The sequence below is a fragment of the Diadema setosum genome, chromosome 20 (assembly GCF_964275005.1).
Source record: "Diadema setosum chromosome 20, eeDiaSeto1, whole genome shotgun sequence".
In the NCBI taxonomy this organism is placed as follows: Eukaryota; Metazoa; Echinodermata; class Echinoidea; order Diadematoida; family Diadematidae; genus Diadema; species Diadema setosum.
In genome coordinates, this window is record NC_092704.1 from 25005097 (window position 1) to 25149275 (window position 144179).

At 37.8% G+C, this 144179-nt stretch overlaps 4 protein-coding genes across 4 annotated transcripts; 2 read left to right on the forward strand and 2 right to left on the reverse strand.

Moving 5' to 3' along the window:
- The first annotated feature begins 2709 nt into the window (after window positions 1-2709).
- LOC140243260 (cytochrome c-like) lies at window positions 2710-8240 on the forward strand. Its single transcript, XM_072322930.1, has 4 exons — window positions 2710-2737; window positions 3320-3490; window positions 5897-6116; window positions 6777-8240. Exons 3-4 carry the CDS (start codon window positions 5924-5926, stop codon window positions 6941-6943), a joined length of 360 nt encoding a protein of 119 aa, XP_072179031.1. The 5' UTR covers window positions 2710-2737; window positions 3320-3490; window positions 5897-5923; the 3' UTR covers window positions 6944-8240.
- Window positions 8241-15795: 7555 nt separating this feature from the next.
- LOC140243684 (PMS1 protein homolog 1-like) lies at window positions 15796-32842 on the forward strand. The gene is made up of 14 exons (XM_072323346.1): window positions 15796-15940; window positions 16831-16979; window positions 18073-18358; window positions 18773-19053; window positions 20841-20963; window positions 21590-21733; window positions 22291-23317; window positions 24618-24741; window positions 25935-26022; window positions 26548-26717; window positions 27349-27537; window positions 28315-28442; window positions 29165-29325; window positions 31948-32842. Exons 2-14 carry the CDS (start codon window positions 16848-16850, stop codon window positions 32119-32121), a joined length of 3027 nt encoding a protein of 1008 aa, XP_072179447.1. The 5' UTR covers window positions 15796-15940; window positions 16831-16847; the 3' UTR covers window positions 32122-32842.
- Window positions 32843-34856: 2014 nt separating this feature from the next.
- Window positions 34857-107873, reverse strand: LOC140243884 (integrin beta-1-B-like). Its single transcript, XM_072323554.1, has 22 exons — window positions 107832-107873; window positions 76557-76712; window positions 67907-67986; window positions 62861-62974; window positions 61509-61593; window positions 60913-61044; window positions 59257-59353; window positions 57917-58007; window positions 56979-57065; window positions 55732-55815; window positions 55186-55260; window positions 54141-54254; window positions 52269-52358; window positions 51520-51716; window positions 50755-50839; window positions 49731-49864; window positions 47852-48009; window positions 46969-47096; window positions 45185-45274; window positions 44016-44151; window positions 42871-42975; window positions 34857-41824 (listed from the first exon to the last, which is right to left on the reverse strand). The coding sequence occupies exons 2-22, from the start codon at window positions 76651-76653 to the stop codon at window positions 41592-41594; spliced, it is 2412 nt and encodes an 803-aa protein (XP_072179655.1). The 5' UTR covers window positions 76654-76712; window positions 107832-107873; the 3' UTR covers window positions 34857-41591.
- Window positions 107874-119053: 11180 nt separating this feature from the next.
- Window positions 119054-119860, reverse strand: LOC140243529 (uncharacterized). The gene has a single exon (XM_072323200.1). The coding sequence runs from the start codon at window positions 119858-119860 to the stop codon at window positions 119054-119056; it is 807 nt and encodes a 268-aa protein (XP_072179301.1).
- Window positions 119861-144179: the final 24319 nt, after the last annotated feature.

Consider the following 144179-nt stretch of genomic DNA (forward strand, 5'->3'; position numbering starts at 1 on the left):
TTTGAAATTTTTTGACAACTGCCATAACTCGTCTCAGAGACGTCTCCTTGATGAGACCGCAAGACATTTTTATGTTGGAGACGTCTCCACGACTGCTGCGACTGATAAGTTCGAGACATCACGGAGACGTCTCCGTTGGTGAGATACTAGCTTTAGGTTGGAAGGTATCACCAAATATGTAGGGAAATGCAGTTGGTGATCTATGTTTGGTGAAGCATCATCAAAGGCTCTTGTTTTTATTACATTTTTTTTTTCTTTTGATCTGAGGTTATTTTGTGCAATAGATACAGTATATCACTGCTGGTGTCCCACCTGGAATCAACAAATTCTGGTCTTTATTTGCCTGTGATTTAGGGTGAAGTTATCTCGAATCACAAATGAATCTAAGCAGATTGACATCATCAGTTCCACTGATACTCATAATATCATCTTGCTTTCGTCTGTCTATGCTCTATCTCTGTCTTTGTTCTTACCTTGGTTTTGTACAATTTATCTTCAGTTATTATGATACCAGTAATGCATATCATGAAACATTATCTTCATTTATCACAAGTTCCTTACATCTAGAAATGTGCTCCCAGCATGTTCAAATTGATCACATTGTTATCTGTGCTTACATAATTATATTTTTTTGCTGGAAATAAATGTCATTGCACTGAACTGAACTGAACTGAACTGAATAGCATTATTTACATCTTTAATCACTTTATTGACCCCTATCTTTGTCATCACTTACGTATTTTGATATTTTACTGTCTGATCTGCTTAAGCTTGAGCACATAGTGCTGTTTTATAACTCCCAAAGTGACATTGTGCATCATCACTGTGGATCTTAAAGAAGAAGGGCTCACAAAATTGAAATGATATTGATCGTGGGACTGGCATATGCAAGCCTAAGGCCTCATGAATGTGGATTATTATGTTTAACATGTCGCTTCTCAGATATGAGAACTGCCTGTAGATTTGATACCTGTAGCATCCAATACCTGTAAACAGAGGGTTAAACTATAAGCATACACCTTAACCCATGTCCCCCAGAGGAGCAAATGAATAACTAGCATTCAAGATTTTGTTTGTGTTGTTTTCCCTTCTAAAAACTAAATTCTTTGCCTTTTGTGAATCATAAGCCAAAGATCAAACCATATCAGAAATATTGTAAACCTTGATTGGATGTGCTTTCCTTTGAAAAAAAAAAAAAAAGTTGTTGGATTGCAAGTGGTACATATGAGTGTTGTTGAAATAAAGCATGCAAACATTTGTTGAAAATGTAAAAACAGTAAAAATAAAATGTAAAAAATGTAGCATTCTGTGTCCTTCTTTCATTGTAATTAGCACAGTATCTATGTAATCTTGCCAGAGACTCAAGGCCCCACACCTTCAGTCCTAGCATTTGGAAAATAAAATACTAGATGGCAATCCTTCCAATTATTCTGAATTTGGAGGAAAAATTTTAGATTTTGACCACTCCTAGCTCTCGCTTTGACAGGAGTATTGTATTTTTCTCACTAATTTTACTACACATTCGACTCCCATAATATGGGAACTGCTCTTTCTTTCCTTTGAGCCAAAATAATCACTATCATTCAGAAAGAATGGAAGGTATGGGATGATGGAAAAATGTGTGTGTGTGTGTGTGTGTGTGTGTGTAAGTGTGTGTGTCTTTTTCATTTATGATATTGACAATGTGGAATTTATGTTGTCACTAATGAAATTTGTATTATTTTGCAATTAACTAATTTGTGTATTATTGTTCATATGAAAGAGAAAGAAAAAAAGATTGACAAAAAAAAAAAGTGTGTGCAATTTCAAATGTTAGTAGGCCCTACTGTACTCTGTTGCATTTTCAGTTTCTCCTCAAGGGGCTAAAATCTTTTTTGAAAGACACATGTAGGTCTACAGCTGTTTTTGTTTTTATTAGAAAAAATAAACAATGAGTTTAGAATACACATCAAAACTGTAAAGAATGTGAATAATTCCACAGACATGATTGGTCAAAATACGCAGGAATAGAACTACATTTGTATATTGTGAAAACAATAAAATTGTTGGAACATACGCAAAACACAGAAATTATTTCTACTTTCCGCTGTAGGGTGAAAATGCATGGGGAAAACAGCAAGTTGAAAATACTGAGTGATTCTGAGATTGAAAGAAACCAGTTTAGTTATAGAAATCGATGATCATTTTTTTTTCTAAGAGTTTATCATATCTCTATGTTATTGTGTGCTTAGTATGTTCACAGGTGTATGTGAAGCAACTTCTTTCCCCCTGATTGGAGAGTTGTCGGTAATTTCCGAGAATTACGCAGTAAAAGAGAAGTAATTAAAGTTCAATAACCCGCAGAAGTCAGTTGACACTTGATAGACGGGTGGTTGCGTCAAACTCGAGGGTTCCAAACTTACAAAGTACTAGTACACTACTTGTGCATGAATCACTGGCTTTTTTGGTTCGGTCGTGCACGTGCTGACAAAAACCCATGGACAAGCCAATCAAATAGCCGTATTACCGGCATTTTCCAAATAAGGAAGGTGACCTTCGGTCAGGGTCCACATGCAGGACAAAATTGAACAGCGTGCGTCCGTACGTGCGTAGGTAGGAAAGGTGACGCATACAATTTCTACACCTACGTTTATTCAACATCCGGGCGTCTTGTATTTTGACGTACAACTATCGCGTCAACTGAGCATGGACAATGTGAATTTCGTAGATGGCATGGACTTGCACTCTAGTAACTTGGGTACTATAGTACATCTCTTGGGTAGACAATACTTTCAACGTGAAATAAGACAAAAACGTGAAGGAAGCATTCATATTATATCAATACGTTCAATTAATTAGTGTTAAACTTACATAAGATGGAGCACTTTTTTGAGTGTTTTTTTTTTATTAAATTCATTGTGTGCGTGCCCATAGGCCTACATCTTTTTGGAGCACTTTCGATTGTCCTTGCTGTAAGAATAGAGCCTCATTACATGGTATTGCTACGATCTTGTATACAAATACATGTACTACTTCTAGTATGCAGTGTAGTGAGTGAAAGTCAAACCAGCTTTCCACCTCCCTGGTCAAACCGACTGGATATGTGATTAACGCAATTTACAGTAGTCCAAAGTCCTGGTACTCGTTGACGGTACGGAAAATAACCTTCCGCTTCCTTCGTGACCGTTTCGTGACCCCAAACGTCACACATTTATTTCGTAGCAGGACGCACGCGTACGCCCATCGTATCGTATGGCACATAAGAGCACGTAGTACTGCGCGCACGCAAAGGAAAGGTTATGAAGCACATGCATAGACTTACATCAGCTAGATTACACAGAGAGGAGAATAGGCCGAGGAAACATTACGTGTGCGATCTGTTTCGTGCGTACGCCGCCATTACTCATGCCATTCACCGAATTTTGTAACGTCCGTTCACTACTCTCGATCGGAAGTCGGAACTCCTGAGTTGAATAGTGCGATTGAAACTTCTTAGTTTTAGACTTTAAAGGTAAGATTTTATGTCTTGTGTTTGACATTATTATTGAAAGTACTGCGATGGTCATTTAGATCACACAAAATTTGGGATTTTTCCATCGAATTTTAGTTACATCAGCGTGCTTTCACTCAGTCGGTAGCCGGCTACTAGGACCTACATGTCTGCGGGGCAACCTTACTCAACTGACTGACGCATATGCTTAACCAACGTGTAGGCATGTCTTCATTGACATTGATTTCACGATCACACAAAATGTCTCTGCTTGCGGTGCAAATCATATTGTTATTTAATATATAATTCCAGACCTGATACACCTATACTTAGTAGACAAATTAATAAGGCAAAAATACTAACAAAGTTTATTGTTGTACTAAGTAGACGGAGTAGAGATATAGACTAGTATAACAGTCGGTGAGTGGAAGTGGCGTGATCATACGTATGCCATGATATATAAGGTTCCCCATATATAAGCGTAGGCCCTAATCAGTTTCTACCTCGATTGTCGCCACTAACGTTACATTCATACACATTGTATGTGTCATTGTCTGTGAGGTTAGGTGATGTGCAGTATGTGTGTGGGTCAAGGTCAAGAATGCCGCAACTGTGGCCTACATCATACATGTACCACCAGTTCGGGTATTTGGACCAGCACCATGCACCAGGGAGAAGAAACAAAAATACATGTAGGAGCCTAACATTAGGCCCTATCTCCGTTGTACCGGTGCTCAAGCTCCTGCCGAGAAGTGTTGATACAATTGTATGTGTTCTAATCTAAAGGTTACAGTTGTATCACTGGTGTTGCTTTCCTTTGCTTTGAGTTGACAAAATACAAGTTACAACACATTTAGACCCTCGCACTAAGCAGCTAGCAGCCTAGTGCTAGGGATCTACTGTAAAAGTGGATATTTTCGCGCGACTAATTTTTCGCGCTAGGCCGGGTCAGAAGAGTTTCGCGTGTTTTTAATTCCGCGGAATCAAGACATCACGCACGGGAACGTATGGCAAGCAAAAATATTCGCGTGTTTTTATTTTCGGGCTAGTTTCTGGTTGCGCGAAAATTTCAACACCGCGAAAATTTCCACTTTTACAGTAGTTCTGCTTTTATCAAATGCATCATTCCTAAAATGCAACTTACCAAGCCAGCAATGCAGCATCAATTTGCTGCCCCCTTCAACATTTTTTTGAAACATGAATTGTTGAAAGTGTGTAAAGAATGCAATGCAGTACTGCCAGGAGACTTGAAGAAGATTTGTAAAAATTGCACTTCTTTAAACCATGTGGAATCATATAAAAATCTGCATTGATTAACCGATTTCACCAATTATACAAAATTCAAAAGTTTAACAATCAAGTGCTAAACCTGCCAAACAATATTTTATAGATCTACATTAAAAGTGTATGCACAAATGTGTGCAAACTCAAGGTAGTAATACTATAGATCTGGTCTATACTATATACAATGTGTAACCTTCTTATGAGATACTAGTACCTGTACAAAATACTCCTTTTTCAGCCCAGGGGTATTAAACAAGCTAACCACTAAGTTCCATTACAGGATTTCAACATTTCCTGTGGAATACACCGTAGAATTGTCAAAATCAAGAACCTCTTTTTTGGTCTCTATTTCTATTAAACTCTGTGGAAGAGCAGCTTGGAGCATTGAACATTATCCTCTCAAAGCCAGTTAAATGCCAAGCTTGCAATTGTCATGCTAAAGAACCAACACATAAATTTGCACAAATTACAATTAGATTCCACTCCTCTAACACCTCCCTCGTTGGACTTTTAAAACAAGTAGAGTCTATAAGAGTCTATGTACACTATCGTGCCGTGTGTAACCAGATGTGGTCTACATTGTACATGTGTGTGTAAAATCCTTATGAAGTACTTTGTAAGCAACCTGTTTTTATTAGTGTTTCTGTTGTCATCGTGGTCATATTAAAGAGCCAATGAGAATAATACTATGAATGTTATGAAAATTTTAACTAACAGTTGAGGTCTGTGTGGTATGTAATTGTAATGAATGTAAGGTAAACTGCATGTGCATCTTTCATGTAGATTCAAATAAAACTAAACCAGAGAACTATCTACACCATCTAGCATCAAAATGCGAATTGGTTAGGTAACCAATTGGATGGTACTACTTTACTTTGGAACAATTTGTTTCAGAAATGCCATTGAAGCAAATAATAATGTGGAAAATTTGCGTTAAAGTCACAAATTAATCATATTACTGAACAGTTTGTGTCCTAAAGTAAAACAAATGTGATGAGTCATCAAACATAAAATCAGTTACAATTGTGTCTACTCAGTCCTCTCACTGAGAATATTTTGGTGGTAAGTTGACACCACTTCTGATTTTTCTGATCTCCTTTGTTCCCCCTGTACTCTGGTTCTTGCCAACATGTGCTTCTCCAGTGATACTAGATACCTCATCTTGTCACAATGGGCAAAACAGTAGAGCCAAACTTCGGAGACCCAGATAAGGGTGCAAAGATCTTCAAAGTGAAATGCACACAGTGTCATCAGATTGACAACAGCGGGAAGCACAAGCAGGGCCCAAACCTCATGGGGCTTTGGGGCAGGAAAACGGGCCAGGCTGAGGGGTTCAAGTACACGGACGCCAACAAGAACAAAGGTGAGGCCAACCAGTATTTTTTTTTTTTTGTGTGTATGTGTGTGTTGTGTTGTTTTGTTTTCAAAGAGCATTGTATCATGTTCATGTAGTGTGTTGTCATATTTTTTCTTTTTGGGGTGGGGAGAGGGATGGACAGAGAGAAGTCTCAGTGCATGGAAATCCTGTGGATTCCTACAGTAACATAAAATGCGAAAATATTCTGGTAGTACAGCATGTGTATTCACTTTATGGGCAAGATTAACATTTTTAAAGAGAAAGTAACATTAACTTTCCAACAGATAGATAAGTGCATTATACATGCGACTCTCAGCACAGCAAAGTCCTCAGGACCGGCAATTTTCTTTGTGTTTCATGGAAATATGCCGCAGCCAAACAAATGAAATAAATACTTGGATGTACATGTATGTATGTTTATGATTTGGGGATCTAAATTTATATTTTGTTTGGACAAAATTTTGTGATAAGCATGTTTGTGTCAATGAGAGCACACTATAATTGTGTACTGATTTTTCTTTGCAGTTGATTAAACGTGTAGGATGTATAAATCTGCATTGTTGGTGTGAGAGGTGATTGTCCTGTGAAGTGATCTGGAAGTTGAATAAATCTTGACCATTATTATTTTTGTATTTTCTTTTTTTCTCTCTCTGTTTTCTCCCACAGGTATCACATGGGGCTTGGACACGTTATGGGTCTATCTGGAAAATCCCAAGGCATACATCCCTGGAACGAAGATGGTGTTCGCTGGCCTGAAGAAGCCCAAGGAGCGTGCAGACCTCATCGCATATTTAAAGGAGAAGACGACGGGGAATTATACCAAGGACAATTAATGACACGCTACTTAGCTGGTTTGGAAAGACCTCAAGCATTTCATGGAATAACTGTATTAATATATTTATACAAAGTTTTTATTGGATACCTAAATGTGTGTACATGTGACCATGTTATCAAGACTTGCCATGACTGCTGGCAAGTCTATTTCATTGTATACACAGTACTTGTGTCCAATTAGAGTATATTATACAGTTAAGATTCAAAAATTGTATGCCATTTGCAGTGCATTGAGACAGGCCAAGATTGGTTGGTTTGGTATTGAATTGAATCATGCTAGCCCCTAATATGCGATCATTTTACTAATACTTCGGGCGCGAGTTTGTTTTCTTTATTCATGTATTTATTTGTTATTTATTCATTTATTTTATATTTTTTTTAACATTTTTCCTATATGTTTTTATTCCAGCGTTGTATACTGCTGTGGCTAAGTAAGAACTGTCTTATTCAAACTTGAAAAACTTCAGAATTGAAGAACACAGAACTTGTTCTGTGTAGCAAGTTACATATTTGATGTGATTTATGTGTGTGATGTCTTAGAAGCCATGTCTACGCCAGTTTTTAAAGTATATCTTGGTGGATAAAAATGGATATCTGCATTGGCTTCATTTCTGCTCAGTGTTCAGGAACGAAAAAGCATGAAGAATGATATTTTATTCATTTTGATGCCATTGTGTCCTACACAAATGCAATAGTGGTGCATGTAGCTGCAATTTTTAGGAGCTCAGGTAGGAATGCCCATTTTTGTTTTGTGTGCTTGGATTGTGTTTGGAGAGTTAGTCAAATTAAAGAAAGAAATGAATTGGAGCAGAAACAAAGAGATGGAAAGTGAAAATGTGTAACTTTGTGTAAACTGTATGATTCAGGGGTGTGAGAGTCCAGTTTACTCTGACTTCAGACTTTTTTCTTTCTTTTTTTTTTTTTTTTGCAGTTCAAATGCATTGAAATGTTTGGTTTAATATACAGTCAAACATTTGTGTCATAAGTTGTTAGGTTTTTTTTTTTTTTTAGACTTTTTTTTTTCTGCAAGAACTCTCACACCCCTGATGATCATTCGGTATGCCATAGTCCCTGTGCCGTACAAAATTGCAGACAAACTGAAAATGACCTATTTTGAGGTTTTTATCAAGCCCTTCCAGTATATAAGTCATTGTCCCATTGAGCATTACTGTACTTCAAAGAAACGTCACAAATATTCACCTATGGAAGTGTGTCGATACCTTGGGTCGAAACTGAATCATGTTCTTCGATACCATCATGAACGAGGATTAAAAGCCTGTGATGTTGTACAATTTATTCAGGTGTACCCCCTTTTTCTCTTCTTTCAATGACCTGGCAGTGTTAAGCATTTGTAAGATACTAATCCACCCAAGCTGTGTACTGATATCAGATTGGCTTAGTACAGTGTGAGAGGACAGTGGATCAGAGTGGAGGTTTTACTTGCAACCTTCATCCGAAGGCAGCAGCCTAATTCTTTCGATTCCAGCAGACTGGTTTTACTTTGTGCTGTGGAGTAATTGTGTGAAGGTGAGCCCTGTGGAGTCTTTGGAATCTTTCAAGGACTTGTCATTCACGGCTGGGTGACTGTCTATTGATTTTACCTTCCCAATTAGGGCAACCCTCTTGGCAAAATGCGCTCTGCAACAGAGCTATTTTGAACAGCATGTACATGTACTTTGTGTACCAAACAAGTAAACAACTACATGTACACACATGAACCAACTTCAATGCAAATGTTGCATATTTATTGTGTAAGCCATGAAACAGAAATGGTCACAAGATGTGTGAACACTTAGACGAACACTTCATTATACAACATGTACACGTGATTGCATCATGACATATAGAAGTGAGTATGTTCTGTGATTCTGTGCTGAGTATATACAGTAGCTACTACAGCTACAAGCAATATTGAATGTGTACGTGTCTATGAGTGTGTGTTTGTGTGTGTGTGTATGTGTGTGAAGGTCAAATCGTAATACAATCAGCATTTACCAAGTATTACAAGTTTTACAAAACTATTATAGTTCATTAAGTTATTACAAGTTTTACAAAGTTGGTACATACACAGCATATACACTGTAATTATTTCATCAAATTTGGTGTATGGGGTTACAGCACTTACAAATTTATTTTGGGGGTTGGGCAGGGGGAATAAGTGGTCCAAGGTTAAAAGCTCTTCTGAAATATTTTTGTTAAACCTGAGTACATTGTACTAGTCATCACCTCTATGATTCAAGTTTCAAGCAAATTATATGACCTGATTCACGTGTCTTCCTATATGGTTTCATATTGACACAATCACGGAAGCAAGAAGAATAAACATTAATTTTGCAAATGTAACCCGCTTATCGTCGCTAAGTCAACACAACCTCCATTTTTAATATGAATGAAAGGATACGATTCCAAGAAGATACGCTTTATTGAGACTGTATGCTCTGGTTTTCTTTTCTTCATAACTCTCCTCTTCTTTTCTTTCTGCTTCTTATTCTGTATCTATTTTCCATCAGTCTATCTATTTACTGTATAACATTGGGCAAAATGTACATTTATATGTATACGTCGTGTAATTTTCATCCCTGTTTGATGAGTAAACATCTGTGTCATAACTGCTTTTGATATTACAAAGCACCGTTTGCTGAGAGTCATCCGTCCAGATCGGAGATTAGTTTTGTTTCTCGTTATCGACAGGCTGTGAGTAATATATCGCAAAATTTGCTTGATAGTTAACCGGAAAACGCCAATGATTAATTCAAGAGTTAGACGGTGCGTTTTATTGACACTGAGGGATTAACAAGTCATCAGACGGAAATATCAGATTATTAAAAATTTAAGGGTTAAGGCGTTAATTGCGCTTACGAAAGACTGTTGTCTGGAAACAGAAGAACTAACACTGCAAGGAATAACATAATATTGTACGTTGTTATGCCATAATATTTGATGATTTAAAAGTGGAATATCTTGATATTTTCTTACATCATGAAGAAAGTAAAAACCTGCTCTAACGGCTACCTGTCTATAACGGCCATTTTCTCGTCTTTGGATAGCCGCTATGGGTATAGGTTTGACTGTATATAACTTATGATTCAAACACTGTCAGGATTTTTATTTAAAAAAACTTTTTTTTTTTTTCTGAGTACAGTATAATGGCTTAGGCTACCCTACTTTATCATCAATTTGGTCTCTCAAAGTTTGCAGATTAGAAACACTTTCAGTTATAAAATTTTATCAACGATAACTTCAAACAAGAGCTCAATAAACCATTAAACTTTATTTCCTTGAACATATTTGGTAAGAGAAGTTCTGTTCACGCAGGCATCATTTATATTTTAATTGAGACGCCAGTGCAACGTCGGAAGTTGTTTGTTGTAGAGAGATAAATTTCAATGACATTTCGTAAAAGATACTTCACGAATTCTCTTCGAATTTGGTACAGATCACACGGTGTGTAACAGTTTAGTGAAAGGTGTTGGACAAACGGGCCAGAGGTTTATATGAATGGTATAGATTGGGGGAAATGGTTCCATGACATTTGCTCCAGCGACATTTGCTCCCATGAAATATGCACGCTAAGCCAAACATAAATTCTATCCACAAACATAACCCTAACCCTAATCCTCACATCAAACTAAACCTCAAACCCTATCACAACCGTAGCCCTAAGTCCTTTGAAGATTTGAAGAGCGGAGCAATTGTCGCAGGAGCAAATGTTGCATTTAAGACACTGCTTATGTTCTTGACATACAATGTATCAAAATAGTTTGTTATGTGCTGAGTGGGTACACACAGTTACTCAAGAAGTACAGTACAGGCCTACACACATATGGACATCGTCATACATTGTAGATTATTCAGCACACTACACTTAATGAGTCTTTTGCGTCACTGTTGCATCAAAGTTGATCAGTCAATGCTTGGGAATATCCCACAAAAAGCAGACTGAGATTCCATTCTGCTAACTCTGGTAATAGGTCCTACATGTAAACTTTGGCTTATAAGCGGTATGTCAAGTTCTGGTGTTCAACTATTAAACGCTGCACATCGGATGAAAGATTTTAATTGTTATTTCAAATTTGTCTTCATTCTATACATTGCATGTACATTGCTACCTTTTCCGCATAAACATTACATTTTTGAACGTATGAGGATTGTGTGGTTGAACTAAATTCATGTGTTTCATTAGATTTGATGAGATCAGGGTATGAGTGTCTCACAATCGAAGCATGGTTTGACAAGGCCTTTTTAACTCATGTCTGAAAAAACAATTAACGGTTTGGGCGTGGCCTTCCACAGCAAATCATTCAATAAACAATGAGAGTTAATAGATATACATTGTTGCAGTTTCCGAGGAGCACCAACTGCGGGGACTCCCGAGCGCCATGCTGGGAATAATAGGATTTATTCACATCATTCAGTGTTTTTCAAAGCTGCCACGTTATCCAGTCCTTTTGTTTGGAGGCTGCGCCTTGTGTAGACTGTCTTGTAAGGACGCCTCTCGGCTATCCTATTATAGTGTCTAGGTTGTTTTATACATTCGAGGTTGTCTTATCCCAACGTTGCGCATAGGCCTAATTCAAGGTAGCTTTATAGATGGAAGGGTCTTACCCTGAAGCCTTCTTTCATTCTTATGACGACATCATGATTATGTCTACCTACTGACTGATTGTGATCCGTAAACACAAGGAGGTATCCTTGGTAAACACAATCTTCAAGGCTTTCGGATATAGACCTATGACTTCACGCCCTGTAATTCAGTCCCGAATTCGGTCAATGGATGTGATAAACTTTATGCCCATAGGCTCACAGGTCCTATATGCAAACTATAAACGTAGAAGATTATATAAGAAGCATTTAACGCCTTTCTATATAACTCATAAGAGCGACTGGAAAGAGAGAACACTTTTCGGTCGCGCACTTGGATTATGTTAAATTACAACAGAAAGGACTTATTTCTCCACGAAATGTTAAACTTTTTTTTTTTTACGAACGATGATTTGGTTGTCAAAAAACAAAAACAAAAACGTTTCTTGCTCTCAGTGACAGCACGATGACAATCATAAACAACATAGCAGCGAATGCAGGCACTACTTTATATTTTTCCATAAGGGGCCTAAACATGCATATGAAATATAAACTAACAATTTCAATATCAAGTACATGTTTGTATTCTTATATCAATCATTTGTCATTTTGTGGAAAATATTTAAAGGTCAAGAAGATCTGAGAAGTTGACCAAGAAAAATATACAGTCATTTTAAATCAGGGGAATGAGACGACCATGAGATCAAGCATGCAACTATTGAACAACATCCTCGCAAGTATTTGATAGGCCCTATGCTCCAAAATAAATATGGATGATGTGCTGAGAAATGTATAATAGGTTTACAAACAATTAAATTTTTGCCTGGATATATAACTTATGGAATGACTTACAAATTAATGACCAGCGAAAGATCTTCATTGCAAAACAGAAATACTTGCATGCGAACTAAATGAGGGTTTGCGAAGTTTCATTTGGATGGACCGTCGATCGAATTATAATTAAAGTGCATGAATGACTGAGAATAACTGTCTTAATTTATTTTCAAGTTTTCATTTGCACCTCGGTATCTCCTTCTATGATTACTTATGAACTATAGGCCTAAGAATTATAAATCGTGTATGTATGAATCCGTGCTCACGAAAATTATCTTTAAGCGCGTATTACGAGTGTATAATAATCATAATTATAGTTAAAAAAAATCGAAATAACTGGAAATCGGTGTTTCAAGGGAAACCAGAAATAATTGTTTCTTCTTCTTCTTCTTCCTCTTCTCTTCTTCTACTACTATACTACTACTACTACTACTACTACTACTACTACTACTACTACTACTACTACTACTACTACCTTTTTCTTTTTCTTCTTCTTCTTCTTCTCCTCCTCCTCCTTCTTCTTCTTCTCCTTCTTCTTCTTCCATTCTACATCCCTCTCAGTAGAGTACTGCGGAAGAGTGAGGTGCGCGGTCACGGAACGCGTACCGGTAGTGGAGGATACAGTTTGAAGACACACTCAAATAAAAGGAGAAAAAAAAATAAAGGTGCAAGTAAAAATTATATATATATATATATATATATATATATATATATATATATATATATATATATTTATATATTTATATATATATATATATAATTCATATTCTTCTTTTTTTTTTTCACGGAGGGTGACATGATGACTCCAGGTTGGACAAGCACTAATGATGATGATGATGATGATGATGAGAGGCGGTGCTTAAAGACCTCAATGGATGGGGCTGACACCGCTTCGGCTGGGAGAACATTCCAGAGCACACTGGGGAAGAAGCTAAACTGGTATGCTATACAGATTCTGCAATGATGTTGCCTGATATGTAGATGCACGGTGACCTCGATCCTCGATCCCTTTCCTTCTGAAGCTGGGAACAGTATATGAATATATGAATATATAAATATAAAAATATATTAATATATGAATACATGAATATATAAATATAAAAAAAATATATTGATATATGAATATATAAATATGAAAAATATGAATGTATGACTATATAAATATATGAATACATTAATATATCACTTGAGTAATATAAAGATATATGAATGTGTGAATATGTTTTATATGGAGAGGTCAAGGTTAAATATTTGATTAATACCACATGAATAATAGCAATTTGTAATGCACCGACATAAAAGTTGTTACCAGTAGTTGTAATCGGTTCGTAATGCATCATGCGTTTATATGTCAAAAAAGCTTTAAATCTTTCTTGTTTACTTTATGCAGATGACACAATAATTTTAGCAGAAACTCCGGAGGAGTTGCAAAAAGCTCTTGATGCTGTAGATAGTTATTGTCAGACATGGCGCTTGACTGTAAATGCAAGCAAGACTAAAATTGTTATTTTCTCCCGTGGGAAGGTTAGAAGAATTCCTGAATTCGTTTATGCTGGTGATCCACTCGAGGTTGTAGATGACTTTGTGTACCTTGGAGTTAAATTCAATTATAATGGTAGTTTTAAAAAGGCAATTTCTAAACAAGTCACACAAGCTAGAAAAGCACTCTATAGCATGTTGGTCAAGGCTAAAAAGTTACAGCTCTCTGTGGACACACAGTGCCACCTATTTGATCATCTTGTTTTACCTGTTTTACTCTATGGTTGTGAAGTCTGGGGTTATGAGTGCATAGACCAAATTGAAATTTTCCATAGGAAATTCTTAAGAAAAATTTTGCTTGTGAACAAATGTACTCCTGATTGTATGGTTTATGGTGAAACTGGACGTGGAGTAATTTTGAACCATATTAAATGTCGAATGATTGGATTCTGGTTGAGATTAGTCAAGGGAAAAGAAACCAAACACTCATGTACAATTTTCAAATTTCTTCTGCATTTACAAGGAGACATACACTCCCCGTCAAAATCACAATGGTTATTATCTATCGCAAATATTTTTTATTATGCAGGGCTAGGGAATGTGTGGTTAGCACAAGGGGGTGGATTTAGTGCTGCATGGATTTCACACACCTCAAAAGTTAGACTTTTTGATATGTTTATTCAAGAGTGGAGAGCAGCAACATGGTCAAATAGAATCTGTACAAATTATAGAATGTTTAAGGATAATTTGATGTTAGAGAAGTATTTACAAGTCTTGTGTAAGAAAGATTATATTACATTAAGTAAATTCAGATGTAGATCTAATGGATTACCCGTTAATAAGGGCAGGTTTGATGCAAGCCTGACAGATGAATTGCATTGTACTATTTGTTCATCCGATGATATAGGGGATGAATTTCATTATATTTTTGTTTGTCCCTTTTCAACAAAGAGAGATTATTGTATTTACCAAGTAGCTTGACGGCCAGTAGACCAAGTGCATTACATATGGCCAAATTATTCAATTCAACTAATGCTTGCCATTTGAAAAAACTAGCCAAATTTGTCAGAATTATTATGTTTCAGTTCTCTTCAATACCGAAGAAGAAAGACAGTATTTTTGTAGAAAGTAAAGTAGATGTGAATGTTTGTACACGTAGTGGTAGAGTAGTTAAACGTCCTTTACGCCTTGTTTTGTAAACATATTTATTTATATCTGTTATTTTCACACGTACATGTACATTATCACTTATATTTTTGTATTCATATATTGTAAATATGTTTGTACTCTCATAGTATACCCCGAGAGGGGGTCGATAGAGTCAATAAAATCTTACAAATCTTACAAATCAAATCTTACATGATACAGTGTATTAAAACATTGGAGTAATATAAGCCCTAAAACCTGAGAATGTACTATTCATGGCATATATGGAAGGCAAGTTCTGGAATTTAGGGTTTTGGTTTTTTTTTTTTTGCGAATTGCATGTTGTTATGAACTTCTGAAACTAAAAACCATATTTACGTCGATGTAGGGCAATTTGTCAATCAGTTGCAGTAGAGAGAAGCTCATCTATGGTTTTATCGGGGTTTTATCGGGGTTTTTATCCACATTATAGAATGTATGAAGATAGTCAATTAATGTTGTCCAACAAATTACTAGTAAAGTCGCACGTTCTATGCACCGAACTAAAACATAATTGTTTTAGTTCAGTGGCTGTGGCGCGCTTTGCTTTGGAGGCAATAGCGCGCGGTAAATACAAAGTCCATGCGTAGCTGCAACAGGAATGCATATTGTGTATGTTCCTGGTCGGAAGGTCAGTAATTTCAGTGACATTTTTCCGAAAGTCAGTCGGATATCATATCGTCAGGGACTCGCTGCTCGACAAGCTGAGTTTCAACGAGTTTGGCAAAAGTTCTACTTTATTGTCATTCTTGCTGTCATGATGATGGAATGCACACCACCTGGATCTGGACGAGAACGTTCTCTCTCAAGTCCCACATGTGCTAAATGGTGTGGGGTTTGGTAAAGGCAAGCGGACCAACATCCTGATCCTGAGGCTGATGATCATCTGCAGATTCATAATCGCACGATTCGCAGTCGTAAGTCGCGAACCTTCGATAACTTTTGTTTTGTTACCGAAATTTCATATCGAATACCACTGTAGCTAGTGCTTTCCATTTCAGAGAGGGAGAGAGAGAGAGAGAGAGAGGGAGCACAAGCAATAATGAGAATGACAGTGACACATCATGATCAATTCAAACTTTCAAACTAAATTAATCTCACGACTATCACTGAAAGTAATCTTAGAATTCAATTTTATTTTTACTGAATTTTTATACTGTATTTTATATTATTAAAATTGCCTAGTAGTAGCAGCTTACCAGTACAGTTGGTAAATTTATTTACAATTTTGCAATACAATGTATGTTATTGTTTGTATCTAGATAAGATCCATACCATAACCATACTTCAATTTTTTAGTTGTAGGCCCCCTAAACTGTATTGTATTTTAATGTTTGTATCAATATGACTGGAGCTAGGCCAAAGAGTTGCCAACAACGTTACTGCTAGGCTGAGCCTACCATCAACCGGCAAGCCATCCCAGGCACTGCTAGTTACCAGTTTTGAAAGGTTCACTGAATTGGGATTTTTTTTCTTTAATAGTAAAACAAGGATTTTACGCAGGAAACCAATCATGACTCATGATGAGGAGGAGTTAAACCCTCTAGTTGTGGTCACATTTGTTTCTCCCAACATTTTGCATTACTTACACACACAAAAAAAAAAATCCTTGAGTGATGTGAATGGAATGAAATAAGAAAGTGAATGAATACTTGTAAATGCTGTATTACATTACCTGTTTACTATCCTAACATCATGATCCTTCCTGCAAGATTAAATCAACTGATTAAAAGACACAACTGCCTGTGTCCCCTAAAATAAGATGATGTGATTATACAAAGTCAGCCATCTCTTTTCTACGCCCCAGCCGGTAAGTAAGCAAGCATGAAGAAACTATCAGGAGAGACAGTCCGGCTCATCTCCAGTGGCCAGGTCATTACATCAGTTTCCAGTGTCGTCAAAGAACTTGTGGAGAATTCTCTGGATGCAAATGCGGACAGCATAGAAGTCAAATTGGTGAGAAAAGTAATTGTTATTAACATTGCATGTAATAACCGTCTTTTGCAGCCCATCCCAATGCTCAAAGAAAGGAATATTAAATAATGAGTAGCATTATCACAGCATCTGTTAATTCTGAAACAATTCTTTAACTGCAGGTTTTTTTGTTGGGTTTTTTTTTTTTGCAAATTATAAGATGATGACCATATTTACAAATGATATGACATATTTACAAATGACATAAGTATAGAGTCTCGGAAAATATACTTTCTATTAGGAGTCATAGTCATACTGTGTGACAGACACAGTTGCAGTTTCATCTTCAAGGTTTGCAAATGAGCGCATGTTATTATTCAAGAAAAAACATCTGGGTGTCTGTTTGATTTAGTGCAAACTTAAAGGACAAGTTCACCTTCATAAACATACGGATTGAAAGAATGCAGCAATATTAGTAGAACACATCAGTGAAAGTTTGAGGAAAATCGGACAAACGATGCAAAAGTTATGAATTTTTAAAATTTTTGTGTTGGACCCGCTGGATGAGGAGACCACTAAGGCTCGTGATGTCGTGTGAGTACAACAGTATAAAGAAAATGTAAAGAAAATTCAACATATTTTCACTTTTTTCGCATAATAAAAGAGCACTTCACTTGCCTCTTTCTAAAGGCAATGGGAATAATATTACCCATAACATATGTCAGTAACAAGTCAAGGGAATGTGTACTTTTTTCAAAATATGAAATTTTGTGAAATTCTCTTTATATTTTCCTTATGCTGTTGTACGCATGTGACATCATACACTGCAGTAGTCTTCTCATCCAGCAGTGACTCCACAAAAGCTTCAAAAATTCTATGTTTGACCAGATTGTCCAATTTTCCTCAAACTTTCAATGATGTGTTCTACTAATATTGCTACATTCTCTCAATCCTTATGTTAATGAAGGTGAACTTGTGCTTTAACATTCACAACAATCTAACTAGAAATAATTGATTTAATTAAATTAGATTAAATTTAATTTAATTGATTAAATGTGGACTGTCTATATCTAACCGTGGACCTTTGGTAGGTCCATGAGCTAACTGTCAGTATTGATTTACATTTTGTTTGTAGGAGAATTTTGGCGTGGACAAAGTTGAGGTGCGGGATAACGGAGATGGTATTAGGCCCTGCGACAGAGACTTCATGGCTCAAAAGCACTTCACGTCCAAGATAACTAGTCACAGCGACCTGGAGTCTCTCACAACTTATGGATTCAGGGGCGAGGCTCTGGGCTCCCTATGTGCCATCTCCAATGTTACCATAGCAACCAAGACAAAGCTGGAGGACTTTGGGCGATCCTACGTTTTGAACCAGCATGGAATGATAGCATCTTCAAAGCCAGCCCAGTATGGAACAGGTGAAGTGATATTCAGCATTCCAAAGGTCATAAATTAATACCTAGCAGGAAACAATTCATTTGAAGATTAATTTTTGCCACCAGAAAATTCATTTAGCAAGTGTCACAGAGTGGACTCTTGTTACTGTTGGTGTTAACATTGGTCAGGAAAGGTTATAAACTGAGAGAAAGATATTTTTCATTTCTTTTAGAGTTCAATTTGTCTGTTTTCATCAGCCGCTTCAATAGAGTTCATGGTTTCAGATTATTTTAGCTAATTTTCCTATCCTGTCTTTCATTGATGGGAATTTTTTGCACAATAACCTATGTAAGTAAACTTTTCAAAGTGACACAGCAATATCACTGGCTAGTGTCATCAACTTATCAGCTTGAAAATAAATAGCATGAGACTCTGACCACTTCCTGAATGCACAGGCACGACAGTTACTGCCGCGAGGCTGTTCCACAACATACCCGTCCGCAAGCAGTACTACGGCAGTGCCAAACGACGTCAAGAAGAGCTTAGGCGAGTGGAGGACCTCTTGCTGACCTTTGGGGTTGTTCGTCCCTCAGTCCGATTCTCCCTCAGTCACAACAAGTGTGTCATCTGGCAGAAGAACAGGGCACCCGACCTCAGGGCTGCCCTGCTGAACACAGTGGGGTCAAATGTCATGGGTCAACTGCAGTATGTTGAAAAGAGTCATGCAGAAAGCCAAGTGAGTTGTGAGGATATGAAAGACAGATTTGTACTCTGAAATTGTTGATGAATATGATTGATGCAGAAACATTTTTTTTTTGAGAGGATTTTTTTTTTTCTTGACAGTTTGAATCATATTTGAGCAAAGATTGCATGAAACCATGATGCATCATTATCAGTTTGATGTCATAATGACATGACAACAGTAGTAGATATTGCTGGAGAAAGGTAAAGTGGAAACATCTATAGTAGCTGAAATATGGTGAGAAGTATATTGATGCATGATTAAAGACCATCAGTACTGGGAATTCACACAATTTACTCTTCTTTTTTGTATTTCAGTCAGATTTACATAACAAAATGAAAAATGTCATACATTAAGTGACATCCCAAATCAATACAATGTTCAGTTGACAGTGCTTACACACAGAATTCACTGAATTATCTCAATTATCGGTTTGAAAATTTCTGCTTTTGATGAGTTTGTAACATCAAACTAGCAGGAAAAAAAAAATAGATAACAGAAGATTTGAAAATAAAATTGTCTGATCTTTGTAGGTTACACATGCCTTTCGGCAATTGCATTTTGTACTACTGTGTAGTAAAGTGTGAATCACACCAAAATAGAGCAAAAGATGAAGTGTTGCCAAATTCATGTTCATCAAGTAAGATGTGAATCCATTCAAGTACCATGTAAATGTCATTGATAATATGTGCTACATTGAAAATCAAAGCTTGAATAAGAAAGTTAGAGAATTCTGCATGTTTTCAAGGAACTGATATTACACATGTAGTAGCAATTAAAAAAAAAAAAAAAAATTACTGCTCCCTCTTGTGGTCATATATCACTAGCCGATAAAATACATTTTTAAATTGACTCGAAGGGATGGGGGGCAATAAATTTGGTGTCAATTTTTTTGGTCTCTGGGGTGTGGTTGCTGCGCTTCTTGAGGGATTCCACTAAAATTATTCTGTGGCTTTAATATGTTTGTATATATTAGTGAGTTGTTATATTACATGTCTTAACTTGCCTTTCAGGGGTCTTATTATACAAGCTTGCTTTTCTAAGACCCCTCCACTTTACATCTATAATGCATCTACATGCATTGTCAATTTATATTCAAATATTCTGCAAATTGTTTTAATCGCATATATTCAACAATGTATTCCTTGTTACATATTATTGTTTTTATGTAAATTTTTGTATTGTGGAAACTTTGAATAAACTTGAAACTTGAAACTTGAAACCAAATATGCAGCCTCATATGGTGATGATGTCTTAACTTTACTAGTCTCCCATTGGCCTAGGCATAAATCTCACTAAATATCCCCTTTGAAAAGAAAAATAACTTTCTTCTAAACACAAATTCTATTTTGTAGCCATAACCTTGCATCACCTACTGTACGTTTAGGTGGAAATATATTGTAATTGTTTATTCATTTACTCATAACATGACTTTTTTATATTTCTTTAAACAAATTGATGAGAGATATGTTGGGTTGATGACATCATCACCTCAACTGATTTGTATATAAAGGCTGGGGACCAGTATCACTATGTGATGAAAGCATGAGAAACATAAAAATTACATCACTTTCCTATTTTGGTCCAATTTTGATGAACCTGTTACCATTCTCCTCATCAAAAAGTTAACGCTGATTTGAACATTGTGTTGAATATTGCTCTTCAATATGTAAGATTCAAACAGGATGAAACGACCCTCTCCTTTCGTGTAGCTCTTCACTTTAATAGTTGCTCTATTTCTGTCATTCTATTGACCTTCATTGATTTATTTGTCAAGACAGGTTGAGATCCAGGGCTACCTACCCAAACTGCATTCAGATCCACACCTGGTCACAAGAAGCACTGATGACCGAGTTTGGACCTCCGTGAATGGCCGGCCGGTTCTCCTCAAAGATGTCACCAAGGTAACAGGATGGGGCCAATGCCCCATCAAGCAGTCTTCATTGACACTCTTTTTCCAGTCCATCTGAGTGTCAACTTGTTTTGCCAAATATACTTTAGCATGGAATTCTTATACTTTGACATGTTAAAACAATTACCTGTATTCTATGAAGTATGGGGTTGGTTTTGGAATTATGTCATATGTTGCAAGAAATCAGTAGTTTCCTACAATATGGGGGAGGGAGCAACATTCATGAATGAAAAAAAACAAACAAACAGGAAAAGACAAGAAAGTAAACCAATGTGACTTAACTATATTGTAACAAAAGTGTTGTCAACAATGAAACATAACATTAAGCATTCAACGAGATTGCATCTCCATTTACAGTTTGCAAATGTGATCGCAGACCATGCTGTGTCGAATACAACATGAATGAGGTAAAATTGTTTGTATTATAGCAATCTTACGTAGCTCTGAGAGTACTGATATGGCTTGTCATAGTCTCCATGGAACAGGCTTGTTCTAGAATGGTTCAAGCGGAGTATTTTTGTTTGTGAACGAGTAATTGATAGATTGTTGTTTTGTTTTTTGTTTTTTTAAGGGAAGAGATAATTATTTCTGTTGATTTCATTTCATTATATGGAACAGGTTGTAAAGCAGTATTACAGCCAGGCTCATCCGAATGCAGTCACTGTTCGCCACCTGGTCATGTGCCTGTCAATCAAAACACCACCACACCTTGTGGACATCAACCTGGAGCCAAACAAGACCAAAGTTCTGCTGCAAAATAAGGTATAGTATCATTTGCTGGTTGCTTGTTCTGTTCTCATTGTGGTTGGGGCATTCAAATTATTTGTACCAAGTCACAGTGCATTAATAATCCCCCCTCACAGTCAATTAGGATGAATTAAAGAATCAAACAGAAACTTCATACTAAGTGACAATTTTGTGAAAGAAGACAGTGCATTATAGACTGATCTTGAAAAATTGGTAAAGACATACGAGAGATTTTTTGTGGATTGACTAAAAAATCGTCTGTTACTGTGGTAATGCTCAAAGTTGTTGTACGAATGAAATCGTCCTTTCTCATTTGCCATAAAAGAGCTGTTGAAATCAAAGCATTGATTTTAATGCTGCATCAAAGATGAGATAGAGTCATACTTGCATCATGCTCAGGTATCATAATGGTACTACAAAAAGCAGTTTGTATATCATGGACTTCCCAGAACCGATAAATATCTTCGCTGTTTTTATTTATCTTTGTGAGAGCATGTCACATTTGCCCTTTTTGAGGTCTGAGATTTGTCTTCTTTTAATCTGTTTCTTTACATTTGTATGTTTTCACATAGGAAGCAGTGCTATCTTTGGTCACTGAAATTCTCGAAGAACTTTACAGTCAGCCACCCTCGCCTATCAAAGACGACTGCTCTGGTAAAGTTTTTGCATGTGAGCAAATGGAAACCCAAGAGTCCCAAAACATACAACTCATCCCCCAAGTAGAGCATCAGCTTGCATCAGAAAACAGCAAAATTACGGTCTCCACGGTTGAGAGTGACATGCAAAGTGATCAAGGCGGCCATCAGAAGGAGTGTTTGAGTAGTGGAGAGCAAAAGATGGAAACAGATAGGACAAGGAACTCTGAGGTATCAGTAAATGATGAAGCCAGTGTCACTGTCAATGGAGGTGAGGTTAAGAACATGACAACGTGTGCTGGAGATACACAACCCACCTTTTCCCTATCTGATGGAGAAGATGATGATTTGCTAGCCATGTGCCTGGAAGATTTCGCAGCCTTTGATTCTCCAGATTCTGTTGGCCTGGAGACGGCAGCTCACGATGGTATTAAAAACAGCATTACCGAGACCTGCGACAGCACAGATATTGATGGCGTCAAACCGTGTAGTGACAAAACAGAACACACTATAAGAAATGATGGTAGACATGATGACGGGGATGCTGTTGGTTGGAGTAAAGGTCTCGTGCTGAGTGACCAGAGTGGACGTAGCGTGCAGCCATCTGTGCTCTTGGTCCCCGGCAAGACCCTGTCTTTGCAAGGGGAAAACGATACGCACTCAGAGCATAATAGCACAGGCCCAAAGTTGCCACAGACAATCAAAGGAGATTTGGTGTCTGCTCTGCATTCATCGGCCAATCAGGAAACAACACACAGGTCCAGAGGGGATTTCATGGGGAATGCTGTTGGGCCCAGTGAGAAGTCAGCGGGCCTGGACCAGGGTAACCAGAGTCCAGGAAGGCACAATTCAGGAAGTGTGGAGGAGAAGACGTCTGGAACGGACAATGAATGCATCGGTCCATCTCCTACCAGACACTCACAGGACGCGTTTGCATTCTTTGCAAAGGAACACAAATCTGATGGTAAGGCATAGAAACAACAAAAACAACAGATCACAATAACAAAAATATCAGAAAAACAAAACCAGAAAACACTGGAAAGCAACTTCTACTTTCCTGCGAAGATATCACAGGCTATATATTTTCTGTGATGATTAATCGAACACAGAATTGATTGATTTTTATGTGTTAGTAGAATTTGGACACACTTTTTAGTCCTCTGCATATGCCTAAATAAACGCTACCATATGTTGTATGTTTCTTTGTTTGTTCATTTGTTACTCAAATTCCATTTAGTGCTTGTAACGAGAGCTGTCTTGTTCAAGGCTACAATTTTTCATGTCACAGAAGTGGAAAATTTTGAAGAAAATATGAAAACAATTCCACATATTTTCATTTGTCTAGTATTGTGTAAAAGTACTTGTCTTACCTCCTAAAGAAGGCAGGGGGAATGATCACTTCTCAGCAGTTTATCAGTAACAAGTCAGGGGAATGTGTATGCATCTTCTTCTTGAAAACACAAAGTCAAATTTGTCACCAAACCCAGTGCATTGATACTAGGGTGACAATTTATATGCTTATTCAATACAAGGTCTCCAAAACCCCCTATTTCAAAATTAAGAAAAAAAAAAGAATAATTTCAAAACAGAGTAAATACATTCATTTAGTGAATTTTGTCAAAGTTATTTATGGCAGATCCAGGGGTTGGGCAGGGATTGAATATGGGGGGGGGGGGGGGGCAGTTTTCACATTTTAGTTTAAAAACTGCATAGTCAAATTTTCTTTAGTAAATACAATGTACTTCTACCAGGTATTTTTCCAGTGTGATGGAATATGCAAATGGACACCATGCCCCATAGAAGCCCTTAAAGCTGCCCCAACCCCCCTAAGTTTGCAATGATCTCGGGTAGTAGTTTGCAAGAATGTGTAGAAGGTGACCTTGAGATACTCGGGTGAGTGCAAGAGACCCTCGGGTTTCTTGTTTGAATTGTAGCCTTGATATCTTGCAATAACAGCACATGGATTTCACCAAAGTGTTGAATAAACATAACCTTTGAACGGCTTGTCCAGGTGTCCCCAATCTTAACTGATGTTTTCTGTTAATTTTTTCTGCCTTCACAGAATTCACATGTACATCTGGAGTAAACTGCCTGGGGGTTTTATCTGCCAATGATTTATTTCATGTCCACAGTGCATAATACGCTCTCTGTTCCGTTTCAAGATTTTGGTTACATCAACCAGTCATGTTCACTGAGCTCAAGAAGACAAGGTTTATGTTTTCAAGTGATCATTTGTCATTGATGCCAATCCATTTGTTATGTAGTGAAGAAGAAGCATCCAAACTTGGACTTCATGGCCATCAACAAAATATTGAAGACTTGTTGGGACCAGCTGAATGATGAAGAGAGGGAGAATTACAGAGAATTACAGCTCAAGGAAAAGCAAAGGTGAAGTACTGTAAAACCAGAATTTTTTGTGTGTATGAAACTTTCATTAATTTTGCAAGAAGACAAGATTTACAAAAGCAAGCAAAATGCATGTGAAAGTGTTTGTCGACAGAAAATGCATTAAATGGCAGGGGCAATTTGCACAAGTTTCATGCCACAAAAAAAAAAAAAGAAGGCCATCAGCTCCAACTCGCAAGAGCTTCTTGCCGCGAAAAAGGCTGTTGGCTCCAATTCCCGAAAGTTTCATGCCGTGAATGTTTCTGGTTTTACAGCACTGTAGTTGAGTCATTGATCAGCTAAGTCGGCATGCATGAATTCTTATTATATGGTGTGCAAATGTGGTTTACTTTGTCAATGAAATTATTTAGGATTAATACTTTATTTATTCTGCATCTGAACCGTAACACCAAACTCAAAGCAGGTATTCTTGCAGCTAGGCCAGCCCTCCTCTTACCATCAGGTGTACTATGAAGCTTAGTAAAGTTTGCATACACATTTTGGCCTGTTGATGGTCCCTTCCAATTTTAGCTAAAACATAGTACTCAGAAAGGATCAAAAAATAATCTTCCACCATTTGGGATTTGCTTGCCACACATCAAAAGGGTCTACCAAGAAACTTACCTGACTGATGCAATTTGCCAGGATGATGAGTTGTTTTGAAGTATTTTGAGATCAAAAGTATGGAGTGATTTTAGTCATAGTACACAAATTTTATTCCAGAATAACTCTCTCCTTTCAGTATTCTGGGACTGAAGAATGTTATGTGATGATCAATCGTGGCCTTGCAGTCATATTTTCCAACAAGCTGCATGCGATTCACTCTAGCACAGATTGCTGTGGTCTGATTTGTCAATTACTGATAATCAATTATGAAAAATTATGTAGTAATCACAATTGGGTAGGTTCTGACATTGTTGACCTTTTTGGCTAATATTTCGCATTTTTGTCGTTACCTGTGTTATTTACAGTGATATTCCTTACATTTCTTATGCATGTATGTGTATGTTTTGGAGCGAAAATCGACAGTTCTGCAGGCATACAAGAACTATGTTTTGGCTTAAACCCAGTGCTCATGCTCCATCAGTTAATACCTCTAGAGAGTATCAAGCTCATTACATCAAAGATAAACTCTGTGTATTCCAGGACTTACGAATGCTTTGAAAGTTTAACAAGCATTCCCCTTGATATTTCAGGCACAAAGATCACATGAAGTCTGCAAAGCTTTTCTCCACATCTGTTGACCCAGGTCTGCCAGCCAAGAAAAAGAAAAGGACAGAGAAGGTATATAAATATTACAAGTGTAGGACTTGTTAATTGGCTTAATATGATTTGTAGTCACCTTGAAAGCTGTCTAATATCCTATAGAAAATATGTGGGATATGTTTGTGTATAATTTTTTTTTTCTGAAATTTGATTGAGCATGCATAGTGTATGTGCAATGTTTCTGTCCTTAAACCCAAATCCAATTTTTGCCTTCTGAGCATGTTTTAGGCTTTGGGGTTTTGTTTATAGTTTTGTTTTGTTTTGTTGTTGTTGTTGTTTTGTTTTTGTTTTTTTTCTGGGGGGGGGGGGCGAGGGGTGAGGGTTTGTTCTTTGTTTTTGCTGTGCATCAATATGTTTCTAATCCTGCAGAAGCTGCGAACTCTGATACTGTAAACATAATAGCAGAGCCTCAGATCCCATTTATAGCCACAACACATAAGCAGAAGCCTCAAAACTCGGCATAGATACCAGGTTTACAAAACTGGAATGTATCGCTTTCTTTGTAAGTGTAAACTCGATGCATGGTGTTCTCTCATCCTGCAGCTCAGCAATCAGAGCCTTATTGATGAGATGCTGGCCTCCCAAAGAGAGCGCAGGAGACAGCAGATTCAGGCCAGTGGCAAGACAGAAGATGTGGCTTCTCAGAGACCGGAGCTGACGGTAGCATTCTCCATCAGTGCTCTCAAAAGGGCGCCCTCTGACACCAGAAAGAGGTAAAGCATTTAGAACCGAACTCTCATGAGAGGAATGCTACACCTTTGCTATATACTGGTAGTTTAATTAACTTCTGTAAAAACTTGAGATTGAGTTTTTGCTTGCAGTGCTAGAGTCGTAGTGCATCTGGTTCTTGGTGATTATCAGTAATAGAAAGGATGAGACGTGATTAAAAAAGACAACAATCACTATACTAAAAACAGCACCATCATTATTTCATACAATGTTTTCCTTCCCTACTTTGTTGTTAGTCAGGAATAAATATATCTTACAGCTTCTGTGATTTTTGTATGTGACAGCACACTTAAGTTGCCTTCAGTACTTCATTGTGCACAGTTGCCTTGTTCTTCAAGTCCAAGTATCAATGTGAAGTTTGCTTTTGGTTTTATCACATGCATTTATTAGCTAGCTCTTCCTAAAACATTGTTGCATATTTATCTCATCAGCTGCATACACATTTACATATTGCTGACCATATATGCAAATACATGATTTGCATGTATGTAGGACACAATGGTGAGGAAAACTTTGTTACCACGCTCAATCAGCACTTCTTGGAGCAAGTGTTACAATATCATGATACAGCAAATTCCCTCTGACATATACATTTACCTTTTGTATACTTACCAGCTTTGGTGAAGACGAAAGGCGTCTGATTGGACGGCTGCCTGGCTACGGCATCTGGCTGGGCATCCGAGCCAACCACCTAACCATCTTCAACCAGTATCGTGCCCAGGAGGTAGTGCTGTACCACCACCTGCTAGCCAGCCACCAGCTGCCGAGAGAGAGACTCCCCGTCCCCATCACCTTGTCTCCCAGGTAGCCCTATGCTGTCTCACTCTCATTACCCATTATTATCTTCTACTATTACTACTACTGATGCTACTTCAGGGATGTTTTCATGCGAAGAATCTCACAAAAATGTAAGGGATTTCCCTTCAAAAAAAAAAAAAAAACGGCACCAACAGAACACCTCAGTGTTTCCTGTTAACCCGTTGAGGACGAGTCCCGAGTATACTCGGGCAGGTGTCTATGGGAAATGCGTGTTGTAGCAAAATCAGTCCGTCCTCAACGGGTTAAACCCGTTGAGGACAGACTAATTTTGTTACAACATGCATTCCTCATTGACACTTGCCCGAGTTTACTTGGGACTCATCCTGAAAGGGTAATTGGGAGCTGTTAAAGATCAACATTCACGATTGTATATTTGTTTAGGTATCACTTTTATTTACTAAGCACATATTTTCACCAAGTTTTGCTCCATAGCAAATTACCTTGGTACTTATTCAACCACTAGCAAAATTATCTTAACAGTCCCAGTTCAAGAAATATTATCCTCACAAAATGTATGACATAAAAAGTTTAAGAGCATAAAATTCATTTAACTCAAATTAAGACAACAGCAAATCTTGTAGCAAATTTCATGTTTGCAATAATGCTGATAATGTTGCCACTGCTTGTACATATATATCCACTACTGTGTGTGAAGACCAACTTCACCTTACATCATTAATGACCATTGTCATGTAATAAGTCCATTTCTCTGATAAAAGAACCTCATCTACATCGCATGTCTTTTCCGTGTTTGTCTGCCAGCATGTTTGGAGATCGAAACTGGAGTGCGCTCCTCGGAATGTGCAGTCCGGTGACCCTCGCTGACCAATCACATCCATTCACCGATAGCAGGCTGCTCTGCAATGGATTCGAAATCAGAGAGTTGATCGGTGAGGGAACACTCTATGCTGATATAGTCTACAATGCCTATAATGCAGTGAGGTTTTCAAACAGATTGAAAGAAGGATTTTTTTTGGTTACGGATTTGACTTTCCATACAGTATTTATGATGCTGTCGGTCACGTTATTAGTCATATACGATACTTGAATGGCATAAAATGTACTGGGAAGCAAAGTGGTCAAGGTAGGGAGCTAGAAAAGGGAAAAAAAGAGAAAGAGAAATAGTACCATATGTCTGATGTTTGTGCTCATTTATGATGTGTGAATGCAAGAAGAAAGGAACTGTGTACCAACCGCCTGAAATCTACCTTGTTTCACATCATTAATCTGACGTTTCAAAGAATGTGACAGTAATATCAGAACTGATCAATAAATCTGTAATCTGCACATTATTGACTTCTCAATGAATTAGTTTAATCTGCACATTGTGAGTAAAAAAAAAAGTGGCAAAATTTGTCGTTTCACACTAGTTGTGTCATGTCACGGTACAATTCAGACCAGTGTGACAATTATTGTTTTGTATTTAGCACTGAACGGCGCACGCAACCCATTGGTTAACTTAGTGTAACCAGTTGGCACAGATAGAGAAAATCACGCAACCCATTGGTTAACTTAGTGTAACCATGCAGTTGGCACAGATAGAGAAAATCAATCCAATGTCTTCCCCCCCCCCCATCTACCAATATTTGTCTTCACATTCTCCAATCTGCAGATCCCGATGCCAAAGATGCCAGGTTGGAAATTGTTGCCATGGCAATAAACATCCCATGTTATGGCTTGGATGACCTGAAGGAGGTCGTGGAAGCGGTGGCAACACAATCGAGTGCCACTGTGGCAGAGTGCAGACCACTCAAGGTGTCCAATTACCTCATGGTAAGTGAAAACAAGTTACTGCATAGATACCACACAAGTCAGAATTTAATCCCTCCTGTACTTTGTTCATTGATTGACACTCATGTTGGACTGCTTTCTTTGCTGATTTTCACAGATAGATATCTTGAAACTAATTGGCAATGAAAAGAGATAAACCTAATCCCCTTAATCTCTATTAATTATGTCACCATGGATTGCCTGTTGGACTTAGACACATTGCTAGATTGCTATATCTGTATGGTGTGTCTGACACTCAGTATTCAGAGATGATAATTGAATTGAATTGAATTGATAAGTGTTTTGTTGATCAATATCCATCGCAGCCCGCAGGCTGAAATGCAGACATTGTTAACAATGGACCATGAATACATTAAAAATACACACAGGAAACAATGCAGTAATTTAAAAAAAAATAAAAAAAAGTGATCTATGCTCACTTATTGAGGAGTCCATCATCCTTAATGTTCCATGAAAACTATTCTTCCTCATTCTTTGTGACTATCTTTTTTCATCTTTTTCTTTTTTAATTAAATGTAATATCTGGCTCAGTTGGGAAGCACATTATACCAGTATGTACTGTCCTAGTCAGAATTACAAATCAGCCTCTTTTTAAGTTGTTCGCTCCTCATAAATTGTATATATCATTTATTATTATCAATAAGTCTGTGCAAATCTCATCGATTAAACTTTAATCTCTTGTCCATATATACAAGTTACTATGATTTATTGACCTCGAAATGAGAGGTTCTATTCAAACATTGTCAAACCTGAAACAAGTTTAAAAAATTAATATGGCTATAGTGCCTCCAGCGATGTGCAGTCTGAAATTTTCCTGAAACATTAAGGATGGTGGGCTCCTCAATTAGTGAGCTTAGATCTTTGGACTGACTGTCAGTTACATTTTACAACTCTTTGAGGTAATAAAATATTTGGTTGTATGCAAACTATTGTAAAATAGCACACTTGAACTTTGGATCTGTGTACGACAATAAATTGCTTGGAAGGGGTCCGAGATACACACAGGCATGATGGTGTTGGATGTGCACTGTTATCTGTGACTGCCCTCACTTTAAGCGGGCATGTGGCAGTTGCAAATGTTACAACCTGTTAATGGACAGTTTTTCAAGCTCTGTGAATTATTAACCTGTTCATTTTGTTACAGTGCATAGCTCATTTTATCAGTTCTCACTGACTGCTGGTCGGCTTTCCACAAAATGCTATTTTTACCATATTTGTGTCAGTTTTAATTGTCGCGTTGAAATATTGATGTGTTTGCTGGACTGAGTGGAATATTTTATGAGGAAGCAAATAGAATATGACTCTATTATACATCCATCTGTATTGAAGACACAATAGTTTATATGAACAATATCTGAGCTTTTCCACTTTTTCACAAACATATTAGTAGGCCCCTATTCATGTTCACATTGCTGATGATGCTCAATGAATAAAGTCACAGACACTGTATAAAGCTCTCCTAGTCTGCGACACTGGATGTACGTATGTACTTTTGGCACAATGAGCCTGTTGCTAATGTTCAGATGTCTGTAAGCATGCCAACCTCTCACCAGACAGGTTGCAATGGGTTATTGAACACTCAATTTCCAGTAGGCGTGAAAATCTGTGTGTTCGGTCAACAAGACCCACTGTCAGTTTAAGCTGGTTTCTAAAAGAATAACCGTTTTCCTATGTATATGTGTAGTCTCATACACTGAAATTATTGAATTACATAGAAGCTGTGGGGTTTTTTAAACACTTTTTGCTCATCCATGTTTTTGGTTTGATTTTTTTTTCTGTATTTTTTCTGTATGTGGTAATGAAAAATGCTTGTGAACACCCCCATCCCCCCCCCCCCTCGCATTTAAAGAAAAAAAAAAATAGCAGAGCTCTCAGTAGCAGCATTAATACCTTTTGTCCTTAATACTCTATTTTTGACCATTCCTGATCGTGAGTCAATTAATTCTTAAAGGGACTGTACAGTACTGGTTGAGGTGGGGATTCAGGTTTATAACATTCTTAAGTGAGATAGTGAGAAACCTCTTATGAAATATGAAAGAACATGTGATTTTAAGAAGGATTCAACGTTTATTTGATGAAGATTGGTTTTCAAATGGCTGAGATATCCAAAAAAGGTGATAATAATAAAAGGCAACAGGCCACGCCTTTTATTAGGATCTCTTTGTTTCATCTTGTTTTGGGATATCTCAGTCATTTCAGAACCGAATTTCATCAAATAAAATTTTGATACCCATTAGAATTGCATGCTCTTTGACATCTCATAGAGTGGTTTCTGAATATCTCGCAAAACGTTAAAAGCTAAATCCTCACCTCAACCAGAACTGTACACACCCTTTAACTTTGAGGTCCTCATCTCAGAAGAATCTTTCCTTGAGGCTGATTTTTCTTTCTCTTCTTTCAGTGTGTTAGGAATCTCATCTTTGGATGAGGTATGTTAGGGGTGTATTTTACTGCTGAGAATCTCTTATAATATTTTGATGTATAAGCGTTTGAGAGAAAAATAAAATTGTGGCAACTTTTCGTTAGTTTTGTGATGCAAAGTTGATTTGTGGAAAAAAAGATCTTGACAAGACACAAAACATCAACCAATCTTCCCCCTTACAGGGAGAAGCTGTGCGAATGGCACGGTGTTTGCCTGAGGTCATGACCTGGGAAGAGGTCGCTGACGTCGTGGACGCTGTCGACAACCTCGCCTCCTGGAAGAGCAAGCTGTGTCTGCATGGCAAGTCATTTGAGAAGGATCTCTACACCATCCCTGATGTCATTATCTCCGAGTAGAATGGAGCGGAGGTTGTCGAACTCTCGGGAAGGGATGTGTAACTTCCACCAGCTTTTGTCTCTTCCGTGGACATTCATTCCATCAATCAAACCTTCAGGACTAGCACTCTGTGTCCATTTTACAGTGCACTGCCGTTATAACGAACATGGTTACATTGATATTTTGATACAACAAGGTAAAAATTCAGGTCCTAAAATTATTGTATATTTATTTTAAATATGACTATATTAATATTTGTTCTGCTATAACAAAAGAAATGTGCTGGTCCCAAGAACTTTGTTGTAACTTGAGTCACATTTGCATGCCAGAGCATATGAAGACTGAAAACAAATTTGATGTCTCCACAACCATGTTCTGTGCAATGGGTGTGATGTTTAATTCAAAGCTATGTTGTCTATTCAGGACATTTTGAATACCTGTAGAATATTCATACAGTATTACTTCTTTCATTATGTAAATAATGTACGAATTCATGTGAGTGGTCTCTAGTTGTCTAAGATCTTTTGTGTGTGGCCAGACAATCCAAAGATAATCTGTAAAAAGAAACAACCTCAAAATTTCCACCAAGTGTTATTTGAAATGGCATTGATCATACTGTCAGTTATCAAATTTCAGCTCAAATTACTAGCATCATGGATAATTACAGCAATTCCAAAGATTCCTCTGTACCTTCTTTGATACCTCCTGTACATACATCTGAAAATAAAACTATTTTCTCTATCAGTGAAGTTTTCTGCTATTTCTGCTATTAAAAAGTGAATGTCCTTTTTCACATCGATGATTCATGAAACAGAAATACCCATGCAAGGGCATTGACGTGACCTTGTTAGTGTTATGCCCCAGTCACATATAAACACGGATGCTCAAGGATCTACACAGTGATCCGGGGAAATCCGGGGACGTCCGGGGAGATCCGGGATTTTGGTATGTCTGTACACACGGTATCAACACGGCAGCTACACGGATAAGGCCGGAAGAGCGCGGCGTCTACACGGACAAACACGGCATCTACACAGATCAACACGGCATCTACACGGCAGCCACATGGACCACTCCGGATTGCTCTGCCAACACGGCAATCCCCGGATGATGCCAGATGTTTTTGACCTCCAAAAGTTGCCGTGTTGGCCTCCCGGCGTCAACACCGATCTCTTCCCGGATCAGATCCGGGGTGGTCCAGCGTGATCCCGGATGTCTATGTGACTGGGGCATTAGATACAAGTGCAGAGGGTTCCATGACCTTTTCTCCTGTGACAGTTGTTCCCATGAAATATTTGCACACAAAGTTGAACATAAATTCTACCCACAAACATAATCCCTAACCCTAATCCTATTCCTCACATCAAATTGTACGTTAAACCCTGTCACAACCCTAACCCCAAGTCCTTAGAGAAAATAACACTGGAGCAATGTCACAGGAGCAAATGCCATGTCACCAGTGCAGAGTGCATGCTAGGTATGTGTGTGTCTGTTTGTGTGAATATGTTTGTAAATGCATGTATGTGTGTTATATTTTTCTCTAGCACATTACTCCTGTGAACAAGACATGCCTTGTGTTATATCTCATTTCAGAATGAAGGACTCTCATTGGTTGATTGCTGAGTGAGGTCACTGAAAAATGATGTCAATCATATCCTTTCCTCGTGTAGCCACTCTTACAGCTGTGTTACATTGCCAGTGATCACTATCTGTTCCATAGAAGAGGAAACGGCAAGATAATTCCTTATATTATGAAACAAATGTTGACCATTTTATCTTTGGGGACGCAGTGCAGATCTTCAACACTCAATGGCCCGAATTCATGAAGGTGGTACAGTTGAAACCATGGTTTAAACCATGGACAATTTGTACGGAGCGCCAAGTGTCTCATGGCCTATTTCGTTATGAAATATTGTCATTTCGTTACGAAAAGGTCATTTCGTCAACGAAATTACTGATATCGTAACAAAATAGGCCATGCGACACTTGGTGCTCCATGTCCATGGTTTAAACCATAGTTTCAATTGTACCACCTTCGTGAATTCGGGCTAATGATTCTAACCAACATGCTGAACCAGAATCAGCTCTGCCTCAGGCTACAGTCCGTCTGTTAGAATCAACTTGAGTCAGAATTTTTCAGTGATCACCCTCACGGCAGTCAATATTGTAGTACAGAGGAACTCATTATAACGAGTTGCTCAAGACCACTGAAATTTTGTCATACTGGGTACAGGGTAACCCAATTATAATGAGCTTTCTTAAGGTTTCACTTTTATAAAGGTGAATTTGACGGATCAGATTTTTTTGTTACTGTTTTAGTACATTAACAACAAGGTACCCGTTTTAAGGAGGTAAAGTTGGTTGTCGCGGCAACTTCGCAGTGGGGCTTCCCCGTATCTTTTTATATCAGGGATAAACACAAAGAATATAACAGGAATGGGACATGCTAATACGTATACCTCATTACATCTGGTATCTTGCTATATCCAACCTCACTGTAACAGGGTTCCACTATGAATAGTGGAAGAGTCCACTGCACCACTCCAACTGATAATACAAAGAGATCTATTATAAAATGGAAGAACAGAACTTTTGGATAGATATCAGTTCCTCTGCCATCCGCCTTCCCAGCCCACTGGAAAAATGTGGTGTGCGTTGGTAGCAAAACTTAACCACAACAGTATTCCACTGCAGACAGACTCACACATACATGTACACTTTCTCTGCACTCACAACTGGAATATTCAGGCATGACTGACGTTTGTTCAGTTTTTTAATAACAGTATTAAAGCTATGTATTTCTACCCTACAGCAGTATCACCACACCCTAGTGTAAAGCAATACCTAAATTACTGCCTTACACATTTTGCATTCATAACCCATATTCTCCAAGACAGTCTTTCTTTCTTTTTCATTGTTAAACAATAACTTCTACTTAAATAACTGATACAGATGTTCACATCATGAAACATTAAAATATTTGCCTTCTTATAAACATGAATTACCATGGAAGAAATGTAATATGAAAGAAACATGATGAAGAAGACGAACACCTGAAAACCTATTTTGCAACAGGAAGAAGAAAAGACTATAAAACGACTTCCAAACAGAACAGCCATAGCACACTCTTTATGATTTAAAGTGCCCTAGTCTATGGTGGTGGTCAAATGATCAAAAAATCAAATTAGTGATTTGAAGCAAAGCCATGGAGAAAAAATAACAACAAAAGCTCGTTGAATGATGCTTACTCAAACCTTTATGGTAACCACTTGTAAAAAAGAGAAAAATGTAATGATGCAGAGATAATTTGCATGGCAGCATTCTTCAAACTTCAAATAATTCACCACTGTATATTCCCATAAATATCTACACATTTCAGGTGGAGTTCCATTGGTATGTAATCTACAGGAAATGCGACTGTGATGTCACATTTAGAACACTAATAAAGAAATTACACCACGCAACCTTGCATTTAAAGATAAAACAGTACGATGCTTACTTCCCTTAAAGGCATAATTTACCATTTGCAGATGAAAGCATTAGTGCTTTAAAATAGTTCTAAAATGTGAGTTACGGATAGAAACAGCCACTGTCGAAATTTGAATCCGTATAATCGATGTTAAGTGTTGTTAAATACACAAAATGTGAACAATAGTTATAATAAAAATGTTTCCAGACTGAACCGTGTACAGTTACGGTTTATTGAGAAAAACCCTGATATCTCCTTATATTTTAGGTTTTATGGCAAATATTTCATATGGTAGGATGTTTTATGATACAACAGACCTACACATATGCATCAAATGTGATATCTTGAACATTTTTTAAATCACTGCTCCCAAAGGTAAACTGGACCTTTAATATCACTAGTGTTGCGCATACATGGTCATTACATAATGAATAATTAATAACACACACAGCCACAGACACAAAACTCTAAGAGAACAATTGTTACTGTCGTCACCAAACAAGGAAGGCACTTGATTGCTTAAACCCATTGTCGGCATGATTAGAAATAAACGCAAGTACAATGTCACAAATATTACAATCTAATATAAAATGCTTTCATATCTTAGAAATGCCATGAAATCATAGAATATACTCATTTGATGAAACTGCCACAGTATGCTAATTTCCACAGTACTTCCACATAACGCTACATGTATTTTCCTTCAAATGCAGACAAGGAAAGCTGTACCGAGTGTGTTTATATTTTATCTACAGTAGGGACTGAAATTCTGTGCGGAACCTACACATAATGTTGCATGCATTATTTTGCCTTTCATGATAAACTCGAAGTTACTGGCTGGTTGGCCGCTGAAATATTGGATACATTTTACACTGAAAAAAAAAATATGGAAAGAAAATACTGATTACTTGTGTGGTAGACATGAAACGACACCTTTTATGCACTTATAATTCACTTCTTATCCCTCTTTGTGTATTGCTGTAATTTTGTGCAACCATTGAACCTGCTACAACCTGAACAGTTAGCGTGTACATGCCAAGGTGTAGTTCATCAATGGCATTCAACTCCCTGAAACACAATGTGTGGAAGAATGAACGTTTTGTGTCAAATCTACAGTTAACAGCCCATAGAATATAATTCAATGTCTTTGAATAATGCAAGCACTTGCTCAGCCGATATGCGACGAGACAATGAACAAATTGCATGACTTCTTTACCTAACATAGGGATATATCAAAAAACAACAAACTACATGTAGGACTTTTGAGAAAAAAACAAAAAACTCACAAATAACAAAGTTGTCGTTAATGCCATGACATCATTCACTGAATCACCCAATAATCCAAAACAAAAATGTTCAAACCAACTACCTTGGAGTAGACTACTGTATGTATGTACCGTTTTGCATACGGTACTTTGCGCAACATTAAAATTATTAAAATGCATAACTCTTCATTTTCATTTACAAATGACTACGCATATGTTATAATAAGCTGGCATCATTATCTTGTGCACCTTATACATTGATTCATCGCCCATTATCAAAAGAAAAATTAATCAGATGCTGAAATCTATCTGCTCTTCAAGTTGGGGTTTTACAATATACTTTACCCAATTTTGCTGCTCTCTTTTCAAATCTTGATGGGGTTACCTAACCAAATCTCCTTCAAAACTTCCTATGACAGTTTTTTTTTTTTAGCCCTTTAGGCACGGTCAGACTGACAAAACATCGAGAAGTTTAAGATTGCCAAGTTTGGGCCATTGGTACACGCGCAAGCAAGAGTGCGCCGTCCGACGGCTAGTGATTGTGACGTAACAATGCACATCTGTACATGACAATGGCCTCGCGCTTCGGAGGCACCGCCCGCAAACAGATCGAGAAGTTTTACTGGAATTTCGCAGGAAGTTTGCAGTCACACTGGCAAAACTTTGAGATCTTAAACTTCTTGATCTTTTGCCAGTCTGACCGTGCCTTTTGTGTACTTTGAGTGCAATTGACACAGGAACCTCTATAGCATTGTACACACTGTCCAAAATCCCTGGTACAGAAAGGTTTAAAGGCTAAAACTGACTTGTCACAAGGTCAATTCCCCTTAAAGAGGTTATAGTGAATGAATGAGAGGGGTGCTAGGTTTATCTTTATGGAGTGAAAACAGAAAATTTTCACATTTCTTTCCTAGCAACCCAATGACAAGATAAGAGTTTTCTTTTCATCAAGTCAAAAGGGGTCTGAGCTTTCGATCCTAGACGAATCTACATCAGAGACGTATATTCCAACATATATTCTGCTAGGATCTAAAGCTCAGGCCCCTTTTGACTCCACTGGCTCGCCACTATTGGATAAGCAGTTTTCAGCAGCTCTTTTTCTTTTTCTTTTTTTTTCTTTTTTTTTTTTTTTGCTAGAGTACTTTTCATCAGTACAATGCTCAATACATACACAACCTCTCTCCCACAAAACCGACTTAATATCATGCACACACCATAAATACATGTAGCTGGCAGCAAAAAATGGTATACAGCCTACATCAGCTGTACTACATACTATCACCCTTTGGTTTGAAAGTGTAATTTCGATGATTCACTAGTTCATATTCCTGGCAATCTAGCATTCTCATAACACGACTCCATACAGCCTGTATAAACACCTCCTCACATATACAAGTAGACATCGTTTTATACACCGACATTCTCCCTAATCAACCTCGTCTTTTCATTATTCTTATCGGGAGAACTCGTCAGGGAAAAAAAAAAGATTAACATGCTTGCCTTCTTCACACATGCAAAGAGAGTTTCCTATCCCATGCTAAAGAACACACTGGAATTTTACCATGTTGTGTGTAGATACATTCTACAAGGAAGTCATTTGGGGCATCTGAATTTATCAATGAATTAAAAGCAAACAAACACATGTTTGCATAACATGTAACTTTTTCTTATATTCTCATTATCAAACTCTGTCAACCACTAACCACACTGAAATTATTCTGGGCGGAGAGTAGAAGTACTAATAGTTTGTACAACATTACGTCGTGTTCTAACACATAAAAACCTGATGCCATTTTCAGATCATGAAGAGGTATGTGGTATCTAATATCTGTGATCTTTGCAATATTTGAATGATTTTCCCTGGAAACCTACGCAATGCTTTGAAACTAGGAGCATTTCTAGAGAAACTTGTGCTATTTTCCCACCACCTGAGTGGGGTCAATATCATCTCAAATTCACACACACAATGAGAAGTAGTCTTTGCAGACATTATTGGAGAAAGAGAGAGAGACCTTTTTAGTATAGCTAGACGAAGAACAAAGCACTTGGATGGGAAAAAGATGGAATAGGTTTCCAACACACAAAATGAGTGTTACCTAAAGTCGTCGACTAGGTGACTACAGTTGTACCAACCTATTCCCACTGCCATGGCAACCAAACCAAGCACACTCTTGTATAGTATAGTATAGTATCATATTTCAGGCTCAACAAGTGGGTTTGCCAGAATGGAACAATTCAAAGGTTGATTTTCCACACTTGATACGTGATACGTGATCACAACAGACATCTGGCATTGCAGGCTAAGGCGTATTTAGGGTCTACGATGTCAATATTGAATTGAATACAAGTATACCTTACAAAATATATACATATTGAGAACATCACCTCTAAATCAAAAGATACAAGACTCTAAATTGTGACAACACTGCACATTCTTAGTGTCTTTCATTCCTAGCCATACATCTTACAATAAATGCTGGGAAGTGTCAAGAAAAAACACTCGCCGGTAACATGGTTGAGCCCCGATCATGAAAACTGAAAGTCACAATTTCTTTACCTTCTGTTTTTTTAAATATATAAACCCAATGAGAGGATGAATGACAATAGTAAAAGTTCTGAAACAATGTTATTCCGACAGCTCTGCTGACAGTACAGATATGCATTCACAAACACAGAAGCATTTATTGCTTCACACACACACACACACACACAAACATGGACACAGTTCACTATTAAAGTCATAATTATGTGTTACAGCCATATCAAAAAGTTATTCGACCCCATAATACATGTACAGTTCTGTTTCTCCTCTCATTTTTCACAGTACTACAAATTCAGCATTTATTTTTTTTTTGCTTACAAAAAACACAGCATTTCATTCATTTATCAAAATTGTACACATATATACATATATGATACAATTGACTTTATAAGACAAACATCGTGTAAACATTTACTTTTACTTAATAGAGATTACGTGAATAATATGTCTTTCATTAGAAAGAGGTGGAAAAAGGAGTTGTTTCTAAGTAGTGATCAATGCAAAAGAATGAGCAAAAAAAGAAAAAAAAAATCTGTGCAATTTAACACAAAAGACTCAAGTTCACATATTTACATTCATTCAGCAATACTTGTGGTAGTTTTTTGACACCACCTTGATTAAAAATGTATTACGTAGACAAAAAATAAAAATAAAAATATACATATAATGTAACAGCACCATATTTGAAGGTACATAGTTGGAGCCAAATTCTTGACTTCCAACCAAATTTAGATATTACTTGTCTGCACAAAGTTATTTCTGTTAGTTTTTGTTTTAAAGAAGTGGTAATACGACGGCAAACATGGCAAATTATTGCCGCATGTATTACCAGCCAAAAGGCTCTCCTTTTATTTTATTTGAACTTGTTCCAGTCATGATGAACTAGTACACCCCACATACTGCTATTAAAGCTACCTTTTGAATGTAGGTGTGAGACTACTCATCGTTAGTCAATATCATATAGGTTGGTCAAATACAAGCGAGTGTTTGGATAAATATGATCATGTGACAGTGAATCATTATCTATATATGATTAATATTGATAGCTGCAGAAATGGCTACCATGGAAGTTCAAGTTGAAGGTACACATATACACCGATCCTCAAGTACACTAACCCCTATCACAGCTAACTTCTATTTTCTGGATTATACTAAATGTTCTACTAGTAATCTCTGGGTTTTAAATCCGTTCTGTGGGTGTTAAAGCTAAAAAATAGTTCTTACAAGGGCTCAAAGTTCACCTCCTGCTCTTTTCACAATATTCTTGCATTATCAACTAGAGAATTCTCAAATGAATACCACCACCTTATAGGGCAAATTAATCACAAGTTCCTTCTACTCATAAACCCCAGAACAATCCTATGGTACTGACAGTTTATAGGAGATGGTACTGACAGTTTTAAAGAGATGTTACCACATATCACTATTATTCCTATGGATGGACTGCAAAATACCAAAATACTCTGGGGGTCTTTTTTAGTACAGAGACTTATGGTGTGCATGAATCTCCCCAAATCACTTTTTTATCAGTACTGATAAGGTACCACATTCCATGTGTTCTTTGCATTTTGTAAAAACTATAGCTGAACATTATTGCCATGATTCGGTTCATAAGGATACTTCAAATTCACTTCGACTATCACTTTTGGCACCCGCTGTCTACAAAAAGGAGATTTCAGTCACTTTAGCATAATCACGTGCACACAGCTCTAGCTTACAAGGTAAAATTTGGCTGACCGCTCCCCTCTCGCTGAGAGGGTACTGATAATGGAAACCAAAAGTACTGATTATGATCGCAACATTTCTTTGGCTATGTAACCTATGAAAATACCATCTTTCATCTATCACTCTATTTGGCTTCTTCGAGAAACCAAATATATAAATTATTCCCAACATAGTACTTACGACAGTTAACATTTAAAAAGAAGTTCAGCATATATAAACATGAGACACATCAGCTCAATAGTGAGAAGAGTTTTAGACTAGGAGCACAATGAAGCCAAAATTAATTCAATTCGCGGCCGATTATGTTTCCTTCTGTACATTACCGAGAAAATCTGAAAAATGTTCCAGTAATGATGGCTCACTGAAAAAAAGGGAGATGTTACAAAAGTTCTGCATATACAGACAAGACAGAGAAAGAGACGAGTATCGATATCCCAGAAGCAAGTATTAAAGGTGAGTTTGGAAGACCCACGAAGTCCCGTGCCAAACTCAGTTCATCTTGTACGTGGGGTTCTGGAAGCGTGAGGTTGATGATTTGTAAATTGGATTCTCTCCTGCCTCCCAAGTCGGGTTGGCCCGCTCCTTCTCGAACTGCTGGAATTCCCGCCGATCGTGGATGTACGTGAGGAGTCGCCATATGAGGAGCAGGGCTAGACCCACCAGGATGATGCCGATGATGATGCCTAGGATCACCCAGAGCATCCCGGCGGCGCTGGGGCAGACTGCGATGAGTAGCGACAGGTGAAAGGCAATAGTGGTAGGTGTGGCAGGTGGGCAGAATAGGTGTGCAGTAGAGGCAGACAGATGGACAGACAGACAGATGGACAGAGAGACAGACAGACAAGATGGACAGAAACAGAGAGAGAAGGAAAAAAAGAGACAATTCAAGTGATGCTTGAGAAGTTTTAACAGAAAACATATTTCACTGATTTCAACAGGTTAGGTTGGAAAGGACTCAAATACAGAAGATAATGCCTGAGATATAATTATCCTACCAGGTATGAGCATGATAAGAAAAACAGTATATACTGTATACGCCATATATTTCGTGAGTCTAAATTTTCGCGAATTAGGAATTCCTGACAAGTATGCGAGTGGATAAATAAGCGATCGTGGAGTCCTGTACTGAACGGAGAAGTGTACACGCATACGTCACATTCACATCGGGATCAGAGTCAATATTTTTGTGTGTCTTTAATTTTGCAAATAGCACCTGACTCGCGAAATTCATGAAAATAAAAACCTCGCGAAATATTTGGCGTATACACTATATCACAGACAATTCTGGATACTATACTTGCTATGACTCAATACTCAAGATTATAAATTCATTCTGGAAAAGCAACAAAAGGAAGCTCGAGCACGCAGTATGGAATGTTCCAATGTACTTTTTATTTTGAAATATGACTCTGGACTCAGAAATAACAATGCTATTACGATGGTTCTGTGAGTTTTCGGCTTCTCGTTATGTATGTTTTTTTTTCTTTATGAACTTTTCAGGTCAGAGATACTATTCAATCAAAAGGTTTTGTGTGTCTTTTAATCAAATATTTACAACTACAAATATTGGCACGCAACTACTGTGCAACAGCACTTCAGCTCAACATTAAATAATTCAAGCTTCTGTTAAAGACAATTCCTTCTTAAGTATAAATGGTGTTGATATAAAAAAGAGACAGAAGATCTTGACAAAGTTAATTGCCCATAATGAGGGACGTTACAAAGATTGAACAAGCATTGCCAGTAAATCTAAAACAGTCATACTTACTGGGGTACTCTTGCACTTCAAGGTAGTATGTGCCATTTGGAAGAATTTCATAGGTGAATATGACTGTACATCCATTGTCATCTGTATACCTGCATTCTGTATGACCTGTAATTTGCAGATGGGGGGAAGAGAGAATGAGAATAAAATGCACCTAACTCTGGAATGTCTACTTTAAAAATGAACTATGTCTAATTCACAACTCAAGTTAGGAATGAGCTTCACTGGGTCTCATCATTCTCATGATGCATTCCATATTTATCTGTATCTGTGAAACACTAGATAAAGCAAGTCACTGCCTAGAACACCTCTACCAGGACAATTCGACATCATTTGGCAGTAGGAACTGGCCAACAGAAATAAAATGAGATGTTTTCAAGAAAATTGACCATTTCTAGAGAATTTGGTGAACCACATACAAGGTCACATCATTATCCAATATGGTGCAAGTAAAATCATATCTCCTTGCTTTTTGCTGTTCCCTCTGTCCAGTAATGTTTCATTGTCTACCAGCGCATAGAAATTACATTTTTATGTTATTCCATCCGAGAGCGAAGTATCAGATAGTTATAGGGGTGTGCAGTCTTGCCATGCAGTCTGAGCCCAGCTGAGCAATAGTGTGCATCCCCTGGATAGGACCTGGGGGGTGTTTCATAAAGCTGTTCGTAAAGTTACGAACAACTTACGAGCGACTGGTGATCAGTTCTTATGCTGAATTATGGAAATTCTGATAAGTATAATAGTGTATAGCACATCAGAACTGATCACCAGTTGCTCGTAAGTTGTTCGTAACTTTACGAACAGCTTTATGAAGTAGGGCCCTGGTGTGGAGATCCCATGCTTGACAGAAACAAAATTCATGTTCTTAACAAAGCTCAAGTCACTTCTTACAAGGAGTGGGATACAAACCCAGTAAAGCGGCCAATCCCTCACACACCCCATAAAATGAGTGAACAATGCCGATCCCGTTCGTAGTTGTAGTTTGCAACATGCGACTAGCAATAGTTAGCAAACACTGATTCAAGCATGTTGTGCCATAAGAATAGAAGAAAGAAAGATAAAAGGAAGGGAGGAAAGAAGAGAGGGAAGAACATACAAAGGAATGAATGAATGAATGAATGAATGAATGAGCAGAAAGATACGCTTACCATCCGATCTCCTGAGCTCCTTCACAATATAAATAGGATGGGGGCATTTCTTGCACTGAGACTTGTTGTAGGCTCCATTGTGAAAGGCCCTGCACTGAACGCATGGTTGGTTGATCTCACACTCTCCTGGACAATCCTGCAAATGCCCCACAAACAATGCTTGACAGCATGACATGATATTTGCTAATGACAACAGTGGCATGAAATACTTTAATTATGATGATGAAATAATTTCGATTGTCATCAATACCATTATTAGCCCAAATCGTCAAAATCGAATCCAAGATATTAAAAACATGACAGTTGGGCATTTACAGAGACACAGATTAAACTAGAAAAGCACTCTGAAAGCGCAGACCTCCGCCAAGCAGCTACTTTCTATTGATGATCTTGCTCTTCCACAGAGATTCCACCCATATGCATGCGAGCTGAAAAAGTGTCCCATTTCCCAATATAGAAGCCTTTCTTACGTCATAAACCCTCAGCTGCGCAGTGCGCCTTGCCCTAGTAGAAACTAGTGCACGCATGCAAACCTCAAAAGTGCGCAGCTTGAACTCCCAAGGTCATTGACCCTTCCTGCCAAAATATCGCAAATCCTTCATTAAATCCATAAAAATTTCCGGATCACTTCCAAAATTTAATCATCTGTTCCTTGTGTCATTCTCAACCTCTCCTGCAAGTTTCATCCAAATCCGTGCACAACTTTTTGAGTTATTTTGCACACGTACAAACAAACAAACTAACAAACTACAATGTAACTAACAAACAAACCAACGGTAACAAAAACATAAGCTCCTCCCTTGGCGGAGGTAATTAGTTTACTGTATTGCTAATCAAAAGAGTGAGTTCAATCCTTGCAATGCAAACACTGATGGTTAAAAAAAAAAAAAAAGAATGAAAGGTTTTCCTCATCCATTTGGGGAACATCTTCACAAACATAACACAAAATTGACTCTCAAAGAAGCTTGTAACCTCGCCATGAGAAATGAGAAGATCTCATGTGTAAGAGGAATGCACCATGACATGAGATTTGAAAGACAACTTTTTTCCACTGAGCGAGACGAATGCGCCATCAACTCCTGTAATAATTACTGGCAAGGACACTGCATGAGAGGTCAGTGGTATATCTTTACATCGCATTTCTCAAATGGGTCACTTAATTCACTTACTGGACAGATCTGGCAGGTTGCCCCTGAGTACTTATCGTCCGAACACTGACATTCTCCACAGACACATTCCCCGACTCCGTTGCAAATCTCCTGTGAAGTCATGATGAAATTGAATTGAATTGAATTGAATAACTGAAACTGCACCGGTCTTACACTCGAGACACAGTAAACAGTTCCAGCATATTTATTTTCATATTTCACATGAGATATACATTTCATCAAAATACACTAAAAAGAATACAAACCAAGCAAGATACAAAATATGTTATAAATCGGGGCATGGACAGAAAGTGTGTCAGCGTATTTAATGTACATAAGACAATTCTCTATAACTTGTGAAATATGATGGAACCGCAAAAGCAAAGCTTGTAAACGCAGGTTCCAAGAAAATATACCAGTGTAAATTTGATATGCATTCAATGGAGATAGGACACAAAGTAATAATGACGAAACTATATAAAAACTAGATTATCAAGGTACAAAGGAAAAAGAAAATAAAAGAGATGAAAAAGAAAAGGAAAAAAAAAACCAAGAACCTAAGGAATAACAACAGGGTAAAAAGTTAATTTAGCACATATAGATACACAAGTATATACTCACACATATCTAGAATCAAATTCATAACGAGTTCAATATGTTACTACAATGGTACGGATGCAGTGATTATATAATGGGAGCATAAACCAGAAGCAAACAATCAAATCAAAGAAGAAATCAAATCAGTGACGCAAATGTGAACATTTCTTCCGTGTATTTGTTTTTATGTATCTAGCACAACAGATCTTGGGTGTAAAGTTGTTTGCAAATCACCTACATATCAATACTCTTGACAATATAGAGCTGCAACAATGTACCATGGTAATCCCTCTTTTCATTTACTGTATCTAACACTCACCCACTTCTCAGTAGTATTTCTTTGTTTTACTTTTAAACTAATAATCATAATACCTCTTTTGTAAGAGACAGATTTGAGACCAAATGTGTCATAGAATAAATGGATTGTATGCTTTCTTCCAACAATTTCCTTTGCTCTGGGCAAAAGCGACATGCGACCATGATAAGCAGTACTTCGAAGAATATTGGCCAGTTCTGTTTACTTCCTGGCTATTACCTATCTGACTTCCTGAATCAGTGTAGAACCAGGAGGTTTAGTACTTAGTTCAAGGAAAGCAGAAACAAAAATACATCTGGACATCTGAATGGCATATTTCCTTCACTAGTACCCGAAAGTGACTTCACTTAAGGAGTAGTTACATTACCCCCATTACCCTCTCTTTTTTTCCATTATTCACTGTCTGATTCAGTAATCTATAAAGTAAACCTGAACATTGTGTGGACTTACTGTAAATCCAGAAGCATTCATGCCATGAAACTTTCACAAATTGCTGCCAGCCATTTTGTACAGCATTGTACTGGCATTTAATGCATGGTATAGACAAAAATATTTGCAACTTTTTTCTTTTGTGAATCTTGGCTCCTCGCAAAATTTGCAATAGTTTCATGCATGTGAAAATGTTTGGTTTTGCAGTAGACTTAAATTCTCTCAACAGAGACACAGGAGAACAAGAAATGAAAGTGACATTGGTGCAAAACTGAAATGCAGAATGGATATGCATGCTTCAAGATTTCTGATGGTTTGTTGCCAGTAGGCCTATACATCAGGAATATGTTTTTTTTTTTTAATCCAGCCAAGTTTAACAATGAAGTGGGCCAAAAGGATATGAAATACGTGGTTTGTGGAAATTGATGGGTTAAAGTAGGACACTGTTACAAATGTAGCTTACCCCATTGGGAGCTCTGCAGGTGTCATTGGATATAGGGCACTCACAGGCTGGGCCTTCGTAACCCTCTAAACAATCACAGTAGTTCTTGCCTGTATCAAGATCACACTTGCACACTCCCCTGTCTGGTCCTTTAAAATAGATAAATAAAAACAGAAATACATAACTGCATAAAAAACAACAACAAAAAGATCAGCATGGAACATCAAATCAAAATTCACATCATGGAACTACTTCTTGGAGAAGAATGTTCCTCAAATACAATAGAACTTAATGTCCTTGGTTTCACAAGGGGTGAAAAGCATAATTGACTAAAACGTAATAAAGAGAAATTAATGCCTAAATATACCAGGGATGACATTTAAAGCATGATTACAAACATGATCAAAAGCCTGAAGACAATACCCACTATCAAATTTCCTAAACACTTGCTTTTCAAATCCTCCAGAGGCTTCAATTATTTTAAGCTTTGATGATGATGCATACTTTACTCAGAATGTATTACAGTAAACAAACAATTAAAGATAGTCACAAGGAAAACAATTTTGAGAAAAACTACTGTTTTTCCATTCACTGTTACAGTTAGAAAAGCAGTCAAGTGTAAAGGATATAAGACATACAAAAATTATGGTAACATGTTTAGTTTTTGTTTGTTCTTTGAAGTACTGAATACTTTGAAAGGGAAGTCAGGGGGTAGTTATTAAATTTTCAGTAGGCCCTACTTGAACTACTGCCTTTCTGTTTTTCAGGAAAAATTGAAATATCATTACAAATTGTAGTTTCCTCTGCCTTGATATCTACAACTTTTATAAGGGCGATGTGATGATGGGACACATATAAAAACTAGGACCAGAACTCTTATCATCGTGGCAACTAATAAACTTACCCCCACATATTTTCCCATTATAGCTCCGGCAGCGATAGTTGTCGCAGTGACAGTACGCCCCAAATATCGATTCCGTGGGATTGTCCCTGCTATCACATTCGCACTGGCCGCACACGCACGTCCCGCGGCCGGAGCACTCCTCGGACGAGGAATTGGTACTGTAAACAGACGACAGGGGGAAGGCAGTCATTTCATTTGTCGCCACATGCTCATGTCATTCAAATCACTATTAGAAGCCTTAACAGAAGGAGATTTTTTGAGCTGACAATGAACAGTGAACTACAAGAGCACAAAAACATAAGGATAGAGTTTAGAATAAAGACCCAAATATAATAAAGTGGATTTAGTGAATGCAGCAATATCAGTAGAAAATTAGCACACTGAGTTGATAATGACACAAATTTCTAAAGTTTCACTAGATGAGATGACTACTAAGTTCATAATGTCATGCATGAACAACGTTCAGGAAAGAATTCTACAAAACTTCATTCTTTTAATGAAAAGTACACATTCCCTCGACTTGTTACTGACATATGTCAAGGGTAATATTATTCCTCCTGTTTTCTGAAACCAGTAAGTCAAGGTCTCTTTTACTATATGCGAGAAAAGTAAAATTATGTCGAATTATCTCTCTGTTTTCTTTATAAGAGTTGTCCTGCAGTGACGTCATGAAATGATGTTGTCTCCTCATCCAGCATTTGCAATACCAACATTTTTAAAATAAATAACTTTTGAACGGTATGTCAGACTTTCCTTTCAACATTACTGACGTGTTCTACTAATATGTATTTCTGCATTCACCCAATCCACAAATATATCTGGGTTTCACTTTCCTTTGAAAACTTGTTGAAGACTACAGATAACTCCTGAGTATACTCAGGTAGGTATCTCTGGGAAATGCGTGGTATAGCAAAATCAGCTCATCCTGAACAGGTTAAAGGTCCAGTTTACCTTTGGGAGCAGTGATTTTAAAAATGTTCAAGATATCACATTTGATGCATACGTGTAGGTCTGTTGCATCACAAAATATCCTACCATATTGATTTTTCGCAATAAAGCCCAAAATATAAGGAGATATCAGTATTTTTCTCAATAAACCATAACTGTAGACGGTTTAGTCTGGAAGCATTCTTATTGCAACTATTGTTCACATTTTGTGTATTTAACAATACTTCACATCGATTAAACGGATTTAAATTTTTACAGTGGCTGTTTCTATCCCTAACTCACATCTTAGAACTATTTTAAAGCACTAATGCTGGGTTTTTGTTTCATCTGCAAATGGTAAATTATGCCTTTAAAATGACACTATTGCGTATCTCTTCAGTGGGCTCAAGTAATATCATACTTTACATAACAGTTAATCTACATATCACAAATATTACCTGTACCAAAGATAATGATGGGAAACTTGATTGGGAGGTGAATATAAAAACTTGTGAATAAACTTGAGAATATTAGGTTTAACACTTATGGTGCTGTGTTTGCCTATTAGCTGGCATGGGTGCTGGAGTGCATTCTTCTCTGCAGATTGGCACTGGTGTCTGGAAACTAAATGTCAATGAATACAGATTATCTAATCCCCCTAATCCTTGTTTTAGTACCGTGACCTTCGTGTTAGACCGAGGCAAACTGCTAAAACCTGAGTGGGCTTAGTAACTTTTCAACCAAGTCAAAGTTTGGGTGGATAACTGAGTGCTGATGAAAAAGTTTAACCCGTTCGTTGAGGACGAGTCCCAAGTATACTCGGGCAGGGGTCTATGGGAAATGCTTGTTGTAGCAAAATCAGCCCGTCCTCAACGGGTTAAGTTATCAAAGGTAAGTGCTACAGGCTATGCTATGAAAAAAACAAGCCACGGAGTGGATTTAAGGTACTCACAAGACGCAGCTGGGATCCAGACCCTCTGCTTCAGCCCTGTCACATTCACAATTCCTCCCAGACCGGCCCTGGTCACAGACACACGCTCCACAGACATATGTCCCAAAGTTACTGCAATACTCGGGACCCCGCGCCTAGGATGTGAGGGAATACACACATGCTCATTTCTGTGCTACTGGTGGATACACACGAGACAGATACAAGCTTTGTCGACACGAAGGAAAAATAAATCCTGTAAAATGTTCTTTCATGTCGAGGGCTCTCTCTCCAGAAATATGTGTTCATATTATTTTGCATAAATCCATAATTATTCATCAAAGTTATTACATTCATAAGCATTTATCATTCAACGAAGTGTCAATCAACTGACTTGCTGTTAAATGAAATATTGGTTGTCGTAATTTTATTTTATGAATTCAGTTCCATGTACGTATAATCTTATACACCTTGTTTTTTCCACTTTATCATGTGAAGGACTATCAAATTATCCACATACACACACACATGCAAAATTAAAGATAAACAAAATTCACTTTAACTCACAACATCCCTCTTCTTAATTTTATAACTTCTCAAAGGAAAAAAAAAGTATATACATGTATATATATATATATATATATATATATATATATATATATATATATATATATATATAAAATACCTGTATAAATCAAAACATGAGAAAATCATCGATTAATCAAATATGCCAGGTATTATCTTCTGATCAGGGGTTTACTGTGGACTAAAATGGGTGTCCAAAGTGGTAGCACAACATTTGCGCCTGCGACAATTGCTCCAGTCTTATCTTCTCCATGATCATAGGGTTAGGGTTGTGATGGGATTTTAGATTTAGTTTGATGCGAGGCTTAGGATTTATTAGGGTTAGGGTTTTGTTTGCGGGTAGAATTTTTATGTTTGGCTTAGCGTGCAGATATTTCACTGGAGCAACTGTTGCAGGAGCAAATGTCATGGAACCGTCCTAAGTATACAAATGGAAGTGATTCTGAAAGTCAAGATGTCTTACCGTTTCATTGGCACAGTCACAAGAGCAGATGGGTTTCACCCTCACGGTGAGCTGTTCTCCAAGTGACGGTGGTTCAATTTTGAAGCTACAGGCAAATGTCAATGATTAAAACCATAGTAAATATTAAGTTGAACATGACAGCATTCAATATCAATATGAATCACTACAGGTTTGATAACCAAAACTGCTCCACTAAATCGATCTTTAGGATAGAGAAAACCAAAACAAACCTATCAAGTTATACTATCATAGTAAAGTTGATAATATATTAGGGATCAAATAGAATACAACCGCAAATGAAAGAAAGAAATAGAATATTGCAGACATGAAGTCAAATACAACAATGTTTAATTGAGGGTCAAATACAGGCATTAGATTCTAACCTGTATTCAAACTTACTTGAGTGATCATAAGTGATCACTAATAATATCTATAAACTAAAATCACATAAAGAAATAAATGCAGCACTGAGATATAGTTCTTTCATGCATGTGTTTATTTATTCCAAAAGTTATTGCATCAAACTGGTTTAATTAGAGTGCATGATCTAACTGAAAAACAGCCTTATGCCAACTCCAGCACAAAAAAAAAATCTACAAGAATGTCAGACTGCACAGTCTCAAAGTTTGCTAGCACTGCAGGGAACACATGAACTAATGTTCATCCCTTACCCCCAACAGCCACATCACAGTAAAGACAACATAGTACCACAGAATTTTCTATCACAACGTAAAATAATGTGTCAGCATAAAACACCCAACTCACATAAACTCATCTTTGTCGGAGTTACAGGCCTCTTCGTTCATTGTGACGTCCACCATGAAGGTGACATTGTCCCCCAGCTTGAGGCCAGAGCACTCACTGACCCCCTTGTAGACACCCCCATCCACGCACATCGCTGTGTACTCCAGGTTGAAAACCGACGTCGAATTATCCTCCACCTTTACTGCTGATGTGATATTCTGAATGCAAAGAGTAGAGTCACCAGTTTCTTTCAGAAAATGTTATGGGGTATTTTAATTTGTAAATATATGCCAATTCATAAATTTTCCCCTGTAGTACAACTGTGAAATTTAAATTTTCATTTGTGCAATGCATTCTCAGCAAATGACAATGCATTAACTTTAACCCTAATTTTCCTAAAGGGAGTTGAAAAACCACTTTGCACTTTTTAGCCTTTTTTTTTCACTGACTTGGGCCTTGTACATTTGACTACACACAAAGGCAATTTTTTATATTTAACAGATGTAGATTTTATTTCTAGAATTCAGAGTGAAAGCATCATACACATTGCATGATAGACATCTAATCAATATTTCATACTTTTCGAACTGGCATCCCTGGAAGAAGAATATCTTCTAATATTGAGGTCATTTCCCTTTCAATATGATCTTAGATGATGCAAAATCTAAGCCATTATATCTTAAATTATGACCTAAGTCTCTAGCAAGCACTTTTAGTGTGTGAGTCACAGGCAAACAAATTGCACTTCCACTCGCAAAACTACAACTTACCCTGTAAATATCTTTCACCAGCTTGACAATATTTGATGAATCGGCTGACAGTCTTGCTGTAACAGCTTCACTGAAATACTGAGGAAGATCCTGTGCAAACACACACATAAAAGACACATACACACAAAAGAAATAAATAGATGTATAAATGTAAATAAATAGATCTTAAATACAGTTTAAGTTAGCTGACTTAACAGGGAAGCTGAGTCGCAGCTACACAATTACTTTTGTTACAAATGTTGTTCATGCAAACATGGATGTGAAACATCATTGCAGTATTCTAAGGGCTGGAGAGGTATAATTTTTGGTGGAAAAACAGCATTCTTAACTTTCCTGCAATAGACATGTGTACAAATACATTTTGGGCAAAATGGTAATTTGCACAAAAACCTACAGTATTTTTGGCAAAAACAGTACAAAGTACTGCAAAATGATAACATTTAGCAACTCTGTGCAAATATCAATCTCCCCCAGACGATAAACAAATATACAATGCAAAGTCGACCTCAGAGGGTGGTTGTTTGATGGCCATTTTTGTTTGTCAAGTGAAAAACATCACTGAAATAAATGGGTGAAAAACAGGGCTGCCAACATTCCCTTAATAAACAAGAGACCCGCGGGTCTAGCGCTCACCTGAGTATCGCAAGTTCACCTTTCACGCAGTCACTAATCTAAATTATTCACAGCTCTACTAAAATTTGACCAGGCATTCTCAAGTAGAAGATGAAAATGTACAATAAGGGCCCAAATTTTTAAAGATTCCTTAATTTGGGGGGATTGGGGCCCCCTGGGGCCCTCTGGGTGTGGCATGGTGCCCATTTTGATAAATTGAGATCCTGACCCCCTAGGGATGCTACCTGCCGAGTTTGACGAAAATCCATCATGAGGTTTTCAGGAAGAAGATGAAAATGTACAATTCAGGCCCCCATTTGGACCTTCCCCCCCCCCCCCCCCCCCCCCCCCCCGCCCCCAAGAGGGGCACCCCTGGTTCTGCTATGAACAAACTTGAAACTACAGTCATTAATGTACTCACTCATAGTATTATCTTAGCTCTATAACTTCTGATTCTAGAGAAGATTTTTAAAGATTCCTTCATTTTGGGGGGTTTGGGCCCCTGAGGGCCCCCTGGGTGGGGCATGGTGCCCATTTTAAAAATTGAGATCCTAACCCCCTAGGGATGCTACCTGCCAAGTTTGGTGAAAATGGGTCAAGGGGTTCTCAAGAAGAAGATGAAAATGTACAATTTAGGCCCCATTAGGACCCCTCCCCACCCCCCTCCCCTGAGTCCCAAGGGGGCATCCCTGATTCTGCCATGAACAAACTTGAAACTACAGTCATCAATGCACTAACTCATAGTTTTAACTTAGCGCTATCACTTCTGGTTCTAGAGAAGAAGATTTTTACAGATTCCTTAATTTTTGGGGGTTTGGGCCCCCCTGGGGGCCCCCCGGGTGGGGCATGGTGCCCATTTTAACAAATTGAGTTCCTAACCCCCTAGGGATGCTACCTGCCAAGTTTGATGAAAATCGGTCTTGGGGTTTTCAAGAAGAAGATGAAAATGTAAAAAGTTAACGCACGACGCACGACGGACGCCGGACGAAGGGCGATCGCAATAGCTCACTTGAGCCTTAATTTGGCTCAGGTGAGCTAAAAAAATCAAGAGAAATTTCAGAGCGTAAGAACCAGGAAGATGCTAATTAAATATGTCACATGCATCTCAATAGACAAATATAATTCCTAAATCAGACAGGTTTTTTATATTCTCTATTCATGATGATGATGACAATTAAAGAATAAAAACAACAGCAACAATGCAAAAGGATAGCAGCGAAATATTCTCCAAGTGGCAGCTAGTGGGGCAATCAATCGTACCTCATAGAATACGTATGGATCTTGCTTGGTAGGACCAGCCTTTCCAATGGCGAAGATGGGTAAGATGCTCCTTTCCTGCATCGCAGCACTGAGTCGACTGATGGATGGATAATCCTGAGAGAAAAAATGGTGGGGGGGGGGGGGGTTGGGAGATAAAGAGCAGTTTTACAGGTCATTGCTATGGGGTACCAGAGCATAACCGGTAAAGATGTGTTTGCAATGTCTTTCATGTATTGAAATGCAAGAATGTCAAATCAGTTATGGATTGAACGGCCATAATGCTATAAAATCATGGCTTGCCTCAAGGATAGGAAATCTTCTTTGCCTTTCCCTAATTCAAAGATGCCAACCTTATATACAGCACTGCAGTTTTCTGAGGCATGAAAGGCAGAATTTTGGTTGGAAAAACAGTATGTTTACCTTTCCTGCAAATACATACGTGTAGTAATGTAATTTGAAAAAAAAAAAAGAAATCTTCCAAGAAACCTATAGTATTTTGTCAATGGAACAGTTAGCATCTCTGCTAATCCATGTTGCATAATGGACTGAGATGGCTTTCAATATTTTTTGTGAAATTTCTCATTGTCTCCTGATCTCGCAGACAGAACTACAAAAGATATATGTGGGACTACACAAAAAGTGGTCACGTTATGCTACCATACATCTCCCCATCCCCTCCGGACATTTCTTACAGACCACAAAAGTGATAAAATGTCTCTAGTTTCCTTTTGCATACTGCAACCACTATGATGCCCCAAAGAAGTCACACTTTGTTGTACTTTAGCTCATCCAAACAGTTGAGGAATACAAGCTCTGTGATAAGCACACCACGCTTTTGTTGGGGTTAATGTCACAATATTGTATGTGAAGCAACTACTGACAGCAACACTGGCTCCTCACAGCTCATCACTTTTTCTTTCTCTCTATCGCACCCCACACACAGGAGCTCTGAATTCAGCACATTGGTGCTTCTGTTTAACGAAAACTTGATACTCTACACAGCAAGAAAAATTTGTCCATCTGAGTCATTCTCTTTTTCCCTCACCTGTTCGTCAGCCATGGTGTACATACCGTCACGCATGTGACACTTTCCATCATTGGGTGTGACAATACCACCGAGCTGAGGGGGATAGAAATGAGGGAAAAATACACAGAAGTATGAATTGGGGAGGACACATTCTTGGAAATAAAACAGTCAAATCTGTCAATAGCTGCCACCCAAGGGAAACGAAAACAGTGTCTCTTATAGACAGGTGGCCACTATTAGGCAGGTTTCCAACATTTTACATGTATCACATAAACAAGTGTATTACTATGCCTGAAAGGTGGTGATCATTGTAACTGCATGACTGCCACGGCTGCAAGGCAAAAATAAAAGCACACTGAATTATCGACTCAGCAGGCAGCCCAATTTCTACTGTTGCAGCAATCGATAAAAGATCATTAAAAAACTCATTTCAACTCATATTTCCATAAATGATTCACTGATATTATCTTCACAAATATAAATCTCTGATTATTAAGACTGGGATATGCCAAAGTTCTGAAAAAATATATAATGAAGACAAACAGTTTGTAATAGGCAACTCACCTTTCCGTCCCCAGCTATGTGGAAACTGGCATCTGTAGTGTAGAGCAGTAAATGCCTGGCTCGATCCCGCCAGCCGATTTCTTGCTGTTGGTGAGAGGTTCACATGCAGATAGGACGAAAATAAGTATAGAGTGGAAAAGGTATTTGAACGCACTTCAGAGAAAAGGACAAGATTTTGAATGGTCAAAAGAAATACAATATGGACTGTGAAAGTCATTGGTACATGTATGTTTCCCACAAATACATGTGTCTGTATGCATTTAACCGTGAGTGATATAGGGGAATTTTCTACATGGCACACAATGCATACTCACATATCCCTTTTTCCTTACTATGAAATTCTTCCCTAAAATCCTGATCCTAATGCTATGTATCACACACACACATACACACACAAAATGATATCAATCATTTAAAGGGTGTGTACAGTTCTGGTCAAGGTGAAGATTTAGCTTTTAACATTTTGTGAGATATTCAGAAACCACTCTATGAGATGTCAAAGAGCATGCCAGTTCTAAGGGGTATCAAAAGTTTATTCGATGAAAATCGGTTTTTAAATGGCCGAGATATCAAAAAACAAGGTGAAACAAAGAGATACTAATAAAGTTGGGGCACGTCGCCTTTTATTATTAACACTTTTTTGGATATCTCAGCCATTTGAAAACCAATTTTCATCAAATAAACATTGAATCCTTCTTAAAATTACATGCTCTTTCATATTTCATAAGAGGCTTTTCATTATCTCACTTAGGAATGTTCAAAACATGAATCCCTACCTCAACCAGTACTGTACAGTCCCTTTAACTTCAAAACAACCCATACAATCATTATCATAATTTCAATGTCTGTTTTCCTTCTTTCTTATCAAGTCACAGAAGCCATATTTCTATGTTTTGGTGCTGCATTCATATCTATTATAACTTTTACAGTTTATTGTAATTTTCTAAAAAGGGAGAATTAAAAACAAAAATGTTTCATGAGAGACCTTTGTTGAAACATGCCTATTAACAGCAAACTTCAAGACTGATTCTCATACTGCAAATGTACCTCAGACAATATTAGAAGTTCCATTTTCTCTCTAAAATTATACCATTTTTGGAAGTTTCTTTCCAATATGTGTATATTCAATCAATTTAACAAGTTCTATCTAGTTTTTCTCCAACATAAGATAAAAGTCACATTCAGAGGTGCCACAATGATTTCAGCAGTACAATTTCCAGGACTTGATATCTTGGGATCAGACTTACTGTGCATACTGTTGCCTGCATCATTGCATCCATACCCCCCTCTGGGCTGTCGAGATTTCCTGAGCTGTTAACTTTTGACACTTCCTCCTGTCGGGGTTAGAAGATGATCACAAATTTCAGAAGAATGCATTGAGGGTTAGCATCCCACTCATCTCACATGCTTCTCTCTATACTTTGCTCGTTTTAACTTGATCTTACACAGACCACTCTTTCATGTCAGTTTACCAGGCTTTGTACAGAAATGGAAATCATCTCTCACTTTATTTTTCTTGCCCTTGTGGGTTCATTAAAACAGTAATGATTTATCAAGGCACTGAAAGTCTGCTTACAACTGTACAAAAAAATAAAGAAAAGCATATCACCATGATTAGTGCATTATCCTAACCTTTTAAGCATCATTTTACAAGCATTTTGTCCAACTAAATGTCCTGCCATGCTTTCACCTGTGGTTTTGGTGAAAATCAGCAGTATGCTTCAATCTAACAAAACTGCAGTTTGTCTAATTTTTTAGGGCCTACTGGGCCTTTGATCAGTCTATTTGGTATATTTCTGATTTTCATAAAATAAACTGTGCTGAACAATGCACAATGTGCAGGTTACTGCAATTCCTACATTACGTGATTTACAAACATTCACTCAGTAGCAGCATTGTGATGTTACTTCTTCATTTTTTTTCTATTTCCGTGATGATTTTCCAAAATCTAATTTGTCTAAATTGAATGCTGATTCAACCATGAAGATATCTGCTGCCAAAACTATTTTGAACTTACGTAAGTTATCAAGAATTATTAGGGTTGCTGTTGTTGTTTGTTTTTGTTTTTTTGGAGAAAATGCTATCAAAATCAAGTGATGTTCTGTATACTTGGGTGATATCCCGTGATATCCCATAACTGGACTAGCATATTTTGCTTTTGTCCCAGTATTTTGGGATGACTTACTGAGAATTCCCTTGTTTCCAGAGTGAGTGGTAGAAAGTTGTGGAAGGAGAAGGCGGGTCCACACTCCTTGTTGAGACAAGGGTTCTTCACCCTGAAATCAACCACAAAATGTTGCAGATTATGTCACATAAAACCATTAAATAGTGTCAGCATGAAAATAGGTGGACCCATTTCCACAAAAACCTCATTCTTTCATATATATCTCCCCCCCCCCCCCACACACACACACTCACACTTATAAAAGGAAACTGTACTGGTATTTTCTTTTCAAAGGGTATGTTGTTCTTCTAAGTCTCATAGACCAAGCTGCACAAATAAGAACACAATTTCATAACAATCTAGTCAATAATTTCACTTTCAACGTGAGCCTTTTTTACATAATATTATAGAGGTGCAATACATGCTAATGAGCTGACGAGCCTCAATGCCATGACATCAAAGCAGCACCAGTGGATCTGGGGGGCATTTCATGAAGCGTTTTGGTCGGATATTTTCCTTACAAACTGTTAAAATCTACTGAAATCCTTCCATCTGACTTGCTGAGAGCAAATTTGTCCCAACAATTTTGTCTGACAAAATGCTTCATGAAATGCCCCCAGAAGGACACAGAATCAGAGGCCTGGGTGTTTTATCTAGTGGGTGCGGGGCCAACTGTGCGGGTAGTGAATTGGCAAGCCATTGGCACTGCCATTTTCGTAGTTTCTTCCTGCTGGAAATGCAGTTGGGTGGGTGCAAAATGGTATGGGATAGGGTCATTTTGCTTTCTCTTCACTGCCAACCAATTAAGAGAAGATTTAGATCTCTCTTTGTACCATCAATGTTTCTTTTTAAAGAGAATTTTGACATAAACAAGACTTTCAGATATTCCCTGATCAAAAAATGCATTAACTGATGCAAAAAAAAAAAGTGATTGTAATGTAGAAGTTCCTGAAAAAGTGCATTGCATATGCCATGTACATATTTCTATTAGTACATTCCTCAGAAACACTCATTAATTTGTCTGTGACAAAGAGTGAAAGATATCCGATGGGGACAAAACAGAATTACACAATGAAAAGGAGAACATCATTTTGAAGACATGAATCTAATAACGATCAACATTTTTACCACATTTGTACTGCAGTAATGATGAAGTCATTATACTTTTCAGATTTTTGAAGTTATGGTCAAAAGAAGCAAAATTTTTCTTATCATTCTCTTTATTTTTCTTGACCTTTAATAGCAAATATCTCCATCTGAAAAATAGGGACTTATCGGTTTTTGCGAACAAACTCTTCATATTTTAATGCAATTAAATTGCAATGCCCATATTGCAATCCAGTGCTGAAGAATCAACTTACTTCTTGGGGTGGATGTCAATGTATGGCATGACAGTCTTGTCAATAAAGGCACCAAAGCCCAGCCTGAAGTCTCTGGTAATGTTACTCATCTCAGCAACTAGAGGAGGCACCACAGAGAAGAGACAGAGACAGACAAACAGACATACAGTTGAGAGACACACAGACAGAGAAAGAAACAATCAAAACATAGTCATGTGGAAATGATGTCATCTTTAAAGCATTCATCCAGTTGCTATGACCATGAAAATCATGTAAAATTTCAATAACTTCTCTTGTATACAACTTAAAGGCATAATTTACCATTTGCAGATGAAACAAAAACACAGCATTAGTACTTTAAAATAGTTCTAAAATGTGAGGTAGGGAAGAAACAGCCACTGTAAAAATTTAAATCCGTATAATCGACACAAAATGAGAACAATAGCTATAATAAAAATGTTCCAGACTAAACCATCTACAGTTATGGCTTATTGAGAAACGCACTGACATCTCCTTATATTTTAGGCTTTATTGCAAACATTTTATATGGTAGGATGCTTTGTGATACAACAGACCTACACACATGCTTCAAATGTGATATCTTGAACATCTTTTAAAGGGACTGTACAGTACTGGTTGAGGTGGGGATTCATGTTTTGAACATTCCTAAGTGAGATAATGAAAAGCTTCTAATGAAATATGAAAGAACATGTAATTTTAAGAAGGATTCAACGTTTATTTGATGAAAATTGGTTTTCAAATGGCTGAGATATCCAAAAAAGTGCTAATAATAAAAGGCGACATGCCACAACTTTATTAGGATCTCTTTGTTTCACCTTGTTTTTGGATATCTCAGTCATTTCAAAACGGATTTTCTTCGAATAAACTTTTGATATCCCTTAGAACTGCATGCTCTTTGACATCTCATAGAGTGGTTTCTGAATATCTCGCAAAACGTTAAAAGCTAAATCCTCACCTCGACCAGAACTGTACACACCCTTTAAATCACTGCTCCCAAAGGTAAACTGGACCTTTAACATTTTCTGTTACCTGTCCTTGTTCACGTGTCCCCTTCACGACTAATACATACACGGATCGATAAACCATAGAATAATTTTCTAGCTTTTTCACTTGGGTGCCCAAGGGAAACATGGTGCTTATTTGTGTAAGTAGGGTATATGTATTCTATCACCCTCATGATAACTTCCAAGTTTGGTGACAATTTGCCAATGCACTTTCGAGGAATATATAAAAATGTGAGAGTTTATCTCATGTGTATCTTTTGTCTTTAAGTATCCAGAGCTTTAATGTATCATTTTGTCTATTTTCATGCCAATTTGTCTTTCATATATCTCTCTCCAGGGAATCACAATCTTCAAGCTATCAGTGTTTCAAAGGTTTCCTCAACATTTGATTATTGTGCATTGCTTTTATGAAATCAGTAAATTAAACCAGAATGGAATTGAATTGAGTTAAATTGTACTGAATTGAATTGAATTAAATTGAATTAAATTGTATTGAATTGAATTGAATTGAATTGAATTGAATTGAATTGAATTGAATTTAATTGAACTAAATTGAAACTCCCTGAGTTGCTTCTTGATATGCAAAGAGACACTGTGGATGATGAGGCAGGGGCAAAAGGAAGGAGATGGAGATACACAAGAGAGTGGTTACCTAGAACTGGTCCCAGTCTCCTCAACTCCACCAAATCATCATTCATGGAATCAGACAAGTCCATGAGATAGTAGAGATCTACAGGGAAGTCCTCTGCTTGCCGGATCTGGAGGTTGATAGGAATCGTCTCGCCTGAATCAGAAACAAAGTGATTAAAAGATTGTCTTTATCAAAGTTCATGTCATTAGCTCAATAGAAAAGTGTCATATATGCAAGGGTGGGTTGCAAGACCCATGACTGGTATCGTATAAAAAGGTACATTTTAATCCTTCATCTTAAAAGCTACATTATGCTGATTGAGGTACTTCAGCCACTCTTGTGCGATACAAAGTTTTAGTTCTGCACTGTTATGAAGAAACACAAGACGTGCTGTCAGGCACAGAAAAATAAAAGAAGTTGTATACTTTCTTTTAATGTTCCCAACATTGATTTCAGACTGGAAAAAAAATACCAAAAGAAATCATCAGCACATTGTCTTGGATGTCTTCCTTTCACATGTCATCACAATAAAAAAAAAAAAAAAAAAAATAGCCCTTCATTACAAACTAACTTTGTGAATTTGGGCCAATAAGAATAAATCTGCAGTATTTTCTTACCTGGCCTCATGGCAACATTGATTGACTGAGGATAGACTTGGACCAGATCTTCTAGGGGATCTCCAGCCTTACTCAAAGGTTTATCCTGTAAAGAAACAAAAATCCCTCAATGAGTTATAATATCTGCTCATACGATTTTTGTTCTATTTTATCATGTTTTGTTATATACCTGTTTTGCAATTCATATCACGCAACTGACACAAGACAGTTCAACAAGTCCATATCTCATGAAGAATTACAACTGTTGCTTTATTAGAAGAACCAAACTGTCAACTAGAATGAAAACAAAGTTTCTTACAATGAGAAAGATATGATAGGTAAACAAAAACAAATGTTCATTGTTAAAAGTGTGTACTACAGTGTATCAAATGACATGCCATACCAGACTATGACATCAAATCTCATTTTAAAGTAAACGCAACTAAAAATTTAGACATGGAATCTAACTAATCCTGACTTTCAGAAACTAAAAATGAATTCTGACTGAACATGGAATGGAGGAGTGGTCTACAACGTTTTCAATTCAGGCAGGTCTACTTGAAATACTGATTCTACGTTGGACACAGCACGTAACAAAACCAGACCTCAGAATAAGACTATAATGAATACAATGCGGACATCTGTATGTACTGGCATTTGTTTGTAGTCAAAAAATACAACACATTGCCTGTATGGATATTGTATACAAGGAGTGTTTTCAGCAGCATCAAGAGCATAGTCCTTGCTTATTCCATAACAGCAGTTGACTTATGCAGGATTTCTTTCTTCTGAAAACACCATCCAAGCAGTCATATTTTGCAAAATATCTTTTGTAATCAAAACTACAGACTTAATTTTCCTATAATTGTCCATGTCACTTTTTACTTTGAACAAATAAGATGAAAGACAGTTTTCATATATGTCTTATGCTTAAAGATTTATGCAATTTAAATATGAAGCTCTAAACTCTTTTTCCTTCAAACAAACATATGGAACAAGATTAAATCTATTATGTTGTTATAAAAATATCTACTTTATTTCTGAATAATATGTACACACATTGCATGGTGTTTTCATTCTCACAAATTTTGTATGGTCATGTATATTGATATCAGAAATTACAAACTTGTGAAAATATTCTTCTCTGTAACAAAAATGCTTTGCTGATTATGTCCCAGGGTGAAAATCACTAATTTTTCTCTTGAAAAGTGATGATGCTTTTTCTTCTTGTGCCATCCAAGTGGTTCTCGATGGCAAATTGAGAACTCGCAAAATTGCCTTTCAAGTCCAAATTAGCAAAATATAGCATATACATTAAAATTCTGTATTGGGGCAGTGTTGGCAAATGCATCATGTGCTAAAAGACAACTTACGTCTATAATATCCACTGAACTGAGTGGATTTTCAATGTAGTTTTCCTGGCAGCCTCTCTCTCGAAGCACTTGAGGATTATCACAGCGTGCGACGTTCTCATTGTCTTGAAAATCCTGACCATTGAAACATGAAGGACATGATACATAAGTGCATGATGAATTACAGAACGAAGCTTAATTGCTGTACAGTCACCGCCATTTACTCAGGACTCTAGAAAACAGAATAACACATTTTATTTGAGAAAACATTGCAGCAATATTTTTAACATACATTGTTTCTACTGCATAAATATGACAAAATATCTGTAAAAAGAGGCATTTTTCACCACAAAAACATTTCCTATATATATATATATATTTTTTTTTTTTTTTAAATCAAAACTTGCTGAAGCAGTGAAAGAGCAAGTGTGTTTATACATGCATTTCAAAGTGTAGCCACGAGCATTCTCTACCTTTACCAGTCATAAGAGAGCATGGATACATGTAGGAATAGTAGGAATATTCAACAAGAGCACTGTATGATAAATTGTTTGACAATGCATTCTTCAAGTGTGTTTAAGTAATGCTATGATGCGTAGTCATAAACTTGTCTGTAGCATACGAATGACTACCGGTAACTCTTTTGACTTCCTTTGACCTGTCAAGTCCAAGAACCGCTTTTATGTGCTTTGGTACTCAGAAAATCGGTTCATTTCAATTTTTAAATGCTTTTATGGTAAAATCTGAATTCTCTTTGATTTGTACTGTATTTTCATTCATAAAACAGTGTATCATTGTTTTGCTTTTTATTTCAATGGCTGCATGCAGAATTATTAGAAGTCTGTAAATAACTACATTTGTAACTGATTTTCATTTTGGCAACATATCAAAGAATGTTAAGTGTCCTTTCTCAGTTTAGCAAATTTCTTTTGATTTTGTGCACATTTAATAGATTTAACTGGTTCCATCTAATTTTTTCCCATTACGGGATATGCAGTCAAACTAAGCATTGCCAATTTGATGACAAGACATTTTCTGAAGCAGGTTTGTTTTCAAAAGGCTTAATGGTTTAATTGGGATAGTAACAGTACTTAATCTGGGGCCTGTTTCATAAAACTTGTCATCAGTGACAACTGCCACATTTCTATGACAAAATTGCTCTCAGCGAATCAGATGCAAGGATTTCAGTAGCTTGTCACATCTATGACAACTTGTCACTGATGACAAGTTTTATGAAATGGGCCCCAGGACAGACATCTAACTTCAAAGTCATCCTGTACAAGCAGAGGCGACTGCATCCCTTGTGAGTCTCCATATGACATACAATTGACACAATCGATTACTTTCTCTTCTCTTCTTCTCTATGAGCACATTAATTCTGAATTGGTCTAATTGTTCAACTGAGTGGATCATATGAAATGAAAACTCTGATGGCTGTTATTTGTCTTAATGTAAGGATTTTCTCACACCCATGTTTTCTGAGACAACTAGTTGCCTTGAGACAGACAATATAAATTGCACTGATGTGAATCATACACAAAATGCAAATACTTCAGTGCATTATGAATACATTGTACAAATGTAATGCAAGCTCAGCATAAAATACATAATAAGTGGGTGTAATCTATTTCACTTCATATTCAGAGTAGAGAATTCAACATGTGCATGCTTCATACAGGAGTGAAAAGGATAGCAAATTTTGATGTCAATAGTCTATAATAAACACTAGTCGTACAAAAATTTCCTACAGAATAAAAGTAACACAGAAATATCATCAAATCTGAACAAAATGTGGACTAAGTTCAGAATCAATGACTTTGAAGACAACATTTCCAATTTAATGTACATGAAAATAAATTAGCGTTATTATAGTTATACACAAATGGAATGTGAGAGTATTAAATTTGGAGTGTACATAACAACTTTCCGTCACAGAATCTTGAGAATTAACAAGAATTTGTGCTTCCTACACTAAAACAATGACAATGTCCAGTTGATTCTTTCTGAATTCTCACAGCTCCTCCAACATTCTAAGTATCATCCCACTGAAATTCAAACATGCAAGTACTCAACAATACTATTTGCTACAGGGAAAAGGCAATTCAAACATGCTGCATTACAAGATTACTTAGGAAATTTAACTACTGAGTACTTAGAGAACTGTTTCAGTTTCTGATTTCCGTGTCTAAGTATGTAAGTCTCTGTTGGTTTCTAATTACTCAGCATTTAAATATGATTTTCCTTTCACTCATCAAAGTGCTATTTTACTCTACACCCACATTGAATTTGATAAATACAGTACAAAAGTGAGGCAAATAAAAGAGTGAGCATTTTTATCAAAATTTGACTTATAATGAGAAGAGTGTAGAACCAATAACATTGTAATACTGTTGCAACCAGTACACCCCATTTGGCCAAGGTGATCAACTCAATATCCTCTCACTGGTATGTGCAGAAAATTACATAGTTTTCTGGTTGAGTTTTACACTGTAGATGATAGCAACTATCATCCTTTTGCCCCCGACAATTATCACTGCCTGGTTATTGCAAGAAAACGTGCACTTTTAATGAGAAAGATACACATTTTCTCATTTCTCATTTTCATGTCAAGAATGGACATCAGTGAAGATTTGAGTGAAGGTCAATTGAAGACTTATAAGGCCATGACATCATCAACCTATTTCATTTGCATAGATCAGCTGAGAACTCAGTTGATGATGATGATGACTGCTACTAAAATATCACAGTTTAAAGAAATCAGAAAACTTAGAATTGGCACAACTTTCTTAATCCAGGTTTGATTGTGATGAAATCCTCCAATTCTGAACAGTTTTATATGAGTACTTATTTTTGCCATTTATGTGAAATTGGAAGTCCTTCACAGTGTATCAGAATCAAGAGAAGTGGTGCTTGAGTTCTTTCCCCTGCAGCAGTATTTCAATGACTTCTGGGGGGGGGGGTATTTCATTAAGCTTTTGTCTGTCAAAGTTGTCGGACAAATTTGCTCTCAGCAAATCAGATGCAAGAATTTCAGTAGCTTGTAACAGTTTGTCAGAAAAATATCTGACCAAAATGCTTCATGAAATGCCCCCCTGAAACCATCTCACAAACCAGTGTCTGAGTTCATGCAATCATTGATGTGATGAATTTTTTGAAGTTTAGGTGCAGGAAATTACAGCAATAACAACCCATAATGACTTTTTCTTGTATTCACAGGAACCAGCTTGGCCATATTTAATCAACTCAACAAGGCATAATCACAGAAGCCGTGGATCAAATTGTAAATATGAAAATTTCCATTTGCTTTATAATATAAATGTCTCATGAAAAGCAAATTAGGTAAAGCTTTGACTAGAGGTCTACAATGCATTTTCCAGCATGCTGGTTTTGTATAAATTTCAAAAAGGTAATGCATGTATAACACCTTTTTTCTTATGATGCTGAAAGAATATTTAATGTTGCCCATTTTCAGGTGTTTAAAGCACACACATGCACAAAAAGTACTTGGGCTTCAAATTGCGGAAATACTGCTATTTCAAGTAATGGCGCACTGATCACTGCCCGAGAGAATGAGTCTCACTGCTTTCTCTGTGTGCCGTCTTCCTAATGACCGGCATCCATCAGCGAGAAGCAATCATGACATCTAAATTGGGCTTGTGTTTGAACAGGGCTTCATCATGGCCCGTGTGTTGGCAGTGTCTTACTGCTCTACATATTTGCATTATCATAAGAGCACAGCGCAATTATCTCATCATCAAGCCCCAAGTACAGGCAAACTGGACACACACGCAACACAGCCCCATTTCATTAGCCTCATTGTGTTTCCTGCAATTTCCTGGACATATCTGTATTAAATTTGTGTGGGATGATGAATTAATCATGATTTGATAAAACCATCATTTAAATGACATTCATGTACTGTAACTAGAGGCATAATCATTTAAATCTTTCATCATCCATGTCACATTCCCATAACTCCTCCATGAAAGATATTCACATTATGCCTAATTTCTATACAAGTTGCTTTTTTTTTGGACAAAGTTTGCTTCAATCAACTTTGTGCAAAAGTCCCTTCTTGTTTTCAATATTTCTTTTATAAAGCAATATTTCATAATCTTGAATAATAATGGATGATCATATCATTCTAAATGCATCAATTTGAAAAGAGCCTTGAGGTGTAACAACATGACGTCATTTGATAATTAAAAAAAATACTTCATATCTATCCCTTTGAATAGTGTCAACTATACCATGTATTATTCCAGTCGTTCATGGCTCAATCATAAGAAATGTTGCCAATTAATTGATTTTAATCAGCTGTGATAAAAGGTCTTTTTTTATCATGCAGTTCAAATGTACAAAACACTCTTTTTCAACCTGTTCATAAGTCTCCTCTGAATTTCATATTCAAATTTGAAACCATTCACGATAACGCAAGAAATATAATTTGCCTTGAACAGAAATCATTTCAATGATAGGAATGCATATTTGTAGGAAGTACAAGTATGTCAGCATATTTACTTACATAGTAAATAAAAATGCTTCAATAGAAATTGGAGAAATCCGAGGTGTATCATATATATATATATTATATATGTTTAGTATTTTTATCATTTTAAGTGTCTGAGTACATGCCCATTTTTTTTTCTCAAGATAAATAATGATACATCTTAGCGATATCATCCACAGCAGAAGTCTGCAGGGTAAGGATGAATGTGCGGTAAGGTTGTCGGAGTCTGATGGAACGTCTAGCTACCATCGTCAAAAACACTCTCCCACATGTGTAAGTGGTACTGAAAAATCATTCACCTCCCATGGGCACATCTGCCTCACTGATGGAAATGTGACAAGTGACTGAAATAAAGCAGGGTTTGGGTTGTTGTTGTTTTTTTCACTGTCTAGAGGTATTTTGAGAATATACATAGATATTACAAAAAAAGTTTCATGTGCATCACCTGTCTTGCAAGTGTGAGGGTTATGTGTGTTCCATAAGTCTTTCTCGACATGTAACACATGTAACCGTATCTTTTCCCATACCCCTTCTTACTTTGTGCCTGATATACTCACCGGTTGGCCACACCATGCGCATGATGGGTTTTGTGTTATACAATCACCACATGTCTTGGCTTTGGTGCACAATGCTGAGCCTGTTGAAAGAAAATCATAAGTAATACATAAAAGTGTTATTTCATAGCAGGCATTTGTTTCATCCTAAAATACCTGATTCTTCTCTACTTGGAAGTTTTTTTCTAAAAAAAAAAAAAAAATGAATAGACAGATATACCCTACATTATTATTGAATTACATATAAGAACAGGATTTCACTATAATTGACATACATTCAACAGAAAAACATACTGAAGGTGTTTTTGCTTTGAGCTGCCTTACAAAGGTGCATGAACAATACCGTTTCACACATTATGACTAACACAGGGTTTTCTGTGCAGAAATATGACAATGGGGCTACAAATGTATTTCAATAGTTCTATAGTGAATACTAACACTTCAAACATACTAAATAGTGGGAAAAAAAACCTTCATATGTTTTTGGTTTGCCGAACTCATCTGTGTGAAGTAAGGAATTATCGGTGGTTATTTCCCTAATAGACAATCCTTGGTGTGCATGGCAACCAATGCACTAGATGGGCATGGGTATAAATGTGTTTCATTACTGGAATATAATCTATCATAGTATAATCATAGTTTAAAAGATTCTAGATTTTAGTTGAGTGCGAGAAAGATTGAGAATATTCCCTAATGATAGACTTGGGGAGGGGGGGGGGGAACTTGTGAAGGTAATAATCTACAGAAAGCACAATGTACAGATCCTCATCCCAGATTACAGTGTGCAAACTCTGACAGCCTTACAAATAGATATCTTCTTTTTTTTTAAAGTCACCAACAAAAAAAACCAACAACAACTTGTAAGGCTTGCAGCTGTGTTTGATACTGAGTTACGAAAAACTTGACAAGTTGAAGTTGATGACTGGTGCACATGACAGGTACTTGCTAATGAAAGATGAAGTGCAGGTCATAAGTTGACTCTTTTGCCTAACCCTCAATTACCCTGGTAGTGGGTCAAATTTCACAGCTTGCCTCTCTCTACATTGTACAGGACCCTGTAACACTGTGATATCAGATCAAGGAGCCACAACAGCTCCATGGTATGAGTACCTGGTACATAGACATTGGCTGTGTTGGTGGTATGTCCACGTCTACACTAGTTGAATTCAGGTAAGTCTAGATGCACTGATTCCTGCTCGGTTTGAGTTTTGGAGACATTTATTATGAAAGTTTAACCTCCACAAAAGGTGTATACTAGTATATAATCCAAGAAATGGGTTGCCAGTAGCAGCAGCAATCAAACTTTGTGATGGACACACAGGCCACTTCTCAGCTGGTTGTGCTTTTACAAAATTAATTGCATCATGTATTGTCTTAAAACAACCATTTAATTTTATGACAGCAAGCTGAGGTCATAGATATTTTGATGCATTACACTAGAGCAGGTTAGTTGACATGCAACCTCTCGAGGCATTAGAGAAATGAGCACACGGAAGTGACAAAAAAAATAATAATGAAAATTGATAATATGTTCAAAAGAAGACTATGACACTCTTCTCTATTGCTTTTATTTTGTACATAAACATACAATATATTACTTTTTTTTTTCTTTTTGGAGAAAATGTCATATCAACAGCACCTACTTATATTGAATTCTATGTACATTGTATTCATACTATACCTTTTCCCAGACATACAGATCAAATCCAATGCATCACTATTTGAAATCATTGTTAAACTCATAACGGTAGCATGCAGCTGGTTGAGCTTGGTAAGTACATCAGGATGTTTTTAGTTGTGTTACTTCCTTTTATAGCAGAGCATACTCATGAGTAATGACAGCCTGAAAAAAGCTTGCCAGAGACCAAGTAAAACTAATGTACAGTTATGCAACATGCATGACAATCAACTTTGAAAAAAGGCATGACATGCATATAATACAACTTGCTTCATGCCATGGTCGAAAGAATCTGCATGAAAGGGTTGTGCTTTGGGTTGTGCTTAATGACATTTAAAATAAAACCAAAAACTAAATGAATAATACAATGAGCTCTTTCTACGCCACAATGTCAAGTACACGTGCCTTATAATTCAACAATGGCACTTGGATAAACCAAAGAATGTCACGCCTAAAATTGCTATAAAAGAGCAGTAGAACATTATTATGACATTCCCCATGTTGCCTCAACAATAGATACACGGTGGACTGAGTAAACTACTCTCAACGTTTGCTTAAAGGGATGGTATGGTTTTGGTTGAAATGGGGATTCTGATTTTAACTTTTTGTGAGATAATTAGAACCACTTTAATATCAAAGAGCATGTAAACACTTTTGAAATGGCTAAGATTTCCAAAAACAAAGTAAAACAAAGTGGGCCTGATAAAAGGTGGGACCCACCTTTTATTAAGACCGCATCGTTTTTTAATATCTCGGCCCTTTCAAAACCCATTTTTATCAAATAAACTTTTAACTAGACTTGGAATTTGTCAACACTGACAAATTAGGTGATCCGATCTCTTCGGAAATCAATGATTTTAGTGTCGATCCCAATAGGTATGACCAAACAGGTTTCATCTGTGTTAATAGGGACATTGACCGTGTGATGTTTGGATTCTCATTTAGAAAAGGGAGTCAGACCTGCCATCTATGGTACACAATTCCGTATACACTAAGATACAGAATGAAGTATAGTTGATCTTTGACCCCACTTTGCACAGACAAGATGGCATCTGAGCAAAACGTGGTTATTTTTTGAAATGATCCCTGTAATATGGTCTTTACGTGTGCAAAATATGGGAAAGATAGGACATGTATTCACCAAGATACAGGATGAAACATTTATGACTTTGACCCTAATTTGTATACCCAAGATGGCGTCTAATCAAGTAGTTGTTATATTATGAAATAATGTATGTGACATGATCTAAACATGTGCAAAACATGGTGGTGATTGGGTCTGTTTTTCTTGAGTTATTGCAAAGAAAGTTGCAGAAAGAAAGAAATTTCTCAATACATCGAAGATAAGCTTTAATTTCAACCAAGTTTTTTGACGTGATCCCGAAACCGTATGAAGAAACAAAGGGCACAATTACGATAGCGCAAAGTCTCAGCTACAACATTTTAAAATCTGGGAGAAATTCACCAAAGGGTAAGTGAGCTAGTGCTCGATAAAGTTAGTCATGTCAATTTTCATTTCCAGAAAAACTGCACTCCCATAGAGATAACACGTAAACTGGCCAGATTTGACAAGGTTACATTGAATTCATTTTTACGATGTGATGCCGTCATCTAATCAAAATTTTGTAAATATAATTATGAAAGAGCATTTAATAAGCTACAACATACTGAAATTTGGGTCAAAATTGGCAAAGGATTAGTGAGATACGCTCGAGTGACCTTGAAATTTGATGACGTCATTTTGAAAATTAACTCTCTTTATTTTATCAAGAAATTTGATATCTTTTAATCATTTTTTTAGCATCGCCACCCCATGAAATGACATGTAAAACTCATAAGCTTTCAGAATATGTAAAGAAAATGGGGGGTCACCGTCCATCCTGACGAGTAAAATCGGATTTAAAATTGGCGGTTTTTTGGCATAGTTGCACTGTATATCGCCATTGACGCGCGCGCGGACTTTCAACTTTGACGGACCCTTATAACGTCATATTGAGTCGGATTGACTTGAAACTTGGTAGAAATATTCCTTGACATTTCAGATATCCGATCCAAGTGAAAAAAACGGGAAATTTCTATTGCATATGAGCTGTGCATGCGTATATGTGCGCGCGCGTACGCGTCCGTCCAATTTTTTCAATTTTTCAAAAAATGCCCCAATTGGTCTGAAACGTATGCAAAAAAATTTTGAGCTCGATTTGAGCATACAAATATTTCAACGCGCGCATACGTGCGCGTCTTAAGCGTTAATATGAATTTTGAGAATATGAGTAGAATTTGCTTGACTTGAAATATATGTGACGTGAATTTCATTGAAAAATTCCATTCCATTAATGAGATATAAATGAGAATGTGTTTTCATATAATGACGTCATAGTGACGTCACAGTTGACTGATCACTATGATTTTATTAGATCTGTCGTCTTTGGGACATGATACATATATAGTATAATTTTGACATTGATAGGATGAGGACTTTCTGAGCTAACCTCTACACAACATTTGAGGAGAAAGAACTTTTTTGTGACAACGGGAAGTTTAACACTAGACTTGGAATTTGTCAACACTGACAAATTAGGTGATCCGATCTATTTGGAAATCAACGATTCAAATCCTGATCCCAATAGGCATGGCCATAAATGTTTCATCTGCGTTTAGGGGATATTTACCGTGTGATGTTTGGATTCTCATTTAGAAAAGGGAGTCAGACCTGCCATCTTTGGTACCGAATTCCGTATACACTAACGAAGATACAGAATGAAGTATATTTGACCTTTGACCCCACTTTCCACAGCCAAGATGGTATCTGAGGAAAAAGTGGTGATTTTGTGAAATGATCCTTGTAACATGGTCTTTGCGTGTGCAAAATATGGGAAAGATAGGACATGTATTCACCAAGATACAGGATGAAACATTTATGACCTTTGACCCTAATTTACATACCCAAGACGGTGTCCGATCAAGTAGTTGTTATTTTATGAAATAATGTACGTGACATGAACTAAACATGTGCAAAATATGGGGGTGATAGGGGCTGTTTTTCTTGAGTTATTGCAAAGAAAGTTGCAGAAAGAAAGAAAATCTCAATACATCGAAGATAAGCTTTAATTTCAACCAAGTTTTTTAACGTGATCAAGTAGTTGTTATTTTATGAAATAATGTACGTGACATGAACTAAACATGTGTAAAATATGGGGATGATAGGGGCTGTTTTTCTTGAGTTATTGCAAAGAAAGTTGCAGAGAGAAAGAAATATCTCAATGCATCGCAGATAAGTTTGATTTCAACCAAGTTTTTTGACGTGATCTCGGCGTCGTATGAAAAAACGGAGAATTTTTGACGATAGCCCAAAGTCTCAGCTACAACATATTAAAATCTGGGAGAAATTTACAGAAGAGTAAGTGAGCTAGTGCTAGATAAAGACCGTCATGTCAATTTTCATTTCCAGAAAAATTCCCTCCCATAGATATAACACGTAAACTGGTTAAATTTGACAAGGTTACATTATATCCATTTTCACGAGGTGAAGACATCATCCGATTAAAACTTTGATGAACAAAACTTAAAGAGTATTAAATTGGCTACAACATACTAAAATCTGGAAGAAATTCACCAAAGGGTAAGTGAGCTGGTCGTCAATAAAGACAATCATGTCAATTTTCACATCTAGAAAAATTCCCTGCCATAGAGATAACACGTCATAACGAAGATACAGGAAGAAGTACATATGACCTTTGACCCCACTTTGCACAGACAAGATGGCATCTGAGCCAAAAATGGTTATTTTGTGAAATGATCCTTGTAATATGGTCTTTACGTGTGCAAAATATGGGAGAGATAGGACATGTATTCACCAAGATACAGGATGAAACATTTATGACCTTTGACCCTAATTTAAATACCCAAGATGGTGTGTGATCAAGTAGTTGTTATTTTATGAAATAATGGACGTGACAAGAACTAAACATGTGCAAAACATGGTGGAGATAGGGTATGTTTTTCTTGAGTTATTGCAAAGAAAGTTGCAGAAAGGAAGAAATATTTCAATATATCGAAGATAAGCTTTAATTTCAACCAAGTTTTTGGACGTGATGCCGACAACGTATGAAAAAACGAAGGGTACACTTACGATAGCCCAAAGTCTCAGCTACAACATACTAAAATATGGGAGAAATTCACCGAAGCATAAGTGAGCTAGTGCTCGATAAAAATAGTCATGTCAGTTCTCATTTCCAGAAAAACTGCACTCCCATAGAGATAACACGTAAACTGGTCAAATTTGACAATGTTACTTTTAATCCCTTTTTACGAGGTGATGCCGTCATCCAATCAAAATGTTGTTATTATATGACTGAAAAACCATTTAATAAGCTACATTATATTGAAATTTGGACGAAAATCAACAAAAGAATAAGTGAGATACGCTTGAGTGAACTTGAAATTTGATGACGTCATTTTGAAAATTTACTTTTTAAAACTTATTAAGAAATTTGATATCTTTTAATCATTTTTTCAGCATCGCCAACCCATGAAATGACATGTACAACTCATCAGCTTTCAGAATATGTAAAGAAAATGGGGTGTCACCGTCCATCCTGACGAGTAAAATCGGATTCAAAATTGGCGGTTTTTTTGCACTGTTGCACTGTATATCGCCATTGACGCGCGCGCGGAATTTCAACTTTGACGGGCCCGTATGACGTCATATTGAGTCAGATCAACTTGAAACTTGGTAGAAATATTCCTTGACATTTTACGCATCCGATAAGTGTGAAAAAACGGGGAATTTTCATTGCATATGAGCTGTACGTGCGTATATGTGCGCGCGCGTACGCGTCCGTCCAATTTTTTCAATTTTTCAAAAAATGCTCCAAATGGTCTGAAACGTGTGCAAAAAAAATTTGAGCTCGATTTGAGCATACAAATATTTTAACGCGCGCGTACGCGCACGTTTTAAGAGAAAATATGAATTTTGAGAATATGAGTAAAATGCGCATAACTTGAAATGTATGTGACGTAAATTTCATTGAAAAATTCCATTCCATTAATGAGATATGAATGAAAATGTGTTTTCATATAATGACGTCATAGTGACGTCACGGTCAACTGATCACAGTGATACATAAAATTTGTCGTCTTTGGGACATGATACATATATGGTATTAGTTTGAAATTGATACTCTGAGAACTTTTTGAGTAAGTAGATACACAACTTTTGTCCAGAAATAAGAAGAAGAACCAACAAAGAATCCGTACAAATACAGAAGGTGATCCGAGAGGATACTCGGATCACCTAATTCCTCTAACAATATTATGTTCTTTAATATTTCATATAAATGGTTCTAATTCATCTTGCAAAAAGTTAAAACCTGAATCCCAATCTCAACCAAAACCATACCATCCCTTTAAAACAAACTACATGTTTGCAGAGGTGCATCTTCCTTATGAAAATGAGTGAAGAGCAATTATTATACAGTCATTGGTCTTGCTTGTGATGTTACCAATGAAATTAACAAAATTCAAGTAGAAAGGATATGAAAATGGATTTTGCAAATCATGACAGTAGCTTAAATGGGACCTAAAACGTGGGTGTCTTTTCTTCACCTGAATTTATATTGTTACTGTCTGGTACTTGAAAAGAGAGAGAAAAAGAGAGAGCGACAGTCACCATATCACAAGAAGTACATATACGTAGCTCGTGTACTACAACATTCCTGTACCCAACCAATTTGACTTTGCAAACAGCCTATCTGAAATTCAATCAAAAAGTACAAATCAAGTTCAAAGGATCTACTGTCCTGGCAAACCCCTTTTAAAATTCAGCATACCAAATTTCAGGTACATTAGGTACACCATGCTTTTTATATGTCTGTTTTAATATTCAACTACAGCCACGCATTGGCTGTCATTATATATCAATGTTGTCTGAGATATATACAGCACAAAAGACATATCATGCGGCTAAATTAATGCACATTTTCAATACATTTACATTCAATGTCACAGCATTAGAAACAGTTGAACAGAACATCACATTGAATACATGTAGGAAAAGCAATGATGACAAGCACGACAGAATAATTTAGTAACTTGTGATATTCAATTCAAGTGTCAAATTTCTCTCTCCAATTTCACATTTCAATAAAGTAAAGACACATGTGGAGACAGATCTTTGGCAGAGTTTTCAGATTCAATCACAAATTGCTTGCAATATACAACAGTACAGTGTGTTCCTTCTTTGTCACAGACACAGACATTTAAAGGACAAGTTCACCTTTATAGACATGTGGGTTGATTGAATGCAGCAATATTAGTAGAACACATCAGTGAGAGTGAGGGAAATCGGAAAATCCGTTCAAAAATTATGAATTTTTGAACTTTCTGCTCAGTCACGGCTGGATAAGAAGACTACTATAGCTTGTGATGTCACATGTGTACAACGATATAATGAAAGAATAAAGAAAATTCAACATATTTTCACTTTTCTCACATAACAAAAGAACACTCGACTTCTCTCTTTCAGAAGGCAGGGGGAATAATATTACCCTTAACATACGTCCGTAACAAGTCGAAGAAATGTGCACTTTATTCAAAAAGTATTAGAAAGTTTTGTGAAATTCTCTTTTTATTTTCCTTATATCGTTGTACGCATGTGACATCATACACTGTAGTAGTCTTCTCATCCAGGAGGGACTGTACAGAAACTTTAAAAATGCCTAACTTTGGAACGAATTGTCGGATTTTCTCCAAACTCTCAGTGATGTATTCCACTAATATTGCTGCATTCACTCAATCCACATGTATATGAAGGTGAACTTGTCCTTTAAATCTGCAATGTTGTACAATGTACTTCACAGCTTCTTTTCAAATAGATTGTATTTAACAAACAAACAAACAAACGAGCAACAAAACACAGATTTACAGTATGCTATAAAAAGCTTGATTATTAAAGGGTGTGTTCACACCACTCCTTACCCGTGGTTTGTGCATCTGTACATAGTGAGAGGAAGAAGAGTTCAGCCAGAAAAAGCCATCGTAATCTGTTCAGTTGAGATGTGACGTGGATCGCCATGGCCCTAGGCCTATAAGGAAGGAAGCGAACGACAAGAATGCGTGGCCAGTCCTGGAAACCTGTATTAGGGAAGACACAAATTAAATATTTATCAGGGTCTTGTACTCAAGTTTTTGTCAGTGTGAGATTTCAACAGTGACTAAAAGACTTGCAAAGATAGGGCCTATACATTTTTTATGTCAAATCCCTTGAGAAAGGGCCCGCTTGTAGAACCACCAATGGTGGCATGCTACTATGAACTCATGTTCATAAACTAAGAGCTGCTGTTTACCATTTTTTTTTCCATTTTCATTCTTGAAGGGGTAGGGAGCATTGCATTTCAAGTCCCACACACGCTCGCACAAACACACACACACACACACACACACACACACTTGTACAGACTGTATATAAATGAATGTGACAAACTCTTTTTGAAGGTAGCTTAGCCTTCAAAGTTCACAGAAGAGTATTTTGAATGAATTGTTTCAATGAAATCAGTAAATTAATGTAAAAATGTAGGCCTGTAGCCAGACAAGCATTAGATTTAAAGCAAGTCTGAAAAAGTAGTAAATGCAGTATATTGGTCCTTAAAGTGTCAAAAAGTTATCCAATTTTGCAGTCCTACTGTAGTTATACTGTCATGCTGAAAACCATTGGTAACCATCAATTGTGAGTTTGGCTGTGATGTTCAATTAATTGCATGGAATACCTTCATTTCAATTATATTCCAAAATTATTCATTTCTTCTTGGAATAGAATATCCACAACAGGCAAAAAGATCAAATGACCAGAATAAAGTTCTCATAATCTATAGCATAAAATATGCCTACCCTGGTACACAGTGTCTCAAATCTGAATAAAGTTAAATGCAGTGCAATACACTATGGGGTGTAGCACAATTATGAAGATTTTTTTTTTATTTTTACACCTCTCTTCCACAACACCATGTAGGAATTATTTACAAGTAACATGCAAAAAAACAACAACAATTAATTAAACTTTCTCACATTTTCTGCATGGGTGCATCAGTAAAACATCTGACTCTGAGCCTGTCATGTGATACTTAGTATTTTCTTCTCACATCGTGATCTGTAAAACGATTACTGTAGCTGGCTGAATTTCAGTGCATAAATCTAGACCCTATTGTCCATGGGAAGCTTGGTCATCCATTTGACAAGGGTAAAGTGAGTAGCTTTATTCAGCCTTGCTGTAAAACCAAGCAAAAATGTTCATGCAGAGCTTTCATTCATGTAAATGTAGAGTTCTATCTAGATTATTAAGCTATCATCAGTAGACCTATAAAACGTTAGAGGCGTACAGAATCCTATCAGTTAGATCATAGTAAATACAGGATTGTCATCTGAACGCGTCATCCCACACATTTCTGACTTGGAATTGCATTGGAAACACAAAATGGCAAGAGGTAGACCTCTAACAGTAACACTGCAAGATAATGACCATATTCATGAATAAACAGTTTTTGCCGGTAAGCTTCACCGCCAGGAAATGCTGCATCTCAAGCTGCTCAAGTAGTTGACGATGTTCAATTGTCGTCTGCCCCGAGCTAAACTATCACGAAGTCAAATGTCATGTACACGCCATCCCCACTCTACACAAAGAGGCGCCGAACCAGGGAATCCAATCCGTTCAAAGCCACACATAGCATGACTCACTCATTCACTTCGATCTCTCCACACCTCCCTTCACAGCTGGCCTCCTTGCTGGCATCTTTCCTTCTCTCACCCACGTGGTCTCTCAAATAAATAGAAGCTCCCAGTTGTTGTCTTTGCCTTAACTCGTGCCGATGGGGTGTCATATGCCGTTAAACTTTCATGAGCCCCGTATCAATAGGGCACGTGTGATACTGTATTCGAGTACAATACCGACCGGCAGTACTTGTACCCGAACTACACCCATGGCCCAGCACATGCGCTGCATACGCACTAAGGTAACCACGTTCTATCGATCCTTGTTCGATCACCATCAAAGGTACTTCCCCATCCCACCGACGATTCCGATAAACCTCGATAAAGTGTGACGCTATTTTTGTGTTCAATGCTCAATTCATTGCGATATATTCAAAACAAAATGTATCACTATTATTGGCTCACTTAATCATTTCGGTGAAGTACATGGTACAGCTATTTATCACAGGTTTGGGTTCAAAATGGGGATCATCTATTATAAAAATGATTCAAGAATATAGCTCTGCTAACTGAATATGGCGGGAGAAAGAGGAAGGCTATTATATTATGAGAGAGAAAAAGAAGACTCATAATTAAAAAAGAAAGAAAAGAAAATGAAGTGAAAAGAGAAGAGCGAGAAATGTAATGATGACGGCGGAAACGCAAGACAAAGAAAGTGAAAGAAGAGACGAAAGAAGAAGACATAATTATGCAGATAAAGTTGTTGAGAAGGAGGTTTGGCTAACATAATAAAAACTTGAAAAAGCAAGCCAGAAGATGGAAACAATTGCAGGGGGGGGGGGGGAGGAGGAGGAGGAGGAGGAACAATGAGAAGGACCGGATATAGGACTTGAGAGAAAATGAACCAGTATGCCATTAAACGCCTTGACTTGCTCAACAAAGAGAGTTACGGTCATATTATACTCGGTGATATAATGAACAATATCAATTTCATTTCTATCTTCCTAGCCAGAACGAAGTTTGACAGCATGTCCGAAATTTGACCCATACTTTTTATTATGGGGTAATATTGACATTGATAAGGCGGCGGGCCTTTTAAGGCAGATTTTCTTTCACACGGGTTAAGTTTCGTACAAGTTAGTCTGTCTATCTATCTATTTATCTATCTATTCATCTATCTATCTATCTATATCTATCTATCTCGACCCGTCATTCTCATCACCATCGTAAGCTTATCAAATACTGCATGTATTTACATTTTGCTCTCTTCATTTTCCTGCGTTTTCTTTCCTTTCTTTCTCTCGTGTGCATGCTTGTCGTGCTACTGATGTTTTGACTGCATGCTCACTTGTTACAAGACAGAGGGACGGGGACTCGGAGAGAAAGATGTATCGCAATGTCTAGTATTTTCTTTCTTATAGCAACCCGGCATTCTTGTGATGTGACAGGGCCGTGTTGGTGATCACAAACCTGTATATGGAATATCAATCGACAACCCACAACCACAACGAGGCTAATTTTTCATCGCGTAATACAGGAGTGGGCCCACGTGGTAGTTCGTTCAACTGTCTTTTCAACGATATGACCATGTGACAACGTGATGGATCAAACACAAACTGGTGGAATACGGTTCTCCCTCTCCGCCATCCCTCTCTCATATTCGCGAAGTTCCGCACACACCAAGTTCACGAGATAGTCCCTCCCTCCTCCGATCAAGGAGGTATGAGAGAACATACCTCCTTGCTCCGATCACGACGGGGAAGTTTTGGCTGTACATGATTGTAATACTGCATATCAGTGTCTGCAGTTCGTGCTTACCTTCCACACACAATCCGATGAAGTGCTCGAGAAGGTACACGCCACAGACTGTGCTGCAATAATGTTTATATTTATTTTGAACCAAAAATGTATCATCTAGTGATTGGTTGATAGAGTCTGGTGTGATTGTATTATCATGCAAAACTATCTTAGAATGTTGGCATGTTTGAAACTTCATGATACTATAGAAAATGACATCACTCTTGTAGATATTTTTCAAAAATACACTACACCTGTATTCGTGAAATTAAGATTCTTAATGTAAGAACTGTCAATGTATTTGTTTGCTTGCTTGAAGGTGACTGCATATCCATATTCAGCTACTCTACAGGAATACCTACTAAGTAGCTGGTTTTCCATGGGGTCCATAGGGATCCTTTTGGGCAGCCGGACCACTTCATCACCTGGACCCCTGCTCTTTGCAATGCGTGATGAAATGGGATCACGTGGGTGGATTATGACCTTTTCATACATGACGGAACCAAATTCAAAACCTCCTTTCCTAGACAGAGGGAGAGAGTGTTTTGTCCCCGGGTTTTGTCTCCAGAGGGGACGGCAAGATAAAAACTGAACATTGCTCAGCAAGTATAAACCCGAACCCGAGCCATTAATTCGATTGCAAGGCAGGTTACGATATATAATATGCCGACTGAGTCACTTTATCGCCTTTATTAGACTACAATATTATTCCTATATAATGTTTTGAATTGTCTATAGGAAGTCATGCGCTGCTGTTACTGTCAGGTCAATTGACACTATCATAACTTATCAAGGAAGAGGTATAGTAACTCTATACAAGAAAGAGACACTGGTATAGATAGCTGGTTTGGTGTCACTTTCAGGAAACATTATGAACGCGTATAAGGACATCATCACAAAACAACGTCTATATAAAAGGCCTATATTGTATTATACTTCACAGATAGTCTGGGTTATCCAAAAGCCGACTGCGCTTGACAGACACAGACACACGCACACGCACACACATGTATATATATATATATATATATATATATATATATATATATATATATATATATATATATATATACATATTATATGTAGGCCTATGTGTGTGTGTGTGTATGTGTGTGTGTGCATGTGTATGTGTATGTTGCATACCTGTATTTATAATAAATATGATAATCATATAATTATCCAGGGCCTAGTAATTCATGTATGATTATAATAAACAGATGGGTACAATAAAAGGGAAGTATGCGAATATGCATGTGCTTGTGCGCGTGTACAATACAATGCACATCCTAAAAAATACTGGAAATGATGGTGTCTCACAGATATGCATCTTGTGATAATATTGTTGGTGCGTCCTTCAGTGGTAGACCATCGTCTATAAGCTGGGGGGGGGGGGAGGGAGGGAAAAAGACATTACCTTCTGAGTTCATCGGACTTACAAAATTGAAAGTAAATGTCAAACGTGAGAAATCTGGGAGATGTGTTATTACTGTGGACGAAGTCGGAACTCGATTTGTCTGCTCTCTCTATAAACTGGTGATCTATTTTCGTGCCTCGAAGAAATTACGCTGCAGAGCTGCAGTTTCTTCACTACGACAAAATTACATCCGTGCCATAAACGCAGACGCTCCCTTGCGAGAGCTGACGTGAGCTGTCTGCTGTAGAATGTTGTCTATATACCTCTGACGTTCTAAGCAGCTTTCCTTCCGTGCAATGTGCCGAAGTTTCCGGATTGTGAGCTTTTGGGGTTCCCTTTAAATGAAGCGACCTTATTGCTGTTTGTTCGACGGCCAATTCCGAATAAGATTGAGAAAAATGACCAAGACGCCTACGCTGAAATTCTAAACGAGTGAACTATATTGCATAAACTACAGTCTCTTTAGAATTTTAAGGCTGGAGAAGCAGCTCTAATTTATAAAACATTAGTTTCAACAGATTTTGCAACATTTCATATCAAGACCTGTTCACACTGATTGTTTTTGTTTATCTAGGCCTATACACACCTGCAGCTATCACGGATCAAAATCTAGGTATAGACAAAACGCGGATTAAAATCTTGTACGGTCTGTAAACGCGGACCACAATAATGTGTGCGTGCGTGTGTATGATGGTGTTTCGCTGTACAGTATTCTTATTTCAATTGCTATCAATTTGAAATATGAGATGTTAAGTGTTTTTATAATCAAGATTTAATTCCTACTTCCGTTAAAAAGATGTATATATATATATATATATATATATATATATACATATATATCTATACTTTTACTTGTGTCTAAATATGAGTCTGTTAACCCTTTAGAGGAACACAAATTTAGATTACTGTCCTTGTATTATCTAAATGGAAATAAATAACTACCACTGGGGGAAAAAGTGCGTGTGTGTGAGAGAGAGAGTGTGTGTGTGTGTGTGTGTGTGTGTGACAGAGATAGAGGGAGAGAGAGAGAGAGAGAGAGAGAAGAAGAAGAAGAAGAAGAGGAAGAAGAACTACTTATGATAGCCCAGAAACACTTATCAAAAAGATGCAGTCGAAGTAAAGTGCTGAATTCGACAGACTACAAATTCTTAATTCCTGAATTGCACTGTTCAGTTTTGTCTGGAGACCTATATATCGACACGACACACGATGAATTTTGATTTACTTGAACTCCGACAAAAAATGTGTTGAATGCAAAACATGAGTATAAATACCGCGAGCGGCGAGTTTCTCCACGTATAGCTGCTCAAATAGATGTCAACAACCGATGGTACAATAAAACTGACTTTTGGGAGAATAAAAAGTGTCCATAATGATGTGCACTGAATGACTGATTGAAATACAAACCTCCTGGTAGTATAAAATTTGATACGCCAGAAACGGATGTTAAAAAAAGATGTATGTAGACTATCGAATTAAAGACTACTTTCCGTTGATGGAAAATATGAATTTTTAATACATGCATAATGCACAGCATTGTTGTTGTTGTTTTTTTTTCAACTGATCAATTCTCAGACTAAATATTGCATACTAAAATAATTGTAAAGAAATCAAGAGCGTATCTTATACGCTATACGATGACAATAAAACGCACCGGTTTTTACGAAGGGTTTTACTCCAAAAACACACAGGAAGAAAATTCTCTTCACTATAATTATACAAACCAAACTTAGTGCCCAAATGAAAAGTAACATGAAACAATAATTCAATGCTGGAAAAACGTGAATTGATTTGTTGACCGCGGCTCTCAGAGTGGGAAATCTTAGACATCCAATTAAACTAATGTCCATTTGCTTTCATTCCACTCCTGGGAGACGTCATCCGACATAACAGTGCCGCAGAGGTCCGAAGTACATTTTTGATGTGCCCATGGTTGCCGAGAAAATAATCATGGGAAAGTCGCTCGTGCTTGTTGATTACGAGCTTTAAAGGTATTGTTTACCATTGGAAGCAGTGATATAAAAAAAAAAATGTTTGAGTTATTACATTTCAGGCATGTGCAGGTCCGTTGTATCATAAAACATCCTGCCGTATAAAAAAAAATCGCAATAAAGCCTAAGGAGATGTCACTATTTTGCTTAATACACCATAACTGCAGACGATTTAGTTTAGAAACAATTTTATCATAACTATAATTCATATTTTGTATATTTCACAATACTTAACATTGATTATTACTGATTAACATTTCTACATTGGTTGTGTCTATCCCTATAACTCACATTTAAGAACTATTTTGAAGCACTAAAGCTGGGTTTTTGTTTCATCTGCAAATGGTAAATATACTTTGCACTGCCTTTAATTTCAGTTGAAAGCCCTCGTTAAGGTGCAAGGGTTGCCCGCCTAATGTAGCCTGGAAATAAGAGTTCAAGCAATCACTTTATGTACATTTATTCATTGCTGCTCGGGAATGGCGACGTATTATTGTCCTTAAAAAATCTACGAGAGCCCTTCGTGTCATAGGAACTATTCACGAACGAAAGAAATACTAGAATAATTACAAGCGACATGCTTCGACATAGATTTCTCGTTACTCAATGGCAGATAATAAGTGTTCAGAGTTCGAGCTGAAATGTGATTAATGCTAAGGTGAAACAAAGGAGGGGACTCGACGAGCTCGCCTTGTATATCTCGATCCTTGGTGAAACCAATACTATAAGCCCTCATATTCAGACGGACTTTGTTCATAATATTATCAAGGGGATGAGTCTTCAAATACGGGCATCTTCATCTGGGAGATAATGTCGAGTTCGTTTCAGCAAAACCTAAGTCCATGATTATGTATAACATCAACAAGACCTTGTTCAACAGTCTTTGAAGGGGTTAAGGATTGGACGATAAGTGAACGGTCTGAGTGTCAATTTCAGACCAGCATATACTGCGTACTACCGGTCTGGAAAATATCACGGCGTCACCACTCTGTAATACATATTTTTTCGTACCTCGCTCTTCCACTCCCGTTAAAGACTTCGTCAATACATGTTCAGTGTTTTATCAAATTTCATCAGTAGACGTTTCTTACAAAGTAGCAAGTTAGTGTTAAACAGTATGAAGGGCTCAAGTTTATTATGGGGAAAGGAAGCGAGAGAAATTCCCCTTTGACTACCGACTTTATGACGCATTAAGATGTCGGCATGCTAGTTTCCCAAACCGAAGCTGCAATGAACCTGTTTCGAATTGATATAAATCCACAGGGCTGGCACGCAAGACATCGCAACTACATTATCAGGAGAGGCCCATAATGTCTGTGGCAGGGGGCGAAACAGGCGTAATGACGAGGGGAAGAAGTCTGAAGTGGCGTAAAGTATACGCGGGACTATTATCTATACACCACGAGGATATTTAGGACCCGCGACAGATAAAGAACGGGAAATACTGCCCTACACCCAAACGAACGGAGTGAAAAATTATCAAAATAATTTTATGAAGAATTTGTGACTTGAGATCGTTTGTTTGTTTTTTTTTTTTCATACTGGGCTACAGTATAATAGACTGATGAGACACACTTATATCCTGCGAGACACTCAATAACCAACTCAATAAACGCGTCATCATAATTGCATTGAGACATACGGCAAAATCTTGCATGTTCGTATATATATATATATATAAAATAATAAGAAATGACGCCTTTCTTTCTCGCTTCCTTTTCGTCAAACTATAGGAAATACGTGTGTCAGAATACCTTCCTCATATTCAGGCCTCACGCCTGTAAAATTTGATAATGTCTTTTTATAGACACGTGACAGAAGTAAAAGGTTAACAAAATCCATATGACTCACGGCAACTATTCTATAATGTCGCTATAACATTTTGTTTTTCCACTACAATCTTGAAATTTACACGGGGAATAACTGCTCTGCTCAAACTCTGCCATAATTATCATGAAGTCCTTAAATGAAAACACAATTAAGAATGCATGGTCGTAGAGCAGCCTCTTCATCAGTAACACTGATCTTCCAGAGGGCCTGCCATTATTGTTTACCCCAGCATTAATGCCAAGTAATTCATTTATAACACCAGGTTGTGAATCACGGAGGACATTGTGACTAAACGTCTTATCTACGGATGAAAGCGTCGCGCAATATTGGACCCTGAATATAAACTTTTTTTTTGTTGCAAATTCAGACACTTTTAATATATCCACGATATACCACGGAAGTGATGCCACATAACTATACGATCATCACTGAAAACAGATCCCGTACTTGAATCCTCATCGAAACGACAGTAACTAAATTTCATGGACAACTTACACTTCAACCTCGAACCAAAGAGGTATAATTTATTATAACATTGTTTTTGAAGAGGAATTCACCCTCATCAATCACATCCGATCAATTTTATTTCTGTCATTAGTTATGTTCTGTCTGTTTGAGTGTAGTTAAACTCATTCAAGTCAACTCGAATTCATGACGGAGTTGAACATTCCCTTTAAAGTTTAAGGGTTATGTAGAGCATATAGTATTGAAACTCTATTCGCGAATCTCCTCTACTATTACCCACATAAACATTGTGTTCTCTGGATGAGGCTTTGTCATAGTAGGCGTTTTCACATCAGCCCGATAAAAATCCAAACTAGAGATATTTTTCGCGATTGCGAATTAACGCGCTATTTCATTATTTTCTTATTCACATCAGCCCGAAGAGAATTAGCCCGAATTTTTTTTCGAGCTAATTCGACAGCTGGGTATGTGCAAACAGTATCAGTAATGTGCGTGTCCCCTCAAAAAATTCCTCATGATTTGTGTGCAGTTTGCCTCGATCGATCGGGTCACACACGCTAGGCATGATGGGATGTATCGCGCTAATTTCTTGAGTCGTTTTCACATTATCAAATAGCGCGCTACTATCCCGCTATTTCAGAAATTTCCCGAGTTGGACTCGAGAAATTTTCTCGATCAGAGCGATACAAAAAGCGCGCTAATTTGTGTTCACATTATCAAATAGCGCGCTATTTCGCTATCGGGATAATTTCCCAAGTCAGAAAATACCCCGCTATTTCCAAACGTCGGGCTGATGTGAAAACGCCTTTGTGAAACCATCGCGCCTCCAGCACGTCTATACGTCAGGGCACCTGGGCTGCCACTTCCGGTAATGACACTTGCGCAGACTGGCAGACACACCCACAATGATGCTCCATCTGTATGATCCCATGACATGAAGGTGTGAGGACCTTATACGTGCTCCACCTATACTATACGCTTCGTCTCAATGGCCTGACTAGCAGAGCCCCGCCTTCTCTCCGCCGCAACAAAGAAGTGAGCCGCCAAACGTTTCATCTCTTTTATCTCTTTATCCAAGTCGAAATCTTATATGAAAGTGGATCAACCTCTGTAAGAAGAGAAAATTGCATTTACTAAAAATTTAGATAAATAAGTAAAGGCTGAGGCACAATAGCAACAGCTCACTGATATGGCAAATATTTTGTGAAAATAATAAAGGTAGAAGTTATAAAAAACAATTCACCTTCAAAAATATTCTATGGACTACATGTGCAAAAACATAATCAGAATCACATTGTTCTGATAGTACTGGTAAAAACTGTATACAAGGGTGATCAGTGTTTCATGGCCATGTTCAAATTCACTTTCCTCGGTCTCGCCTGTTTATAGAAATAAAAAGGCAGACTCCACTTTTGAGTGTTGCATATACATTGTAGTCGCCCGAATGTCAGTTTTTCGACCTGCGTTCGCACAGATGCAAACTATACGAGTAAAGAGTATACGAGTTACCCCCCCCCCCCCCCCTTTCCCCTTCCTCCTCCGGTGAATGAGGCAATCAAGAGACGCTGACAGTCACCATCCTGCCACAAAGACTTCATTCATCACACTGACAAAGTCAACTTCATCGCAAATCAACATTTGGAAATGCAATGTTCCGACCGATAGTGCATGGAGTGGTGGAAAGGCAGCGGAATGGTATGGCAAGACCCGAAGCGGATAGCGGAATACGCGCTGGAGTGCTCAGTTGGCGTGTATTTGCTGCATTGACTGTGAAAATTATATCGAACAAGAGAGCATAATTAATTGTAGAAGACAGTTAGCTTCGTCACCAAAAAGGCATGCCATCAGCGTCATGATAGATCTAACTTTTATCCCATTTTTTAAGACTTGTCAAAAGAGCTGCGCATCAGTTCTGGAAGCAAATACAAGTTTAATGCAACTCTAAAAGTTCCTCATGTGCCCAAGCTCAAGTCTCATCACGGTTTACAATATCGCGTGGTGTATCCTCAATGAGCAAGTGCACGCATATAGTTTAACACTTCCTGTTTTGCGCCAACCAACTAGAGTCTACATCGAGATGAATGTCTTATATTTCTAGATTTCAAAAGAATGATGGCAGCGGCGCTGTCGCTTTATGAGTAGGATGTCCACGTGTTGGCAAGATAAAAAGATAAAAAACAAAACTGGAACAAAGTTAATGCTGTATTCACCAACGGTACAGAAATAAACCGTTGGTGAATACTGCATGAATTTGCTCCAGTTTTGTTATATATAATTATATATATATATATATATATATATATATATATATATATATATATATATATATATATCACCTTTTCATTTTTTCTCCTTTTCACTCGAGTATGTCCTTCACTGACGGCCATCAACAACAACAAAAGTCAACCAGTCCGATAATCCAGTATCAGATGTGTCTTTGTAGATTTGTCGTACAAAATGACAGGTGTCACAAAGAACTGCTAAGACGGCTTTACACCGATTTTTTTTCCTCTTGCCGCAGCTTCATCTGAATAATCCACGCCGCTACAAGATACCCTCAAGACATTAATCACGATAAAACATCAGTGTTGACTCATTCGTCAGCACGTTCGCTTGGAATACAGCATGCAAAGGTTTCGTTCCGAATAGAAGAAATTATTCTCGTGCATTATGTATAGTTTTATATATGAATATAATACATGTATCTATATACTTATATAATGATATATATATATAAATATATATATATATATATATATATATATATATATATATATATACATATATATATAATTATATATAATATTACAAAATATAATGACATGTTTTTACACACAAAATATAACATGTTTTTTTTTTCCGAAAAGTAACATTTTGGGGATTTACTTTTATTTCGTTATAGCGTTCTGAAGAAGAAAAAAAAAAACATAATTATGAACCATGCACTAAGCCCAAACTCACCGCACTAAATCCTATGTGCACAAAGATAGCATTCCGTAGATACAGCAACCAACTGATTCTTCTGTTATTCATGGGATCACTCCCAGCGTAAAGACTGGCGACAACCCTAAGTGAGTGAATTACGTCGGCGTTCAGGGACTAGACGAATCCCCAGCCGCAGCTCTTTAAGAAACAAAGAAATCCCTCAGTCCTTGTCAGATGTGTCACTTTAGATGTACTCATACTTGAGAACGAAACATGGAATGCTGATACTTAATGAATAGATGGGTTACATTTTGTGCTGCATCTTTTGGACATAAATTTTCATCCAGGTTTTTTTTTTTTTTTTTTTTTTTTGTTAATGTTGATTTATGTTGAAGGGCTAGCGACATTAAGGAGACTACGGACGCTCATGAGTCATAGCTATACTGTACTAGAGGGTTTTCTCTGTCCAGGGGAACACCACCATTCATTCCCCCATCCGATGCGACGGAATATTGGCGCGAATATAGCAAAGACACATCTTGCTAAAAGCCCACATTCATTTAAGGGCCGTCAGTCAAACGGAAGATGACATCTAGTAAGACTCGAGTGACTTAGGAGTAGGGATTATTCCGTTGCTGAAACACAGTATGGTCTGTCATCAATGTACTGCATGTCATTCACAGAATATCTTGATATAGTTAGTCCCAGCCCCTCATAACTTTATACGAGCTCTCAATGACAACAGCGACAAAAGAAATCGAGCAATTACATGCAAATTGGTATAGCTTTACGCTGTCAGGCTTGTTACTCGTTCAACTTTTCGCCCACATAAAGGAGAAAGCTCTCTGCAGTGCAAAAAAAAAAAAAAAAAAAAAAATTCAAACTTCACGTCAATTTCTTGCCATCTAGGTTTCTAGGGAAACTGCGAATTTGTTGAGTTAATGCTATATAGTCATCATTCATTTTCTCATGATGGTCTTATTTCTCTACCTTAGACCCTACTTTCTACAACTTTTTTCCTACAACAACGAAAAACGCTAATAAAGAACGATTATGACGTCGATTACATGGTCAAACAGTAATAGGAACAACAGTATTTTAAGAAGACATTGTTCAACCAGTTACTATCATATTCATTCTTATACCTACAAAACAAAAGCTGCGTCAAACAATCATAAAGCTTACATGATATTACAACAATTAAACATGCAAACTGGATTCTAAGCACTTACATTATGAAGTAATAGTCTGGTAGGAATGGGGGGTCCCCATGCACCCCCCGAACACATTTTTTTAACTTACTTTTTTGTAACCCTTAGGGTGTCTAGTTAATGAATTTTTTTGTTCCCAAGAAAAATTCGTGTCCCATGGGGGTCATTGGCGGCCATCTTGGCAGCCATCTTGGATTTTCAGGGAAAATCATTATCTTTCATAACTTTTGAACTACACAACATAAAATTATAAATAAAGCACTTTTGCAGGGTAAACATGACACGAGGAATCGATTGCAATGGTCATTTACATGATTAAAGCAAGTCTGAAACAAGAAAAGCCTAAAAACATGCAAATTTTGGTGTCATTTTCACCGAAAACTACCCAAATAGTTTAACTTTTGAATTACACAACATACAGGGACAAATAAAACAGTAATTCAGAGTTAATACGGCATGATGAATCGTTTGAGAGAGTTATTTACATGATTAAAGCAAGTTACATACAAGAAAAGTCCAAACATGCGAGGAAAACCAGTGTCGTTTACTCTAGAAATATTCCCAAGTAGTCTATATACATATATACATGACAATCTCATACCTCCTAAGAGTAAACTTACCTCTTTTTCTTAACAGTCTGGTAGGAAACGGGGGGGGGGGGGGCGTGCACCCTTTTTTTTGTATCCCTTAGGGTGTCTATTTGATTTTTTTTGGTCTCCAAGTGAAAATCGTGTCACATGGGGGTCATTGGCAGCCATCTTGGATTTGCGAGGAAAATCATTAGTTTCTATAACTTTTGAAGTTTCCAACATACAAGGAAAAATAAAACATTTTTTTTAGGGTAAATGTGACATGAGGAATCGATTGAGATGGTTATTTACATTATTAAAAAATGCTTGTTACAAGAAAAGTCCAAAATATGAAAAATTCTGTATCGGTTACACTGAAAAGTACCCAAATAGTTCAACTTTTGAACTATACACAACATATAGGGACAAATAAAAAATTTCTTCAGACAAAACACAGCATGAGGAATCAATTGAGATTGTCATTTAGATGATGAAAGCAAATTTGATACAAGAAATGTCCCAAAAATGGAAAAAAAAAAATTAAGTGCTGTTACTCTGGAAATGGCCCAAATATTTCATGCTACATACATGACAAATTGCATACCTCACAAAAGTGACTAACAACTCTGTCTTTAGATCATTGCCCAAATAGGCCTTTTTTGTTTTGTATCAAAAACATTAAATAGAATCTGAAGAGAAAATTAATTTCAAGCATTGTCACCCCTCACTTGGTGAAATAGAATAAGAATGTAAGCACCGTGCCTAATTCATATGCAAATACCCCAAAAAGAGGTGACACATGATAATAATGTTGATCACAACACTTAAAAGTGACTAATGGACAAAGATAAAACTTGAACTGAAATTTAACACTCTTTGTGCGCATTCAATTTCGTTTCATTTTATATCTAAAACGAGTTTGAGTTGGGATATATTCAAGGAAACAATCACTGTGTCACAATGTCGAGCCGATTTCAAAAATTTAGATGCCAAAATGGTTTCCTTTATTCTCAGGTTAAAAAAGCAGTTCATTCAAATGTATTTGTTTAAAGTTTATTGTCCGAAAACAAAAAGAGAAACATTTCATTTGACAGCCGGAAATCTAGCCTGTGAATAGGGACTGTATATCAATGTGGATTGCTGCTACTTTAATTTAGAAATATTTGCATATGAATCGCTTTTGTGTTTACATCCTGTATGCATTCAATTCAAGTTCACATTGATTTGAATCAAGTTTCCTTTCGAATTCTGTTAAAAGTATCTGATACAAGACGCAATATTCAAGCTATTATCAAAAGACATAATGATACTTTGAAAGGGTTAGTCACATACCGATTAGTGATTGGCTGAACACAGTCACGTGATGGAAGTACATTCATTATGCTCGCCCATGGGCGAACATTCATGTAATATTCTCCCATGGGAAAACATTTCCACGTGACAGATGACAGAATTAAGGTCTATAAAGGACCGCACCGCACTTATAACCTCCCTCAATAGCATTTCAAACCCTTCGGGTGGAACATTGGGTATGTTCCCTCCGCCGCCAGTCATCATCTACATATTTTAACATCTGTGACATGTGTATATGCTTCTCATGAAGTATGGAATTAACGTATATTGAAAAATATAAAGTAACACAATATGAATTCACTTTTCTTAAAAAGTATTCTGAATGCTCATCCTGTGTAACTGTACAAACCACAGGAGCGGTTATGCGATATGTCAGGTTTTCATTTCACACTTCTTTAATTTCTATACCGGTAGTCATCATCAAAACGATCATTGTAATCAGTGTCTGGCTCCTCTTCTTCATCCTCCTTCATTTCCTCAGTAATTTTCTGAAGCAAGTCAATGAGGGAAGTCGGAAAGATAGGGCGACTTGACCACACTGGCTCCATCATAACAAAGGCTACCTTCTGCCGTCCTTGTCCAGAATCAAAGGAGTCATATACAGAGCACCAGACGATTGGTTGGTCAGCTCTCTTTAAGATGGCAAGGCGATGGGTCACACATTAATGTGTGGGATAAGGTTGTCTCTGCAAGGTGTATATGAGCATGAAGAAATCCACATTGGAGTTTGTCGTCATTTGTTCGCCCTCTCCCATCATCTGCTTTGGATGATGCTGTTGTAAATAGTGTTCTCCACCTCTTATGGTCATACATTAAGCATGTGAATGCTCCAATGTCTTCTGTCACCTCTTATTGGCTCTACAGACCACCCATCTCCAAGGTTTAAGTGGGGGACAAAAAACATTGGCACATTTTTAGGTCATGTTGCAAGATTTCAGCAGTGTTCATTATAATGTAATATTGAACAATTTACCACATTTCAGTAAAATATTGCAGAGATTATAATGTCAAACTACTCTCTCCTGAATGCTGTATGGTATATGGGGTGGCTTTGTAGATTCTTTAGGGGTCCGACTTTGCCCCTACTCTTGAAGTCACTTGTTACATCTTCCCCTGTAAACACATGTCGTCCAAGTATTGTGGTACAGTAGCCAGCTCCCTTTGATTCTGTATGCCTGTTCAACGACATTCACAATCTGGCAATGCTCGACAGTCCATTTATCAAAGAGGATAGTGAGGGTGACGGAGTATGCATGGTGCAAGAAGATCAAGAAAATGTCTGTGTCTGGTGTCCTTACCACAGCTGCTCTGTACCCAAGCTTAATAGTGGAATACTCGAGGTAGAGCGCTACCCTGGTGTCCTTCTCCTGCATGGTTAGACGGCAGCTCATGGATAGAGCTTATTGTCTCCTGGGATGAATAATTAGGTGAACAAAAAGAATGTAACAGGAATCACTTAAGCTTCAGAGAATGTGATTTCTGTTACATTCCTTTTGTTTACACAATGATATGTTCCAAGAGACAATGGCGCGATATCCATGAGTGACTGTCTAACCAGTATAAGGAGACGGACACCAGGGTCGTGCTCTACCTCAAGTGCGCTGCTAAGCTTGGGTACAAGGTAGCTTTGGTGAGGAATCCAGACACACATTTTCTTGATCCCCTTGGTCCATGCTTAATCCATTCTACAATGTATATTAGTATCTTTCTTAATAAACTGACTGTCACATATTGCCAGGTTGTCAATGTTAATTAACTTGCATTTATATAGAATCAACGGGAGCTCATATACTGTATACCAAAATACCTGGACTGTATTTGTTTACCGGGGAAGATGTAACAATTAAAGTGCCTTAATGGGTTGGGAAAAGTTGGACCCCTAAAGAATCTACAAAAGCCACCCCATATACCACATAGCATTCAGGTGAGAGTTGTTTGATATCATGATTTCAGAAGTATTTTACTGAAATCTAATAAGTTGCTCAGTATTATATCATAATAAACACTACTAAAACCTTAGAATATGACTTTACAATATGCCAAGTTGAGTGTTTTTTTCCTCACAAATCTTGGTGATGGGTGGTCTGTGGAGCCAGAGGTGACAGATGACATTGAAGCATTCACATGCCTAAAATGTATAGCGAGGCCCGGGAGAAGTCTATTATAATGGCGTTCGCAGCATCATGCTAAAACAGATGGTGGGAGAGGGTGAGCAACTGATGACCAAATCCAAGGTGGATTTCTCCTTGCTCCCACCTGGTAGAGGCAACCTTATTTCACACTTTCAATGTGTGAACCATGGGTACCACCTTGCCATCTTCAAGCGATTTGACTAGCCAATCTTCTGGTGCGCTACCTCTTTAATCCTGGACAAAGGTGGCATAAGACAGCCTTCGGTATCATGGATCCGGTGTGGTCAAGTGGCCCTATCCTTCCCACTTCCCTCATTGACTTGCTTCAGAAAGTTACTCCGTAGACGGAGGAGGATGAAGAGGAGGAGCCAGACATTGATTACAATGATCGTTTTGATGATGACTGGAAATTACCAGAAGTGTAAAACCAAAAGTTAACATATTATCGCTTACCGAATCTGTGGTTTGTATAATTGCATAGGATGAGAATTAAGAATATGTTAGACAAATTAAAGTCATAGAGAGAGGATTTCTGACTGTCAAGTGATTTTCATATGTTTATTTTCAGACAGGAAGGCTTTAAACAAATACGTTTGAATGAACCATTTTAACTTAATCTTAAATAAGTTTTAATGATAACAATCTGACACCTAAATTGGTGAAACCGACAGAGCATTTTGGTACAGCGATTTCCTGTATGAAAATACACTTACTCAAACTCTTCAAATACAAAATTATATGAAATAGAAGATGCACACAAAAAGTGTTCAATTACATTTTAGGTTTGAATTTTGTCGATTAGTCACTTTCACATGTTGTGATCAAAATTTGTATGTTCACCTCTTTCGATCTGCTTTTTTAGGGGTATCTGCATATGAATTGCCATCGTGCTTACATTTTTCATTTGATTTCAACAAGTGAGGCGTCAAAATGCTTGAAGTTGCATTGTTGCATTCTTTTTTTTTATATACAAAACGCTATATTTGAGCTATGATCTAAAGACAAAGTGCCAAGTCACTTTTGTGAAGTAGTTTGTCATGTATGTATACGGATTTTGGGTACTCTACAGTGTAAATGACACCAAATTTTTCGTATTTTGGACTTTTTGTATCAAACTTGCTTCAATCATATAAATAACCATCTCAATCGATTCCCCATGATACAGTTACCCTGAAGGAAATGTTATATCTATCCCTGTATGTTGTGAAATTCAAAAGTTACAGAATTTACTGATTTTCCTCTCAAATCAAAAATGGCCGCCAATGACTCTCCCCCCCCCCGACACGATTTTTACTTGGAAACAAAACAAAAAAAAAAAAAAACATCAAATAGACACCATAAGGGATACAAAAATTTAGGGTGCATGAGGATCCCCCATTCCTACAAGACTATTAAGACTTTAGTGGTCAGTCGATCATATGAGGTATATAATTGTCATGTATGTATATGGACTATTTGGGCAGAGCAAACAACACTGTTTTTTTATTCGCATGTTTGGATTTTTCATGTATCATAATTGTTTTAATCATGTAGATAACAATGTCAATCCATTCCTCATGCCAAATCTACCCGGGAGAAATTATTTATTTGTCCTTGTATGTTGGAAAGTTCAAAAGTTATAGAAATTAATGATTTTCCTCGCAAATCTAAGATGGCTGCCAATGACCTCCATGTGACACGATTTTCACTTGGAGACAAAAAGAATCAAGTAGACACCCTAAGGGATACAAAAAGGAGGGTGCATGGGACCCCCCCCCCCCATTCCTACTAGACTGTTAAGAAAAAGAGGTTAGTTTACTCTTAGGAGATATGAGATTGTCATGTATGTATGTATGTATATAGACTACTTGGGAATATTTCTAGAGTAAACGACACTGGTTTTCCTCACATGTTTGGACTTTTCTTGTATGTAACTTGCTTTAATCATGTAAATAACTCTCTCAAACGATTCCTCATGCCATATTAACTCTGAATTACTGTTTTATTTGTCCCTGTATGTTGTGTAATTCAAAAGTTAATCTATTTGGGTAGTTTTCGGTGAAAATGACACCAAAATTTGCATGTTTTTAGGCTTTTCTTCTTTCAGACTTGCTTTAATCATGTAAATGACCATTGCAATCGATTCCTCGTGTCATGTTTACCCTGCAGAAGTGCTTTATTTATAATTTTATGCTGTGTAGTTCAAAAGTTATGAAAGATAATGATTTTCCCTGAAAATCCAAGATGGCTGCCAAGATGGCCGCCAATGACCCCCATGGGACACGATTTTTTCTTGGGAACAAAAAAATTCATTAACTAGACACCCTAAGGGTTACAAAAAAGTAAGTTAAAAAAATGTGTTCGAGGGGTGCATGGGGACCCCCCATTCCTACCAGACTATAAGGACAGGGGAACTAAATAGCTCGTCGCGGCGGTCTTCGTGGCAAAATATCCAGTCTATACAAGAAGTTCAATAAATCAAACCCGCATTACAGAGGGCAACTCTTCATCGAACGGTGCCCATCACACACACACACATACACATTATAAACATAATACTCACACACGCATACACAAATGCACTCACTCACAAATACACATAAACACACACCATTTAGTCACACACAAACAAACACACACACACACACACACACATACACAGAAAATAGGAGAGAGAAAGAGGATATCACCCTTGGGCTATCGTCACATCACTGTTAATAAACCTCTCCTTATTTCCTTGAAAGCTGCGAAGGTCGCGAAGAACGAGAGCAGGCTTGCTAAATTAATTTCAGATATCCCTCACCACTTCCTATAAGACAGTGGTCGCCATCCGCATACACACATACACACACACACACACACACACCACAACACACCAAAACACACAAATCCTCATACACACTCCACAATGCCGGACATGAACAGAGGCGAACGTAATACTGGTCTACCAAGAATCAGCTTCATGCGGTATTAAGGCACATAATCCATGAAAATTGTACTAAGTAATATTCCGTAGACGTAATGTATAGACCAGCTCAAAGCGACACTCTTTTGCATATTAGCATAAACAAATATCACAGGGAAATGATGCATACACAACAGATTACCGAAAAAAAAAAAATAGATAGCCTTCGGCGCGCGTGCTTGCACAGACATTGATCATTATGGTTATGGCGCCACAGGCGGGAGGGACAGCCTTAAATCAGGAGTAGATAGTAAAGTCGCGAGGAGGTTTAAACACACAGTGGCGACACTGTGTCATCAAACAAGAACGATGTATGGTGATCACGTTCAAATCTCTTGTCTTCCTCAGTGGCGACTTAATAAATCATATTTGTGCTAGTCATGTATCTGAAGAGAGTATAAAAGGTGATAAAACTTGGACCAAAGCCTAGAATTTTCACATGGCGACAAAGCGTGTATTATCGCGAAGTAAATTCATTACGTCATCTATATTTCATCACTGTCTGTCCCATTACAAACACCATTATACTACTTCTGTGTCGAGAGATATGACACGATATGGCGAGAGGATTTACATTGCCATACAAGACATTAAAAGAATTACGCTTTCGCTGTCGTGCAAAACTCAAGATGAATATTCGAACTGTTTCAACGATGAATGTACCAAAGATCGTCACCATATCTCTCTCGCAGAAAACATATAGGGCCTCAACATAATGATCTTTGGATAGTGAAGGACACAATTACAGACGCAGTTCCCGCTGGTGATGATGCGATCATTACTATCGGTCGAGGGTTGCTGGGAGGAGAGGGCATTCCGGAGCGTAACCCGAGCAGTCTTCTGTCAATTATTCACTCGCCAGTTTAACGCGCTGCCATGGATTCTGACTCACCATCTTCTCCTCTCTCATCTTCCTCACCCCTCCCCCCTTCCATCTCTCTCCACATCTATCTATCTATCTATCTATCTAACTAACTATCTATCTATCTAACTATCTATCTATCTATCTATCTATTTATCTACCTATATCTATCTATCTATCTATCTATCTATTTATCTACCTATATCTATCTATCTACCTATATCTATCTATCTATCTATCTATCTATTTATCTACCTATATCTATCTATCTATCTATCTATCTATCTATCTATCTATCTATCTATCTATCTATCTATCTATCTATCTATCTATCTCTGTACCTGTACGTGAACCGTTCCTTATTCATTAATGCGCAATAGAAATGCGAATTCCATTCCCACAATTCAGACGCTATTATGCTATCATTCAAATAAAAAAAAAAATCAAATTCAACGCGAACATTGCTACTCAAATGCCTACTTGAAGCAGGAAAGAAAATGCTATTTCTGTCGCATTGTCGCTTTTCATGTAATGTTTGCAGAGATTCCACCTATTCTCCTTCAAGATTTTGAGAGCGGGGCATGATCACGCATTGTTTAAACCGTTTGGAATATACGCCCTTTATCGCAAAGTTTAGACGGTATGCGTTTCTTCTTCTAATTATCAATCTGCATCCTTATTCCATTTCTCATTTCGTCACCCACTTCTCTGACGACTCAACGATTCAAATTAGTTTTGTTTGTCTCTAAAATCCTCAACAATCAAGCTCCGAAATATCTAGACGCCTGTTTGACTTTATATACACCTACTAGAAATTTGAGGTCATCTAGTGATCCGCTTCGTCTCACATACTCTGTTACTCGCACCTTAGCCGGTGATAGGACACTTACTGTGTCTGCTTCAAAGCACTGGAATAATTTACCACTTACCGTTAGACAGTCTCCATCAGTCAGTGTGTTGAAAAAAGCCTTGAAAACACATCTTTTCAGTAGCAATTAGTTCGTAGCTGTATATATAACATTTATCCAATTATACATACTGTCGAACATGTTTTGAATTTGAAAGCGCTTTGGGCCTTGTGGGAAAAGCGCACTATAAATAATAGTAATAATAATAATAATAATAATAATAATAATAATAATAATAATAATAATAATAATGCACGATTGACGGTTGTAACTTGTTTTCCACCTTCCATCATCACTATCGATTTCAGTTGCGTTCAACAAATACATAGATTGTCGTTGATGCATTATATTTTGTGTGTCCCTTCAATGCACAGCGTTTCCTTATCGTTTATAACACGCGTATAATTTAAAATCGTGATAAAAAATTAATCTAAAAGCGAAGGCCCCATATCGCCCGCGTCGGTCATGTGTGTTGTATCTGAATCAACAACAACAACAAAACTGGGACAGACCTATATAGCAGTTAAAAGAATCATCGGGTGTAATGATGAATATACTGGATTAGAAACGCCAGCTAAGCTGAGCGTTCAATCGACACACAACATGCGATGACGGAGGGTATAGGGGAAAAAATCTCTCCTATCACCAGTGATGCGTCGAGTCCGTCTTCAAGTTTTAATGGGTTAGCAGAACGGTCGGGCAAGTATGTGATGAGGTCATTACTCGCTACAGTCACGCCCCGAGTAATCGGGGAAGACAGGGGGGGGGGGGGGGAAAGCATCTCGCATGAGAACACCACATCAGTGAGGATTTACATCAGATGGACGTTGCCATCATCATCATCATCATCACCACCATCAAGCATGACATATTAAAGGAGAGCTACTCTTATTGTTAGAAAAATAAAATTTCGGAATCTCATATTGCATGAGATAAAATATTCGAAAATGACTTTGATACATGTATTATATATACATTATATAATAGGCGCATGTAAATACTCACGCGACACTAAACTCACAGTCATTCTTTTTTTTCTGATGGGTCTATATCACAGAGATTATAAGACTAGAGACTATCTCTTCGGTCTTCCTATACGCTAAAATTCATCCTTAGTAAGCAACCTGCTGTGGTTGGAATGTTATCACAAACGTTCATATACGGCAACTTGTTGTTTTTCTTTAATGTATGATTTAAGAATGACTCTTTCTTTCATTTTTATCTTCAATTTATAATTTCTTTTTCCATTCATTTTGCCTTCAGCAAACCCTCTAATACATAATGATTGTAAAATGCGACACAAAAATAGAAACTGCATGCCACTTCATTATTTTGACGTCACTCTTCTTGATTTGAATACAGATGACAAATGAAAATAAATGTTATATTATGGCACAAAAATATGAGAGTGACTTAATATAGCATAATAACAACCAAAAGAAAGGAAAAACTATACAGACAAGCCATATGTAGAATGCTTGAGCATGATGATAAAATTGATATTAGGCGAAGGATGTACAGGTATCCCGGAGTGAGAATGAAAATGAAGTCCTGAAAGTTTAACCCAATTCGTCATAATCACGACATGGAATACTAAAAGACATGTGATGGAGGGCCATACGCCCAACTGCAAGCAGGGATCTCATGAATAAAGAGAGTCACATACACATCTACAACGCACCACACACACACACACACACACACACACACACACACACACACACACACACCCTTGCACATACACAGACATTCGAGATTCAGGTGCGAACTCTCGACTAAATCGATTTCCTCGACGATTTATCAGCTGGCGGGTAAAAAGCGCAGGACGTTCTTGGAAGCGATATCGTCTGGCGCACGACGTTCCTGACTCACCGCTGCGGCAGTGGAGCGTGGTCATTTCGTGGCCCGATATGTGTTCTTCCTGAGAAATGCCAAAAAAACCGGAGTGTTTTATGAAGATGACTATTGATTAAAATCAGCTTATGCCTTCCGGGTATTTGAGTTTAAATCAAATTGATGGAAGTGGAGTCGTTGTCGATATGAACACGTCTCCGCGTCCATTACTAGGCTCCTGCTAACACTGTCATACGCATCATCACCTTGGCATCTCCACGGGAGTAGTCATGACAGATTCATAGCGAAGGAATGGGCAACCAAGTTCTCCGGCATTTGATAATGCTTGCGCAAGGCCATACGCCATCTGTGCCCGTATTAAGAAAGAGTTGAAATTGATTAGAGCAAGAACCAACCCTAACTCAATGCTGATTCAGGCCAGACTAATCACTGAACAATTTTGTGGTCGTCTACAACGCATAATCATATCACATCTTATTATATCGAGCAGATGCGATGATAATAAAGATATACGCGGTATGGATATATACCATGCGCAGACAGAAAAAAAAAAACCGCCTTTGCAATCTTCTGTACTAAAAGATAATAAGATGTCACGGAAGTGTACGCTTGTATAGGTACACTGGACATTAAACACAGATATTACCACACTGTTATAGCTTTTCAAATCACAGGAGGAAATAACATTTAAGGGCTTTATCAAGGGTCCTATCCTTTTCCCTATGAAAAAAAATGGCGTCATTTGGCGGAAAACTAATAAAATTTTCACAACATCCAGCGTTGAAGCTATATGTTTCAAATATCAACTCAGCAAGGGTGAGAACTGCTGAATGCTCCATTTACCCCAATCTGGCGTCACAACGTGACGAGGACGTGTGATGGCGCGACCTCAGGTGCATACGACTACAAGGCTTTTATCACGAGCGTTCACGAGCGTTCACACCCGGGATATTCACACACAATCTTGCGGGAGTTTGCTTGCGAACTGGCCTCACCTCTTGCCAATGTGTTGAACGCATCTTTCCCGCAAGGTGTGGTACCCCACATATGGAAGTGCGCTGAGATTGTCCCCATCCCAAAGTGTCAACCACCAACTCTTCAGAATCTCCGCCCGATTGCTCTTACAAGCTACTTCGCTAAGATCGCCGAATCTTTCATGGCTAAATGGTTACTAGAAGATATCTCCAAGCACATAGATAGTAAGCAATACGGAAACAGGAAGGGCTTGTCCACCAACCATTATCTCATACAATTGCTTCACCAAATCCTAGAAAATGCAGAACTTCCCAAGACCATTTCAACACTTGTATTCAGTGATTTTTCGAAAGCATTCGACAAAATTGACCATAATGTCCTTGTCAGCAAGTTGCTCAGCATGGGTGTTAGACCGTGCCTTGTCTCATGGATAATAAGTTTCCTTGAACATCGTGCACAGTACGTAAAGTACAGCGGAAGCATGTCCAGCTGGAACACCATCAATGCAGGTGTGCCCCAGGGCACTAAGCTTGGACCCATACTTTTCCTAATAATGATCAATGATGCATGTGAAACAGCGCCTGTCCAATACCTCAAATATGTGGATGATCTCACTTTGATTGAAAGCAGAAAGCTAACTCAACAACCCCTCATTCAAGATGCACTCAATGACTTTAGTAGTTGGACTGGTAACAATAACATGAAACTGAATCCTTCAAAATGTTGTACAATGCAAGTAACATTTTGCAAACATCCTCCACTACCTGAACCTCTGTTCATAGACAATGTTGAGTTGAGTGTGGTAACTGAAGCTAAGATACTAGGTGTTGTGGTACAGGCAAATCTCAAATGGGAGAGCCACATCTTGCAAGTAGTCAAAAAGTGCAATAGAAAACTGTATATGCTTCGTAGCCTCAAACGTTTTCATATCCCATTGACTGATTTGATAACAGTATACTCCGGATATATCAGACCTGTCCTCGAGTATGGAACCCCTGTGTTTAATGGTGCACTCACAAAAAAGCAAGATAATCAGTTGGAAACAATTCAAAAAAGGGCGTGCAAAATCATGCTAGGCACATCGTACTCCACTTACGATGAGGCCCTGGAGTTGTGTAATCTCAGCACTTTGTCAGAAAGAAGAAAAAAATTGTGTCTTGACTTTGCCCACAGTTTAGAAAAGAACCCCCTGGTTTGTAACTGGCTACCACAAAAACCGACCCATGACCATGCATTGCGCTCAAAGAAAAAGTATGAAATGTTCAAATGTAAAACAAAAAGGTTCCAGGATAGTTCCATACCTTATCTCATCAGACTTCTTAATAGTGAAACTTTGTAGCTGATTGAATGCAGTATTGCAGCTGCCTTTTTGTAGTTTAGTAATTAATAAGAAAATTAATATATCTTACTTGTTATTTTTTTTGCGATAAATTCATCTTTATAAGTTTATTTTGTCACAGTACTGAAACTTCAGTTGGTTCCGATGCCCTTTTTTTCCCCCTTATGTCACCGCTTATATAGCTATTAAAGTAATTGTTAAGATATTTGAATGGTAAAAAATATTATAATTTGTTATTTGTTTTTGTGGTGATAAATATCCTAATTTGGAATTTATTTTTAAAGTGATAGCACAGTCACTCTTATACGTGTGTATTGAAACCATAAGTATTATTTGGGAAATCAGGAAAAAAAATATAAACCCACAATCATTGTATATCTGGTCTGTATGTTTGATATACATATATGTATGTATATATATATATGAAGAGTTTGTTTGCAAAAACCGATAAGTCCATATTTGTCAAATGGAGATATTTGCAATTAAAGGTCAAGAAAAATAAAGAGAATAATAAAAAAAAAATTTGCTTCTTTTGACCATAATTTCAAAAATGTACCTTTATGTGTAGTGACCAATATATCATTTAAAAGGTATTATTTTGTATTTTATGACAGATACCGTACTTCAAAATCTTCAAAAATGGACTTATCGGTTTTTGCAAACAAACTCTTCATATATATCTTCTTAGTTGAAAAATATGCAATATCATTATATATGCCCCCCCCCTTTTTTTTTTGGGGGGGGGGGGGGTTGTGCATCTCATTTATATACTCAGATATGCATAATGTGTCATTTGTAATTAGATGGTGAATAAGCAATACATTATAGCGTATTAATGGATTTGCAATTTATTTTGATACAATGCACAAGATTCAAAGATTGTGTACTTTATATATTTTAGGTGATTATGACAATGTTCCCATTGCTCTTATTTTGATATAATTTATCATATAACTTTGATTCATTGATTGTGGGTATGCACACACGCACATCCACCCACCCCCACATGCACGCACAAACACACACACACACACATGCACACACACACACACTCACACACACACACACACACGCTCACACACACACACACATACCCCCAACACACACTCAAACACACAACCCCCTTTCCATACATATGCGCAAATAAGCACACATTCTCAAATACATAATTTAAGTTTCAATATTGATTTTGTTCCTGGTGCAATATATTATTTTTTGATCAAACATAGAGTATATTACATGGATTATTCTTCTTATAATATCTTTTATAATTATATTTTTATGCTTTCGTCATTACAATGTAAGTCAGTTTATTTTTCATTGCTTTGAGTGTATTATACATTGTATATACACACTAGATATTGCCTTTTTCAATAGTGATTATATTAATGTTTATTATAGAAATATGTGCAATTATGCCATCAGCTATATAAGCGTCTTTTTAAAGTTTTAAATTGTTGATCTAGGGAGTATATAAATAGAAATGTAATTACTAATTTGTAATTTGATGATTGAATTATGTTCATATTATTTTTTTATTGTTTATCATTAATAGTGATAATTATTTTAGTAATAATTTTTTGTATATTTTAAGCTTTTCAATGTTTAAGTTAATATTTTCAGTTTAAGTTAAGTGTATTTTGTAGGAGATTCAATTTTCTTGTTTTATATGAATTAATAATCATGATTGTATCTTTTATCTTTGTAAACATGTGCAATTCAGCCACTGGCTGCGATACATGATTGAATAAAACCTTTATTGAATTGAATTGAATTGAATTGAACTCTAACCAGTGAACAACCATTCAGTGCCTTCAAAATAATGCCACGTATACTATCAAGGCAGTTATAATATTACACCGTATTATACCTCCATTCTTGCTCTAATCATTTTCAGATGTGCGTAGGCTCCATCATCATTCTAATGACTGCTTTAATCATGTGCACTATACCTATCTATTATGCTTAATACTTTTACATTTGTTCTTTTGTGCACCTGTGTTTGGTTTGTTTGGTCTTCTTTTTCTTTATAATTTGCTTCGTTTTGCTCTTTTGGTGAAAAACAATATTCGCAAAGCACAGAAAGTGATAAACCTCCTCAGGAATTACTGTCAATTTTGTCCGTGACACTTGGATTCCTAAAAGCAGACGCCGACATTATAGCTCGAGGTAAATAAAGAAACAAGCCACATAGGCCCGAATTCACGAAGGTGATACAAATGAAACCATGGTTTAAACCATGGACAAAAACCATGGAGCGCCACATGCCACATGGAATATTTCATAACGAAATTGGTCATTTTGTCGACAAAATGACCGTTTCGTTAACGAAATGATCATGTCATGGACGAAATGTTCATTTAGTTAGAAAATGTTGTCATTTCGTTCCAAAATAATCATTTCATCTGCGAAATGACTGAACTCGTAACGAAATATTCCATGCGACACTTGGCGCTCCATGGTTTTTGTCCATGGTTTAAACCATGGTTTCATTTGTACCACCTTCGTGAATTCGGGCCATAAAGTGTAATTCTCTTCTCTCAAAATCCATTTTCCTTTGTCTGTTTCTGTTCATCTTCAAATCTACCGGCATCTAACTGCACCCCATTATGTCTGTTTATCTGCACATTTACCAATATCTACGCATCTATATTTGTGTATGACATTCATCATCCTTATCTGTGCGTCTGCAATCTACGCATCAATCTCTGTATATTCCAAAATCTATACATCCATGTTTGTCTGTATACCAACCCATCTTTTTATCTATCTATCTGTCTCTCTATTGCAGTTTCCCACTCTCCGTCCGTCTGTCTACGTATACGTCTATCCCCCTCCCACCACTACCATCTCTCTCTCCATCTCTCACCGGGCTCCCCATCAACTTGAGTAGCTTTCACTCTTCCACTTTTTCTCTCTCTATATATATTTTTATCTTATCAATTGTCTTTCTGCTCTACATTATTCACATCTACTCCGGAGAACCATCGGGATGGCGCTCAAATTTTGAGAAAGCTTTCCCCTACCAGTTTATGTGTTGCTGTGGTTTTGTTTTCTTGTTATTTTTATTTTTTTTCAAGGAGGGCTCTTTTCCGGCAGACGAATTGAGCATCCCCAAGCAAGATAAATTGGCACTCGCGTCACGAGTAATTTGAAAGCCCTGTCGCATCGGCGATGGCTTACCACTATCCGCCTCTTACACGAACAAAAAATGACCAGCCACGATTGCCCGTAAAAAAGAAAGAAAGAAAGAAAAAAAAAAGCTTTCTCGTCCATGTTACAATATGGAAAATAAAATCACCTGCATTTGGAGCGAGATGTCCACTTTACGATGTGAATCATTCATATTGAATGCACATGCATGCGGGTACACTCATCATACTATATACGCACTACAATACACACACACACACACACACACACACACACTCACACACACACACACACACACACACACACACATACAAACATTTCATTATACACTTCTTATACACACACTTATGTGCATGGGTGCTGTGTGAAACACACATGATCTATTTCTACATTACAGTTGGTCCAACTCTTAAGATATTTTTTTTTTCGTTATTCAAGTACCGCTTCTTTGAAAAGAAAGAAACTTGACGCCTTTAGCCAAGATGACGTCTTTCATCGCTGTGTCCATCCACATTATCATGAAAGGGAATTTTGCGCAGAAAAGAATAAATTGACACTAGCATATAGTAACAAACAAACAATATCCCTTTATCTGTTTGACAGACACACATAATGATATGCAACCGTCTAGCAGTCTAACGATCAACTCCCTAAAACAGAAAATTAGTGGTATATTATGTGCCACAAAGACGGGCACTTTACGTACAGAAGCGATCTAATGACTACCACGTCACAGAGGCAAGACGTTTTAATGCCTAGATAGCTTGCTACCTCGCTGGCTCACAAAATAATGTGCACATTGCTATGACTTTTTTAATGTTTATTCGATTGCACTCCAATTCTCATCGATCGGTTGTTTCAGTTCCATTAATTGGACTTCAAGTGCCCCCCCCCCCCTCACGCCCCTCTCCCTCACCCTCCAGGGCGTTCACTCTCCTGCAGTGGCATTACAGTACTTTTTTCTGAGTCCGGGGAGAAGATCATTCGAATAAAAATCAATAACCAGCCCAGGGGGGGGGGGGGGGGAGAGATAGCGCGACGAGTGGCAATAATGGATACACACATTAATAAAAAGCGCTTTGTCTTATCATGGAAGCAGGTCTACTTATGGTGACACGACATTTGCTCCGACGACAATGCTCCGGTCTTATTTTCTCCAAGTCTAGGGTATAGGGTTAAGGTTGTGATAGGGTTTTAGGTTTTAGTATAATGTGAGGATTAGGATTATGGTTAGGGTTATGTTTGTGAGTAGAATTTATGTTTGGCTTATAGCGTGCAAATATTTCAAGGGAGCAACTTTTGTCGCAGGAGTAAATGCCATGGAACCCCTACTAGCTCCATCTCATATTCTGTGAAGTCTGCCATGACTGTGCCGTCCATAAAATGATCATTCTCAGTTAACAAAGTCTGTGACTATACAATGATACGTCAGCACGTCAAAAAGAAGGATTCGACGGTGGGGTGGGTGGGGGCAGAGAGGGATGGGGAGAGAAAAACAAATTTTCCAAATTCCCAAGTCAAGTTCGCATATAGTCTCTCTCAATGTAGAACGCAAGTTGGCACGGACAATGATACATTCTAATACGAGATTAGACCCCCCCCCCAAAAAAAAAAAAAAATATATATATATATATATATATATAAATCCAAGATTTGCCGCGTATGTATTCTTTACAAAAAATAACATACTAAAGCACTTATACGAAATGGCGATCACTATACCGAGAATCCGCTTCCATAAAACGTACAAAAAGCAATCGAGTCCCTTATTTTATTTTACGAAAAAGCAAATAATGAAGAGGTCAAAAATTTGATGTAAATAACTTACCCTCTTTATCGTCGCTGTACACAAGATATGCCTTCTCTCTCTTTCCTTGTCTCGCTGTAACCTGAAATTGAAAATTAACAAAGTATTTGTAAAACATTCATCCTGCTCGTTAATTACCTTCCACTGTGTTACACGCACTATGACGTCAGAACCTGAGTGTTTTCTGTGGTGATGCGTGCGTATTTGCTATACTCGCTCACAAAGTTATGACTGTTCCTGATAAATCATTAAAGGCTGCTCACATGCATCAACATCAAAGTATTTTGGCTTAACATCTACAAAGTTATGTGTTACTGACACAAAGTAGCAGTAGTTTCAGAGCGACAATCAAGATTCATTCGATTGAAATTGATTCATGGAATATCGGTTACAGCTCGTTATTCCGAAGGTTCGTTTTTCCGAAGGCTCTTTAGTCCGAAGATTCGTTATTCCGGAGTTCAATATTCCGAATTTCATTTTCGGATTAACGAATCTCCGGAATAACGAACCTTCGGAATAACGCCACAAATGTTCGGATTAACGAACCCTTTTTCATTTTCGGATTAACGAACCCCTAGGTATAGGGAATTTGAGCGTTTCGGATTAACGACCCTTCGGAATAACGAACCTTCGGAATAGCGAACCTTCGGAATAACGAACAGCACCCGGAATATCATGATGATATTGCAATTCATTCACTGGCAAATTTACTGCACTGATGGGATTAACGGCCAACACATACCACGCGCCAGACAGACTGCCTTTTCAAAATGTTTTTGCATTGTGTGTATAAATAATGTATGCTGATAGCTCTGTGAAGACAGCTTCAATTGCGATGTAGACCTACTGGCATGAATATGGATAACACAATTTGTATTCGTGTGGAACAAGCGCATCATACAAGAAAAATAATGATCACGTTGGAATTTGATTGCGAAGATTTTCGACTTTCTTTTTTTCCTCTCTAAAAATCACTCGCAGTAATATACGCCTCTTTTTTTCACATAATCGTTCGAGAGAGAGAGAGAGAAAAGTTTTGCATTATCACTTCGCGTGGCATCAGAAACAAAAACAAAAACATCCTAACTGGGGCATGAACATGGAAGCCCGAGTCATAATCAATGAGGGCACGGAATGTGGCGTGGGAAATTCGCTGCTTGATGAAACAGCACATTTATGACCAGTCTGCTGATTTTAGGCTGATGGATGGGTCGAACAATTTCGACACCTCCTTTTGGTTTGTAGAGGAATGTGAGGCTGAATGAGGATCAGATTGACATTTTACTTCAATATCGTTTCTCAACTGACATGGCATACAGCTTATACAACAGCGAACCAGGAGTATACAATCTTCCCTGTGCAATATCACAACCTAATACGACTTTTGAGTGCGACAGGCGCCTTCTTATAAATGAAAATCTGACATACTGGACTCAGGGTTTCCTTGCTTGGAATGGTGTATGACACCAAAGTAGTAATTCGGACAAATGCTCCTTTGCAAGCGAGAATGCCTCCACATTACGAGCGCCACCTATAATGGGAGACAAAATTAAATGCCGTTATTGGTCTTTGGGCCCCACAATTGCGTTTCCTCATATTTTACAAACGACGAATATAGCGTTGATCTGCCTGCAAATTTTACACCTGTTCTGTCATAAGTTATTACGGTCCTCGTCACTTCGTTAAAGTAGCTCTCAATATTCCATATTTAGTCAACAAAAAGACTTTCGGCTGACGTAGGTATATTGTTCTCATTTCAAACATGCATTGCATATAATATCACAGGAAATAACCTATACGAATATACGTACTTCGAACTTTGTATATTTTACATCGAAATTACCATGAAATAATCCGTTGAATTTATCTGTTTGCTATTCGTGAATTTTGTTCGAACTACTCATAGGGGAACTTGATTATGAAACGGGATTTCGTTATATCTTGTCGGTCAATGAGTAAATAGGCATCACTTTGCTTGTTTGATGTGCGGGCGGGCGAGACAAGTTTTGGTTCGAGCAGTTGTTGACTGAACGTGAAATTTCGGCTGCAGACAGTGTTTGCCGTGCTCCATTTTCTCGAAGACATTGCCTGTGAAAGTGTCTGCTATGTCCCCCATGAATGTAGCACCTGGACAAAGTAGCACGTTTACAACGTGTACTTACTCACATGGTTTCAAAGTTATTGTACAGTATCCTGTAATAAGAGCTTGAACCGCTGATGCCTTTATGGCAGCTTTTTATCACAAGACCATTTTTGTCCGTGGGCACATCTACTATCGGATATCATAAGAAACAAAAAGATGGATCCGCTGGTTTTGTTTATTTTTTTTTTTCTCTTCCTCTCCTCTCTCCTTTTGAAAGTACATTTTATGCATAGTGCACACATTAAAAAAATGAAATAAATATAAACCGTGTTTACTTTCATGTTAAAACAGTCCAATATCAGGGGGGGGGGGGGAAGCGTATCACAAGAAATACCCTCTCCTAAAAACCACTTCCTTATAGACTTTGCAAAAACACTCTGACAAGCGTCAAACCCATATCCCTTATCTCCCATAATAATGTCTTGTCTTTCGAGACTACACTTTCAAAGACTTAGTTGAGATGAACTCAAAGAACAACAAAAACAAACAAAAACAAAAAGCCCACGTTAACAAGATAGAAAAGAGAAACAAAATGACATTTCACTATGTAGAAATATACCCTTCCCTAAAAAGACTTCCTCAGACTTTGTAAAAACACTCTGACGACATGTGCCAAACCCATATCCCGTGTCAATGTCGTATTTACCTTTCGAGATACACATTATCCAGGGAGGTTCACCTCCCTGCATTATCAAGGTCTGAGCTGGGATGAACCCAATCAGAAAACCCAACAACAAGAGAGAGATTGGAAAAAAGTGATTTTCGCTAATGCCTGAGTCACGAGGGTATTACTCAACAGCGCTGTTCGCGATGATTCCCCTAAGTAGATTAATGCAACTAATGTCAGAATCCGTTTGTCATCCACTCTGGCGTTTTCCTGTAAACCCTTGGCGAGTTAATGTTCACTATGTATGCGATTATTTCGACGCCATCATCCAAGACCAGCCCTGCTCACAGAATATTGGATTAGCAGGGAAAACAGGCACAGCAAGACCTCAGCAAACTGCGTTGTACATTAATCCACTGTTGAACGACTAATTTTGCTTTGATATTAGAGCGACGTATCGTCATAATTAACTGCAGCATGCTTGGATTTTGGTATACAAAGATTATGGTAAAAACATCAAACTATATAAGTATCGATGTTAATATTCTACCCAGTGGTTGGTTAAAATTAATATAACATCCAATATCGCCTCGCAACGGCATTAATGTATGACGTCAGTAATTTCAAAGCATCAGTTATGCCATAAATACCAAGATAATGACATTAGCACTAAATGCAAAATTTCATGTGGAAAGCATGTGAAAATACCCCTTTTTTCCCCTCCGGAATTACTTATGCCAAATTCATTAATATGTTCTGGCGCAGCATGATCTGAATCCACTGTACATCCAACAGACAAAGGCTCCATCGACATAAAATCTCCCCTTCTATATTATACCCACGAGCTATAACAGCCAAGTTCTCGGTGTCTAACAATACAGCAGTTGCGGTATAAATTTTAATAAGCTGTACAGTTTGAAAGACCAAGCCAGGAATTCAGTAAAATTTTCGCGAGGACTAATCCACCTGCCCCGGGGAAATCTGTCCTCAGCTGCGGATATTAAACCTCTCACCTTCTCCTCGAATTAAGAACAAAAAGAAAAAAAAAAACAAAAAACGGAAGATGAAAACAAAAATAAAGACGGAATCGCACCGCTGTTTGAGCAACTTTGAAATAACACCGAAAGCGTAGAACATTATCAAGCACGCCTCTCCTCCGTCACTCCACCCGTTGGGTAATATCGTGTCAAATTGAAATACAGTGTAATACTTAATAAAATGATATAATGATATGATCTTATTGACAGCCTCTCTATAGTGAGGACTGATTTTGAATACAGCTCATTTCTATTATCCCATTACTGGGTATATAGGCATACATTTTCAGTCGTAAATCGCGAGGGGCTTTGGGTATAAAAGATATTGTCCATGACGTATCCGGCTCGGGCAGTATAATTATGTGAACTCGGGACTGCAATGGAAATAATTTTCTTAACACCACAAAGCGGTGTAAAAAAACAGATCGCATGTCCGTTTTCTCTTCACAAATATCTTCTGTCTTGGCTCCAAGGTTGTCACAAAGCGCTGAACATAAGTATAATGTCCAAAAAAAAAATGTGTTCTGAATTTATAACTTTCTACTGAATATCTCTCCAGAGACAGTGCAGTCTAAAAGAGGAAAAGCGTGCTATCACAACAAGAGTTGCTCTATTTCCGACAGGACACGCTTCTTTGGAAAACGGGTCAACTATTTTGAGCAAATTCAATACATCCCTTGAATAACTATGGTTCTATTACCTTTTATAAAAATGAATTAAATTCCTTCGTAAGAGCAGAGCAAACTGGACATTGTAGTTTTCTGATTTTTACGATTTCACCACACATTAAAAATAAATAAATAGATAACTAACATCGTTAAAAAAACTCTTTTCATCATCTATTAATCCAACATAATTATCATTGTCCTGTGCAGCTCGTGTTGATATGTACAGACACGATGGACGGAGAGATAAGGTCAGGTGAGTACAACGTGTTGGCGTTTTGGCGGTATCTCCCCATAATTTCATTACAGAAAGTCGCATTCCGAATAGGTCAGAATTACAGACGGGGAGATATCAGCCCGCCGGGGACAATTAAAATGGTGGGAATATTGGACGACCTGCGACAACTCGAAAGAGTGAATACTCCGACCTGTACTTTTCCTCTTATTTATTGCAAAGATGTTTGGGCAAGTTTTTATGTACGTGATTTTAGCAGCGTTCTAAAACAATACAGACACACCGTCACCCCTTCCTTTCATATTGAATGCTACAATGTATCTATGATCGTGTTCATCGCGTGTGTGCACCTGTGATTCATGCGCACATTACAAACGTTCATGATTTCTGATAACATGAGACTACTGCTGCCTTTTATTGATTAATACATCACTGATTAACATCATTGCAATTCCTTTCCTGGATGTTGATATACCGACATCATACCCCGGCGTCTTCAGCGTTTCAATGCTACTGCAAGTTTACTCCATTATCAATTTTCTGCCGAGGCAAGGGACGGAAAAGATGATTGATGGTGCACCTTCGGCGCTATACCCCTCCCGAGCAGGTGAGCCGATAGGTGCGGGGTTAATAAATGGCGCCACGGGGTGGATCTAACCGAGTGCCGAGTGGCGAAAATGAAAGCGCGCGCTCCATGCATCTTCATCATCGTATGTACGTGGTCTGATCTCTGCTCCGCGTTAATGGTATGATTCACAACTCAAACATTATTGGGGCTTCAAGGAACACATTGCCCCCTGCAGTGCACGCATGGGGACTACACAGAACTATATAGGCACTCAAGGGGAAAAAAAAAAGACAATCAGGAGTTCGGTCCATCGGGTTTATTATACGTGCGTACTTGCCATACACATGCGTATTGATCTATATCACACACCTTATACTCTATAATGTATTAACACCAGTATACATAAGTATACAATAAACCGAGGGAGAATTTGACGTTCAAACATACGAAAAGGCCAATGTACCCACGCAGAAACATTTTTCATGTTATTGGTGGATTTTCTTGACTGTGGATATCTCAGATGAATGGAATAAGCGTCTCTAACGTAATTTGCTATATACTTTTACTCCACTTTAAGTTTTCGTGATATGGTGAAGAAGATCACAAAATTATTAGGCCTAGTAACATTGAAAAAAAAAAATACCCTCTGCATTTAAGCATTTCTGTGACTCGTGTGAGCGCGGAATCTGTCGAAACGTTCTACTTAGAATGCGGCTCGAACATTGTGATTCGCACCCCTATAATGCTCAGAAAAGAAAAGATTACACACCCACACAAAACCACAAAACACATTCATCCCAGCAAATAGACAAACATGTATAGGCCTACAAAGCGCACACACTGAACACAGTACTAGTTACGATTCCTAACACCACTGGACGAAAAGGATAATAAAATATAGCACAAGATCAAACAAAAACAAACAAACAAAAACATTAGCACAACCAAGAACAGGAAGACGGAAGAGCGGTGTATTGTTTTCGCTCTACTGTATACCAAGCCTTCCTTCACCAGACTTCCGGGCGATGAACCATGCACTTTGCACCGGTGTGATTCCATAGGATCCAGTGTACAAAAAAATATCCCATCGGCATCTCCGTAACATAGGTGACAACACCAGCCCCATGCGTGGTGTCACCACATGCCCCCTGCATATCTCCTCAGTGTGTAACCAAGGAGGTTAACCTCCTTGGTAAAACTATAATACGAGAAACACAGCTCTGCAGAGTGTTTATCATTTCCACGGACATTTGATCTTCGATGGGCAGGCCGAAAAACAGGTACCGTCATAAGATACCATTACACAACGCCGACATAAAGGTTACGGAAAGGAGCGCATAAAGGTTTGCTATCGTTAAGGGGAAGATATACTCCATATTACAGCTTAATTTCATTTTTATCAAATAAAAAAAAAAAATCTTAGAAGCAGAAAAGTTAAAGTGTGTTCGAAATCGGCATAAAAAAAGCAAATAAAAAAGTATACTCAAAGCTGTCACAAATAAGACAGTGATATCAATCAAAACAACATAATTATCATACTACTGTTATATGAGTCACAGTTAGTGTTATATCCACAGAATGTCCAATTAGATCGTAGGGAAAATGTATTAAAAATCAAAGTTTTGGTCAATAATTCAGCAACTACACACCCTTGCCATTAAAAGTCATTATTGCTTTGCCATCATAAATTCATAATGATTTTGATGTCCAGAACACGTTGCATCTTGAGGTCACATTATAAAAGGGGATGTTGTTTGTGCGCAAGCCAATGGGAGACTTATGACGTAATGGTATTATCACAATATAATTAGCATATCGTATGACTGCGACATCTCTGATTCGAAAACACGTGTGATACTGTCCAATCCCATAGCTTTCTAATTATTTACTAAATGAAGTTTCTATCCTTGTTTGTTTGATTTCAACCTGAACACGGCGCGACGGGGTTCCTTTAAGTTAACTCAGTTGTCGATCATATCGGGTCAGGCACTTAATACGCGATATCATTTTTCTATACGGGGGTTGTTTGCTTGTTTATAAGGAAGTATGTACAGGCTGAAACGCCGGCTCGTTTGAACCTAGGACGGATGTGTTGTGATTTACCTCGTGTGGTCTTTTTTATTTGCCCCTTTTTTACTTTTGAAGTGTACGTGCATGTCGCTCTTTCTGATAGCTTACGTTCCCAGTAATGACACCCACAACCGTGTATATAAAATATTGCTGCTACTCATTCTTGCAATTTGGGTATTCATTAGGGTCTTTTATCATCACCCGAACTTTGTCTCGATACATTGTGTAAGGTATCGAACTTGAAAGTTTGTACGATTTTCCTGTATCACGACGACATGACAATAACCGTTTTTAAGATGCACTGACTTGTCGAAGAACAGCCTTTGGCTGAAACAAGTTCCCGTGTGGAAATAAAATGAATAAATGAATGAATGAATGAATGAATGAATGAATGAATGAATGAATGAATGGAGATCAATCTAATTAACTTTCTTTAGTGTATGCAATGAAATCGATTGGTGTCGATTAATATTAATGACAGAATGATAATTTCAGAAGCAAAACTATACGCAGAACTTGATGGATTATCAAATCTAAAAGTGATAGAACATGCCCAGTATAAAAAGGTTTGACTCCTAACAGAACCAGAATGCCTACCTCCGTGGCTGAAGCGTTTCACAATACACCGAATCATGTCATGTCGGCATAGAACCATGGACCTTCGTATTCATATCCATGAAATATAATCTTCACTTATCTGACAAATGCAGTGAAAATAAGCCTGCGTTATCATCGCACTATAGTCTAGTTTGCAGGCACAAATCCTTGTCAGTCGTAAAGGAGTCTGTGCCAAAGCATCTCCTTCATATTCCCTCCAGTGTAGCTGCTGCTCCCAAAATGTTGGGAGAAGCTATCCAGTACAGGGCCTATGGGACAGTGCCAGTGGTGCATGTGTAGTCTTGGCGCAGATTCCTTTATTACGATCAAAAAGGGTTTGTGCCTGCAAACTAGCACCACTATAGTCTCGCTTCCCAACACATGTCTAATAACGACGCTCTTTTAGCTCTAATTGCTCATTACCGCTAACACATCTCCCAGATAACAGCCATGAATCAATCAGAATCGCAAGACAAATGCCTAAAAGAGCACATCCCGGTGTGCATGACTCCATCCCTGCCAGGGAGGTGGTGGAGAGACAACATCCCTGCTAATTATGCCTAACTGTGTAACAGAGGTATCGTGGTTTGCACACCTCTTTCCCGTCCCCTTGTTGAGATTAGATTTGTGTTCAAGCGGGTCTGGAGTACAAACTACCGGCGCCAACCCCTCCTCCCTGTCCACATCACTTCTCCTCCCCGCATCACTTCTTCCTTGATGCTCTCTGACGGCCACCAAGCCAAATTTGACCGGAGTCCCGTCGCGATGGCTACGTCGCGATGGTGGAGAAGTCTACCGTACCGCAGCTCGTGGGACGTGTATCAAGAGTGTACACATTCCTAACGTACCAACCTAGTAGGCCTCATGCACTACGTAATATACTATACCAAAATGATAGTAAAGTAAAGGTACACTTAGCACCAACACGCCGTTTATTTCGCGTAAGCTCTCATAATGTGTTTTATACAACTATCTAAATATCGTGCAAGACTGCTCTCAGTATTCTCGAAAAGTGAACAAACCCGGATACAGATAATACATGTATCAATATACAAGATAAGTATCAGATTACAATCATATTTTTTTTTTTTATGACATTCAATCCGGCTTCACAAAACGCTTATGTTTATTGTTTATGTAAAAGGAAACGAACATAAAAAGGTTCGTGCATTTTATTAATGTTCAGATAAAAGATTCCTTTCTGGCATGAATATGTATACTTATAGTTGTTCCACTGGTTAAATCGGGTCATTATGTACTGAGAGTAGCACTTAGTGAAGTACTACGCAATGAAGCATTCGGGACACAGACAAAGACAATTTACAAGATGACTATGCCACATCAATTTGTATACATTAACTACTTTGCTGATGTTCTAGTACTAAAAGTGAAAGCGAAAAACTTTATACAGCAAAAGCCTTTTATACTTCAGTCGGGCAAATGAAGCCCATGTAACCCAAACGAACACGCTCGAACGAAGTTGGCAGTAAGCTTTCGCTTGTTATCGCATCAACAAAACATTTTCAACTATGTATAGCTCTCATCTGATACGCCATTTTACCTGCTAACGACAATTAGGACATGGTTGGTTTCAAACTACTCACAAGGAGGGCAAGAGAATACCGCCCTCCCCCATCTCTGGTCATAACAACAAGAGACCCGGGGGTCACGCGCTCACCTGAGTATCGCAATTTCACCTTCCATGCATTCTTGCACACTCTTACCTGAGAACACTGGAAACTTAGGTCTGCATATGGATCCCCCCCCCCCCAACTACAGGGAGGGGGGGGGGGGGCAGGCAGCCCTGGATCTGCAATAAACAAACTTGGAACTAAAGTCATCAATGTACAAACTCATGGTATTAACTTTGCTTTATCATTTCTGGTGCTAGAGTAGATTTTAAATATTCCTTAATGTGGGGGGAGGGGGTGGGGTGGGCCCCCTAGGGCCCCCCCCCCCCCAAGAGGGACATGGTGCCCATTTGAAGGAATTGAGATTCTATCCCCCTAGGGATGCTACCTGCTAAGTTTGGTCAAAATTCATCACGAGGTTTTCAAGAAGAAGATGAACATGTACAATTCAGGCTCCATTACAACTGTAGGACTTCTCCCCATCCCCTCTCCTGGGTCATGGGGGGGGGGGGCACCCCTGATTCCGCCAACCCCATGAACAAACTTGAAACTACAGTCATCAATGTACTAACTCATAGTATTATCTAAGCCCTATCACTTCTGGTTCTAGATAGATTTTTAAAGATTCCTTAATTTTAGGGGGTTTGGGCCCCCTGGGGGCCCCCCAGGTGGGCCATGGTGCCCATTAATTGAACAAATTGAGATCCTATCTCCCTAGGGATGCTACCTACCAAGTGTGGTGAAAATCAGACATGGCAATCTCAAAGTGAAGATGAAAATGTACAATTTAGGCCCCATTAGGACCCCTTCCCACACACCCCTCCCCTGGGTCCCAAGGGGGGCACCCCTGATTCCCCCATGAACAAACTTGAAACTACAGTCATCAATGTACTTACTCATAGTATCAACTAAGCCCTATCACTTCTGGTTCTACAGAAGAAGATTTTTACATTTTCTTAATTTTAGGGTGTTTGGGCCCCCTGGGGCCCCCCAGGTGGGCCATGGTGCCCATTTGAACAAATTGAGATCCTATTCCCCTAGGGATGCTACCTGCCAAGTTTGGTGAAAATCGGTCATGGGGTTCTCAAGAAGAAGATGAAAATGTAAAAAGTTTACGCACGACGGACGACGCACGCCGGACGACGCACGACGGACGCCGGACGAAGAGCGATCGTCAATAGCTCACTTGAGCCTTCGGCTCAGGTGAGCTAACAAAAACATACAAACAAACAAACAAACAAACAAACAAGAACTTATGAGACAAGGAGCCATTGCTTGATGGACATGAATAGCTTTGGATAAAGACAAAAGAAATGCATTGCGAGAAAGAATACTGATCATCTCTGCATGCTAGAATATGAAGTATGAAATAAGTACATAACATCCGTGCGTGAGGTACGGTAGAGAGTTATCGATACAAATACATGTAGAATCTCTTTGAATTGAACTTACAAAAACGAGACCATTAAATGCTACGAGCACAAAGCGTGGGGCACTGCACTATGATGATCCATCCGTTGACGACATAGATACAGCTTTTACGCAGCATTTTGATATCAAACACCACTTACAATACTACATATTCGCCGAACATACCCTTTATAAAATGTGCATAATAATTATCAAGTGCATAAAAGACGCTTGTGAAAAACAAGTGACAGTTCTTCTTCTTGTCAGTAGTCTGCTTCCTTCAACCTTGAAGATTCTTGCAGAACTTGGTGATAGTGTGTGTCATAGGGGTAAGGTGCATGTGCCAATAATTTACAAGGTGCAAGTAAAAACTGCCTCGAATGTAGCTGTTGCTGCCTTCCGTCAGCAGGAGACGAAAGGCGTTAACTGAAGAGGCCGTCACAACATCAGGGAGGGCATTCCAGGATATAACAGTTCTAGGAAAGAACGAGTTTTGGTGCTGTTGTGTCCGGGATTGAGGGATAAGGTAGCCGTGAGTGTTCACACCTCTGGATGGTCTGGTGGATTTGGTGACGAAAGCCTCACAGTTGAATGGTACAAGCTGGGTGTGGATCTTGTAGAACATCACAAGACGGAGATGTTCACGTCGCTGTTGTAGTGATGGCCATCCTAGCTCCTGCAGCATTGATGATACACTTGATGTATTCCGGTATCGGTGTAGAGTGTATCTGGCTGCCCTCCGCTGGATCATCTCAATTTTGCTGATATTCCTTGCAGTTGATGGATCCCACACGGAGGAGGCATATTCCACTAGAGGTCTGACCAGTGTTCTGTATGCTGTGGTTTTGAGTTTCGGTGAGTTGAGGTGCAGATTTCTTCTCAGGAAGGCCAGGGTGTTATTAGCCTTTTGGCAGACATTGTCAACATGCTTGTTCCAGTTTAGGTCTGATGTTATTGTGACGCCGAGGTATTTTGTGGCTTCCACAGGGGTCAGGATTGAGTTGTTGAGTTTGTACTGATGTACTATCCGATTCCTCTTCCTAGTGACTGATATCACTTCACACTTACTGGTGTTCAGCTCCATCATCCATTTGTCTGTCCATTCACCGAGCATGTCAAGATCTTGTTGCAGCTGTTTGGTGTCAGCATCCGAGTGGATTGTGAGGGAGACAATGGCATCGCCAGCAAACATTCGGAACTTTGATCTAAGTTGGTCAGGCAGGTCATTTATGAAGTACAGGAAGAGAAACGGACCAAGTACGGACCCCTGCGGCACTCCAGAGTCTACGTCAACATGTGATGATCTACAGCCATCGAGAAGTACCTGCTGTTTTCGGTTCTTCACAAAGCTGGTAATCCACCGATGGCTGAGTCCTCTAACTCCATAGCAGTCAAACTTCTGAAGGAGGCGTTGGTGGCCGACCTTGTCAAAAGCCTTGCTGAAGTCCAGCACCAGGATGTCTGTCTGTTTTCCTTCTTGTAGGTTTTTCATCAGGTCACTCACCAACCCCAACAACTGGAGCTCACATGATCTTTGTTGTCTGAAACCATGCTGGAGTGGGTACAGGATGTCTTGGTGATTTCCTTGCGCCATGATGTTGCTTGCTAGGATGTGCTCCATCAGCTTACAGGAGATGCATGTAAGGGAGATGGGCCTGTAGTTGCTTGGGTCTGCTCTATCTCCTTTCTTGAAGACTGGTACTATGTTTGCATGTCTCCAATCATCTGGGATTTCTCCAGAGTTGTATGACTTCCTGAAGATGTTACACAGGCAAGGTGCAATGGTATTCGACAGCTCCTTCAGTACTCGTGGAGTAATCCCATCAGGACCACCTGCCTTCTTTGGATTGAGTTTGTCAAGTAACTTCTTGACACCTGCCGTTGTGATGTTGATGTCAGGCATGGTTTCATATGGCGAGTTTGGGGGAAGCAGATCGCATGGAACTGGAGTCTCCTTTGTGAATACGGTTTGGAACTGGTGGTTGAGAGCAGTTGTATCGCAGGGCAATTTCTTAAAGTTGTCTGACAATCTCACTCAAAAGTATCAAGTACAATTTATGAGGAAAAACGTGATTAATGGTGTAAACATTATGTCGAATTCTAGCTTTCAAAATGTTAAGCCTTGCAAAACAAAGTTGATGTATTTATTACATTTCTTTGGATTCCTTTTGGTGCGATTTAAAAACTTTTGATTGCCGTAATGAAGTAAACATCGTTCATCTGCATGGTGTCATTTGATATTGCCATCAAAATCACACGCATCCAGTGGTTGCCATCGCGGTTTTTCTTTTCTTCTTACTTTTACCTGCCAACAGGTTCAGTCACCGTCAAAACATCCGGGTATTTATTCTACGGGCAAACACACTTGCACTTTTAACACGACGACAGTGATCAAGATAGCCTTTTTCACACTCGTCAAATACGGGTAAGCTGATAATAAGCTTTATGATTAGCTTAAAGGCATTATTTAACATTTTGCAGATGAAACAAAAACCCGGCTTTAGTTCTTGAAATTATTCTAAAATGTGAGTTAGGGATAGAAAGAACCTATGTAAAAATCTTTATTATGATGATCAATGTCATGTGTACAATAGTTATAATAAAATTGTTTCTAGACTAAACCGTGAAGTTATGGTTTATTGAGAAAAACAGTGATGTGATATCTCCTTATATTTTAGGTTTTATCGCGAAATTTTTATATGGTGGGATGTTTTGTGCTACAGCTGACCTACACATATGCATCAACTGTGATAACTCGAACATTTTAAAAATCCCTGCTCCCAATGGTAAACTGTACCTTTAAGCTTTTGGTAGCCTCGAAAATATAAACTGCGCTGTATTACTGAAGGTTATACACTTAACTGAACTTGATTCTTTATTAATTGCTTAAATACGTGGTCGTTAACGAAGAAATTAATGCTTGTATCAAAGGAAGCAACAATGTGACTACGTCTCCTCCATATAGAACTATATAATAGGAAATGAGGATGAAGTGCTTGCCTATGATAATAACCGAGCTTTTGATCTGCGACGCGAATGCTACGAAATAGACAACGCTGATCGTGATGCCAAAAACGGAGTTCTGCACATGCGCGAGACAGCTGTTTCCATTGTCTAACCCGGAAAACTGCGTCGTCACAGGGTTCGCGTCGCAGACGCAAAAGGAAGTACTAGTACATCAACATGCTGCTGCTCCTGGAATCGAACCAGGGACCTCATAATTGATAATACGCGATGGGACATATCCACTGGGCCAATACAGCTCCTGGATGAAGATTGGCTCAAAATCTTCTCAGAGTTTCAGACGATTATTATGAGATTTTGATACTGCTCTCTGGCCGACTTAATTTCTTCCATTCACTGCTTCAAAAATAATTATCCCTGTGCATGATTTTCAATCTCTCGCAGCCTCGTACATTAACAATCGAATCAATATGATAGACGAAACCATGTACTCGAGTATACCACTGGAGGCTATAATACACCCAAGTACTCTCGAAATAAATAACTAGCCGAGATTTCTTGTTCATTGCACATAACAATAGCAAGGCACAGTGACCATTTACGTACAGTCGTGGTCGACATACAGTTTGGCTGCTCGTTTACATAAACAAGTACTAGGCGCCCACATGATACTGTATGAACGCATTCACTCACGCACAAGACTACCTCACTGGGGATTGCAAACACATGTCGGTATAAAAATCATTATTCTCGTTGCGACAAAAAAAAAAAAAAATCTACAAAAAGTGGTACCAGTGCATGAGTTCTTGTTTGTCAAAACATCGGGGAGGTCTCCTGTGGAATTGAGGTCGCTGCATCATGACGTACACAACTCACGTATCAACTACATCTATTTTGTAACAGTATTCAATTTCACACAGTCATAACGTGACCAAGTAGGAGCGAGGGAGGGGGGATGGGGGTCGGGTCGAGGGAATCCATTGTCAGAACATAGTACCCAAAAATGTATAAAGATCATCATTATATTTTGTGCAGAGGCAATGGGACTTTGGTGTCTGTAAGACGACCAACGGTATTCAAAATACACTGTGTACTCCCTTGCCAGTTACACGAAGATCATGAATGCATTCTCTGTTTTAATTCATTGCTGTATGGAACTGAACTAACATCTGCTCATCTGGGCTATTATAAACAATGTATAAGTACTTTGCATTTAGGTACACAATTTTAGGTCGACTAGCAGTAACCATAGCGGAAAGGGGAGAGAAAATCTTCCCTGCTGCGTTATGTGTTTACTATCCCAAACAAGAGACACACACGGGTGTATTTCTGATACAATGTGCTCGCAACAAACAGAATTTGAGATCGCAAAAACATTATTCATATCTCGGGCACATGCATGTACTTTTAATACTTTTGTGCGATGTAATTTGCCGAATGGTTCAAGAGATAACAGTGAGATACACATCAGAATGAAACAAAATATGACAACAAACTGACGCAGATTTATTCGTCTTTATCATTATTTTCCACATAATGATAGGCCATTCGGATTTCCGTCGTTGTTGTATTGACCAAAGGAGCATGCACAGCCATTGGTATAACGAGGGTTCTACACAGCAGAATCACACACAGCATAATACTCCGTAACCGTTATACTTGAGACAGAGGTATATCACGTGCACTTGCATGGACGGAGTTTCACCGGATGTGGTTGAAGCTGGATATTTGTTTCCTACCGTATTTCACACACACCGAAGAATCTTGAAGAATGCATGCAGCATTGTGTTTTGGGGTTATTTTTGTGTGTTTGTTTGTTTTTTTGTAAGTACATGGATCCTATATGTTTTCAAATCACTTCACAGCTCACAATACAGAGGTGGATCTATGACCCCATAATACCTCCAGTTACTGAGTAATATACCATCTCACCCATTAATATACCAATAATATACCATCTCACCCAGTAATATACCGTCTCACCCATTAAAGGGATGGTACAGTATTGGTGGAGATGAGAATTGGGCTTTAAACTTTCAGCGAGATACCAAGAAAACACTAATGATATAGTACAGAGCATACCATTTCAAGAGGAATTGAAAGTTTATTTGATGAAAATCGGGTTTTAAATGACTGAAACATCCAAAAACTAAAGTAAAACAAAGCGATCGTAATAAAGAGTGGCTCCCACACTTTATTAGAATAACCCTTTTCTGGATATCTCTGCCATTTCAAAACCAATTTTCATCAAATAAACATTGAATTCCTCATAGAATTACATGCTCTTTCATATTTCATAAGAGGTTTCTCATTATGTCACCAAAAACTGTTAGAAACCTGAAATTAGGTCTCAACCAAAACTATACGATCCCTTTAAAAGAGAAAAGAAAATTAAATCGGTGAGAAAACACAACATTGTTCCACGAAAGACAACAAAACAAAACTTATCACCCCTATTTCAACTATACAGTGGCAGGAATAATATTAAGAATCATGGTTGTTGTATTATGCAAAAACAAATGCAATTACATGTGAACATGCTGGAAATACAATTACTACAAGTGGTAATCTATTTTCCAGAGTCCATTCAAGTTGATGCGGGGAGGGGAGGGGAGAGAAATACATCAAACTCCGTAAAGGGTTACAGCAGGGAAGTGGGACACCTCCCTGGTTACAGTCACCGTGTCATTCACAGGTTGAAAAGCGTTTCACATGATACCATGCCGAGGAGGAGCATAAAAGTACGGGGGGGGGGGGAGGGGGGGGAGGGGGGGGGGAGGGGGGGGGAGGGGGGTAAGTAATAGGTGCAAACCTATCGCTTCATCGTCAACAGGTTAACATAAAAAAATCACAGAATAAACAAAAGCCGTCTGACCTGTAAGATACTGGATAGCTGACTTTTATATACGCAGTCTCTCTCTCTCTCTCTCTCTCCCTCTCTCTCTCTCCATCTCTTCACACTGTGCGATTTTTTAGGAGATTCACACTGTGAGATGTCACATCGCCAGAAATCGCCTACAAATCGCAGTGTGAGTTCTCTGTGTCTTATGGAGGCGCCCCCCCCCCCAAAAAAAAAAAAAAAAAAAATCAATTCAGCACTTTAAAAAAATGATTACAAAATTGGTAATTAAAATGTGGGGTTTTCCACAAGTGTATACCCGAAAGGTTTTGAAAGACAGTCTGAATCAGTAATTTTCCTTAGCTGCATAAGTGGGTTATCACTGCTTCGAAATGACGATATAAAATCACGTCATAACAGGGGCCCAAGAGCTAAAATTATAGGTTTAAAAAAAGGAAAATAACTGTGCTCTCTATTTGAGTTTTATTAGTATTCATTTTGTCTCTTGTTTCTTTCTTTCTTTCATTATCTTGCTGTAGGAAAAAAAAAAGGTACTTCCGACATGTTCTCCCTGCCCTTCGGGCGGGTTCCTCGCGCTTTTTGCCAGATTTATAGCGTCGTATAAGGCGAGACAACATGATGACATTGGTTTACACAGATGGCGTTATGAAGCGGGTAAGATACCAAAAACGAGCTCAGATTACCGGTAGTTGTCCGTGACATTATACATGGGGGCCCTGCACTATGGCTTTTCCTTTGTATCGATATACCCCTTAGGACACAACTTTCCCACGATCAATGTAAAGCGACAGACAAACAGGACCAGGATACATACCATTCGGTATACAGCCTTATACCATCTTCCAGCTCTTGAGTTCCGCCTCGTATAGAGAACAGCGGAAGCCTCTTTCTTTAATCTTTTTTCTTTTGCGGTGCATGTAGACGACATAATACTGCACCCCGCTAGTTTATAGCTGCAAAATTTTTATTTACAGGTTGTACGAAATCGTTCTGAAAATTCAGAATAATGTGGCAGCATGGCAGTTCCTTGCATTTAGACCTTCACTTTTTTTTCTCCATAATCTGCCCTGACAGACACAGCTTTGAGCGGAAAGTATAATTTCCGTGTTTTGTTGTTGTTGTTTTTTCATGGAAAATGTCTCTACTATACCAGGGTATCTGTTCAGATTACAGCATTCTGTTTATTTATTTTTTAACCACATACTGTGAACCACATACTCTTCAATGACATTTGGACACGTACATCAATTGTAATTCTGCACATTGACACTGTACTCATTACCTACATGTGGACGCGAGTGGACGTGCATCTGCACACCTCTTCAAAATCTGGATTGAATTGCTGTTTTTTATTAACGTCACACTCTGTCATGTGGATAAGAATCCAGCAATAGCACCTCTCTGTGTTTTAACAAGTCAGTGTTTGTTTCAAAGATGAGGAGACGGGCTCAAACGAGAAATGAGAGGAAGGACTCTGAAGCCAAGGATACCTCCCCAAAGAAGGAGCCTGAGGTACGGAGCCAGGAGCTACATGAACCGGGAGCAGACCGGCAAGCCTCCTTCGGGAGTCCTCCCCTTACTCCAGCTGGTCAACCAACCGAGGACCAGTTGAATGACTCGCATCTCATCAATAGCATCCGAACACATGTGAACAATGCGATCAATGAGGAGACTCATTCCAGGCTCGTTCAAGCTATTGTTGATGCTGTGAAAGAGGAGGTGACTCAACGAGTTTACGAGGCCATTCAGCTGGACATTCATGAGCAGAAGGAAAAAATCGCAACGCTCGAATCATCTGTTCAAGATCTCACACGACAGCTGAAGGAAATGCATCGTCTGTGCGAGGACCAAGAGCAATACACGCGAAGACAATGTCTTCGTTTTCATGGAATCCCGGAGGAACAAAACGAAAATACCGATCAACTGGTCATCGGCACCGCTCGCCGCCACCTTGGAATTACTCTTGACCCTGGGCACATTGACCGTAGTCACCGTGTCACTCCGAGGTACTGGAACCGTGAATCAAAGAATCCGCGACCAATCATCATCAAATTCTGCAGGTACAACACACGACATGAAATCTACTCTGCCAGATCCAAACTCAAGGGGACGGATATCTTCATTCACGAGGATCTCACTACCAAGAGACAAGCGATTGTCAACAAGCTTCGTTCTCATGCGAAAGTCAAGAAAGTCTGGACGCTTGACGGAAGGATCACTGCTCTCAACGCAGATGGCAAAAAGGTCTCCATCTTCAGCCTCGCGGACATTGACTCTAAACTGTAAGCTAAATACGGTTTTTTTTTTGTTTTTTTTTTGTTTTTTTTTTACTGTTTAATCTCATAGCACACGAAGCGCATTATGACTTTGAAATATCCTTGTTTTTTCTGTGCTAGATCTGTGAAAAGTAATCAAAATGCCATAAAATGTGTTATTTGTAATATCTGGACACATCTCTCTTGTTCTTCTTTGGATCTTGATTTTTTTCATTCCTCCAAAGATTGGATTTGTAATCAGTGTATCTTTCTCGAGCTGCCATTCAATATATCACACCATGAAACTCGAGATGCTAATATAAGTCTCTCTTCAGTCGAATCTATGATAAATAAAAGAGATTTCTCTGCTGACCAACAATCGTTACAATTCAGTCAATTGCAAAGCAAAGGTCTAAAAATGGTACAGTTGAATGTGAGAAGTTTATTGCGAAACATAGATGAACTGGGAGCTATCATGTCTGATAATGCAATAGATATTTGTGCTTTTAATGAAACTTGGTTAGACGATACAGTTACGGATAAAGAAATCAATGTTGATCACTACAAGATCATTCGAAAAGATAGAAACCGACATGGTGGTGGCGTCATTTTATATGTTCGTGAAAACTATGATATTGAAATTTTAGATCATGCATCTCTACAGAACTTGGAAGCCTTAGCTATCCTTGTTCGTAAGAAATCTTCACAGCCATTAATTTTTGTAACATGGTATCGCCCCCCGAGTGGGAATTCCGAGCTACTTGATCACTACGAATCCTTTTTGTCATTCATCGATAGTTTCAATCACAGTACCGTGATCATGGGCGATATCAACTGTGACATTTTAAAGAAACCCTATCAAGGTGACACAAAACGTGTGATGCAGATTCATGATATTTATTCCATGCAAACTGTAAACACCACAGAAAGTACTCGTGTCACTGATACGTCATCTTCTTTGATTGATTTGATGCTAACCAATAGAATTGAATTTGTGAAATCCTCGGGTGTCATTCACATTGGATTAAGCGACCATTCCATGAATTTCATTGTCTGGGGATCTCCGTGTACTCATTCTCCACATCAACCCCGTGTATTAAGCTACAGAAATTTTAAAAATGTTGATATAACAGCTTTTTGTGATCATCTACAAAACCAACCTTGGGAAGACGTTCTCTTCGCAAAAGATATTGATGAGGCTGTCAAATTATGGGAAGATTATCTCATGGAAACTGTTAATCTATTTATGCCTGTAAAAACCAGGAAAGTTAAAAGTAAATGTTCTCCTTGGATGACTTCGGAAATTATGAATCTAATCAAACAACGAGATAAAATTAAAAGGAAATCAAAGAAAACGAAGGAAATTGATACTATGAATATGTACAGGAAACTGAGAAATAAAGTCACTTCTGAAATAAGGAAAGCAAAAAGAAAGTACTATGTGGATAGACTTTCTTCAGCTAAGGGAAGATCCGATGATATTTGGAAGATTTTGAAATCTGTCACGCCTAATTCACAAAGTTGTAATCCCCAAGGTAATGTATCAGACTGTGAATCGAAGAGAAATGAGTTCAATCAATATTTTTCTTCTATTGGAGAAAAGCTTGCTTCTGATATTGAAGAACAGCCCACTGAGTCGTACTATGAAAATGATATTTATATTGATGATGATGTACAATTTAGATTTCATGTAGTTTCTGAGGATGATGTACATAAGGAACTGAAAAATTTGAGAGATAGCATTTCAGTAGGTCTGGATGAGATTTCTTCCAAGATTTTGAAAATAAGCGCACCCATTATTGTTCCTTGTTTAACGTATGTTATTAATAGATCTTTGTGTGAAAATAAGTTCCCCAAAAAGTGGAAAATGTCAAAGGTTATTCCCATTCATAAATCTGGTACCGTTAATTCTCCAAACAATTTTCGTCCTATTTCAATACTACCCACTGTTTCTAAACTGCTCGAAAGATTTGTACAAAGACAATTAATGGCTTACCTTGAAGAAAATAACATATTATCTCCCAAACAATTTGGATTTAGGCGAAAGCATTCCACAATCACATCCTTAGTCAAGGTGACAGATGAATGGATGAAAGCAATAGATGAAGGGAAATATACTGGGGCCGTATTCATAGACTTAAAAAAGGCGTTTGATTGTGTTAATCATGAGTTGCTTTTAACCAAATTACGCAATATTGGGGTATCAGATGAGTGTCTGCCATGGTTCATTGATTACCTGAAGGGGCGATCCATTTGTACGTCACTCCATTCACATCTTTCAACCCCGTTACCCATATCTTATGGAGTCCCACAGGGATCGATTCTTGGTCCCCTTTTGTTTATCGTTTTTATTAATGATTTGTGCAGATATATACCTAACTGCTCAATCCAATTATATGCCGATGATACTGTCGTATATTTTTCTGATAGTAATATTGATAGTGTACATATGAACCTTAATAATGATCTGGTTTGTGTTTATAAATGGATGTGTGCAAATAAACTGACTATCAATTTTGAAAAGACTTTATCTTTACTCATTGGATCAAGGCACATGTTGAATAAATGTAACAGATTAGATGTTTATATGAACGGTAGACCAATACAACAAGTAGATCATGTTAAATACCTCGGTTTTATTGTTGATAACAAATTGAAATGGGATGTTCATATCGAGAATTTATGTAAAAAAGCAGGAAAATTAGTGAAGTATTTAGGCAGACTTCGTCATTTTATCAATGAATCTAATCTGAAGTTGATTTATCAGTCCATTATCTTGCCACTTTTTGATTACGCTGATATTATATTTGATTCAAGTCATAAAAAGTATATCAAGCAGGTGCAAATCCTTCAAAATCGCGCTGGGCGGATTATAATGAAAACAAATCCTTATGAACATGTGTCTAATTTACAAATCCATTCTGTTTTAAACTGGTCTTCTCTTGAATCTAGACGTAGGAAGCATTTGAATATGTTTGTGTTTAAATCAACTCATAATATGTTATCCTCATCTATGAATGATATATTCCAGCCTTCCCGTTACTCATATTCTCTTCGTAACGCAGGTAACATTCTTCTCCCAAAGCCTCGTACTGATTATTGTAAAAGAACAACACATTATAGGGGATCGATGCAATACAATGCACTGCCTCATACCTTGAAATTGACCTCAAGTCCAGATATATTTTTTAAGGGATTAGAAAATCATATTTGTGATTTTTTGTGAGTGTTTATACTCTATCATCGAAGTTTATAATTGTATATAATTCACAACTGAAATACTTCTCTGAATTTTTGTATTTTATTCTTATGTAACCACGTAGATGTCTGTTTTTGTGTTTATATTTTTATCTTCGAAGTTTATAATTGTATTTATTTCACAGCTGATATATTTCTCTGAATATTTGTATTTTCTTCCTATGTGCGTGTAATTGTTTGCTTATATTTCTCATGTAAGGGACCCCTCTGTAAAACAGCGCTGTTACGATAACAGTGCTGAGTAGGGTCATCCCTCCGTTGAAGGTCAATTTGATGTAACATATCTTTGTTTGTATATCTTTTTAATGACGGAAAATAAATACAATACAATACCAATAGATCTATTGGACCAATAATCATTGTGGACCATTGTGGAACAATGACCATCCCCGATTAAAAAAAAAAAAAAATCGCATTGAACTGTGAAGGCACTCTTAATCGAGGATGTCTTCAGTTTAAATCATTTGAGCCACATGGTCCTAATACGTGCTCCATAGTTTCTGATCTTGTCTACATAATAATGAATCGACGAAAAACCTATTATGAGGGTGGAAAATAAACTCTTTAGTGCTTCAAAACTACCAAAATTTGTGAGTGACGAGATCACATGTATATTTTATACTCAATATAATATTAATACCTTATAAATATAAAAGTGTAATTTTGAATATACGATTCCAGATAAGGTTTTTAACATGGTGATCTTTTTTCCATCGAGCTCTTGATGAAAACAACATACTCTCGGCACTTCTGTATGCAGAAGAGGGGTCATGTCGTACATTTTAGACAAAGTCATGCTCAGTCAGCCAAGTTCGAACATTTCTGAAAGTGAGCCACATACACAACGGTAAGTCAGCGTCCTTAGAGTGAAAGGAGAAGCAAGAATGAAATACAATGCAAAATGTTCAGCATGCCTCGATAAGTCGAGTCTTTCTATATATGGATATAAGTAATAACTATGCCGCATATCTCCGTTTGAAACTTTCTTCCAGTGCATGGAAAGCGTGAATTTGACGCGTGTCACCGTTGTTGAGCTCTCACAATACACAATACAACGCCTCCTACGCCGCGGGGCTAAAAATCAATGTCATTGTCAAAGGCTGTCGCACACGTTAGGCCTTGCTATTCAGAGTGTTCCCTTTTCACAATAGAACTCGAAGCACTGCTCTTATGTATCAGTTAACGTGGGAAAGAGACCTGTCTGCTCTCTCCTTATACCTCCCATTTAAAGTATTAATGTATCCCCGTGAAAAATCATGATTTTTAATCAGTTTTTTTTTTTTTAGATCACTAACCAATGAGCATTAAAAGACTCGAGAACCCTCGAAAACTTGACGGCAAAGATACATCAAAAAGAAAATGATTCCGCTATTTATATTGTCTTTAATCAATTATGATAGAAATTAGTTTCTCGATCATTTATATTATTTTAAAAACATTATGTTCACGGTGCGTCATACGCAGAGGGCAGTTTTTCTTGAGTTTTATAACACAGGTGCGGTGATTCATAGCACAATGAAAAACTTACTGCATGTAGATACAGATGAGTATCATCTCTTTTGGTAATAACATATTCTTTCTAATCAGAATACAATGTAGCTAAGTATGCCAAGAATATATAGGGGTATTGGAAATAGCGGAAAGTAAACTTCGAAGTTGCGCACATGAATTAAAGTGAGTCAAACTTTAATCAACTTTTTGAAGTCATAAATATTAGTTCACCTTTATATTTAACTATCAGACTGTTTGGTCCCTTCGAGCAACTTATGTCTCCATTGGTTTCATGATTACATAGACCTAGTAGGAGAAGATCACATCCACAACGGCGCTATAGAATACCACCGCTATACATCACAGACGATACGGACGGATTTATCACAGTCATCCAAGACCTGCAGTTTATTGAAATGTCAAAAGGAATAGTTCGTGCCTGTAAATGTAGCAGCCTCAAGACGTGGTCTCCCCTCAAGACGGAAATGGCTGTGGGTCAATCCACGGTCAAGGCAAAGGACCTGTACACAAATCTGGGTAATGGCGGACGTATAATATTTTGTCAATGAGCACGTCTTGGAAACTATAATATGATATTCAGCGCTCTGTTATGAGACTAAACTGTGCGTGACTAATCGCAGAGACATCTCGTGCTCGAAATGTCGATATTACTGGTGGCTGAAATATGAAGTCATGATGCCGTAACGATTGCCTTTGTCTCTATAGTCCGCCCCGAGAAACTTTTGTTCATGTTCAGTGACGATGACTTTCTTATGCAAAGTACATGATACTATCAACATGCTCTGCATAGTCTCTTCAGCTTCCCCTTGAAAGGGAAAAAAAAAATCTTACGGTGTGCTGTCGGAGAACCGGCGACTTAGTATATCACTTTGTGTGTGTCCTTTTTAATCATATTTCACTGACAGCTATCCGTCGCTACAGGTGAGATGCATTTCATTGGTACAGTCATGTACCTATAAATCATCCTGATATACATGTATCTATATAAGTGGTATTAGTCTTTGATGAATACTTGATCGAAACTACAAGTATACATAGCACGCAGGAGACCACGATTGACGTTATAGGACAGCGGTTTTCGTTTTAACCAGGGACGTTCTCTTTCCACCTCCCTGTTCTAACGACATTTACGTGCACATCCAGATCACGTTCAAGCAGGCTTTAACCAGACTACAAATCAGGCTAACATATTTGATATAGTTTAATTTAATGTTTCATTAAAAGAGGAAATATAAGTTAGACAGCTAGAGACATTTCAAAATTGTCAATGTTTCACGAATCAATCATAATTATCGCAGTCACATTCAAATTGCCACAGGTTATATGCATTGTCATCCCTTCAAAAGTCTTCTATATGAACTGTGCATGGGACAGATTTCCATTCAACTTCATGTAAATATGTATGAAATCAATAAAATACGGTACTCAATATTTCAATCAATAAATGTATTGTAGTCTTGTTAACTAGACAGGAAAATGATCTGCACCCTCTTTGTGCACAATACCAATGGATATATGCTGGAGGTTCGTCACCATTGCTACGTCAAAATTGAAAACATGCATTATGTGAAATTTTTAATTCACTATGACTTCTATTCTTTAATGTTCGATTTTCACCATAAACACCTATCATTCTGCTGAAATGACATAGAACAATTAACACTTCAAAGATCGGCGAGATAATCTCAATTGCTTAATTGTTCCTCTGTATAAAAACATGGCAATTTGACAACATAGTAGAGCTCTATATCTGCGTACAAGGTCAGAGTTGGTAAGGCGAACTGATTTCACGGATATTCCTGTCATTATCCTTGTCAAAAGACTACCTGATACCTTGGGCAGGATTCCAAGACGTACATTTCCATCAAAAAGACATCTTATTCAAGGATAAACCAATCGGCCAGAATTCGAACCTGCATGAATCGACTTATGGTCCATGCCACTCTCTGTTATATTACAAACCACACTGGTCACTTCACTTTACGTTTTCTCGAGTTAAAGGGATGGTACAGTATTGGTGGAGATGAGAATTGGGCTTTTAACTTTTTGTGAGATACCAAGAAAACACTTATGATATAGTACAGAGCATACCATTTTAAGAGGAATTCAAAGTTTATTTTATGAAAATCCGGTTTGGAATGACTGAAACATCCAAAAAACAAAGAATCGCTGTTGTTTGGATATCTCAGCCATTTCAAAACAAATTTTAATAAAATAAACGTTGAATTCCTCATAGAATTACTTGCTCTTTCATATTTCATAAGAGGTTTCTCATTATCTCACCAAAAAATGTTAGAAACCTGAAATCAGGTCTCAACCAAAACTGTACGATCCCTTTAAGACAAGACAGACGTTAAAAAATCGCAATTAGAATGTCGAGGAAGATAATATTAATTTGATAATCCTATACAACCTCATGTCACGTGACCCCATCAAGAAACAAAACCCTCTAATTCCAGGTTACTCCCGCGTAATTGCGTAACAATAGCGCCAACGAACACGCGATCGATGTATGTATGGCGGTATAGGTGTTTGAATGGGGAGAGTTGTCTCCCCCGAGCCAACACGGATCGATCTCGGAAATTGACGAAATTAATCATCCATTTTCACTCCACGTGGAGACAGAACCAATGAGCAGTTGGCACAAATTACTGCTACTCACCATGCAGTGTCGTCAAATGAAATTGTCTCTGGCAATATACGTGTCATATAAAAGGATACTAGTAGTATACTCACTTTATTATTACACTCAATTTACGTTCACAATCGGAACTGCTATTAATGCAGCGTCCTATCTTATGTGGTGTAGCGAGTGGTATATCACTGTAGGTCAAACGGACATGATAATTGACGGTTGGAGGTCTCGGGTATCACCCTATAAGGCATATAGATCATATTTGTCAAATTGTTTGTCCCATCACATCCTATACCAGCAACTTCTGTACACTGCCCGACCCAAACTAACCAAACGAAAACGTAAACGTCCTCGTAAAATATTGCGACGTAAAAATAAATTGTGTGTCAATAATTTTTGAAGACCAATGTCAAAGCAACGTGTTTATAATTAACACATCATTGTAATGTCATTGTCCTATATGCTTGCATGTTATTGTCCCATTCCTCACGTGACTATGTTTTTGGAAGAATGAATAATTACTTGTTGGTCCGACATAGATACGGATACACACGCTCATCCACATCACGCACAAAACAACTTACACAATCGCATGCATTAAACACACACGTACACACACACATTAAATTATCAACACATCATGTCATTTCTTCACACCATTCGTTGTATAATATTGGACACTCAGAATGGTCACTTTCTAAAGCGATTAGCTTTCTATGCAGCTATTAACATGGCTCCACTGAATATTATATCATAGTTGGTTCTGTGAACGTGATTTTGCGTGAGACTTCGGTGAAACAGTACAGGGACAGCAAGTCCAACCTATAGTATATTAAATGTTGCTTGGTAAAGCAATACAGAATCAGTGAAGCAGATCAGTGAATGTTTGAGAAAACTACGTTTAGAGAATAAAGAAAATTGACAATTCTGTACGAAACTGCTGGCGAGCAGCTCTCCATATCTTTTGTGAGCGAAATGTCACTAATTTTCATTTTCTCACTCCCTCCGATATTTGGAAACTCAAGGATATTATCCGCAGGGGACACACAAAAACGCATCCCTCCATCCAAGAACGGGTATGAAGAATGTTCTTCTCTGGAGAAAAATAAAACTTGGTGAGTTTTTGAGTACTAAACCAAATGGAGAGCTTCTCAACACCAAGATCACACAGAGTTGCCAGCTCGTCTTCCTAAAGTTCTTTTACAATTCATTTTTTTTTTAAATATAATAATCATGTCCGGCAATTTTCCTAAAACAAACTTTAAACAAAATCTACTTCTCTGATTTTTCGTGATGTTTTCATACAAAACAACACAATCAGGATGGACTTTCCACGTTAATAAGCGCTTGACAAGGTGCCAGAGGGGAAACAAATTGGCTTTTACGACCTTATAGAGCTAAGATGACCAAAAGGTAAGAGTACTTTTAAGTATCACTGGCATGAAATACGATCGAGTAAGTGACATCAGATGCCTGACTGTTTCATGGATAGTGCTAAAATATCTTCCTCCTGAGGTCATACAAATCGAAGCATAACATTTCTTTACACGAATGAGAAAGAAATACTGTAGAGAAATCTTTTTTTTTTCTTCTTTGCAAAGTGTTAGTGATCGTTAGCATTATAAAATCCATTATGCAACACCGTAGTCTGTTTAAGTGGACTAGTAAAATAAATAATAATCGAAACTATAAAGACGCAACTGACACATGCTTTATGTGCTACATGCATGTAGGAATTTAATTCTGATTTAGAATTATATTTTATACAAGGCTCGACGTTAACCTTTTCTTTTGGTGACTCCGTAATGGGGAAAAAATGAAGTAATTTAGAATCATACATTAAAATATAATAATGTGAACATTGGCAGAGCCGTGTGATAAAGACTAAAGCGCTCTAAATATTGTGATTACAAAGGGAGAGAGTAAACGATTAAAACATGAAATACTGTAATTTTGTGAACAGGACACCAAAACGTACTTTTAACACATTCTCAACAAGTGACGTCCGCGACATCTATTTCTTTTGGCTCGGGGCCACTGCTGTGATGATGTCGAGCCTAAATACAGATTGATACAATTATGATGGATGCCATCTCCTCTCAAGCCATTCAAGTGTGATGACAAAAAGTCAAAGTAAGATGGTCTATCAGATTAGTTGAATATATTAGTATCTAGTATTAGTACTGCGTGACATCTTGGTGCAAGTTGATGGCATCAAAAGGATCATTCCTTACCTTGTTTCACAAACTATAGCGCTTTAGGACACGCGCCATTCGCAGTATTTTAGTTTTTCAATTACGTGTATTAATATCTCCGTCCTCTGAGAGTGTGGGTCGATTGGTCGTTGATGAACACTGATGCACTTCTTATGAAGCCTATATACCTTAAATTCAAATGCTGCTGCAGAAAGCACAAAATTATGCAAAACAAGGTAGAATATTATGTTGTGTTGATAGGGAATGTTAATGTTTGACTTCAGAATCACCTGAGTCGAGTTGTAGTGCCCAGTCAATTTTAGTAGGGCATTGCCATACTTAACATTTCGGCAACATAGTTACGAGCAATATATCAAAGAAGATGGAATATACGTAAACACCGAGTAATAGACAATTATGATCTGCTCGCCTCATCCTATTACATTACTACATGTATGATGTATATACATTGTACATGTATAGCAGAAAACTGAGAAGATAATGTCCATTTGAATGGTTTAAACGGCCCGTATCTGAAAGTCCAGATGATGTGGTGCTCGATCCCATTCGTATGTATACGCGTAGTTCCTCTTCCATAAAGACAAACCAGCCTATAGACAAAACCTGAAAGCTAAACACAGCACTATGCTTACATTTATACATCATTCAACCTTCGTGAGCAGACATAATGTATTCTAGCGATTGTTTAATCGTAATGCAGTGCAGTCGTGTGTTTACCAAGCAGAACACCCCACACAGTGCAACCAGACGCCCGACCGAAAATATCCCGCAGCATTCGGGGACAAGCAAAAAGGGCAGCATTGTACCCCGACGACCCACACAGCATGAACCACTGGTGTATGAACACATTAGGGTTATTTTTTCTTTCTCCCGTGTGCCATGCTAACACCAGTTTGGCATATATGTCGTGAATAATAAAACCATGATATAAAAGTTTCGCTGTCTCTTACCTCTCTAGTGATTTCTCCAGTTTATGTGTATAGTCACTGCTCTAGCTCCTCTTTGGGAGAATATCTGCGGGACACTTTGCCGGTGGAGAGTTTATCAGATGCGGTACGCGTTTCAGATTGGAATCGTGAACGAATGGTCGTCCCATTAGCTATCAATGGATTGCTGTGGAGCATACGCATATTACCGCACGACGTTATCGGAGAGAATCATCCCCCGACTGGGTCCAGCGACCGAACCCACATACGCCAAATTCCTTTGGCGAGGGCTTCCCCCGTTTGCTCTGTGTCTTTGCTTGTCTGCGAGGCAAGCGCAGCAGCACCCCTTCTACGCGAATGGAACATTCCAGTATCAATTCTCGGTAACTGAATTTCATTACGATCTCTGCGTGAAGCACCTATGGGGTTCCGCTTGACTGCTCATCTGGAACGAGTTGATCGCGATATTTAACGGGCTTGCCCATTGTATGATAAGGTTGGAATGACCTCTTTCGAAGGGAGATCCAAAGCAAACGTCTTGAGAAGGCTTCTCGTTGAGTCATGGATTGCCAAAGCTATTGTTGGCAAATGAATAAACAGATTAGAACATTTTGTCGTTATAAAACTATCGTTTGATATTTCAGCTATATCCTCTAGAACTTATAGGCCTGGAGAGCAAATTTTGTACTTGTTGATAAGTAATTAGGTAAGATTTTGGCTATCGCAACATTCTTATTACGTGAACTTGCTTGGCATTTTCAAAGCTATACAGAAACGATCTGATTTTGTATAAAGAAAGTGTCACGATTTACTTGTAATCATTTCCAACCTTCAAAATCCATATCACAGATTTTTACTTTTTGGAACCAAGGGCTGTCGTGAGATTTCCAATTCGCAATAATGATAATGAGTTGAGAACTTAAAAAAATCATGATATGCAAAACAGACATGAAAAGAAGCTGATCGAGTTTTCATTTTAACATCGAATCTTTGCGTCTTCAATTTCACATCAGAAGGGGAGGGGGGGGGGGGGTAGTCAACAAGCAGAAATGAGGAGAACTTTGATCTCTTTCAGTAATTATGTTGACATGGATATCACAACCGGCGAAATAAACCTCTTAAAGTATAATGTGGTATAAAAATAAATGCACAATCTCACCCTCCCTTTCTCCCTCCATACCCCCCCCCCCTCTCTCTCTCTCTCTCGATTATATATATATATATATATATATATATATATATATATATATATATATATATATATTAATGATCTAGAGATCATATATAGCAAAATACAATCTATAGAAACATTTTCTACATATACGTATATATATATCATTATGATATAAAGATGAAATATAGATAAATTGGGAACATAAAATAATTGATGTAGACTAAGGGTTATTTGGTTTGGGAACTGTTCATTTGTTTCAAACACAGCTGGTGGTTTCAAGTATACCTAAAAAAGCACCTTACTCGTTGCATTGTCTTTATTTCTATTTTTGAGCCCCCAAATTATGGCTGACATTTGGTCTATAGATACATAGGTAGATAGATAGAGACGTATGTTGAAGCGTGCGCTTCTACCTGTGTATAATACAATATGGAATATGCTTCAATATCTCAGTAGTGAAAAATATGAAAATCACAAGCAGCAGCCAGTAAAAAACGGTTCGAACATTATTTCTGCTTGACGAGCCAACCGAATCCCGTGCGACACCAAAGACGCCAAAACAAAGTCGCCTAAAGAGGGCGCGCATCACCTTCCTGTTGAACCATGTGCCTCAACCCGCCAACACCGAAACCATAATTTGCCATCTGCAGCTCTCGGTGGTAATTCATAATGATAATGTTTCTAAATTTCGTCATGAATTTAAAATTTAGAAGAAGTTCATGAGAGGTTTATTGGAATTATAAAATGTAGGCCATCGTGGAGGGAAAACTGAAACTTGTATGTTATTTTGTATCGTTGTAATTTAATGTGACGTACTTTCCTCCCGACCAAGACTCGGCAACATGTGGTACAGTCATTATCCACCACACTGGTGCCGCACTTGACTGGTTTGTAAACGATCCCAAATCTCCAAATAACACGCCTCCACATCCCCAAAACCACCGAACTGTCATCTTCAAGACCCAGCGACCGTGGATTTGACTGACACGGTTGTGTGCTCGTCACGTCTCTTGCACATTGTACAGATTTGATGTTTCTTTCTGCACTTGGCCGACAGGTTGATAGTTTTGACCTGTTGATACACATTTTTTTTTTTCATCACAGAAATAAAAAGGAAAGCCAATAACAGAAGTGTGGTTCCCTTGATTTAATGTTTCTTGGCTCTACCCTTCTTATCACCGATATTCGCAAGCCGCGTTTTCAAGACACTCCTCAGCCGCGAATCGGTGTTAAGGTCCAGTATGAACATACACACTCATAATAAATACATTTTGGATCAACATGTTTTTGCTTATAAGGTAATGTAATATAATGATTGCTTGGTCTGTTGGATGTTTGATAGCAGGTTAAGTTAGCTTTGTTTGTTTCTTTGTTTGTTTGTTGTTGTTGTTTTATTAGGGGGTTGGATGTGTGAAAATGCGTAGTTGTTTGTGTGTGCCATTTTCTTTCGTTGGAAATAGACATGCCATGCTGCATTGACTTTGCCCTATAAAATCATACTTGGTGATTGTATGAGATCTCACTGACAGTGGATGCACCTCAGCGGTAACCAATTTTAGTTGGGAAGGGCAAAGAAGTTCCTCTTACCCCCGTGGTCGGGTCAGCTGCTAGTGGTCATATCACCTTTCTGGATCAAACAAATAAGACATTTGACTCGTACAATAACTAATCTGATGACGTCTGCTTACATCTGTTTCAAACAGGACGATATTAGACTCGCTGCAATTCAACTCATTACTTTGTGTCCCTGTAAGTTCTTTTGCATGTTCTCTTTACCTATTTTTTTTTTGTACATTACATCTCATTTTAACGGCTTTCACCTTTCACACTGCGCGACCTCTACCTGCCCATAACACAGAGTCAAAAGAGCGGTTTCTTTGCACTTTGGTAAGATATTCACAATATCACACTTTTTCAGAAGTCCCGTTTACCCTTGGGAGCATTGATTTAAAAATGTTCAAGATATCACCTTTGATGCATAATGTGCAGGTCAGTTGTATATATCACAAAACATCCTACCGTATAGAATTTTTGCGATAAATCCTAAAATATAGGGAGATATCACTAATTTTCTCATTAAACCATATAACTGTAAGACGGTTTTTGTCTGGAAACAGTTTTATTAATAACTATTGTTCACATTTTGTATATTTAACAATACTTAACATCGATTATACTGGTTCAATTTTTTTACAATCGTTGTTTCTATCCCTAACTCACCAACCACTTTGAAGCACTAATTCTGGGTTTTTGTTTCATCTGCAAAGGCAAATTATGCCTTTAACATACATATTAGGCGCGGTCAGACTTGATCTCGAAGTTTTGCCAGTGTGACCGCAAACTTCCCGCGAAACTTCTCGCGAAACTTCTCGATCTGTTTGCGGGCGTTGTCTCCGAAGCGCGAGGCCATTGTCATGTTCAGATGTGCATTGTTACATCACAATCACTAGCCATCGGACGGCGCACTAGTTTCTTGCGCGCGTACGAATGGCCCAAACTTCGCGAACTTAAACTTCTCGATCTTTTGCCAGTCTGACCTATTCATCTTCATTTTGTGACAAAAAATAATAATGTATACATTTACGTAATATTACACTTTGACCCGTTCCTGGATGAGATATAAAAGGCAATATATATATATATATATATATATATATATATATATATATATATATATATATAAGTTCTTAATGCTTCTTAGAGGACCTGAGTCAAAATTTTCTTCGATGTCATGATGATAAAACAACAAAAATATTTTTGTTTGTGCGAAAAAAACCCTATTTTTCTCCTTTTTCGTAGCTCTATTTTCATTATCTATCGTTGTCATCACAGAACTTGAAGACGAGTTCTATGATTGTTAGACATCAGGAATCATTGTGGAGTTCCATCGAGAGAGGGCAGCACATGAAATAATATAACACACAGTGTGAAATTGATTATGCTATTGATTGGACTGTCTTTCCTCAAACCAGTAGGTGATTGTTGCGTTCGCTGAATCTTTCTGAATCTTTTGACAGAGGTCTGCATGGCAGGAGCTGCAGAGACGCTGAGACTGACAAACACACACACACAACGCACGCACACACACACACACACACACACACACACACAGACACACACACAAAAAAAAAAAAATAGACCCGTATGTATTTCTCTTTATGTGCCAACAAACATGGCGCCGATAGAAGAGAAATGACCGGGAAAAGGAGAGAGGGTGTTCTAAGAAGCAATTGTTCTTTCAGAGCGCACAGAGAAGGAAAACAGAATGACATCGAAGTAATGATCATTACAGAAAATGTCTAGAGTTTCAGACGGCTCGATTATTGAAAACACGACAGAATAATACGCACGCATGCAGGGACGATAAAAACACAGCGTCCTTTAAACGGGCATCCGTAATGTCAAATCCATCCGTCGCTCGTTAAAATAACGCGCTCTTCAATTTGAAATCCGTCAGAAAGCGGGACGTGTGCGTCATTGCAGCCGATAGGAGCAAGGAGAGGTTAATCAAAGATTGGTTTGACAGCCCCGTGTTGGGCAATCATACAAGAAGGAATAGATAATACAAATAGTTTCGTCTCTTCTTCTCAACTTAAAATATCAACTTCTCTTCAGGTTGGTCTGCTATTTTCGTATACACATTAGTATTACATGAATAATGTCATTTATTAAATGGCCAAAAAATTCTCCGCGGTTTTCATTATCATCTTCCCGTGTGATTTCAAGTGTGAACTTGTGAAACCGACGAACAATGCTTCCTGACTATACACCTCATTTAGGTAGGTCCTAATGCATAGACATACACACATAAACACACTCATCTGTCATAATACATCGCATATAGATATGAAATAAAGTCGTGCTATTACATTTCTCCCTACTCCGTGTCTTCTTGTGTTTGTGACACAGATCACTCATGACGCTTCCTTCTCACCTGTGTGTCACACGGAATTTTCCTTTATTTTCTATCTGTCCCTCGACATTTTGTATTTGTCCATCCCTAGAGAACACGGTTTCATTATTCACTGTGCATTCCAGTTATTACCAACTGCAAGGTCATTACCTCATGTGAACGCAGTGTGGAATGCATATGCTTACCAACTGAATTTTGTTTTTGTAACTCGTTTCCAAGAGACATACGGTAGTCTAAGTCATGAACATGTATTTCCGGTAAACAACTCATTATTCAACTCGTGTTTGTGCACTTCTGAATATGGATGAGTTCATAAACGCTATTTCTTCTTCTGTTATAGATAGTGATGTAAACGATTATCAGCCAGCTGCACTGAATTCCCTCTTACATTCTTATGATAAAGAAGAAGGTGAAGACTCCGATTTTGTTTCTTCTTTAAACACAGAAACCCAAGATCTGAAGCTTGATTTTGACGCTAATGATGCGTCTGCTCGAAATGAAGGCCAACTTTCTCACTATCACTTGGAAAAAGAAATGATTACACTTTCTCATTCACATTCTAATGAGCTTTTTGTTTCACATTTCAATATAAGAAGCCTTAATAAAAATTTTGATAAATTACTTGTATTTCTCAACGAATTACAATTTAAACACAGCATAATTAGTCTCAGTGAAACTTGGCTCAAGGAAACGTCACCTTCTTCTCTATTTACCATAGACGGTTTCAAATTAGTTACCAACAACAGGATTACCAAAAGAGGTGGTGGTGTTGGTTTTTACGTCACGCAAAATTTAAACCATAAACTGTTAAATGAATATTGTATCATGTCTGAATGCCTTGAGAGTATTTTTATTGAAGTGATGACCCCTACTAAGGGGAATATCATTTTTGGGGAAATTTATAGACCTCCACATTCCAACCTTAATGAATTCACTGAGCTGTTTCACAATCTTCTCTCTAATGATTACTTTGATAATAAGACATGCTTCATTATGGGTGATTTTAATATAAATCTTTTAAATTGTAATGACGCTTTATGCAGTCAAGATTTTCTAATTTCATGTTGTCAAAATCCTTCATTCCTCTTATCAGGAAACCTACTCGGATATCTGATGCTATACTTCTACTCTCATTGATAATAATTCGTTAATAATGTTTTTACTGATGTTTTCTATTAGGAAAATGCCAACCCTTAATTCAGGTTCTCGTTGTCCGAATGTAATCTTGATAGACTTAGAGAGGGATTGAGGTCAGTTGATTGGTCCTCTGTTTATAACCAAAGAAATGTAAATTCGTCCTTTGATGTTTTTATGAACATCCTTATAAATATGTGTAATGTTTATATACCCTTATTTAGACGATTCAGATCGAATTATAAGAGAGTACCAAAACAACCATGGATTTCAAAGTCCCTACTTAGGTCTATCAATAGGAAGAATAAATTGTTTTACAGATACCGAAAATCTCAGAATGATGTAACTAAATCCCGTTATATTCGTTACCACAATGTACTTACTTCTTCGTTGCGCTTAGCCAAGCAACTGTATTTTGCAAATCAGTTTGAAAAATGCAAGTTTGACATTAAGAGTACGTGGAGGGTGATAAACACAGTTTTGAAATCTAGCACTGTTACAAATTCCCCTACTCATATTTTGAATGACGGTCATCAAGTTGATGATCCACAGGAAATGG

Excerpts from the sequence above, each read along its gene's own strand:
- LOC140243884 (XM_072323554.1), bottom strand. The coding sequence starts at position 76,653 with ATGGCGATCCACGTCACATCTCAACTGAACAGATTACGATGGCTTTTT. Across the intron at positions 59,354-60,912 it reads GAGACTGGGACCAGTTCTAG|TTGCTGAGATGAGTAACATT; the intron begins GTAACCACTCTC and ends TGCCTCCTCTAG. Across the intron at positions 58,008-59,256 it reads ATTGACATCCACCCCAAGAA|GGTGAAGAACCCTTGTCTCA; the intron begins GTAAGTTGATTC and ends GGTTGATTTCAG.
- LOC140243529 (XM_072323200.1), bottom strand. The coding sequence starts at position 119,860 with ATGATGGAGCTGAACACCAGTAAGTGTGAAGTGATATCAGTCACTAGG.
- LOC140243684 (XM_072323346.1), top strand. The coding sequence starts at position 16,848 with ATGAAGAAACTATCAGGAGAGACAGTCCGGCTCATCTCCAGTGGCCAG. Across the intron at positions 21,734-22,290 it reads AAGTTCTGCTGCAAAATAAG|GAAGCAGTGCTATCTTTGGT; the intron begins GTATAGTATCAT and ends GTTTTCACATAG. Across the intron at positions 27,538-28,314 it reads CCCATCACCTTGTCTCCCAG|CATGTTTGGAGATCGAAACT; the intron begins GTAGCCCTATGC and ends TTTGTCTGCCAG.
- LOC140243260 (XM_072322930.1), top strand. The coding sequence starts at position 5,924 with ATGGGCAAAACAGTAGAGCCAAACTTCGGAGACCCAGATAAGGGTGCA. Across the intron at positions 6,117-6,776 it reads GGACGCCAACAAGAACAAAG|GTATCACATGGGGCTTGGAC; the intron begins GTGAGGCCAACC and ends TTTCTCCCACAG.